The following is a 141,806-nucleotide window of genomic DNA, read 5'->3' as shown; positions in this document are numbered from 1 at the left end:
TGACTGAGGTGAGTTGAGATCTCTTTTAAAACTCTAATGGACACATTTGTAAGATTTCTGGCTCTTTATTCTCAGGAGAAGACTCATGATACTTCAACAAAAATTTCCATTTGCTCTCATCGATGTCTTGAAGAAATAATTGTGATAAAAGAGATCTCATCTGTGATAATTCTTGGGGATACCTTTAAGATAACCCCTTAATATAATTATCTAAAAATAATTGTGTCCATTTGTCATTTTTATTATACAGTAGCTTTAAATGTCTGTACCTGTTTGTCTGTGTCAGCAAGTGTAAAGGCAGTTTTTTTGACTATTTAATCATTTTGCATTAGGCAGACACTTATTTTCTATAGACCCGACCGTGCATAAGTATGATACGTTTAAAAATATACATGTCCAGAGAGAACGAGATAAAGTGAAATTCAAGAAAGGACTCTGTTCCTCTCGCTCAGTCCTCCGAGGCCTCTGTAAATCAACTTCAGACTTCAGATCTGTCGGAAGGGTTTGGGTTATGTCATAATACACGAATTTGCCCGACTGCAAGCGCAGCCAAACCAACTCATTAGGGAGGCCTGTATGTGTGTGTGTGTTTATGTGTGTGGTGTGTGAGGAGGTAGGATCTGAGATCTAATGTTTTTCTGGAACTTTTGTCATCTCGGAGGCAGAGCGCTTTGTATTATTACAGTATCTCATGGAATCCAAATACCTGTAACATTTTCCATCCTGCTAATATTTTCCATGATATTTTCCCACATTGTTCACTTTCTCGTACACGTAATATCTTTTTAATTATCCGGCGGTGGGTCCTTGCGCAATATTTAGTTCAGATAGGATAAATCACTGCTTTCGAGGGCTGATTCTTGATGTGCACATTGGGTTTTTTACAAAGCTTTATTAAAACGCTGATGGATGAAACATGGCGTCAAGAAAATTTGAGAAAGTTCACAACAGGTCAGCCGATTTCAGTTTAGCATACTGCTGTCATTAAAAGCATTTTCATTAAGCGTTCATTGATGAGACAGTCATGTGGCGATAGTCTGTATGTAAGGAAACCGGTGTACTTTATGTTAATCCAAGAGATTTTATTCGATGTACTCACTTGTCATCACACTTAAATTTGTCATGTGCTTTTATTAGGGTGACCGATGCACTGATGCGAGATCTTGTTTACCGCTGGGGTCATTCAAGGTTGGACTGAATAAAGTTTGTAGACTTTCTCACTCCTGCACACTCGCTGACTGTGATGCTGGCAGTCTTTATGATGATTGGCTGGGATGGAGGTATGACCTCTTTCACCCTCTCTTTGGCAACGGTTAATATTGGATACTTGCTTTTTACTTACTGAACACAGCTCAGTGCTGTCAAATAGTCTGTGACATGACATCACGACATTGTTGCATTTTTGTCACATGTTGCCTGTTTAAAAGGATAGTCACCCCAAAATAAAAATCATTTGTTCATGTGGTTTAAAACCTGTATATGACTCTTTCTTCTGTGGAACACAATATAAGATATTTTGAGAAACGTCTCAGTGGTTTGGTAGCCATACAAGAGAAGTGCTGCTTGGTCACCAGGGTTCTTGCAAAAATATGTGTGTTATGTTCATACATGTTTGGAAAGACATGAGGGTGAGTAAATGATGAAAGATTTTTCATTTTGGGCAAATTTTTATTTTATTTTAATTTAGTATTAGTTTAGTATCTTGTATCTAATATAAAGAATGATTAAATAATAGTTCAATAGAAATATTAAGTATTTAATTCCATACACAGCTTAAACACTATTGTACCGTATATTGCGTATTATAGGAATGTTAAAGTTGAACATTTTGTCATTATTGACTCACCCTCAAATTGTTCCAAACCTGTATACTTCTATATTTATTCCTTCTAAACACAAAGGAAGATATTTGTAAAAATGTCAGTAACCAAACAGATCTCATCCCCCATTTACTGCCATAAATAAGTAATATGGGAATCAGTGGGGAATTCGATCTGTTGGAAGTACAAGGACAATTTGGAACAATCTGAGGTCGAGTGATGACAGGATTTTCATTTTTGGGTTTACTGTCCGTTTTAGAGTAGAATGAAAGTGTTCACTTTCTCTTCATTTTTTTAAAGTGTCAGTCATTTGTTCTCGATCATCATTTCTCTCTTTGACCCCATTAACCTCACCCGTGTCCTGGGTTTTGAAGACTAAAGTGGGCATCTTGTGTCCAAGAGCCCCCTATAGCTCTACCTTTATAAAGATTTATTTAGATTTACTGAGTTAAGCAGAGCTCAAGCAGTGAGGTTCTGGCTTTGAGGGTGTTCCAATGCTTGTTTTATTAATCCTTTGCAATAAAACAACTCTCCTGTCCTCCTTAGTAAATTAAAATTGACTGCCATGTTTCTGAACTCCAAATCAAACAGTAAATCTTATCCGCTAGACCTGTGCTTTGGGTAAAGGGCCGTTATAGTTCTAATTAGAAACAGCTTGTTTGGTCATGTTTCTTTTTACCGAACGGAGACTTGAATTGGTTGCCGAAAATTAAGAGAACGAGTACCGTAATTGGTTCCTTACCTTTCGCTTTGGCAAAAATATTGATTCTAATCTTCCAAATATAAAACGAGGAATTCAGTTCTGGTGCACGGGAGCTTCTTATAGGGATGATGTTAGAGATAACGTCATTTTTCACAATTAAAAATTCTTGTAGTGCTGCCTGTGACTTTACGTCTATTGACTTTAACTCGCTTGGCAGCAAAATATTTTAATGGCCTATTGATGCCTGGTATTTATCATATCCACATACTTTGGAAAATTAATATTCCCAGTATTCTCACTTTCCTTTTTTTTTTTCGTTGTTTTTGCGCATTTCTTGGCTTGGAAAAAGCTGAGCAGCGAATACTTGACATGTGCTGTTACCAGAAAAATAAAAAATGAACAAACGAAAAGAATAATGAAAATATTTCTTGTTAGTGTAATGGGAAATGTTGCCCTGGCGTTTTGACCTGCTGTGGTTTTGCTAGGGCAGCTCATTTCAAGAGCTCACAATTCAACGGCGTTTCACTCCCGTCGGGTCCATTGGGATTTTATGACCAATTTTGACCGTTGCCTTGAATGTCAGATGTGTCCTAAATCTATGATGTAAGTCCTTTTGACTCTTTAACCTGTTGGCCAAAACTGGAGGCGTCTGGGCACACTTTTTATATCTAGTGAGGGAGCACAGACCCGTGTGGTCGGATCCTGTCAGACTGGAACGCGAACCCGTCTGTGACCCTCGTGCATGTACATCCAGTAAAAGCATTCAACCATCGCTGCCAGTTCTCTCAGGTAGCGGGAGGCTGATATCACTATTTTGGCATAACAGAAACACTCGATCACATACTAGCGGTGCCTTGACTTACATACTGTAGTTAGCAGTGTTGGGCATTAACGCGTTACTGTAGTTTGATTACTTTTTTGGTAATTTAAAGTGTTATAAATTCTAAAATGGTAATCAGATTATAGTTCCAATTAGGCCTAGTCCATGTTACTATACGTTACAGCTGCGTTACATCGTTGCCGTTTTATAGTTTTATCAATTATATTGTTAAAGCGAAATAACTTTTTCAAAGTCTGGACGCCTGCCTGTCGCAGCCGTGACGTCATCGAACTGAAACCTGTAAGCGTATGCGTGGAAAGTACTACCAAAGCCACACCATGGAAAGAAAAAACAACCCTAATGGGCAATACAGCACGGTTAACGTGTAACGTTACCGGTCATAGAGAGCATTGAGTCAACTTGTAGTGTCGAGTGCCAGGCTGGTATTAGCAACTTGTTATGCTTTGTCAGACTAGTTTTTGCTGCTATAACGTTTTTATATTTATTATTTGACGAAGAAATCATCATAGAAATATGCAGAACCAGTAGTCAAGATATACTAGTTTTAAGAATCTAAGGTAGAGATTTACATTATGGAGCATACAGGAATAGAAATACTACAGTTAACTTATGAAAACATTTTAAGTTAAAATGTCACAGAGTTTCATTCTTTTTATTATTTACGACTTTATTATGGAATAAGCAGAAATAATTTATTAAAATAATTAAAGACAGATGAAGTGTGCACTTCCCAGTGAAGTTAGTCTTGAGAAGCCTGAAGAGGTTATTTTGTTTTTTGAGGGATGGAGGGTAGTAATGTAACTAGTAACGTAACTAATTACTTTTGAAATAAAGTAATCAGACCAGCAACTTGATTACTTTTAAAAGGAGTAATCATTAATTTAACCCTTAACTAAAGGAAAGTGGTTGACATGATAGCTAATTACACTGTGGTAAAGACCATTTGAACAAAATACAATTTGACCAACGATGATTTTTATGCTTTGCAAATACTTGAATTAAATTTAATTTGGATACTTTTGCGGGGTTTGAAGTCAAAATTTGTCTAGATGTTGTAACAGTCTTGAGAAAAAAGGCTCATAAAAACAATGTAAACGTATACTTGGTACACAAAAAAGTGAAAATAACTTTTTCTGACAAAACTTTTTAAATATTACGTTAGGGCTGTCAAACAGTCAAGTGCGATTAATCACATCCAGAATAAAAGTTTGTGTTTAGATAATATGTCTGTGTCTTGTGCATATTCATTTGTACTTATGGATTTTCAGGTATATGTTGATTTAGGAAATATTTACATTATTATTACAAATCCAATTTTTTTTATATATTTTGCTTAAATACATGCATGTATGTGTATGTTTTAATAAATAAAAAATTAATATACACAAACTTTTATTCTGTATGCGATTAATTGTCTGATAGCCCAATGTGTAGAGCACCCTTTTTGGGTCAAAGTCAATACGTTTTTAAAATGATAACACCAATCAACGTTAAGATTTTTTTAAAAGAAAATGTTGGTTATTTGATTAACCCAGAGAATCCTGTATTCTTGATTGTAACGTATAAATTGTAAAAGAAAATATATCTTAAAACTTATCCATAAATCAAATATGCGATAATAAAAAAGAGAAATTTTAGGACCTTTTTTGATTACACAAATTTATATATGATAAAAAATGTCTATAAATACAAAAAAGTGTAAAAGTTCCCTTAAAAGTTCTTCTTTTTAGCTTCTGATATCCTTGCATTTTATTGACCAACAGTCCTTCCTGCTCTTCTGAGCTCATTCATGGGTTGCCTGTAGCCTCAGCGTCCTGAATCCTCTAGTCTAGTAGGAAGCACAAAGCCTATGGACGAGGGCCAGCGTCCTGTGAGGGGTAACAGTCAGAGCGCTCGCGAGCTGTTTTTACTCTCCTCTTTAATTTCCTTGACGAGAACAGAGTCAGGGGAAGTGCAGGCTTAGGCCACTGTCAGGCCTGGCAGTGTCGGGCCGCGCTCCAGCTAGAACAACTTGTGGTTTTTCTGCTTGCATGAAGTGGAGTGATTCCACATTCTGGTGGGTAAAAGTAATGAGACGCTGACGGGGAAAAAGCGAGGACGGATGATGCTGGAAGAGGGAGGGAAGTAGGTTAGAATCAAGAGATGGATGCAAAGAGAAACGTTTAAGAGCGCGCAGACAATGAGGTCAAAGACGGGGCACACCGCATAAACAAAGGAAGAGTAAGAGATGAAAAAAATAAAAGAGATGCTGTAGAAGAGAGGAAGTGAGTATTTATTTACTAAACTTCATTTCAACCCACTAATGTTTCTGTCTGTCCCTTTTATATGATGGTGATTTATAAAAAATTGAAATACGATGAAACCATATACAGTATAATTTGTATTTATATAAATACTTTTTAATGCAAGACTTTTTAATGTCTTCACATAAACAATAGTTTAAAATCACATGATAATATGATGCACAAGAATCAGTGACGTTTGACGTCTGATGTCAACCTAGTGTGTTGTGTCTAAACTTTTTTTTACTTTTTAAGTCAGTCAAGTTTTGTACGATGACTGCCAACACTTATTCTGTTGCTCAAATACAGCTACCGCCGAGACTTCAAGAGGACTACAGTGCACGTGGACATAACTTTTAAAGAAGAAAGAAATACAGTTGGAATGACATTAAGTTTAGTGTTTTTATGTATGGGGTAAGTTTTTTTTTTTTAATTGTTAATTGTTGTGTAACTGATAAAATGAATAATTAGAATAAAAAATCTACCCAAACATCATTCCAAATCTTAAGGTGACACTTTTAGGCATGACTTGAAACACGTTCTTTAGGAACGGTGCCGAATGTGCCGAATCCTTCTGGACACACATTTACAGTGTCTCCATGCTTCGACGTCATACCATCCTGCTGGAAAAGTGAGAGAGACACTGATGTGTTTTTAGATCCAACCTCTGCAGTAGTACCATAGAAAAAGAGGGAAAAAATAAGAACCAACCCCCTTCACCACCACGGGAGGCTGCACATAGTTTCCATTCACTTCTTCACTTGCATTATAAAAATAATTAAAGGGGATGTTGTGAGGGGGTGAGAGTGGCCCAAATGTCCCTCAGCTCTGTTATCCCAGCGGGGCCCATCTAGGGTCCACACGGGTCAGCTTACTTCAAACACCAGAGTGCAGATTGGGTTGCATCTACTGTCCGAAAGGATTTGTCGACAGTTTTTTTCCCCGTTTTAGTAAACACATGTGTAGCACATTGACGCATCGGTCAAAAACGTTAAATATGCTCACTGTAAAAACTGTTATGAAACGGCTTGCGCGAGTTACGTATTGACTTCATTAGTTAGCCCATTTGTCTAAGCTATGGTTTATAATATTCTCCAGTGAGAAACAGCTGCAGGGACCACAAGCTTTTATATTCACAAGAGGCTTCATTAAGATCACATAGTATTATTCTTCTCTTCAAAGTTAATTTAGCTTTACTTTTGTTATTTGTATACTGTATACTTGCACATCTCCATTCATACCCCTCATGCAGATGACATCTCCTGGGTCACGTGGTGCATGTAAGGGGGCCGTCACTTTGATAAGCCGATTCACTCCAAAATACCTGCGCTCATTTGAAAGGCATTAGAGAGCAATGTGTTCATTCTTTCCGACGCGAGGTGATGCACTTGTCTGGTATGAAGTCCCGAGTTTGTGGGCGGCCCTTAGAGACAGAGGCCACGGAGCGGGCAAAGAACCGATGAAAAATGAAATGCAGCAGCCCCTCCTGAAAACACGCATATGCAATATATCCGCTTGCGTGTCTGGCTCTCGGGCCCTGCGTTTAGTTTTTCCTCTCCCATGAGCAGCCGGTTGTGTGTGCGAGAGAGAGACGTGTTGTTGCCATGTGTTCTGCTCGCTGCGTGTTAATCAGTAAAGATGTGGTGTGGAAGGCATAGTGATGTTTAACTAATTCTCACACGCTGCTGTGGCCCTCGTTCTGACCTCATGTTTCCTTATCATGCGTGTGGATCTTTGGAGAAGAAACCTAAATGAAGTGAGCTGCCTATTTTAAAAATATTTGAAAGCATTGTAGGTGCACTAGACTAGAAGGTTATTCTTAAAGGTGGCATAATGTCCTTGCAACTAGAAGGTAAGGCAGCAGGAATATTTTACATTCAAAGTTCTGTCATTATTTACACGCACACTTTTCAACTTTATTCTGCAGAACACAAAAGAAGATATTTTGGAAAATGTTGGTAACAGAAAACCGTTGGTCCCCGTTGACTTGCATTGGTTTTGTGTCCGTACAATAGAATTCATTGTTGGGGACCAACGTTTTTTGGTTACTAACATTAAAATAATATCGTCTTTTGCAGAAGTAAGACTATCACACAGGTTTAAAATGACAACAGGGTGGATTTTCAATTTGAAGGTTAACTATCCCATAAAAAATCATTAAAACGACATTAAAGGGATAAAAAACTTCTGTTATCATTTATTCTCCCTCAGATTGTTCCACACCTCTATAAATTAATTCGTTCTGCAGAAACAACAGGGAGATATTTGGAAGAAGTTCAGTAACCAAAAAGATCTGGTTCCCCCATTTACTCCCATAGTATCTATTTTAGGCAATAAATGGGGGATGAAATCTGTTTGGTTACTGACATTCTTCCAAATATCTCTCTTTGTGTTCAGCAGAACCAAGAAATTTGAACAGGTTGGGAACAACCTAAGGGTGAATAAATGATGGCAGAATTTTAGGGTTATGTGAACTACACCATTAAGTAATCCCAGAATTCATTGCAATAAGTGCAAAAATTTTGACAGGTGCCAAGACAATGTGAATTGAAAAAAGTCAGCTCAACCAAGAATGATATCTATACAGATAACTGCTGTCACATTTTAAAATGCGAGCCATTGGATGTTGCTTGGCGGTCGTCTTCTTTTTTTTCTGTTTTTTATGAAATACTTAAAGTAATAGTCCACCCAAAAATAAAAATTGACAATTTATTTACACTCATGTGATTCAAAATCTGTATATGACTCTTTTTGTTGTGGATCACAAAAGAAGATATTTTGAGAACTGTCTCAGTCCATACAAGGAAAGTCAATGGGAGCTGTTGTTTTGTTTTCAAATATCTTAAGTGCTTTGCAGAAAAAAAGTCATTCAGGTTTGGAATGACATGGAGGTGAGTACATGATGAACGAATTTACATTTTAGAGTGAACTACCCCAACAGATTACACCAAAATACATAAAAAAATATTGATAATTATTTGACTCTGTGCTATGTACTGTATGGGTATATTCAACATCTGTAATTCTTTCTGCGCTTTGCTGAAGGAGAGTGATGCATACAGCAGTGGAAAATGTTTAAATAATCCCAAATGGACCTACCCGGTAGGCAGCATGTTAAGATTGATGTCACATTTCTAGAAATAACATTACAATATGTATGTTCTTTATGTTTCACTTGTTTCGCACACACCCTGCAAGTCTTTATACAGTAGATGTATCATTTATACATATCGTTTTATCGATCCTTACAAATTGAATGTGCTAACCGTGAGAAGTCATCTCGTGTGAATAAATATCTGGCACGTGGAGTTAAGTGGCAGGGCGAATGCCAGAATCCCATGCTTGATCTGTTTTGGCAGCTGGGCGTTCATTTAGATTGGCCTGATCCCCGTTTTCCCCTTATGTTGTCAGCAGGCTTATTTTAGAGCCCGAGATCAAGAGGTGACTTTCCATGGCAGAAAATTAGCTGCTAATAGTAGCTTGTTTAATTAGTTTGAGATAAATTAGTCTCCGCCGCTTGCAGACACCGACTAAACCGCTTTGTGGTTGGGGCACAGCGTTCTCAATGATCCTCAGCTCGCCTGTTTGTTTTCGGACGGGACTCCTTCACCCGTTTAGTCTACCTAAATAGCATCTGAATCCGCTGTGTAAATACAGCCTTGATTACCGCTATGGTGCCTTACAATTATTAAAAATAATAAACAAATATTTTATGCATTAACAAAGACAGGATCAGTGTTGTCTATAAATCCTTTATTTTGGCTTTAGCAAGATTTCTAACTCAGAACCTTAACACCAAAAAAATCTTCCAATCTATTTATAGATTCACTTGTGTTATTTTGGGAAGTTTGGGAATCAGCTGTTGATTTTTGTTACCTCATTGCCAAAACACAATGTTTGACATGGCGCAGGACGTTAAGACCGGGCTGCATCTCTTCGTCGCGTCATCATTGGAAGTCACGGGTCGTGTGCCGTCCATGGCACTGGTTCGCCTTTCTGATTTTTTTTGCTTCTTTCACAGTTGTCTTGCAAGCACTTTGCCTCACATCTGATCTTAGGCAAAACCCTGGCAATTTTTGGTCATTAAAGGTCACCTGTTTTAAATTTAGAGACATCTAGTGGTGAGGTTGCGAATTGCAACCAACGACTCACTCCAGTGGTCACCCCTCCCTTTCGAAGCACTACTGCGGCTGACACAGGACTAAGATGTCGTCGCTTTTTCGCTTATTTGCAGAAGGACATAACGAATTTATACCGTACGTGTAGGGGGACCCGCGGTGTATTTAGATATAAATAACTTGTTCTAAGATAATCAAAATATAAAGATTAATTATGTAAAGTCTTTATGCAATTACATTGCATTTCTGTCAATGGATCCTCCAAAAAATTACATACAGCACCTTTTAAAAGACTTTCTCTCATCTCATTGGTGTTCTTCTGTAGGTTTAAGACAGATTCATAGCCAGACAAAGAGAGGCAGACAGATAGCATGTATTACATTTTGGCAAATGTTGTACTGCCTAGTCATCTGTTGTAATGCACCAAAATGAATACACCAGTGTCTTCTATGTACAGGTGTTAGAAACACACAGCAGTCGATATCTTCAATAAATCGGCCAGCAGAAATTCCTAAAGGTCATAACAGCCTTAGCCTTCCTTTGACCACTCTCCCTTGTTTGTGTTTGTTTTCGTTGCTTTCATCTCCGAACAGCAGACAAATGAGTCAATGCTCAGCACTGCCGTTCGACAGCCAAAAAAGTTTTTCGAGTTTGTAGCGTTTGTAGATTCATCCATGGAACTCGAGCCTCACCCAAACGAACATGGCTTTAATTAGGCCCCTCTGTGTCGGTCTGCGATTTGGTCAGGAGGGAACCCTCACAGTGTCCTGCTTCCTATTTGATCCACATCCGATTCTCTCTCCGAGTACACAGGATAAATAAGGCGCGCTGGAAATTTGCACGAAGGGCTTGTCATGGTGTGGTTATGTTGTGTGCATTCCTGCAGATCGACTGGAAGTGTTTGGCGCTAGCCTTCACTTCCATGGACTGATAAAATACTCCCTTTGCTTAAAATATTAAAAGGCTCTAAGGCCAGTTTTACCAATTTAAAGGAACAGTTCATCCAAAAATAAAAAATAAATTGTCTTCGTTTACTCACCCTCAAGTTGATCAAAATCTGTATACATTTCTTTGTTCTGACAAGCACAGCGAAAGATATTTGGAAGAATGCTCGTAACCACACAGTTCTTGGCCACTATTGACTAATAGGAAAAATTGCATTAGAAATGTCTTTGATCTGTTGAACACGAAAGAAGGTATTTTGAAGAATGTAGGAAAGTAAACAGTTCTGGGCCACTTTTGGCTACCATTGTTATTTACCTACAATGGTAGTCAATGGTGGCAAAGAACTGTTTGGTTAAAACATTCTTCCAAATATCTTTCTCTGTGTTCATTGGACTCGAGGGTGAGTAAATGATGATTTTTGGGTGAACTGGCTCTTTAACGGTACAGTAAACCATGTGGAAACATGAAAGTGCTATTTGAAGAGAAATTACCTTGCCAGGAGGAAAATGTGAATTTGCCAAAGTGATAGCATTGGCCTATTCAGACACAAAAGCGGTAATAGTTAGAAAAAAGGTCATCCAAGAATTACACACCGTTTGTATGTTCCAAATCCAAACATCAACACCACATGACAGAGTGATTGCTCAGTAATGGCAGCATCTCCTCTCCGGCAAATGCGGGCACATGGTACTGGTCTGCATGCTCTGCGTGATAACAGAGTACTCCTGCCAGAAGTAAAAAAAATCTGTAAAAAAATAAATGTTTGTGACTTTGCATTCCATACAGGGAATTAAAATAAACACTGGTGTCAATTCGACCTTAAAGCGACACAATTGCATGTTTTCCACCGCTTTGTCCCGTTGGTGCAATAAAGGATTCATTTAAATAGGAAAATTCTTTCATCATTTACTCATCCTTACGTCATTACATACTAACAGTGTAGATGACTTTCTTTTTTCCGCAGAACACAAAAGAAGATATTATGAACAACGTTTCTTTTTAAGAATTAAAAAGGTGAACATGTTAGAGACCAAACTTTTCCTACCTTCATAATAAGTGATTTGTTCGAGATATTGCTGCCATGGCGTCTGTCTCCTGCTCTGTACACCGAGGCCTGATCACCGTCTCTCTAGGCTCCCTTAATCATTGAGTGTGCAAACACTGGGGAGGGTTCTGTGGATTTATCGCTGCATTTTCTGATTGTAACATCACAGAGAGAGGAAACATTTATGATCAAAAAAATTCTGAACAGGTAAAAAAAAGCCACTTAAATTAGACCGAGCTGGAATGTCAGTGACAGTCCAGTCAGACAGACAAATTGAGTGAGCGAGAGAGATAGAGACTGTGAACAAAGAGTTTCCCATATGAATAAATGCATAGATTGTGACCTGTTTGGTTGTGGATTTCAATGGTCATTGTTAAAAATGACAGAATAAATCTGTTTTTGACTAATGTATCAATTTATGTTTATTATTGCGATTATGTTAACATCTAAACGCTGCTGTCATATTAGCAATTAGTAACATTTTATAAGTTATTTAGATTTTGTTGCAGATCCTGTAAAGAGATTCTCTTGGTTGCTTTTTGACATTAAACTACTTATCCACCCAAAACTGAAAATTCTCTCATCATTTACCTATGTGACTGTCTTTATTGCCCAGTACACAAAAGGAGATATTTTGGAGAATGTTGGTCACACAGGTTTAAAAAGGTCAAGAAGGTGAGTAAATGATGACAGAATTTAAATTTTTGGGTCTTCAGAAATAGCGAAAGCTGGAAGCAGCTCTGTTAAAGTACTGTTTAATTCTTGGCCAGACTTACACAAAGGATGAAAATAAACATTCAGATTGAAGGATGTTGTAATCGTTTGTGGACATGAAGTTGTGATAATGACCAGGTAACAGAATTTGGTGGGAGAAGTTTTAATTAGAATTACAGCACTTTAATATGAACACAGATAAAGATATTTGGAAGAATGGTTGTAACCAATTGTTCTTGGCCAACATTGACTACCATAGCAGTCATACAATGGTAGTCAAAAGTTCCCCAGAACTGTTTTGTCTTCCATAAATTCTCCAAAATATCTTTTTTGATTTGTAGCAAAGCGCTGCCGACAGGCGTGGAATGGCAGCGCCAGTGTGTGTACACTCAAAGAAAACAATAGGTTAATTTTTACAAACAATAGCACTAGGCTGCGCGGTGTGCGACCCGCTTGAGCGTATAGGAGCACCACAGGGCTGTGTCCTGAGTCCCCTACTCTACTCACTCTGACTGCGTGTCTTCTCACAGCTCCACTACTATTATCAAATTTGCTGATAATATGGTGTTTCTGGGGCTTATTTCAAACACTAACGAGACCGCTTGCTTGGGTGAGGTAGAGAAATTAACATCTTGGTGACAGGACAAGTTTCTCTCTGAATGCAACAAAAATTAAAGAGCTGATTGTGGACTTCAGGAAGAGGCAGCAGCAGGCCTATACTCCTCATATGATCAAAAGGACCCCTGTGGAGAGGGTGAGCTGCTACAAGTACCTCAGTGTAAACATCTCTGAGGACCTGACATGGACTACACACATTCAAACACAGGTGAATAAACCCAGGCAACGACTTTACCATCTGGAACAGCTGAGGAAATTCAGGGTTTCACCAACAATCCCAAAAACTTTCTATTCAGGGATCATAGAAAGTGTTTTAACTCAGAGCATCTCAGTGTGGAATGGGAACAGCTCCAGCCAAGACTGCAAAGCCCTGCTGAGAGTTGTGCACTTAGCTGAGTGCATCTCAGGGTCTGCTCTGCCACCCTCGCAGGACATCTACCTCAAACGCTGCAATAGCAGAGCTGCAAAAATCATAAAAGACTTATACCAAAATGGTAACTGTATTTCTAACCTACTGCCATCCGCTAAGCCCTTCTGTAGCCTGATGGCCAAAACAGAGTGACTTAGGAGAAGCTTTTTCCCAAGGCCATCAGGCTCCTAAACTCTAAAGTATCTTAACAGCCTTTGACCTCACTCATTGCACTCTAAGAACATTCAACATCCAATAAAGTGATATTGCTAGTTGCACACAGCACTGACAGCTCTTTTTTTGTTGCTGCTAAGTAACCACCTTGTATTACTATCTGTTTGCACATTCTCTTGCACATTCCTGCTCATGTAAATATTTACAGTTTACTTCTATCATGGACTATACCCTTTATCCTTTTATTACATACATATATATATATATATATTGTATTTTATGATAATTGTCTTTGGAGCTGACCTACATTTAACTACGGGTTGTATATTCTCTATATGTGACAAATAAAATCTTGAATCTAAGTTACAGAGAGTCGCTCTCACCACTTAAATTGCTGTTGTTCATTTTTTGACCAAACCGAACACTTGGCACAGATTTGTGCTCACAATGTACCTTCTTATGAGAACAACTAATAGCTCCCCAGAACCGTGACCTGCCTCTGAACCATCTTTGATCATAACACAATGCAATGTCAAAGCCCCTCTGATTCCTGGACTTTTTATTGCCTCAGCATCCCACCATGACCTCCACACAGAGATGATCATCTCATGGTACTACAATGGAAAATATTGGTTCTCTTGATTTCTGCATTTCTTTTAGATGAATGATTTAGGAACGATCTGCTCCTTGTTCTTTGGACCTCAATGCACTTTCTGGCACAATGTCTCTCTGCTTATTTTAATCATGATGTACCTGTTTAATGAAGTTTCTTTTATTAATTTCCATGGTTATGGCTTTTGTTATTCCACAACAAAGCCGGTTTATGAGGTATTTGACAATGTAAAGGCCAGCTCTGTAAACCAAAGATCTTCCATGATGTCACCGCACCCTGCCAGGTGCACGTTGAGCCGGTCAGCGGGAGGCGCTGTTACTGTCCAAGGTTTAAAGCATCTCTCTCACTTCATCAAAACACATTCTGACATTGAATATCAATAGGTAGTTGTGCAGGAACTATGCAGGACAAAATTAGTGCTGCATTAACACTGTAGTCATTACTGATAACTAACTAAGAATCAGAATCCGAAGAGCTTTATTGCTAAGCACACACAAGGAATTTTCTTTGGTGTTGGAAGCTTCTAGTACAGACATACAACACAATGACAAAAAATATATGCATATATAAAATAAAATGTACAAGGTAATATATAGTTTTAATTAACTGAATTTATGTACACTTGTGCAAATTGATAATGTTGTAAATATACTTATTATATACATGTAGAAATAAAATGAACATAATAAGGCACTATAGTGCAAACTATAGGAGTAGTGAAAGTTGAATATTGCTCTTAAGAAGCTTACAACTTACCTAGCTTACAATTCACCTAACAAACAAGAACAGTTAACTAATCAGAATGTAACAGCATAATGTTGTTTAGCAATTAGTTAATTGTTATTTATTTAATAGTCATTAATAAATACTAAATGCTGTATGTCTCCGGCAGAATTTTACAATATCTAGGGTCATTTAAAATAATTAACGACTAACTACTCATTAACAGCTGCTAAACTATGTCAATAAACGTGTCATATATAATCTTGATTAATATTAAAAATACAATTTTAACTAAATTTGTTTACTTTCACCAGACTATTGTATAATATTGTCCTTGTCTAGATTTAATTTTTCCTATCAATCATATCACTGAAATGAATCTAATGAATCTTCATCCTATTTTCTATTTTATTTATTAAAAAGGAATGACACTTTAGAAAAACACCTCCTATTCACAGCATCACAATCCAACTTACATAACAAACATATCTGACATATCTCTCCAAGTTGCCTATTATGAGTCTGGTGGACAAAGGTTGAAGAGTTGTGTTTGTTTTATTAAGAAATTCTTACTAACCCCTTAGTAATTATTAAAAAATAGTATTACTCTCTTACTGAATTATTCTGTAAAGATCATTGTAACTTTTAGTTATTACTCGGGTCTAACCACATTAGTATTAAGTGATTACTTATGATCCGGAACAGTATTATAAAGTGAAAACCATGGTAACTTTTATTAAATTTATTTTAAACTTCAATTCTGTGGCCAAGTTAGGTCAGCCTTAGTGAACAATCTCTAGACAGACAGTGTCATTGCATCAGCGTTGAGTGTGAAATGATATTGGCTCTCGTTACTCATTAAGTCATTCTAATGTTCCAGGTTTGTTTAAAGATGTGTTGACGTCCGTTTCGGAGTTCCTTGGTATAAAGTTATCGTATAGAAACTTCTCCAGAGAAAAGTTAGGGACAATACACTGATTAAGGGGGGGATTTGTTTACTAGTTTTGGTTGAAAAGCACAATAGACTGATTTGTTTTGAATCAATATAAATAAAACTTCACAGTATGGAGAATTCGGCAAAATTCCAGAAATAATTTGTTAAAATGAATTAAAGCTATTCTTATAATTTATCCTAATACTAAACACATATCTTTAATAGGCTGTTTAAAGGCCAAAAGAAATAAGCAACTGTTAATGAGGGGAAATGGATAGTTAATTTTAATGAGACTAAGTTATTGTAATGTTCTGCAAGAGGCATACAGCATTTACCTGTTATTAGCTACTATCAAAAAAGTAATACTTTAAACATCAGTATACAGTTACCTACTGATATTTCTTCCTTATTAGTTATCATTAATGAATATAGTATTAAAGCAGCACTAATCATTTGTTCTGCATTAGTTCCTGCATAACTACCTATTAAGGTACCATTCTGCGCAATCCCATTTTTCAACCTTTTGTTGCTGTTAGAGCATGAAAAAAACCTGCAAAATGACAAAGCTCAAAGTTCAATGCCACGCAAGAGAATGTCTTTAACAGAATTCTCTTTTCAAGGACTACAGAGAACGGGTGGAGCTTATGACAGCCCTCTACTTCCCGGGTACATGATGTCACTATTCCGAGTGATTTTAGTAATCTCCGCCTATAGGAATACGCCAAAAAAGGGGCGCGTTCTTCCTTACAGAAGAGGAAGAGCCTCTGGAGTAGTGTTATCAGAGATCGTAAAAATTTGATTGAGCTCAGCGCCTAATTTCTTTCACTTTCATCACAGTCCTACAGCTGGTATTAGGAATTCAGGTACACACATTCTATAACCAACGGTCGAATAACAGCTTCCATGACTTTAATATTGGCTCTGAAAGCTGTTCTGTGTAATACACTGATATTGTGTGTGTGCGCATACCTCTAAAACACTTCTATGAAACTTCCTTTGAAGTCCTGCTTGCAAAAGTCTCCTAGTCAATCTGCTTGTTTTATTATCCAACTCGGGTCCAATATAGAAAGGCAAAACTAACGCTTCTTTTGTTAGTGTTAATTAATAAAACCGGTCTGAGGCCATTCGGTCTGGTGTCATTTCCCTCGCAAGTATAGGAAAAAATCGCGATCTCTAACAAAGATTGACGTTTGCACTTGCACTAGCAGACCTTCGTTTACACTTCGATCGATCCACTTGTGTTTAACTGATAAAAGAAGTTGACGCTATTGTTACTGTTTATTGCTTAAAGTCAAAGTTTATGAATACACGTGCACTGAGAGGGGAACCGACCAATCACAACAGCGTAAGCTTGCTGATATGGTACGGGTGGGACATCTTTACACACACACTCTAAGAGGGGAACCAATCACGACAGACCTGCTCAGCTTTAACAATCAGAGCCTTTCGAAAGGAGGGATTTTATATAGAATCCATGCGTTCTGTGAGAGGAGGGACAGCGGAGAACAACATACTTGATATATGTGAAATATAAAAAGTTATTCGAAATTAGAAACATGGACAACCATTGTTAAACACCCCAAAAACATAATCAAAGCCTCAAAAAGAGCAAAAGAATGTCTCCTTTATGTATGAAACAGTATTATAAAGTATTACCAAAAGAAGAAAGTAACATAAAAGCGATATGACAGATCCTCTTTATATTGCCGATCACTTCGTTAAGCCGAAAAAACTCAATAGTGTTATATGACCGGAAATAAGTCTGCGGACTCTGGCGTCGTAAAAGCTCAATTCCTAATTGGAATTCATTTGTGATAACAATCAAACACAGGGTTAATCAGAGAGCTGAATGTGTGCCCAGTTTATTCCCAGTAATGTGATTGGTGCGACACAACTTGGCTCAGTTGGGATCAACACGCAGTCTATTGTCCTTATCGATGACTGGGTTCCTGAACAGCGTGACCTCATTCAAGCTCGTAGGAGGGGTAGGGTGAGATCTCTGGAGAAGCTGGTGATACAATGGCACATAATCATCTGACCTTTGACTTGGCCGGCCTTGTGATTAAACAGGAAAATCGTGTGGGAAGGAATAATAACTGTGCCATCAACACCTGTGCCTTGATATATGGTTTAACAGGATTTTATAATTCCCCAATATGCAATAAAAATTGGTATAATTGATGTTAAAATAAAAAGCAAACAATGATATAATATATAATAATACGAATATTAACTTTTATACAAAATGTATATATTTTTAAATAAAACGATTGGAATACATGCTGTAAGTGTCTGTATACAGTATATAGTTAAAATGTGTACATGTGTCTTATGGTGTGACAGCACCCTTTTTTTTTCCAGGGACCACAGCCTGGAGAGGCGAACCACCGTGGCAAAGTCAGAGCTACTAACTTTGACCCCACTGAACCCTTTTCTCAACTCCGTGAACTGCAAGTACACAACCAGGAAATCAGTTTTCTAACCCCCCTAAACAAAGCTAATGTTGTTGATCAAATGTGTGAATTGTGTCTGTTCCAGTGCTTAAAATACAGAATATTCCATTCTAGCCGAAGGCTCTGGATCATCTATTGCCAGTGCTTTTCTGGTGATGTGTTTGGTATATAGTTGCTAGTACAGTATCAAACAAACGTTTTTAAATGTTGAACTGAGGTTAAAAGTTGTGCAGATCTATTTATAAAAATGAATAATTGACGGACAACTCTCTGGTTTTACTTTATACTTCAGTCTGGATTTTAATCGATTAAATCTGTTTCTTGGGGACAAAAAGGCTGTAACAGTTTATGCTCCATCTGCAAATTTGAGTGACTGTAAGTACTGACGAATATCTGAAGTATTGAAGTATTGTTGTTTACATCCTTGAACTTTTTGCGGCGGCGCTTACTAACGGTGCGAACACGCAATGAGATGGACAGCCAAAATAACAAATGAATCACAATCTACTATCTTCACAGAAAGAGTCCGAGAATTTTTGGCAATAACAAAACCGCCTGTGTAAAAACAACAACAAACCCCGAAATGATATAAGAAAACTTTCCTTTTCACACGCTCAAGAAGCTGTTTCTAATATAATTATAGGGAACAGATTTTGCTGCATTGAATCGGCCTTATGAATCAAAAGTGTGATTCACTTTGTTTAGAAGCACAATGAACAACCCATCACACGCACACACACACAGTTGCAACAACAGCAGCCCAATTGGAAAAAGTTTTCCACTAAGACAAATGTAAATGAATTAATGACCTTTGTTGGAATCGGAAAAAGCCAACAAGGTCAGAAAATGTTTCGAAACAAAGAAAGGATTGTGCTCATGCAATGGTATTTGATGTAAACGAGTAATACCAGGCATTTATGGTAGAAATAAGATAAGCCTTCATCAGGAAGATGGATGTGAGCCATCCAGACTTGTATTATCTGTGTATCCCACATATTTTCCACTCCTACCCCTTAACACCACCTTCAAAAGTCGGATGTCCATGTCTGATAAAGTTCTCAGCCAATAAATTTAATTTGGTCCAATTTACAGCTTTAAGATGTTCACGATAAAATACATCACTATAAGCATCTTTTTATGGGTCTAGCGTGGTAAGCGTGCCACCAGACATCAGACTTGACATCTGTGAGCTCAGAAGCTGTCAGGTTAATGCGTTTGACAGTACGCTCTTGAAAGCGTTCTTCTCTGGAACAGATTACAGTAAAGCTGGAGGATGCAGTGAGAGAGCGCGAGTTTGTGATTGTGGACAGAGAGAGTGAGAGGGGAAAGACTAATGGTTGTGGTGAAGAGGAACAGACGATTGGAGGGAATTAGCTGATGTGGAAAATGTTCAAATGGCGTGACTAAAAGAGCGAATTCTGGTCCACGCCCGCGACCGCATCCATTTACCTTTACTGAAGACGCAGATATGGCATCAAATCTCTACAGTGGTTCAGTCCCATCCGGTAGAAAAATACGCGTCGTAAATAAAACATTACGACCAGTCGGGCAAACGTGACCAGCATACCGTAAAGAAAATGAGTGAGCAGCTGAGGTCATGTGATGTAATTGTGTTTTGGACTTGATGTCAACATAGACACACAAGTTCAGTTCAATGTTATGAACTGAAAGAGCTTTTTTCAATGCGCATTGTTACAAAACAGCTTTACAGGAAACATTGTAGTGCTCGAAAATGATGCTCAGGAACAAAGTAGTTATTTTAAAGTCTACGCAAAACTAAATAAAACGTTTAGTCATGAGTCAACCCCATTATGAACTCGAAGTAAATCAAAATAGAAGCATTTTTATTGAACCTCCCGCTGCGTAACACAATCGCTTGGCACGTCGCAGGCTTATAACTCAACGAGCATTGTCTTAGAGATGAAACAAACTATAAAACATAATCGATAAAATTGCTTGTGACACACGCAACGAATTACATGCTGAATATATCAAATCCAAAAGGTTTGACAGATCCGGTGGCTTAAACTGGACAGATGATCAGCGTTCTGCCGACCAGTAAACAGTTTTGCCTGGAATCCATGCGGATGAGGGTGAGTCAACGCTATGGCCGGCCAGTAGCCTTTGACTGATGCCATTTGGGTTCCCTCAATTGTCGTCTGGAGAGTGTTAGCGGGATCTGTCTCCTTTGAATATTTCTCTTATTTTCAGCCTTGGATTTGTTCACCCCGAGTGCGGGAAGATGTTAGAGTCGGCCGGAATTAACCTGACGTCTTCTGAACTCACAGATGTTGGTCCTGATGTTTGGTGGCACGCTTCTCCCTGCACTCCGCCTAATGTGAGTCACGACATAGAGTTAAATAAACTAACAGACTGAAAGATGGCGGAAATATCCCGGTCTGATCTGGAAATGTATGAAATTCCTTTTCACGATCACATAAATAAGACTTTGACAGATTTATCGATGATCGAATTCACACTACTGTAATTCGCAGGCGCTCACGCAGACTACGGATAAATTAGTTAAATATGGCAAAAGGCATCGCTCTCTCTCTCTCTTTCTTTTTGTATGATGTAGAAGCCTGATGATGTTTTGAACTATGAGGAGGGCTGGAAAAGGCCACCAGTCTTCAGACAAACAATGCGGTAGATTAAACTGGTTTACAAGGAAGGGAGGGGAACGGACTAAGCTTTGGGCTTGGAAAGCGGTGACCTCTGACAAGCGTGAGGGATCAGAGAAGAGGGTCTCCAGATCTGTCACTCTCCTCAGGGGATGTTGTCGCGCCTGAGGCAAGGCAACTGAGTCAACACAATGTGAGGTTTGTGGTGGTCTCTTTAACCCGGACCCTTCTGACCAGGCGGAGAAGCTAGCTGTGCACATTCAGTAAACAGAGAAAAACAGCGGACGTTGAATAACCGCAGGCTGCGGGGGGCAGACTCTGAACGGCGGTGGTCCGCGGTACTCGAATGCAGAACATGAGTTGTCATATGGGCATTCTGAAATTCTTACATGCCTGAAATCAGTCATGCATTATACAATGTTTTTGTAGTTATCTGCTACAGTATTTTCGATGCTAAGATGTTCTTTCAGAATGAAATATCTTGACCATCTAGCATGCTTGACTTGAAGCCATGACTGGTTTGAGTGAGGAGCAGAACTGTACCCTTTGGACATGGATTTGATTGTGTTGGCTGGATAGACCACCTTAATAGTTTATTAAAATAAATTGAGAGCTGTCTATTTAGGAATGGTAAAGATATCAAGTATCTCACTTAAAAATGGGTTTTAGATGCTGGTTTGAGCTGACATCTTAAGTTTTGAGTTAGTGATTTTAAATTTGTATATATATACAATTTTTATATATATAAATATATCTATTTTTAAATATACAGCAGCAAAAAAAATTAAGAGACCATTTTTTTTGTTTTTTCTCAATTTACAATTTATAGGTATGGTTAGGTTAAATTATCATTTTTGTTTCATTCCGTGAACTACCGACAATGCAGCATTTCTCCCAAATTTCAAATAAATATATTGTTTCGTATTTGCATTTATTTGCAGAAAATGAAAATTCGAAAAACAGGTCCAAATAACAGAAAAGTCGCTCTGGATTTTTCAGACCTCAAATACTTCAAAGAAAGTTCATGTTCACTTTTAAGCAATAAAAGATTAATGTTTGTACACATATTTTGTCACTCAGGGGCTTTAGTTATTTACATTGTATAAGCTAGGCTATATAAGTTCAATGATATGCTTATACGTTACACAATAAGAAAACGTATTCCCTAGAGATGATTATTGTTTGTGTGATTGTATTATCTTTTCTTTGCACATACATGCACATTTACTTTTGTGCAATTGTTTACATATGTTTAGTTCATGTGCGTGTTCAGGACCTGAGATTCCCAATTCACATACTATTTAATTTAAAAGTCCTGGAAAGTGGGAACTTTTTTCATGTTGCAGAATATCACATACCAAAAACTCTCCCGATGACTCACAGGGGGACGTACGCCCTTCAGCTGTCGCAGGAACACAAACAGATGTATAATCGTACTTATGAACGTAATTCACGCTTTAAATATCTTCCACATAAATATTTTTCAAGACACACGTGTGTGAAAGTATACATATACTGTCCACCACAGTTTCTCCGATCATTTATTTTGAATCTCCTCTTGGTAAAATTCGGTCCGTTCAGCAGAACTGCATTCACATACATATTATAGTCATATTTTGCTTCGATCACATCGCCCAGCAGCCCAGGGACCACACACCAGCCGTCCCCATTCTGTGAGCCTATCTGTCTGTCAGAACCCCAGAAAATGTAGCCCGGCGCTAGGAGCAATCCTCTGACAGGCCCCTAATTCCCGTGCATAGCTCTGCTAATGGTCTACACAGCTGAATAGAGAAGGAAGTGGATTAAATAACACAGACAACGCAAACCAGCTCCGTAGCCTTTTTCAGCTTCACCGCAGTTATTCCCCTCTGCTGGTGACGTCATGCTCATTTTGTTTCTTTTGGCTTTTCAGCGAGCCCTGGGGGCATGACACCGAGGTTTCAGTCAGTGTTTCGATGAGTGAGCCGTGTGTTCTGGTGGTCCTCATGTCACACACTTCTCCCTCTTTGGCAGCAGCAGCCATACAGGTGGAAGGAAGGAAAGTAAAATATAATCACCAGGACCGCACGAGCGTGTGAAACAGACAGCCAGCTATGCAAAAAGGCTAATGATGTCTGTTTCTCTTACAGCAATGCACCCTCTTTGCTATAAGCACTTCATTGTGACGGATGAGAAATGAAAATATAGAAATATACAGTACTGTACATGCTCTCTGGATTTTTCATTTGTTGCCTGCAAAGCCTACTGTGCACAAAAAGCATTGATTTACTTCTATGAGGAAACGCATTTTATTTCTCAAAATGAAGGTCTGTGGCTATTCTGATTAAGTTTGTTGAGTCTGTGAGGTTCACGCTGTTTCTTCGCAGAACTTGCTGAACTCCACTGAGGTATTTTTTGGGCAGAGCATCTCTTCGCAACGCTTGACCTGAATCGGTCAAATCAAACAAATTATACCGAGCATAAAATATCGAGCTGTGCTTTTTCAACAAAACAAAAGATATTAATAATCATGACAATATCTGTTTCCTGCTCTGTGGCCAGAGGAACATTTTTCGTTTATGATATGATTGGCCCGTAAAATCGCCTATAATCTTAGTTTTAAAAGTTCAATGGAGGTATAAAATCGATTCACTTTGCATTTCTTTCTAGATTTTCAGCAGCTGATCATGAGATGATCTCTTGGGTGGGTGACGGAGTGATGGAAGGTTACTAAAGGTAGTAATAAGAGTCACTTTGACTCTAAAGTGATTTTTTAAATGGTAAACCAGGGACTGACCCCGTACCAGTAAAGCCCAGTAAGAACAATGCTGCTGTAACCAAACAACATTGGCCCCCATTGACTGAACACAAAAACACATTTCTCAAAATATCTACTTTTGTGCTGCACAGAAAAAGTCATTTACACGTTCTGAATGACATGAGGGTTAATAAACAATGACAGGTCATTTATTTTTGTGTGAACTGTCTCTTTAACCCTATTCTGTCCCTTTTGTTCTTGGCTCTGTGTATTGAAATGCACATCAGAAAAAAAACAGAGGTAGGAAAAAAGGCTGAGAAACAAGTCATTAAAAATGACTATGCGATCATTTTATACTATAAAAATATGGTCTGCATTTGCTTTCGATTATTCTCATTAGAAATTATATGAGGGGCTTTTAAAAAGTACAACACGAAATACTGCACTTTTTCCATTTTGTGTTCGGGATGTTATGAGAACTCGCAAAGAAGTGCTTGGGATGCCACAATGCTCAATATAATATTGAGTTCAGTTGAATATAGGGTTCAATACGTGTAAGTGAATAGCGGTTTTGCGTTTAAATTATTTCCGTGCGCTCAATTACGCGCTGAACTAGATCTGTCCGTGTTTGTCTGTATTTAATAGCGTGTGGTGGTCGGGCGGTGAAGGGAGGCTGCCTGCAACACGAGAAGCAATGTGCTGTTGAGAGACGCGGGCTGCAGGGGTGCCGCCAGAAATTCTGGGCCCTATGGAAACCAAAATTTCTGGGCCCCCTACAAATAGGAAAATAAAAAGGGGGTCTGCTCTTCTGGGCCCTAAATCAGCCTGGGCCTTTAGAATCGTCCTAACCTACCACCCCTTTACGGCGCCCATGGCGGCTGGCATTATTGTTTGAACGTTTGTTGCCTACTAAAGTGATAATCTTCGAATTTGGCATATCAAGAATGTATTTTTACACTGCAGACGAAAGCAGCACACGCAGAAAGAGCATCTAAAGTCTGTTTAATAAAAGTCATGCCACTCGGCGGCCTTTCGTCTATTTTACGTTGCTATTTACGCCATAGCAAAAGCGACGCCAGGCAACTATTTAGCATTGCATTTATTCCAATGGATTGCAATCGCAGTGGCGCCCCTTGTTAATATATCATCTTTGGGATTTCCCGTTGAGCGCTAGTGTGTGCCGCACATTTACTTCCAAGTTTAGCAATACGATATTTTAAAGAGCACGTTACCCGCGAACCCATTTTCTCTCTTGATCCTCTACTTCCCGGGTACATGACGTCACCATTCCGAGTGATTTTAATAACCTCCGCCCAAAGGAATACTCCAAAAAAGGAGAGAGGTCTTCCTCGGAGATGTGATATGGGTGGGACATCTTCACACACACGTTAAGTGGGGAACCAATCAGAGTGTTTCCGAAGGAGGGACTTTATGTATACCGGAAGTAATCCCGTCGTTTAGTGAGAAGAGGGACAGCGGTGAACAATAGACTTGAAACATGTAAAATATAAAGCGTTTTTTTATTAGAAAGATGAACATCCATTGTTAAACACCCCAAAAACATAATCAAAGCCTAAAAAACTGCAAAGACTGGCTCAGATGTGCAAAACCTCTTCAAGAAGCTTATTTTACTGGCATGTTGATGAGCAGTAAACCAAAAACTTCTGTGAGCCAGGAAATAGTTTTTTGCTTAATGATAATAAAATAAGTAAAGTTAGGCCTTTAGTAAATATAATTTCAGTAATAGTTTGTTCTCCTTCTTAACTTTTCACTGTTCCTGTCACATAAGCATAGAACAATGAAAAAACACTTTAAATGTGCCAAGCCATCAGAACCGAACCGGAAACCGTGGGTGAAAACCGATGTATTGAACCGTGGGTGAGCTGTATTGTCCTATTAGCTGGGTGCCACTTACATACAAAACGACGATTTAACAGATGGTTCTTGCGATTTCCTTTAATAACGTTAAGCGAGCAGTTTGATGAACAGTTTGATGTGGGATGTTGATGAAGAGAGAAGAGAGCAGGTGCTTGTCTGTATTGTTTGGTAAACAGTCCATCCAGATAGTTTTCGAGCACAGTCTGTTACTCCCTGAGATAAATAATCGGTTGACTGTAAGCTCACAGGGCTAGGGAAAGAGCGACGTCACATTTCGAGACGGTCTGTACCTTCCTTCACATCAGCTGGGCGCACTGTCATCAAAGAGAAATGCAAACAAAAATGCCGAGTGCTGCGCAGATGTGAGCAGTGCGCGAACGCCCTGTCGCATGCGAAGCGACACCGGCTGTGTGCGCTTGTTCCGCGGGATCATAATTTCTGCTGCGTGACGGGCTTTTTCCATAATTCCATGTCCTTCTTCACTCCGATGTGTACTTTAGGCGGAGATTAACTGATTGCGGCCCATTGTCCTGACTTGTATATGTTAAATTATAGGGAATACGGCTTTTGCAAAGGATTTCTCTTCATTTCAAAGAGCAATAATAGCAGGAACGTTTTTTTTGTTATGCTACTTCAAGAGAGTACGACAGGCATACATTCTGCACTAAATAGCCTACCTGTTGCAGGATTCCTTGATTGAGTTTATGACTCAAACACCATGCCAAATACCCATCAGACGGGGTGTGGAATTATTGTTTACCAACAACAAAAAGTAAACATGACACGCCCTTAACTGCAGCTGATGATTTGAGTGATTCTAGGAAACGGTGTGCGTTTCAGTAACACACTTTGCTCATTTGAAGAGACAGGAGGAAGTAAACATTGCCATTGATCTTATAAGGGAATCTATTTGTGTTGGGCTATGCTTCTTATACTTGAAACAATGACAGTTTAGCTTGTTGGCTCCAGGATCGCACATAATGGAAAATCTAAAATCTCCTATCTAAAATCCTAATATATATATTTTTAATGATAAAAAGGTGATTGTATTGAGCAGTTTTAGGGTTTAGTGTAGTCATCACATCAATGGACTTGTTAGTGATAATCGGCCATTGTTTTAGTCCATACAGCTTTTGTAGTTTATGTAAAGCTTCAGCGAAGAATGAACTAAATTTCAAACTGTGACACAAAAAGATATCAAATGACTTCATTAGATCTAAAATGAGGCACACAGGTCTGTGAACTGTTTTTTGTGATACTTTTTGGAGATATATCTCTTTTCATAGGCTGCTTAGACATTCTCTAAAATGAAATAAAAAAGAAATTGAAATAGGACCAAAACTACAGTCATGCAGTTGCAGTAAATAATAAAACAACTTTCGTTCATAGGCATTTTTAATGAATGCCGGATTATGATTTTAACCAAATCATTTGAAAACTAGCACTCGTAAGAAACAAACACAGGTATATTTCTCATTGTTTTCAATCAGTTTAAATGGCGAGAAAATTAAAACTTTGGCTAACTAAACTTCTCAAAGACTTCAAAAAAATTCACAAATGTCTCCAATATTTAACCTATCTGCATTCACATTACAACTCAATGGTAATTGCCTTACATGCTTCTAATTTTTTTCTAAACAGTTTTGGGTGAAACATCCTGAGACTCAAGTTACTTAAATGGAAAATTACCGAGAACTCCATTAAACCTCCTAAATTATAAAAGAGCAACATCTGAGCAATAACATTTTCACTGGGCACATAAAGCAAGAAATATATCTCTGGACTACCAGATGTCCCACTGTAGATAGATGAGAGACTCAACCCCTATAATGCCAACAGGAGTGAAAGCAGCCCACATGTGCTAAATTCAAGTACCTTCCTCTGTTTACCTTTCCAAAAGATCTCAAGTGTGTATCTCTCAGCATTTGCTGCTTAAAAACACTGTAATGGTGAACAGACGATACAGGGAGCAATAGTCTAAGCACAATTAGCTCTTCACATTCCAGCTGCTTCTATAAATACTCGTTGCGTGGTCTCTCCAACCCCTGTCATTCTCATTAAAAGAGTGGAAAATCAGTCTGCGTCTGCCGGGACTTCAAGCCCTGCTTCCTCTGGAGGATAATAAGGCATGCAAAAGGCTCTCTTCGTCTATTTTAGAGGTTCTAGAGAGGTCTTAGAATGCGGTTAATAGACCACATTCCAGGTTATTTAAGTCTGACTCAGGTAAAGTAACAGTCTGGATGGGTCATTGAGTTAAACCAAGCTCATAGGTGGATGCAAATAAAGCTGGAAAGCCTTCACTTTATCTAGTGGTGATACTAAGATAAAACCTGTGATTCTTTCAAATCACTTTTACTAGAAGTCCTGCTTTCCCTGAAACCTGGTGTGCGAGCTCTGTTTATTTGCACTGTTAAAATTAAATAATGATTTCATTATGATATGAATTATGGAACCTCTTCATCAAGTGTGACCAACATCATTAACCAGAACATCTATTACCTTTAGTAAGGTGGTGTTACAGCTGTTGTATTGATCTCAACGTATATGTTTAATCACAGTCTCACAAAGATTTAAGGACAGAATGAGTGTTACTACAAATGTTTCAAGACTGTTTGTTTCATCATAACTGTTTCACATTGTAACCAATTAATCATATTAGCTTTTATATGGTTTGCAAGCTTTTCTTTACTGTTGAGGATAAAAGAGAAGAAAGTCTAAAAAGTTTTGTGTTTTTTAAAGGTCCAGTGTATACAATTTAGAGCCAACTAGTGGTAAAGTTGCAAATTGCAACCAACGGCTCACTTCACCACTCACCCCTCCCTTTTAAAGCACTACGGCGGCTCTCACAGGAAAAAGAAGTCGTCAAGTTTTCGTTCTTTGCCAATGGTGATAACGTATTTACGAAATGCGCTCTGTAGAGCAGTTTGTCCATCTAGGGCAGGGGTGCCCAATGTCGGTCCTGGAGGGCCACAGTCCTGCAGAGTTTAGCTCCAACTTGGCTCAACACACCTGTTTGGAAGTTTATAGTCTGCTTTGTGAGACTTAGATTAGCTGTTCAGGTGTGTTTGATTAGGGTTTAAGCTAAACTTTGCAGGACACAGGCCCTCCAGGACTGACTTTGGACACCCCTGATCTAGGGCTACTGTGGAAACAACATGATGAATTCCATGTAAGGGGACCTGCGGTGTATGTTGATAGAAAAAGCTTATTCGTAGGTTATAAAAACTCAACGATTCATTTTGTAAGGTCTTTATTCACCTCTGGAAAACATAGTCATGTATATTATATTGCATTTCTGTCAATAGATCATCCAAACGGAGACATAGGATTATAATGTGAACTCTTGAAATGGACCATAGTCAGGTAAGGTAGTGGATAAAAGTAATGTTAAGCTTTGGACAAGTGATGTCTTTGTTATTTATTCAAATATAATATTAAAGATGTATTTTATGCGTTGTATTAGTGGTATGAACTGAAATTCAGCTTTGAGAAGAATTTAATGTTTTTTGCCAAGTTTCCTTTAACACAACAAATGTGCAAAATTTATATTGACATAGTCCAGGGGAATGACTACACAATATTAATACACAATTTAATCAAGAAATGTTATTAACAGATCAAATAAATTCAATGTACGCATTATTTTTTGTGAGATTTTTGAATGTTAAAATAAACCCCATAATCCCTGATATCCTGTGGTTTGCCTTTTCTTCAAAATAATTATACATTTTTTTTGTTTATTTTAACCTGAGGGGGCCTTTAAAGCAAATATTGTACAAATAAACCCCCAGACATCACTTTTGGCCTCTACTGTACAGAAGTCAAATATAGGCTATTATATATATTCTGAAAATGAATGAAATGAAACTATAAATTTCCTCTCAGAGGACCTGAGAATGATGTTGATTTACAAGCTGTTCACCTTCATGCAAAGAAAAATTTTCAATGCCCTCATTTCTCTGAAGATGCCGAAGGTCTTTAATGACACAGAGGGGCCCGATGTGCATGTGAGCTTTGCCAGGTCTTGACAACATGTGCCGTACGCAGGTGCGCTCTAAAATCACTCTCTCTTTAAATACCTGACATGCGTCGCTCCGCTATTCCCAACATGGGCCTTGGCAGCCGAACGCAGCTAAACAAGCGCGTCTAGCTGGCTGAGCGTGTCCAAAGTTCAAAGCACTGGAAATACGGCCCCAATCACCTTGATTGGGGAGAAAATGACCTCTCGTCTGAAGCATCTGCAGCTGTGGAGATGGGAGATGGGTATTCTCAAAAAAGCAAAGAAACTTTGAATTCCATGATTTTAAGAGAGAACTGAAGGTATGTTTTAAAACCCAGCATTGGATAAAAAAGGTACAAACCCGACCGTCGGGTTGTCTTTTAACCTGTTTTAACCCATTGTATGGTCAAATATAAAGATTTTTCAAGGTTTCTGGTGGTTTTTCACAAGTACAGACCTCTTAATGAACTCCAAACAATGTCAGACTTCCTATATTTAACACAAAGTGCTTCCTTAGTTGGGTGTCAATAGAAGACGTGAGCCGCACATGTCAGGAATTTGTATGTGAGGAAGTACAGTAGTTGGTCGTTTGTAAAACATTCAGGAAACAATAATATACTATAGAAAATCAGAACGAGATTTCATAAGATTAATCAAGATTTAATTTTATTTTACAAACAGGTACGCTTGGAGTCAAAAGTCAATCTCTGTTTTATTATATAATCCTATTTTCCAGAAATGAGGCAGTTTTGCTTCTCTGACATTCCTTGAAGTTATTCAGTGACTTCGACTTTCATTAGCATTAGGGATGTTGAAATCCTGTTGTTGATATGAGAGGAAAATATTACGAGATGCACTCGGTTTCGTGAGGCAGGACAGAGCTCCTGCGGTCGGATGTGTTTTGCAGTAGTTTCATCAGCTCGCGTACCATGACATTCTTTTTTTAATGGATACGGAAAGTGATTGTTTTCTTGAAATGTTTCGTCTCTCCCCTTCTCAATTCTTTGAAGTTCACCAGACACCTTAATTCACTTATGACACAAAACTGCTATTGCTCCTTTCCGGAACGGGGTTAAAAGACCTGGCCTATGGGTCCACGAGTTTCCACCGCATAACAACAATGTTTCAGTTCGTCTAATCGGGGGTATTTAGGCTAAGTAAACTATTACTCTTTGGGATTTCTTCAGAAGACATAGCCCAGTCATCCCGGCGTTTTATTCAAACCATTTGTGTGCGGTTGGGAGGCAGGGGCGGGCGGCAGGCGGCGGAGTGAATGGAAGGGTAGAGGAAAGATTGGATAGCCCTGGGAGAAAGTCTGAGACGCGCAGAGTGAGAGGTCTTGGCTGCCAGTGCCAAACCACACGCAGCTTGCGTGATTGTGGCTCCGCCGCCTCTGCGTGCTCCCCCTTCCTCTCCCCACGCTCGTTCCCAAAATCCCAAAAGCACCTGCACGCACTGCCACCTGACCTCCGTGACCTTTGAACTCCGGAGAGCTGAGGTCAGGTATCCGAAAGACGGAAAATAAAAGACAGAGTAAAATCTTTAAGCGGCCTAAGTTTAGTTCTTACCTCATCCTCTTGTCTGCACATTTCCAGATTGAAATAATAAAGCACAAACTGAGTCTCATTTGAGTCCTTTAACCGTGACTGTTAAAGGATATATTTCTGCTGTTTGGTCATGTGGATGCTTACTGCTTCACTGCTAGAATTTATACACTTTTTCCATTACAAACGGAAAAGAGACCAATTGTGTGTACATTCAGACACATTCATAACAAGAGCTCTGAAAGCTGGTCCCAATGAGCACAGTCCATTATGGGACCTCAGTAGTCACACGCACACACACAAAAAATATGTATTAAAATAAAAAAGTTTGAGAAGGAGCCAAAAAACAGATTTCGCCAGCAGCTTTTTAATGGTACAGGTTTATAATGAAACACTCCTTTAGACCCCTTCCCAAAGCAGTGACGCTATCCACTAGACACACACACATTAAAAACGCACGCTATTCATAACATGTGTGGCTATCACGAATGGAAAGTAGGGGGAGAAGACATTTCAGGGGATGAGAAACTCAAGCCTAGCGGAACCCAGGTCTGCGAAAGAAAAAAGATCAATTTACTATGGTTGCCATACTTTTTCCTCAAATGTTCCTCGCGTCTTACATATTGTATCCGAATTATGCTTGTTTCGACTTATTAAAGCAGTTTGAGGTCATTTGTTTCTGACAGGTGTAGACGGTCTTCTAACTTTAAATGAGGATGCTGTAATTTGATGGAACGGCAGGGATCAACATTATAGCAAAGAGGCAGCGTAAGAGATTGTTTGTATATATATATATATATACTCTACATACAGTGTGAATTTGTGTTTTTATAAAGATATATTTATTAGAAATTAATGGAACATATAAGTATACAGTTATTAAAATTAACCATCTATCATGACTTGGGTCAGCAAAAAAAGCATTAAAGGAAAAAATCATCCAAAAATTACAATTCTGTCATCATTTATTCACCCACGTGTTGATCAAATCCTGTTTGTGATTCTTTCTTCCGTGGAACTCAAAATAGATATTTTGAGAAATGTCTCAGTGGTTTTGTGTCAATACAACTGAAGTCAATAGTGTCCAATGTTGTTTGGTTACCCATGTTCTGAAAAATATCTTCTTTTGTTTTCTGCAGAAGAAAGAAGTCATGCAGGTTTGAAATAACCTAAGGGAGAATAAATAATTCAAAAAAATTAAGATGAACTATCCCTTTAACATTAATCCATGACTTCAGCAGACCTCCATTCAAACAATGAACTAAAACTTAAACTATTACTTAAAGTAAGAAGTGTCTATTCTGTGCCATTCCTAAGACGCGATGCACGCGAAACCATGAATGATCAAAATATTATGCGAGTGAAATATGAAAAATATTATGCATGTAAGATGTGAAAGTGTCTCATATTTACTCAGCGGCTCATGTGGTTAAATGGCTTCTCGTGGTTGCACGACTTGTCACAAAATGCTGTAAAACAGCTCTGGGTAATAAGATCATAACATATTTGTGCTTCTAAAAAATTCCTTTGGTTGGTTGTTACAACATCTCGACACGAACGTGTGCCTGAAATAATTACAATGATTTTGCATGCAAATGTTATGATGTCCAGTCTATATTTAGCTTATTCATTTCCCTCTAAAAAAAACATCATTAAAAAAACAAATACGTCTTTTATTTTCCATTAAATGCGTTGCGCTTACAGTATATTTTCCACAACGTCTCGTCTCTCTGCCACCCGTCGACGCACACTCAAATGGTTTCTACTGATTGAGCCTCAAAATATTCCCATGTGTGACCAGCATGAAGCTGTCAGCTCTTGTTACCCCATATCACCCAGCGGCTCTGACCGAGCCAAGCCCACCAGAGCAACAAGTTCACAGTCTGTTGTATCATGGCAAGTATGCACAGAAAGGGGTCATTCGGGCCAAGCTCACCTGATACGATAACCTCACTGCAGTAACAGTTGGCCAAGCAGACCGTCCAATATGTTACAGATGGAAAATTCAGCAGCCACCATTATCCATGGATCAGTGGAGCATTCGGAGCCTTATATTCTGTGTGATGTTTAGGATATGAAAGAAAGTAATAAATGGGGAAAGGAAAGGGAAAGTTTCCTGTGTTCGTCTTCTCTTTCTATGAATGAATGGAGTGCTGTTTGGTTGAAAGGCAGTAGTCATTATTTTGACAGAACCTCAGCAGACGGTTAAGTCATTATAAAGACATCAAGACATCGTCTTTTGCAATATTAAGAAAATTCAGGCTTTTTTTATTATCTTTTAAGAAGCAACCAACCAGTGGGTCACTTAAGAGGTATTGCATAAATAAGTGCATGTTTTCTTTACATTTGGTTTATTTTACAGAACCTCGTGGTTTGTCCTCTGAAGTTCTGAAGTTTACATTCCTCAATTGGACAGCTCTTTATATTCCAATATTGCATTCGAGCTTTACCTTTTTTACATTATTAGGTGTGTTTTCTGGGATTTTAACCCATGACCTTTGTGCTGCAAATGCAATGATCTACCAATGGAGATACATGTACAGTTGTGAAGAACAGAAACTCAAATCATGGGTTGTTGCATGAAAAACCGATCTGTATCTCATTATTATAAATCAGATTTCTTAAACACAAACACAAACACACAACAGAATTTAGAGGACTACATTTTTGGCCTTTTATGTGGGTATGACAGTGGAGGGTGAGACAGAAAATTATGGGATGAGAGAGAGGTAATCGGAAGCCGTGAAAGGACCACGAGCCGAGATTCGAACGTGTGTCGGCTCACATTGCACTGGATCACCTGGTGACGACTAGAGGACTAAACATGTGCCACTGCTTTTTAATGTTTTATGGCTCCACAGACACGTTAGCATCTTCTGGTTGAGTGCTGCGCTCTAGTGGTGCATTTATGCATTTACACACTGATGCATTGAATGATGTCATGGTGTGGTCAGATCACACTTGGTCAATAATGGTCAAATCTGAAGTTAAAAGGCAAATGTTCATATGAGAACCACTTACCATATTCCATTCAATACTTCCTCATATCTTTCCATGATTCCCACATCTTAATTAAAACTCTCTTGTAATGCAACAGAATTTCAATGGAAACTAAAGGACAAATGGCCCAGCTCATTGTATTTCCCCTGGATACTCAGTGGTATAAAAAGCAGTGGTTAAACGTAGTGCGTGCGTGTGTGGGTGGTGGTGGTTGCTTGTGGAAAAAGTGACTCTCGCTGTGAGGTTGGTGGGGTTCAGCCTGAGGTCTCACAGTAAGGATGGTTAGGTGCAGACTGAGGTCTGGCTGAATAGGGGTCCTTCTCAGGGAACTGGGTCGAATGTCTGGGACCAGTTGAAGCAGGGAAACCAGTATGTTCTGTCTCTAGAATTCAGCACAATACTTTTTGAAAACCCTATGTACATCATAGAAGTGAATGTAATGTACCGTTATGTAATGACTTTTCTGCGTGCAATGAGATGTTTGGTTTTTATATGAACACGATATACTGCCTGATGTGATTTATGTTTGTTAATGTTTTATATTGATTATTATGATCCTGGTTATGACACAAACAAACATTTATTTTCTCTAGGGAGATCTGAGATCCTAAAGGGATAGTCCACTCAAAATTCTTTCATCACTTGCATCCAATGACTTCCGTTGTAGACACGAAACTATAAACATTTGTCAAAATATTCTCTTCTGTGTATCACAGAAAAAAGGGTTATATTTAATATCATTTATTGAAGTCTTTATTTTCATCCAAAATTTTAAAATAATGAATGGAATTTATTAAAATAAATAATAACATTAGTTTTGGTTTATTACTTTAATATTGGTTCTTTAATATGTAGTAATATAAATGTTCTTTAGGAGCAAACTATTTTAGCATTATGTATACCTATGATAGGCCAATGAATACTTTCTGCATTTAAAATAAATTATTCGTCAATTGATTAGATCATTTTCTAGGTGTATTTTATCTTAATTTCTATAATTGTAAGTGTAAGACTTCGTGTATAAGGGTATCTGAGTGTGGAGAATTCCCTTCAGTATGCAGGGGAGGAGGCTGCTGATGGGAGTGAAGCGTAAGAATTACCGTAAGGTGTTCACCACATCCCCCCTCATCTTCACGTGCACGAAAAGCCACATAGACAAGCAATGCGTTTCTTTTCCTTGTGTTCACTGAGTAATGTAGTTATTACGGTAAAAGAACGACGTAAAAGTTCTTCAATGTGTGTCCTTATGGATTTTACGCAGTGCTGAATAAGCTTGTTGAACATTTCAGGGGTCTGAAAGTAGCCACGATGAACACATCTCAACAGATTAATTTCTCCGCCAATTGGAAAGTTGAGTCGATAATAATATCTGTGATTTTCTCCATCATCTTTTTGGTGGGCACCGTTGGAAACTGTCTCGTGCTCGCCGTTCTCATTCGCAACGGGCAGATGAACACAAAGACCACCAATCTTTTCATCCTGAACCTTGTCTTGGCGGACCTCTGCTTCATCGTTTTCTGCGTGCCTCTCCAAGCAACTATCTACACCATGGACGAGTGGGTCTTTGGACCCTTCGTGTGCAAAGCTGTGCACTTTATCATCTATCTGACAATGTACGCGAGTATATTCACGCTGGCAGCTGTGTCTCTGGACAGGTGCGTCTCCATCCTGTTGCGCGCAATGTGCGCGCTTTTCTTTACAGTTAAATAATTCGAGCACACGAGTCGTGTGTCAACGTTGGAAAATGTTAAATTACCGGGAATGGCATTCAGTATTAGTACAGAAAGACAGACGAAGAATGTCAGTTAATAAGAGAACTGTAAAGAAAAACTTGAGCTGCTTTTTTAAGGTCTGTGGTGCAAATAGTCTGTTTTTTTGGGGGGGGATTATGTGATTTTTAAAGGATTTGATCGTTCATTTTTAAAAACATATATTATGATGGACAATTAATTGAATAAGAGTAGGCTATATAACAATAACAGTAATATTTGTACCTGAATGTAGGAAAAGTTCAAGAATTATTGTATGTCTTGTCATGCTGACATGGCTGTTGGAGGACTTTATGTCACTCCTGAAGTTTGATTTTGTTGAGAATTAACAGACACTGGAATGGAATGGCCACAATACATCTAGAAGTGCTGATTAAATGGGAATAGTCTGTTATTCTTTCCGTGATTTAAAGATTTGATTGCATTATAAATAATTCATTATGCACATTCTCTTGGTTGGATTAATACATTCTAATTCTTATGCCCTCTTCTCTAAGATATCTCGCCATCCGCTACCCACTCCGTTCAAGAGAGATGAGAACACCCCGTAACGCTCTGGCCTCCATCAGTCTGGTGTGGGCGTTATCTCTGTTCTTCTCCAGCCCTTATCTCAGCTACTACCGACAGATGGATCTTGATGGAGCCACCCTTTGCATTCCAGCCTGGAATATCCAGCACCGTAAAGCTATGGACGTCTGCACCTTCATATTTGGCTACCTGATCCCAGTCCTCATCCTCGGCATCACCTACGCCCGCACCATTCGTTACCTGTGGACGTCTGTGGACCCCATGCAGGGCATGTCGGAATCCCGCAAGGCCAAGCGCAAGGTGACCAAGATGATAATCATCGTAGCTGTGCTCTTCTGCATATGCTGGCTGCCACACCATCTGGTCATCTTGTGCATGTGGTTTGGCTACTTCCCGCTCAACCACACCACCTACGTCCTCCGCATTCTCTCTCACTTGGTGGCTTACACCAACTCTTGCCTCAACCCCATTGTGTACGCTCTGGTGTCCAAACACTTCCGGAAAGGCTTCAGGAAAGTGTTCGACTGTGCGTTCCATAACCGGGTCGTAAACCGGGTTCATGCTGTCCAGCCGGCGCAGACGGTGAGCTTGGTGGAAGCGGCTTCGAGCGAAGGCTCCAATCAGAGCGAGGGGTCATCCCGGGGTCGCCTGTGGAGCAAAAGCGGCAGGAAAATGATGACAAGCACGTTTATGACATTTAATGTGACATAACCTTTTGCACTCTGCGTTTAATAACTATTTTGTTCCAGAGGCTTTTAAAAGCATTTGTGACATGGTTTTGTATAAGAAAGTTGTTAAACAGAAAGGAAGCAGAGCTTTTGTGTTCTCTTGAGGACAGTGACTGATGTTTAAAATGCTCTCTCGCGTCTGTGTTTTCTCAATGCTGACAGCTTTCGTCCCTGTGCGGTGGTGGCTGTGTTGTGCGACTGTGCAGACCCTTGTGACACATGGTTTGGTTTTCCGGAGGTGCAGTCTGGTATATTATCAGCGCACATTGCTGGCACCAAATGGTTTTGACGTTGAACATCCGTAACTATTTGATCCAGCAAATCTCTGAATTAAAAAAATTACTTCTTTATTAAATCTCAATGTATTTTTAAATCTTGTCTGAGCTCATTTTGGGATCGGTTGTGTAGGAAACAGTTGAGCATTCATGTACAAATGTTTTGTTTGCACCATTAAATACTCACATTTGTGTCAGCTGAATGTCAACATAACATTTTTTTTTCAATGTTTTCACTGGGATCTGTAATCACGACCAAATCTATTTCTGCTCAAGTTCAGAAAAAATGTTTAATATCGACCAATGAATTAAAGGGATAGTTCACCTAAAATGAAAAATCTGTTATTATTTACTCACCCTCTTGTCATTCCAAACCTGGATGACCTTTTTTTCGCTGTACAACAGGAAAGAAGATATTTTGAAGAATGTTGTAAACCTGCACCAGTTCATTTGTATTGGTTGGTGTCCATACAGCTTTATTCAAAATATCTTCTTTTATGTTCTGCGAATGACAGCTTTGAAATGACAAGTAGGTGAGTAAATGATAACAGATTTTTCATTTTTGGGTGAACTATGCCTTTAATGAATGAACAATTATTTACAAAATAAAGCAATGAAGTCAAAGCCTTGTTCTTTGTGTCACATTATCTTCCTCCAATCAATCATCACTCAATATGTTATAAAGATGTACATCCACTTCTCTTGTTTATCCTTATATCTACACTGGGGATTTGCCAGCTGGCTTCTTTTACCGTGTTGCTTCAGTCTCCGCTGATTTTTAGATGGAGTGTTGGTAATATGTGCTCTCTGATTTGCTACATCAGTGGAAAAAGGCCTGTTTCTGCTTCATTTAACACCTGACACTGCTATTCGCTGTACGTCGCTATTTAACAAATGTCGTATTTCTTACTTCCCATGACGCTTCCAGATTTGTTAACAAGGACCTCTTGTTTGTAAAGCACCAGCTGCTGTCATTATTGCTAAATAAGGATGCTAAATTTGACCTTCGAAAATGTTAATTTTAGTGGTCTTATGTGCATCATTTACTTCATGTGTGTCCAAAATCTCTTCATGCAACATGTAATTGTGCAGGAGACTTTGGCACCCAACTCTCACTTTCTCATCATCCACATTTTTAAGAGGCACTCTGGAGTTAAACTGATTGGCATATGCACAGAGGACATCTGCCGAGCGCCAAAGGCGGTACTTGTGGCCCGCTGCTGATGCTAATCCCTGATTATTCTTCCCGTGTGTCCTATTGACAGTGGTCACCGGTTTAGCTTTTCATCACGACCCAATTATATCTGAGCTTTTGATCCCTGGGTAATAAACGTTAGAATGTTATGAAAAAAGAAATTCACTTCTATTAGAAATGGTAGCAAATTAGAATATGATGCTGGTCATAATTGCAGGGGTGTTGGGGGACGGGATGTGTGTTGACCTAAAGCCTAATTGAAGCGAGATAAAAAGTATGAAGAGAATGAATTGAAGTTTATTGGATGTAACCCTAAAAATAATCAAATCTGCAGCGACAATTCTTTACACGTTTTAAATGTTTCTTTTATTGAAGCGTATGGCTTTTTTACATGCTCTGTACTGTAGATGTCATCATAATAAAAGATAAAGTAACGCAAGACAGCATGTGCGTTCATCACACCATCACCCCACACATTTTAATGGCTTTCTGCTGAAAATACGACTGTATGTGATAGCCGTATGTGCAGTCAAGGGAAAGTTCACCAATTAAGCCACAAGGTTGTGTCTTATCTCTCCAGGGCATAAGGTGACTTCTGATGTTGATATAACTTGTACTGGCTGCTCTTTGCCTCTAACAATGTCATATCTGCCCACCTCACATCTCACGGTACCGATGAAGTCTTCGTGTACTTTTCTTTGTTGCCCTCATCTTGCCATCTCTTTGGGGCACACGAGAAAAAAACATCTGTTATACAGATCCAGCTATACGCCTCATGAGCTTCATCATCTTAAACATCACACTGGTGTGAAACAGGTAGGGACGACCCTTTACTCATGTTTCCAATCAGTTCTAATGGAGGAACCTCAAAGTTAAAGCATGCTCGGAGGATCGAACAGATACGTCATGTCCCAGCAGACTTGTGCCTTCAGCCAAGTTGGTCAAATTAGGATCTTCGACTTTTTCAAAAACAAGACAAAGTAAATTTGAACCGGTGTTAAACAAAAGGTAAACATGCCACTAAAGTCATTGCAAATGTTTTACTGGACAGAATTAATGACCGGAAAGGAAGATACTTCCGGTCTGTGTTTGGTTATAGGCTAATAACAATTTATTTTATAATTACAATTTATTTATATAATATTGGATGGTATATTAATTGTATTCAATTAAAATAGAACTATTCAACAGTTATTGATTCTTTGCAGAGGTCTTTGCATTTGTTTATGTTGCCGCTGAAATCGTCTATTAGTGCAGTGATTGTATTCAATTAAACGGCGTTGGCAACCCCAATGGGTTCGATCCCAGGGGATTGCACATAGTCAGAAACAAATGTATAGCACAATGCAATGTATGTCGCTTCAGCGTCTCCGAAATGCATGAATGTAAAAATGGAATATTAACCTACAAGATTGGATTTTAAAATCGGTAAAGGTAACCAGTGCACTGTTACTAGCAATATGATGCGTCTGTACTTGCAATATATGTGTTACCAAGGCAACCAGCAAATGGTATTTCTAATTTAAATGGTAATTTAAAGGACTCCATACAGCCACCCTGATAGCACACATACAGTACATCTGTCATACGTCTATTTGACGTCTCCATTTACATCTGCAAGATATCTAAAATGCATAGTTGCTCATATGCAATACGTCTCTGAGATGTCTGCTGTCATATAGACATCTAGAAGATGTCTGTAAGATGTTTATGATTTAGAATGCATGTAAAGCTGCTCTTAAGATGTTTAGCAGATGTTTTAACGCAGCAGATCTCCAGATCTTTAGCAGACGTATTACAAACGTTCAGACGTCTCCGAGACATACTGCAGATGAGCAAACCATGTATTGCAGATGTCTTGCAGATGTCTTGCAGAATAGACATAAGCCAGATGGATTGTGCTATCTGGGCAGTGAGCTGATTAATTTTAATTTCCTCCTTCTGCAAATCCCTCCTAAATGTGTTGCATACAGCTCAGAACCCCAATATTGAGTATCTATTTTATAGTATGTTACTGTATGGTCTTTACTGTACTGTGTGCACACTGTGCTGTGTCTCTATTTTACTTTATACTTTATTTATTTTTGTATGCATTTATGTATTTAGCATTGTTCGAAGTGTTTAATCGTGTTTAATAGTGTTTGAAGTGTTCACCTTTAATAGTAGGCCTATTAAATCATGGGGTCATTAATATTATAACGATCATATACAGGGGCGGTATAAATACTGCGCTCTAATCAACACTGTATTTTACATTATAGCTTACGTGTTTCACTTATGATCCAACCTTGAGAAAACAAACCTCCAATGACGGGTTATTATTTCGCTAAAGGCGCATTTGCTTTCAGTCCTGCCGAACTGAACGATGCGTAATGCGCGTAGAGGGGATCGAAACGCACTGCAAGTACCATAATGCCAGCTAAAGATCCTCTCATTGAGACCCTTAAAGGTAGGTTTAAAGTCCCCTGTGTGATCATAGGAGTACAAAAAAAAACGGTTTTAGCCTGTCTGTTTGCGATTTCGATACCGATCAGCTGTTGCTCTGGTTTGGTTGAGCAAACGGAAGGTTGAGAGCTTGTGGAAGCGGTGTGTGATGCGTCATGTTACAGATGCGCGCTCACACAAAACGCATTGAATTTGAGAGGTGGGGTCTCGGTCTCGTTGTAGTGGAGATTTGGGGCATGCTGACACAGTATGCGTAGTTGTTTTTTCGTCTGCACTTCATTTTTGGTATGTGAACGCGCCCTTGGCCATTGCACCGATCGTTGTTTTTTACATCAGCGTCGCGTTAAGCTTGTAGGGTGACTTCTAAAGCGCATTCTTACATGATACATTTTAGCTTCCTAAAGCGCAACTTTCAGTGCGAAACGAAAGCAAAACGAAATCCAACGGATGTATATCTGAATGATGTGTGTTTGTGATAACATTAAGATCAAACGAAATGCAAAATCGCATTATATTGCTTTCCAAAAAGAAAATACTGTAGAAACCTCCACGGAAATTTAAAATGAATTTAATGGTTGCAATAGAAATTGTATTGGTTATATTGGAAATGACTTATTGGAGTTTTGTTGGGTTCTATTGGTGGGATGTTATCTGGTGGATGGGAACCAAGTTAAATCTATACCTATAAGGCCCTAAAATCATATTTCTATTGTTTTAATGGTAAACTGTTTATGGTTTACAATGATGTTTTTAATGGAAAAGCAACACAGCTCCACCAAGATTTCTAATAATACTGTTTTGAAGATTCAAGGACTGTCTTAGTTTCAGAAATACCTGTTTGTTTGCAGTGTGCATTCTGAATTTGAAGTCTGAGGGTACAGTGACAGACTCCAGCCCACACCTGGTGTCCTGCTGTGAACTCCTGGAGCTTATATTGCGAAAGGGACTTCAGCGTGAGCTTCACACACATGTGCACTTTCCTGTACAAACACCTTCACACTTTAGACAACACAGGACACACCTATATAAACAAACAAATTCTTTTTTTTCATGAAGTTAAACCCTTTAAATGTGAATTATGCTTAAATGTGATGATGTTATGAATATTTAAAATGTATGCTCGATTTTTATTCTCATGTTTAAAATAAAAAACTATTATAAACTTGCGCTTATATATACATTTCTTTACAAATATACAAAAAAATTAAGATAGAAAAATGTGTGCCAGATTTGTCATTCTTCTGTGTAGGAGAAACAGGCAAATAAAATTGGTAATATTGTTCAATGTCGTCTAATGTTTTAGAACCAGTTCTGAGTTTGGCACATAGAGATTACTGGCAGTGTTTTAAACAGCTAATACAGCACGACACATGTGGCCGGTGAGATTTTTTATTTTAAATCTTACAGTATTTATGTTTACAAATGTCCCCTTCTTGGTTGTATATAATGTTATTTATAAGCTTTAAATTGATATTTATCAGAGTTTATCCAACAATAGATGTTCTGTCTGTTCAAAGGCTGAGTTCAGTCTCTTTGGCAGTGCAACAGACAGCAGGCTGCTGCAAGATTATTACCTCTCAGGGCCGAGGACGCTTCTTTATACGGCTGATGCTGATGAAAAGAACTCTGGGAAATGTAGTGAAACATCTACTCCACACGAACAGAGTGATGGAGGTTGGTGAACACCAGAGATGGAAACTTGAGCATGTCTTGTAACTCTTGTAAACAATGCAATTCATTTCTTTAAATTCATTTTTTGTACTTTCAACACGGTTTATAAAACTAACTGAACACATTTTGAGACCAAATACTTGAGGATAGACTTGGACTCCATGCAAACAACATGACGTACAGATAATAAATGCATGTTCTTGTCTTTGCAGTGGTATTGCCCCAACGTTGCTATATTAAGAAATGAAGAGTTTGTAGGTGAGTTTCTACTATCTAAACTATATAAACCATCTAAATTAACTAGTTGACATAAGCAGTTCCTTTGCATTATTCATTCACTCAATTCTCTCTGGACAGAACCATTTATCTCACTGTCTATGGTATTGTCAGAAATGGAGTTTAAGCTCAATATTGAGGTATGAATCACACTGCTAAACTTTGGCATAAGCTATGTATATGTATTTTGTGTTTTGAGTTTGGTTGAGTTGACTTGAAAGGTCCAGTGTATGAAATTTTGTGGTGAGGTTGCGAATTGCAATCAACGTCTCACTCCACCCCTCCCCTCTGACACAGAACTAAGTTGTCCTGTTTTCTCTTCTTTGCCGAAGGTGATTATATATTTACGAAATGCGCTCTGTAGAGCAGTTTGTCTGTTTAGGCATAAAACAACATTACAAATTTGATGCAAGGGGTGTATGTAGATAGAAATAGCTCTATCCTTTATTATTTATTTATTAAGATCTTTATACACTTCTGAAGACAAATTTATAAATAGCACTGCATTTCTGTCAATAGATCCTCCAAAAAATTACACACTGGACCTTTAACTTTACTATGAGTGCCATTGGCATGCGTCTGTATGAGTTTTCTTTTTAATGGGCATTTCCTATCTGTAACTCTAATCTCAGAACTGCAGCTTCCTGGATGAAAGCTGGCTGCTTCCGGTACGATTGAAATGTTTTAGCACACCTAGATTTGGCTATATGTGCATGAAGAGTTAATGCTGAGCTGCATGCTGCAAATCTTGCTTGTGTTTTAGGTGTGTCAAATCTATGAAGCTGTTCCATGCCAGGAGTTGGGCATGGTGCTCAGGTTAGCATGTTGGCACGTTGTTATTTATTTTAATATAATAAAACAAAATCTTTTTTTTTGTGCAAATTATTTGTACAAGTGTACCTGTTTAAGGTTTACCAGAATGTAATAAGATAGTGTTATAGATCAACAGTCTTTCTATCCTAAAGGTACATCAATGGACGTGTTTTTGTGCTTGACCTGCTGAAGGACAGTCAAGCACAGGCAGACATGTTTGTAGAGCCTGGTGACATCATTGATGGAATCAATGGAATATCTCTGAGGAATGCCAGCAATGGACAGGTCAACACTAATATTACCCTGACCGTGTACCCTGCATGACCCTCCATACTGATTTTAATCAATATTACATTGCTTCTTTAATAGGCCAATATGTGGATGTCTGTTATCAAATTTGCTTGAATTTATTACATGTCATATGCTCCTACATTCATCTTGCGTCAGTTACTCTTATACCCATTCATTTTCTTAAGGTGTGGGTTTTGTCATATTACAATAAGCACAAAACGACCAATATCTTTTATATGCAAGTACTTTTTATCTAAAAGGCAGGTGTGGTTTTCTCTAAGCTGAAGGGTCAGCCTCTTTCCATTCGGTTGATACGATGGAGAGCAGAAAATGGGTCCATCTATCAACCTTTGCTTAAACACTTACGGCAGCTTAAAGAGGAAAACACATCACTTCAGTTCGGCCCGAAATCGATGTCTCATAAAACCGTGGGTCAGAAAAGAGGGCAAACTCCCTGTGTAAAAGAAGGCAGGTAAACATACTGCCCCATTGAAATCTACTCAAAAAAAAGATGTCATGTGTTTGCAATTGTTTTAATCTTGAATACAATAAAGAACCCCAGGCTGTGTGGCTAATCTTGTTTCATTAACAGGATCCTGTATGCTGTGCAGCTCTTAGGAAAAGCAAACATAGGAATGGTACAGTAGTTGTGCAAACAACTTCTTTATGGCCCTCTTACTTGGCTTTAATCCATGCATGTGTGTTTTTTGTATTAAAGTGATGTTTACATGTACACCAAGAGTCGGAGTGTTGCCAGTAATCAGAGTATAAAGTAAAAGGATTAAGATGTTTACTTAATATGATAAACATATATATAACCCTGTTTGTATTACATTTTGCTATACTAAGCTTATTATGGCAGTATTCTGTTTACATAAGAGTGATCTTAATCACAATACTACCTTAACAACATTACATGGTAAACATAGCTAATGATCCTAAAATAATGCAATTGTATAAAGTTAAATTTGTTCGTATCATGTAATTTTTCTTACATTTTATTATTTGAAGTATGGAGGAAAAGAGGTTTTGCAGCACGCCATTCCTGTTGTCCTGCAGTGCAAGCAGGATAGAAAGGTATATCTGCAATGGAGAAAGCGAGTTTATAGGGCTACCTGTGTCATTTTTCATGCATGTTTTTTTGTGCGATGGTTTATAGGAAGTACTTCTGGATGTAAAGGAGACTCACCTTACCTGCACTGATAAAACCAGTCAGCAGGTTTGTATTATACGTTGTTACACTTACATTTTTATTGTTTTATTCAAGCAATTGACAATGTCAACTTGTGCTTTTTGGGAACCAAATCCATGGCCTTATTAGCGTTTCAATCTACCACGTGAACTACAGTGGACTGACTATTTGCTAAAAGCCTATTTCTCTCCTTCAAACCAGAATCTGTGTCAGCATCATTTCCCAGAAATATCATGTGTTGGGAGGTTTGGAAACCAACCTGATTTAACCATTTTTGCCTTCTGTGTATTGTAAGTATCTTTAGAATTTGTTGAATAATATACACGCCATACGCTTATCCATCAGTAATGTATATGAGCTGCGTAGCATGCTTTAAATAATTTGAGGCAGGTACTAAAGATAAATTCACGGACTGTTGCAGAGATACACCAGAAACAGAAAGACCAATGGGTTTCTGTTGTGTGGTCCTTCAGGCGGCTACAAGTAGCGAGTGTGAAGAAATTGTTAATCGTATCGGTGAGTCTGATGCCAACATAAAGTTTTACCATAAAAAAGTTTATGCAAGTCATTTTTATGTGAGTGTATTTTTTATTACATTTTTTTACAGCTGCTGGGTTCAAACATACAGAATGGTTTGTGTGAGGAACATCATCACTTTAGTGGATTGGAGTTTTAATTTGTTAAAGAAAGTTTCTTGTTTGTATTATCATATTTTACATATGGATATTGTAAAAAACTGTAATATTCTGTATCTGCGCAATGCTTTTTTGGAAGAAATACATAAAACAGAATCTGTGTCGTCCCTTTTTGTTTTGATTTGACATAAGAAAACTACTCTTGCACAGACCCTGTTGTTCTCACTAATAGTATTATAATTATTCAAAAATCTTTTAAAACACTTTAAAACAAGCAAGAAAACAAAAACAGCTGCTAAATTAAAAAAGTGTCTAAACTCTAAAATACATTAAAATGTGAAAATAATACGTTTTACCTTATGGTGCATTCTCGTTCTCCGCAAAAAAAGTGCGTTTATTTACAAATAATTTTAATTTAATTTTACATCATAATTATTGATCAACTTTATATGAAGCCATCTCTTCATGTGAAGCACACCCCGCTCTTATTTTGGGAAATCACACGGCAGTTTCGTCTCTGACTTCACCCCTCCATGACGTCATCACAATGGCCCGGAATTTCCTCCTCGCCGAATCTGGCGCATGCGCACATGGAAAAAGAATGCGGACTTCGCAGCTCTCACAATATTAAATGGTTTGATGGCCATACTTTGATAAATCATGTCGAAGGCGCCATCTCAGCCCGGCTCTTCGGGTGCCGCGGCCAACCTAGGACCATCTTCGTCCTCCTCGTGCTCGTCTCCCACGGCAGGTGGCACGACGTCCCCCGCTAACGTGCTGCACGCGCAGCCCGAGAAACCCCAGCACTACACGTACGTCACGAAACACCTTTACACCCACCTGATCGCTCATGCAAATCGCACATCCTTCATGCATAACTCATTTTACGTGCCTTCCATGAGATTGATGAGTTCAGATGATTTGGGTCCAGAGCTGCTTTTGAAGGCCCGTTAGTAGTAACGTTAATAGATATAATGCGTGTTTTTGAAAGATTCGTTGGCAATAAGTCTTTTTCTTATTAAGCTAAATAAAAAGCGTGTGTTGTTTATGTCATGCATACTAGTTTACCTTTAGTATGTGTAGTAAAATCGTAGTTACCACAGATTTAACATAAAAGTGTTTACCCATGGTTTGTAGTAAAACACAATAGTACTTACTACACTTCTGCTATTATTCAAAATAACACTATAATAAAACATGGTCACTTTTACTGTAATACCATGACGCAATACCATGTACAACGATGACGACTTCCCCTTTAATATAGTAACATGATTGCTATGCTTTTACTGTGTTGTGACCATAGTTACTACGCTTTTATTATAATATAAATATGGCTAATGCTCTTATACTGTAATATCATACTAACTTCACTTTTAACTATAGTCAAACCATGTTTACTAAGTATTTAATTTGGTTTAAACCTTTTTTTTGGTTTCTTTAAGTTCATTTAAGTACACACATTTTAAAGGAGTCATATGACACGGCCAAAACAAGAATTTGTTTTTGATGTAATGCAATTAAAGGTTCATAAACGCTGTATTTTCGTATCATCTCATATCATATATTTGACCCCTTCATCATTAGGAGTTGTTTGTCTGATCTATTTTGCCGTTGGTCAGGTATCTCAAGGAGTTTCGAACAGAACAGTGTCCCCTGTTTGTGCAGCACAAGTGCACTCAGCACCGCCCCTTCACCTGCTTCTACTGGCACTTCCTGAACCAGAGACGACGGAGACCGATTCGCCGGCGAGACGGGACCTTTAATTACAGCCCTGATGTGTATTGTGTTAAATACGATGAAGGAATCGGGACGTGCCCGGACGGAGATGAGTAAGAACCTACAGAAAATCCAATTCTGGCTCAAGACACGCCGTCTGAGATGATGTTGATGTTTGTCTTTATTTTGTTTGATGTCAGGTGTCCGTTTCTGCATCGGACAGCGGGAGACACAGAACGTCGCTATCACCTGCGATATTATAAGACTGGTTCTTGTATCCATGAGACTGATGGGAAAGGGCACTGCAGTAAAAACGGCCCGCATTGTGCCTTTGCTCATGGCTCCCATGACCTCCGAAGCCCTGTCTATGACATCAGGTTGGTTTTAACCCGGAGTTATGTTTATAGGTTTTTAAAGAGTAGTTTACGAGTGTCAAACTAGTTGCACACAAGAACCAGTGACTATTTAACATCATTGACATCAAGGCCAGTGTGATGCATATAAAAGCCCATCTAAAGTTAAAAGTGATGTGAGAGTAAATGATTTTTAAAAACAAGCCTTTTGATTCATAGCCTGCCATTGCAGTTATAAAGTCACTAAGCATATTGCATTCATATTTTCTGTGTACTCTTATGATAAATTGTATTCATCTTCTTAATTCCTGTTGCTCAGAGAGGTTCAGGTCTTAGAATCCCAAGCTGCTACAGGATTGGTCGAGGGGCCACCAGGAGAGGGGCAGTCAGGGGTCGTGGCGAGCACGGCGCTCATAGAAAAGATTCTGAGCGAAGATCCACGCTGGCATGGTAAAGCATGCAGAGCTGGCTTTAAAAATTTAACTTGACTACATTTGTGTGTCATGCTTTTGTGTTCTCGCGCAGATAACAGTTTCGTTCTGACCCACTACAAGACTGAACTTTGCAAAAAACCTCCACGGCTGTGCCGTCAGGGATATGCGTGTCCTTACTATCACAACAGCAAAGACCGAAGACGCAGTCCTCACAAACACAAATACAGGTTTGCACAACACATAATAGAGTTTTAACATAGCTTTATACTGAATGACTTTGAATTCTTTATTAGTGCTAAAATGGGAGACGTTTATACTGAAATGGAGGAAGTATGGAAGGTTACATGCTCTGAATGTGTGTCTCTCGGAATAAACAAGATTTCTGCATGTGATTTATTGAATAATTAACAATATAAATTAAGGTCCAGTGTGTAATTTTTGAAGGTTCTTAGACAGAAATGCAATATAATATTCATAACTATGTCTTCAGAGGTGTATAAAGACCTTTACATAATTATGTTTTAATTACCTTAGAATGAGCTATTTCTATCTACATACACCGCGGGTTCCCTTGCATGGAATTCACAATGTTGTTTCTACAGTAGCCGTAACGGACAAACTGCTCTACAGAGCATTTCGTGAATACGTTATCTCCTTCCGCGAAGAAGCGAAAATGTGATGACATGTTTGTCCTTTGTCAGTTGCATATTGCTTCTAAAGGGAGGGGTGAAGTGAGCCATTGGTTGCAATTCACGACCTCAACACTAGATGTCACTAAAATTCCGATATTGCTCCTGTAAAGGAAAAAGTTGTTTAAATTTTCCTTTTTGTTGTATGTTGAATATTTACAGAAAGGTCCATAATGAAAATGCAGTTCACTAGACAGCACAACCAGAAATTCAGATTTGTTTGAAATTGGACATTCTTATACACTTGTATATTTGAATAAGTTTATGTAAATATACTTGATTCATATAAAATTCTCGAAACTGATTTACCTAACCTCCTCAGGTAAAAGCCAAATAGGGCTATAGAAACATTACATGATTATAAAGTATGAGAGGTACATACTGCTATCTGTAGCAACTTAATTCAATTGATTCTCAATTTCCTGCTCTGTAGGATGTGATAAACATCTCTTCCAACATAATTTTGTTTAAAGTGTTACGCCTGTGCTTGTGTTTATACTTGAAGAGCCCTGCCGTGTCCCGCGGTAAAACACAGTGATGAGTGGGGGGACCCCAGTAAATGTGAAACCGGTGAAGGATGCCAGTACTGCCACACACGGACAGAACAGCAGTTCCACCCTGAGGTATATCAGGAAGTTTACTTCGGAATAGAGACCCTATTATGGGACCGTATCTAGGGACCAGAATATTCTAGATACTGGAAAGTGGCCCTTTTTTTCTTTTTGGCCTTTAAGCAACCACCTAGAACCACTTATAGCAATGCCTTGACAACCACCAAAGAAATCTAGTTTTTAAATGATCGTTTCTTCCGCAGATCTACAAATCCACCAAATGCAATGACATACAGCAAAGTGGAAACTGTCCCAGAGGGCCCTTCTGTGCTTTTGCTCATTTAGAAAGTAAGGTTACATTCAGACATTATTGTGCAATGCCATTTTATATCAATGCAGTCGGTACAAATATTTGTCCATCTTTCCATACCACGCATAACATTTTGTTGTGTTGTAACCAGCATGTGTCAATTCTTTCTTCACAGAAATGAGTGTTAGTGAGGAGCAGTTGGCTCTACAAAGCAGTTCTCCTCCTCTCGTAACGTCCTTTTCTGCCCACTCAGAAGACTTCAGCCAGATGGGACCCTGTTCCGCCACAGAGGAGGGACTGCTGGGTCGGGTTCTACTGGAGGAGTCCTGCATCATTGATGTGAGCCCTGGAGGAGAGGGAGGTTATGGGAAAGCCCCTGGGTTTGAACGGGAGGACCAGGTATTGTAATACTAATTTCTCTATTTGCATTTAAAGCAACAATGAGCCGTTTTGGTGTACGGTTCCCCATGTGGTTGATAAGAGCAATTGTCTGTTATAAATATTGTGGGTTATTCTACTGGGCTATACTAGTAGTTCAAACTAAATTCTGAGGTAGAAGTTGGTTGTTAGCCTTTAGCGCATAGCGTGCTAGCTACATAGCGGCCATCTTGCTAACGTTAACTAAATAACACATTTGCAGTCACCCAAAACACAACGCATGGACATGAATGTGCTTAGTAACCAATGCAAATAATTTTCTGTAGTTATATATTCGGAAACACAATCGCGACTAGGCGTTAAATAAGTTACAAGCAACTTGCTATGTGAATAGTGCCTATAGATACCGATAACATAAGTCTATGTGCATGAACTAAAGAATCAGCAACTTTTAACCATAAACATTTATTGTGGTTTGGTAGTCATCATTTTCAAGCATAACACCAAATTTGTGATGAGGCACGATCAAGCTACATAAGCTATTGAGACCTGGCAACATTACATAATCTCTAGTCTACACTACGGTTATAAATTGTGAACCAGTAATGTTAGTGCGCCAATAAACAACCAGAGCACAGTCAAAGTACTAATACGCCCAAAAGTACAAGAGAGTACGATTTTTTTTACAAATACGACTTTCGAATCCAGTAGCACGAAGGCTAACGTTATGTCTCCATCCGTTTTGCAACCCATTGCCTCTTGCAGCTCACGTCGCCCAGTGTAAGTCAGATATTTTTTCGAGTCCGATCACTCTCTCTCTTTCCTCTTTTTTTTATGTGCTGGCTCTGCCATGGTGATGGTTTGGAGACTTGCGTTGAACTAGATTGTTTCGTCTTATTGTTAGCTGACTTTTGTTGGCTAACTTCTCCCAGGCTATGAGTAAAACGCCATAAAGCCAGGGATAAGCAGGGCTTGTTACAAGTGCAATTTCAGCCGAAAGGAGGCTGCTTGGGTAGCAATGGCAGTAAAATTCGTCTAGTTAAAAATTGCCCTGTCACTAAAATAATTTTAGAGACATTAATTTAAGGTCAAAAAGTTGCCCGTTATCGCTTTAAAATAATTTTGTAATAAAAATATGGCCCCCATAATCATGAAATTAATATATATATAGGAATATAAAGATGTAATATTTCCATATGAATATGTACTAAAATGTAGCTTGCGAGAGATCTATTGTATACTTTGAATTTGTTTAATGCTTTTAACATGACTATTTTGCACATAGGGCAAACATAAAAGTTTTGGGCAGGAGCATTGGAGTAGAGAAATCTCCATGCACAGCAAACAGGTACTGTTTAAGAATGTCTTTCATTATAAGCATTTTTGTTTCATCATGGGGCTGTTTAGATTAAGTGATACATTTAGATCTAAAGTGAATAAAAAACAAAAATTGTCCGATTACTCTACTACCACATACAGTTTCTTGCGAAAATTCTGAATTCATTCAGTGCCATGTGTTTTCAGGATATGTTAGTGTTTCTGCCCATCGGCAGTCCTCACAGTATGTCGTCCAGTATACCCTCCAGCCTGGCTACCACCCCACCCAGCCCCGCACCCCCTGGCCCCTCGCCGGGCATGAATGCCAACGCCCTTCCTTTCTACCCGACAAGTGACACAGTGGAGTCTGTAGTGGGTAAGTGGAGGCTTTTAGACAAATATCTGGACACAAATACTGTGATATAGTAATAAAATAACACAGAGGTTTGATTTTTAAACAACTATAAATCTTACCGTGTAAAGGCATCAGTTTCTCCTCTTCATCAGAATCGGCACTAGATGATCTGGATTTGAATGATTTTGGAGTCTCAGCTCTGGAGAAAAGTCTAGAGAGCTCAGGGTTGCCCAGCATGGGTCTTATGTTGGGTAGGTGACATGCACAGTTACATTACATAGGATTGTATTTACATATGATTATACCCCTTATTACATTCCTTTATACCTAGGTTTAAAATGATAGGAAATTGCTGTATGGGCGCTTAAAACACTGTTTATTATGTTATAATCAACAGTCTATGGAAGACACAAGACAGTGTGTAACCTTGCTTATTTTCTTCCACAGGTGGCAGTCAGTTACAGTGTTCCGCACCTGTCAATATCCCTGGGTCCCTGAGTAGCCCCTCCCCTTTCAGATCGCCCTCACCTTCTCCGCCAATCAGAGCTCACCACTCTCCATTCCTTTCAGCACAACTCCAACAGCCCAGCCAATCAGAGAGTAGCTTTTTGGGGACCTCTCATGGTTCTTTAGGTTTGCGTAATTTCTAAATTGTATTTATTTGTCTGCTTTTTTGCGATGGTGGTTTGCAAGTCCTGGGATCTGGCTAAACCTATCGTATTTGTTTTGTAGGTTTAAACGGTATGAACAGCAGTATTTGGGAACATTTTCCTACAGGCCAGACTTCCCCAGGCACCCCACCTGCCCTGCTATCAACAGGGGGCATGTATGCAGAGGCGTCCCGTCTAAAACAGGAAGTGGAAGAGGCGCACCGAGTGCTAAAACGGTGGGACCACAGCTGGAGACAGATGACCCAGGTCAGACCTAAGCTGTGTGTGTGTATTGAAGGAAGGGCAGACTATATTTTTAAAATGCTTATATACTTATGCTTATATATTTATATACCAAAAAAAATTCTCACCTGTAGAAATGAACACGTTGTACCTTTAAGACTTGTGACTTATGTTATGATTGGCTAAGCATTTTGCCTGTCTTTCAGGATGAGCCAAAGTGAAAAATATTGACTAAATACATTAAACTTGATTCAAAAGTAAAAGACATAATAGTCCTTGCATAATAGACACTGGTAAGGTTTTTTGAGAATGTATTCTCAGTATGTTCTTTTTCCTGCAGTCCTGGGCAGTCTTAAAAGCTGATGCGGAGGAGGCCCGTCTCCAGGCGGGACAGCTGGGTATTGAGGCGGAGCGGGCACGGCAGGCCGAAGAGGTGGCCCAGCAACATGCTGCTGTCCTGGAGGAGGCGCTAGAGAGTCTACGGCATGCAGAAAACCCACACCTGCAGGTACACCAGCTGCAGTTACTGCACAGACTGCCGCTCGGCTCCATCTGCAGCCTTCAGGCCCAGATCTGCACCTGCTTACGGACTGTAGAACAGGTGATTACACACATCACACACCTTAAAGCGATATTTCAGAGGCAAAACAAAATGTCCCCATGTTTTACTCGCCCTCAAGGCATCCGGATTGAATATGACTTTCTTCTTAAAGTATAATGTAGTTGGAGTTATAATACCACGTATCCTTTTTCTTCCAAGCGGTAGAATGGGGGGCAATTTTTTGAAGCTCCAAAAAGTGCATCCATCAATCAAAGAACTGCTCAAAAAGGTTCAGTGGTTTTAACAAAGGTCTTTTGTATCGAATCGATGAGTTTGTTTAAAAGAAATATCCATATTGAGAGTGCTATGAACGTTAATGTCTAGCTTCCGTTATCTCTCGACTGCACGTGAACCTGTTTTTCTGAGCGTTTGTAGATCTGGCCTCAAAATCCGGGTAGAAAATCGCCTATTAGTTATTGATTTTGGATGTTTTCTAATGTAAAAATCACACTAACGTCATAAGTAGACCTCATAGAACAGTATAAAACAATAAACAAGCCCAGTTCATCACACCTTTAATCAAATACCCCTCATTCACTCCCATTCTGAAGCTGTTATACTTGTATTGTATGATATAATTTACACAGACACTCTTATTGTTTATATTGTAAAATGCAATGTTGTTTATTTGTTTTATAATAAATTGTCTAGTGAGGATGGTTTTTATTACTTAAACGGACAGTTCACCAAAAATAAAACTTCTGTCGTCATTTATCCACCCCCTCATCTTGTTCAAAACCTGTATGACTCATTCTTCTGAGTAACACAAAAGTTATTTTGAGAACCACTTTTAGTGGTTTTGTGTTCATACAACGGAAGTCCGTTGGGTCCAGTGGTGGTTGGTGACCAACTTAAAAAAAAAGTCTTCATTTTTGTTCTGCAGAATGAGTGTTGGAATGACAAATGAAATATCGTTTTTGAGTATAACTATCAGTTTAGTTACAGCAATGACAATGATATTTTTTCACAATAATGAAAGTTATATTTCCACATTACAATGATGTGTGTATTATTTTACACAATGAGTAAAAACATATATAAACTGTATATTACTATCAATTTTTTAAGTATAGAAACTACACAATTTGATAACAACATACTAAGTGATTGATTTTCTTTTTTTCTACTAAGGAGATGTAGAAAATGTCCTTCATTATCATGAAGATGTCATTTAAAAAAATACAGCGGCTTCAGAAATAGACTTCATTTCCTTGTGTGAAATATGTTTTTCAATTTTCGTCTTTGATTACGCAGTAATACAGGCCCCGGATATTTCTCAATGATTATCGTGTAATATTCTGATGCACAAGTAGATATGAGTAATGAGCTTGTTGGTTGGTAATGCGTCTTTTTCTGCCTCTTTCCTACTTTCAGGCTGTGTTCAGGAAGCAGAGATTATATTGTGTATCTTGCGATGAGATGGGTTCAGTCACGTTGCCATGCCAACACGGCCTGCACTGTGAACGATGTGCAGCCTCCACAGAATGCCCGCTGTGCACGGACCACCAGCAGAGCCTGAACATCCCACAGACTTAATCTATTACAATCCATAAATCCTGACCTGTCACAGCTTCCTTTTTATTTAGATATTAACCTGATTTAATCTCGAGTGCTACATTTATCCCACTTGGCTGTTCTGTTCATTTATACAATGTAAGCCATTTAAGGAGACATCACACATTTAATCTTGGTCTTAATTTGAACCTCCTTAGACCATTTGTTTCATAAGTGATAGTCTTGTTTACTGCACATTGAAGTCCATTTCCCTAAAATCCTTTATACCAGCATGCAGGGTTAACACCCAGACCTCAAAGAAGAGATCATTTTCCAACGTTACTGGAGAAATTTTGTAGAGAAATTACCAATATTCATGTTTTATGAGGTGGTAAAACACCTTGCAGATTTATGAATATTTTTATCATAATTGTCAATTGTCCCGTGTCAAAATTCAGATGGGGTCGATTTTGTAAAGGACTAACAATAGCGTTAGTGTTTCAATTGTGGCACATTTAAATATACAACTTAAATCGAAATAATATTTAACAATTTGATGACGATACCAAATACTGAATAATATTCCCTGTATGCTTTATGTAGAAGCAAAAGACATAAGACACATATAAAGACAATCTTTTCTACATTTTATAAACACATTGTGGAATGTCCTTACGAAACATTCCGATATGTTTACAGAAAAATGCAGTGTTTGTATCTTCAGTGCAGCTGGAATGACTAACCATATGGGGGGGTATTTCGTAATCAATACAGATTAGCATAATAGGTAGCTATATAGGAAATTGACTTTTGTAGGATTTTATTTTGAGAGCGGCCTCGATGGAAAGAGACCAACACTGCAAAAATGGAAAGGAAATCTCATTATTCTCAGGTTTTTGTTTTCAGACTAAAGATGCAAGTTTTTTTAGGTAATTCTTATAATGTGCGTATTGTCTATTGTCAAGTATGTTTGCCTGTTAACTAAACCAACAGCACATTCCCAACCTTAGCTTTGTTCATTTCTGTGAATGGGTGTCTGTGGAATCGGTGGAGATATGAATTCACAGGCACTGATCATCAAACACACAATCTCAATGATAAGCTAAAGCTGTCGGAAGACGGCACGACTCCAATGCGTTTAGTTTCTTTCGGATGATTTTGGATGAATTCAGTTTGAAGGTAAAGTTACATGGGGGGTCAGCCGATGACTTCCTGTATGACCTCACTGTGAATTCAGAAATGACCTGCTCAGCTTTGTTCATATACAGTGTTTCTGATTTTGTAAAGGACAATAAACAAATGTATATTTTTGGATGAAATGGTTGTATTTTGATGTTTTAATAACGAATGCAATGCTGTCACTGTACCACAATCTACACCCTATGAAGTAAAAAATATTTAAAACATAATTTAAAAGGATAGTTAACAAAAATACATACATTTTTATAATTCATTCACCCTCATGTTGGTCCTTATCTGTATGCTATTTTAAACCCAAAGTTAATATAAGGGTGAGCTATAAAAAATAATAGGCAGAAAAAATAGCATGTTCATCCCTGCAGATGTGAATTTTGTTGTTTTTAAGTCATCGTTTCGTTCTTAAGTTTCTTGAGACTTCTTTTCTCTCTGTCTGCGTAGCTTAACGAAAGCTTGAGCGCCTCTCTCGCCTTTTCTGCCCTCAAGCAACTTCAGGATATTTTCGCCTTAAAAAAAGAGATAACATGAAATTATATTTTATCTCCAAGAACACTGAAAGTCACGTGTAGCTTTTACAGATATTTAAAGGGATAGTCCACACAAAAATACATTTGAATGAATTACCCCCCCCCCCCCCCCCCCACCAAACCTTGGAACAAGAAAGATATTTGGAAGAAAGTGAGCAATTTTTATTTCTGGGACATCATAGCTACCATGGTAGGAAAAATAAAAATGGTAGTCAAAGGTGCCCCAGAAATGTTTACGTTCCTAAATTCTCTAAATAACAAATTTTGTGTTTAATTGAACAAAAAAGTATATGATAATTTTTCCTACTATGGAAGGCAACTATGGTGGGTGAACTTTCCCTTTAAAAGTGTTTTTAATAGTGACATACTGTCGGGTTTAGGATGCATCAGAGGCAGGCGGATCCGAGCGGGTGTCGGATTATTGTTTCCGCCCCCAACTCCCGGCACGGACTTGAGAGAGAGGAACGCCTCTCCTTCAAAATCATCGCTCCTCAAGGTGTCATGGTCCAGCACGGTCACCAGCAGACAAGCCCCTAAAGACTGACACTGTTCTAATGTAATGAGACTGTGCCCAACAGAGGCCAGGAAACAGAAAAATGGGTAAGTATGCCATTGTCTAAAAGGTTTCTTTGTATGACATTTGGTCTGTAAGTGAATCTGCAAAGTGGCATATTGCCATGGGAGCGATTGGTGTATGTGTAAACGTACAATTCAAAGCTCTCTTCAAACAATGGGTTGAGATCACAGTTCTTGATCTTTGTTGAGCGTGACTCTACCTCGGGGAACATGTGCTTTGGTTCGAGAGAAAGCTGAACAAACGGGTCACTGGAACCTGTAATAGACATCATACAAATTAAATGAATATGTTATGTAGAGGCACAACTTTTGTGAGACAGATAGACAGGATAGATTTAATTTAATGATCCAGATTTAATATAGTTTAGATTTAATTTAACAATTACATTTTCCCTCAGTTTGACTAATCTACATAAATAATACTGACCATTAGAGTCGAGTGGAATGAGATTAACAGCATTGAGAACCTCCACATGAAGTTTCTTATCTGAGCGTCTATATGAGGTGATAAGAGTGACGGCTCCATATTTCTCTCCGGTAAACACTTTCTGTTAAAAACAAAAACACACAAAACATCTCAGTAAGAAATGCAAGCAAGTGCTCACTTGTCATTTCCTGCCCTGTCCTCTCACCTGCTCCCACACTTTCCTCTCGAAGAATTTCTCTATCAGCTGGTTACAGCTTAAAGAGTTTTGAGTTAGCAGTGTTCGCAGTATCTGAGAAAACCAAAAGGAGAAATATAAGAGTCTCGGACAAAGAGCGTCACACAAATGGAAGCAGTACGAACAACTGACCTTATATTCATCAGTATGTAGTGTTTCTAGGGGAAGTCCGTTCCCTTCAGCATGAAAACACTGTTCTAAACACTGCAAGAACAAACACAAAGTCTAAAATAGAAGAAACAACAGGAATTATACCAAAGTTTGCTTAAAGTTATGGCGAACAGAATAATGACCTCCAGCGAGTACAATAACCTCTGGAAGTAAACCACATTACTGTCTTCTTGCTGTGATATCTGATGCAGAATCTTAACAGAGTTCACCCACAACGGAGTAAGAAGACTGAGGAAAAAGAGAGAGAGAATAGGAGAAATAAAACACTTTTATTATGTACATAAATCTATTCACTTATTAGTGTAGCAATATCTGTCAAATGTAGTAATACTGATATGTGACCCTGGATCACAAAATTGACATTCATCATCTGAATAAATAAGCTTTCCATTGATGTATGGTTATTTGGCCAACATACATCTATTTGAAAATCTGGAAACTGATTTCTCTGGAATTGAGAAAATCAAATTATTTTTTTTCCATCCGAGACGCATAGTAGGCCATTTGCAAAGGAGAAACAGGTTTGTGTTAATGCTCCCTACTGGTTTACCACTGTAATGCCGTTGTGGAAAGTAGAAGAACCTGAAAGCAGAAATTCTAACCTTTACTTAGATACCAAACTTTACTGGGAAATTCTCAGAGCGGCCAGTAGCGAGCGATGTTTGTGGGCATGTTTCCAGACATTTTTCCTCGCATTTTTGCTGCATCCACTCAAAAAAATTAAGTTTGATATACTTACAGAAGAAAATGTACAAAATATCTTCATAAAACATAATTTTTCCATCATATCCTAATAATTTTTGGCATAAAAGAAAAATCTATAATTTTCACCCATACAATGCATACAAATATATGCAAGCGCCTTATGACTGGTTTTGTGGTCCAGGGTCATATGCCATGCTCAATAATTATATGTAAAAAGCAATAGGATACCTGTTGAAATTCTCTTGAACCAAATTCTCATTCATATACTTGAGTTCTGTCTCCAGATATTTCATTAAAGGAACCACAGCCTGGATAAGAAATGTGGTTATATGAACTCAATATTTTTGAAATTCACAAATGATATAAAATTTATAAAATTATGCCTTGAAGGAAAAGTTCACCCTCAAATGAAAATTCACTCATTTTAGATGCTCACAGCGATCATTGTAGGCCGATAGTCACATTTTACGACTTGATCGTTACTCGCGACCCGATCACAATTTGATGACATCACCACTTGAGGAATTACATGATCAATTACTATTACGTTTTGAGAAACGATGATAAATTCGCTATTTGCCCTTTACAAAGAAATATCCCGAGGAGGAGCAGCATCCAAAGCAGTTAATATGACAGACCTAATTCGACCCTTAAGTCTTTACATTTAATTACTGTAAAAATATAACAAAAATAAAACAAAGACATCATGGCATTGCTTTATCTGAAAAAACAGGTTAACCGTGATCATCATCAGAATCAGGAATTCGTATCGACAGATCACAAAGACAAGAAATTTTTACTAGTATCCCGAATTTGAGACATTTTAAACCGTTGGAGTTTATGGATTACTTGTATGAAGGAAGAATGCGCGTTGTGGAGCTTCGACAAGTTGGAGACCATTCATTGGCATATAAAGCCAAGAAAAGCAAATATTATTTAAAACAACGATTGTTTTGTGATAAAGAAAGTCTGAGATACATCAGGGATGCCCTGAGGGTGTTAAATAATAAAGAATTTTAATTTTCAGGTGAACTGTTCCTTTAAGATGTGTCTTACTTCCTCTGTAGTTCTGGAGGGCAGCCTGTGACGTGAAGCCATATTGCGAACATGTGACTCTATGTCTCTCTTTAACTAAGGAGAGAAGACAATACATCATGTCCGGCTTTAACCTCACATATTAACATAATGACGTAGTCACTTGTACCATACCTTCTTCCCAAGTGTGTCGACGGCCGAGCGAATCTCCCGGTTGAGGGCAGACTGTGTGTGTTGTAGCTGGGATGGAAGCGTGTTCTGAAACTGGGTTTCTCCAATCACGTTTTGCGTACGTTCCCGAAGCCCCTCCCAATTTAGCTTCTTTGGCAGATGGTTCAAAACCGTGTGCACGTGCTCCAGATCGTTCACCACTACACACAGCTGCACGGAGAAACGAACAATTAAAACTACAGTTGATCAAAGACATGTCAAAAATTCTCATCATCACCTTACCATGTTGATAGCACTGCCGTGATCCGAGTCCACCGAGAGCTCCTTCACACGGGCTTTCAGCATTTGGCAGTATGTGGAAGCGATCTTACACACATCCTAAAACAGACAAGACATAAAGGTCTATTCACGTTGACCACAGTGCAAAAAAAGAGAAGCATGACGAGTGCATGGACGCACTAGTAAACCATGCTATCTACACTCTAAAAGTTTATTTTTTATATAAAAAAGGTTGCCGACCTCTGTGAGTTTGACCATAAGCATGAAAGCCTCTTCTGGGTCGGGCCAGCTTAACTGTTCCCACAGCTGAGCGATGGGATGCAAACACGCTGCGATGTCCACCGCAGAAGAGCTGTGTTTGATGGGTGCTGCTCCGGTCTGCATCGGAAGCAACTGCAAATAGATTGTGTATCACAAACAGCTGCTTTGCACAAATAAAGCTTTGAAATGAGAGAAGTATTCACATTTTTTCTTTAATTCTTCAGTTTGCTTTTGAGGACGATTGAAAGAGCGATGGTCTTACCTGATCCACCTGCACAGCCTTTTCCACCCTCTCCATTGTAGTGCTAAAGGCTTTACTTAACCAGTATGGAAGAGCATCTCTAAAGTCCTCATGAAAACTCGAGAGCTGCAGCACTTTCGCCCTAAACAAACACATTTAAGCTTCACCTTGATATTGACATTTTGCCTTTCTAAATTCACATTTCAATATTTTCATTGGCCAAACCACAAATATTCATTTAATATGTGGTCATAAAACTACATTCAAAAATATATTTGCAGGTAAAGTAGGAGGTCATGCATTTAATATGAACATCTGACCTTTTTTGTAAATAGGCTTTCTCTTTGTATATCGCCTGTAAAATCATATAGACAGTAAACAAACTGTTTGCCAGCGGCTGATCCATATGATTCTCCAACTGAGAGAGAGTCGCTCGTAACTCATCGGCCAACTGTACACACATGCAGGTACAAACACAAACTCAACAAATGCGTTTCTCAAAGAGAAAGATAAGATAAGGACAATTATGCATCATTATGTATATGCTTGATTCTCACCAAGAAGTCCAGCTTCTGGTAAACCACAGTAAAAACATCTAACTGCACAGCACTGTAAACACAAAGAAGAACAGAACACAGATGGTAAAGAGAGTCAGAAGGTTGATATTTAACAATGATGTGATGGAGAAGCAAGACAGCGTTTCTCATCTAAAACTTGAATGAACTTATTAAATTGTTCATTTTAAAAAATTACAATACATGGGCAGACTCGATCTCTATATAAATATAATAACGTATGATGAGAAAAACATTGGTCAAATATTAAAATGTAACGTTTTTTTATGTTACCTGACAAACACCTTGTTCCAGACATCTTTACTGAGCCGAATGTCTTCCTGCACTTCTCCAATCAACCGAGAGAGGGCGCTGACTGTCTCTAACAGATCCTGTCAAAAAGCACTGACATTTAACCTAAACTCAAAGATAAATCTGAAGATCGCATTTTAGAGTAATAAGAACGACAATATTAAATAAATAACATAGGTACACGTTAACTGCGTATAGCTAGCATAGAATAAATCAAATGAAGGCACATGCTCTCTCACCTTGGTCATGGGTTGATGTAAACCTTTTTTGATGTTGAACCATTCTACCGTACCAGTCTGATAGAAAAAAAAGGAATTCAGTTAAATTCCTTCACAATTAATAGTCAGCATTTAAGAAAACAGGTACGCTTACGTGATTTTGTGTTGTGATAAGATCAACATAGCCTATAAAATAATTTATGATTTATGTTACTCACAGCAACAGCGTCTGCGACCTCAACATGCAAGTCGAACTGTGCAGGATTGAGATTTTGAAAAGCTCGAGTCTTACAAATCTGTACAAGAACTCTGCAAAAGCATTGAATTGATTATATTATGAATTATGCATTGATAAAATAACTTTAGCTGGATATTATCATGCATGTGTGTGTGTTACCTAAGCAATGTATGTAGCCGTGGTGTCGTTTTTGGGGTTGGAGGAAAGATGTCTCTGTATTTGGACACCAAGCAGAGCCCATACTGGAGAAAGCCGTGCAGAGAATCACCTAACTCCTGCTTCTGTTAAAACACACATAAACACACATTTACCATGCTGTCTAACATCTGTTGCCTTAACATACATCATAACAGAATTTGTTTGCATTAGTATTTTACTTTTCTTATATTACCTTGTGATATTAACTACTGTGTATTAATACTGTAAATCATACTGTGTATGGTTGTATGCAAAAAAAACTTAGAACTTTAATACTATACTGTTACATTATTATTTAACAAATTTTCCAGGTAAACTGTATTTAGAAATACGTAAAAATTACAGGGAAAGATCGCAATTTACAAGAGTAACGGGGGGAAACGTGAAATTTTACAGAGTAGAAACCGATTTACAGTTTATTTCAGGCTCCCAGCTGCCAGGAAATTTTATTTTTTACATATTATTTTATAAACACGGTAAAAAACTGTAAAAGGACAGCAAATTTACAAGTAAAACGGGCAAAGCTATCTATTATATATTCTTATATCCTGTAGTTTTACAGGGAAGACAATATTTTACAGTATATTTCTGTCGCTCCAGCTGACTTAAAATGTCAGGGTTTTTTATGGAATTTATTTTACTGTAACAATCACACAAACCTGTTGATATTCTCGTTTAAAATGAGTTATTTTTAAATATGTAGGCCTAATTTTGATTTATAGGATTTATAGGACAGAATTTTTATTTTGAAAGTGAACTCCTTTAAAGCAGAAATGCTTTGTGTATCTTTATTAGTGCGTCATGCGAGAGCAAGGCTTTACCGCAGTATCACATTGGGCTAGATATTATGATATCATCTCACACTGCCGATTACCATGGTAGCACATCATGTGATACTCTTGCGACACCGACACTGTCGAAAGGTTTTTTAATTCTGTGCATCCACACCCACTCTACACACACTCACAAACTGTATGTTTGAAATCTCACATTAATAACTAACCTGCAGGTAGGGAAGTTTTTGCTGGTCCCAGTGGTATTCTATACTGGTTAGCTGTTGGAAAAGTACGGTGGAGTCCACCTCCAGGCTCTGGTAGAGTTTACTGTATGCTACCCACTTCCTGTATAATCCCACAAACATTTTAATCGAATTCAGAGTTTATTCAACTTGTTACTTGGCACTGTGAAAGAACATATTGAGTTCAACTGACTTTGGGTTTTGAAAAGCATTAAACTGTATTCTGACTACTCGGTTTGTTTAATTTACATTTACAATGTTGTTCTATCATTTCATGATAAATGGCATTTTGGCGACATGCTTACGCCAGATCTTGAAGAAAGGGTGAGATTTCATTCTGCGTGGCGTAGTACTCGAGCAACGCAGTTCCCTGCCCACACAGATCTCCTTTCCACGGGGTACTGTCCTGAGGGGTAAGATTGAAGAGAGATACAACAAATTAGAAAAATATGAAGAGTTTATTTTGCAAAAACAGATTAAAATAAAAAAATCATATTTACTTTATGCAGCTAACCAACACAACAAAACACAATAAAAACATGATTACATGATTAAAAATTGAACTTCTTTAAAAAACTTTTTTGCAAATAAACTCGTGTGGTGGGTCGATATGTAGTGGTATTAAAGAGCATGTCCGATCCATTATGTCAAGAGTAAAGTATGTTTTCAAACATTACATTAAGCAGTTTGCATGACTGAATTTCACAAATGTGTTAAACATGTGAATGTAACTTTGTAAAATTCACATATTGTTGGCTTCTTGACAAAATCTTCATTTCTAAGTCGCTTTAGATAAAGATGTCTGCTAAATTAATAAATGTAAATGCAAAGTTGATGTTTAGAAGCGAAGCGATCTGTGCACTATTTAAGGCAGGAAAACAAACATTAGTTTGGTGTGGCTGTGCTTTTTGACTTAATATTAGTTACACAACCAGTGCCCGTTTCAAATTCCCATTAAGCAACCTTATCTTTCATCATTTCAACAGAAACTTTCAGCAGCTGCTCATCAATCGATGATATTCTCTGTTAAGACATTTACTGTACACAATCATTGCAACCTATTGCATTTGCACACTATTTAGAGCAGATTACAAATATACCGTACGACCATGTGACGCAGCAAAAATGTATAAAACAATATGTTATTTTGATTTTATTCTTTTTACATGTATTATAGAAAATAGCATAGAGATTTATCTCTAATAGAAGAGAGATTTATCATCATCACAGTGCTCTCACACTATAGGATACATTTATTTGTCAGCTATCCATATGCATTGAGGATTATTTACCTGTTGTTTAGAGATATGAGCCTGAACAAACTGCTGCAGGATGCCACAGTAGTTCACATAAGGACTCCGTCCAGCACTCAGGCTATCATCTTTCTGGTGGTCACAAACAACCATGATATTCAAGGCTATATGTTGTTCAGCCTTGCAATAGTGATTAAATGCAGAATCTTGTTGAATCAACAATATTACAATAGACATCTAAATAAATAATGTGTGCATATATTTATGCTCAGTTCTGAAAAATTACAAGATGAACTGAAAGCAACGCAGTATTACATGCAGTGAACATTCACATAGTTTCACTTCTTTTTTTGCAAGGTAGGGAGCTGAACTGTGTGTTAACATTTTGCTTGTATAATTTCTACTGGTTTGTGATTTTACAAAATGTCAATATGTTGATAAACATACAGGATCAAGTCTAACCTCTTTATGAATGAATTTAAGTTGAAGGTGGCACTGTCCTCTGTCTGGGTATGTCTCTGTTCGGGGCTCTAGGATATACCACGAGTCTTCTGTGCAGTGGAGGTTCTGTAACACATACACCATAACATATGATAGGCTTCAGAAACATAAACAAATCATCCGTTAAAAAGCAGTGTATTTATTGATTTATAGTCGTACAGATGTGGGAGACGAAATGCTTCAACAAACCTTTAATTTGAGAAAAATATTCCCCAAAAAATCATCCTGGCCTTTTTCTTTTTTTGCATCTTTTAACATCCTGTGCGGAGGTGAACATTAATAAACTAATAAGCAATGAAACTAAATGGATACTTTAGAAAATATGTTATTTATTGCGTGTGAATAAATCCTGTAATTTACCTTTTAAGTCCATGAATGTTTGTGCGAAACTCATCAAATTTTTGGGAAAGGGAAACATGTTCATCTTTGTCCCTGCAAAAAAACATTAGAATTACTGTTTTTAATCTACTATTCAGTGTAAAAACAACATCTGTATTCCGTGTATTTATTTTTGCGCTCACCACATCTCAATGTAAAAGCTGGCACTTGATAAGTCTTTAAACCCCCTGTACAAGAGCAAATATAAGAGACAATAACTAAATCAAATTCAAGATCCGCAACATTCTTATTGCAAATGAGAGGCAGGAAATGTAATCTTTTCTTTTAAAAATGTATTGCTGTGCATTTAAAACCGGCTTAATGTGCTATATCCAGAAAAATAAAAGCTTGATAACACTCAGATTCTGAAAATATTGAAATAATGATGTTTAAATACTAGTGACACAATTGCAAATGTATAAACAACTCATCAGCTGATGAAATGGTCTTGGAGGAACGTGCTATAGGAATGTGGCACTTACAGTTTGAAGGTTTCGTCCCAGATGGGGTTAAGCGTCTGTATTTTAATGGTCGTCTGGAACTCCTGTCCCTGAACTGAGTCCCGTACTACTGCCTTCTGAGGTTTTTGAGCAGATCCACCACCTTGGGGTTCTTTACCTTCATTTAAGATCATCAGCTGGCAGTACGGATCACTAAATCCTGTTAATGGAGAGAAGGTTAGATACATGCAGTACTAGTCAAATTTAATTGAATAATTTATATTTTTTTACTTGAAAATGTCAGTAGTAAATACAATTATGCAATGATGCTCTATGGGAAATTCACAGATTAACGTTTACCACTAATATCTTTCCCCAGAATTCCTTTGGCTTGCTTCACAGTAACCATCAGACAGTAGACTGGGGCCTATGGAGAGATTCACATGCTGTATAACATTTAAGAAGTACCAACATAATACCAACACAATAGTCATAACATCAGTCGCATTGTCTTACCAGTGAGCTTTGGACTTTCTCACTCAAGGTTTTATGCTCTTCGTCATTCATGGAAAACGCCTGTAAGAGACTCCATATTTCAGAATAATATTAACTTGGACTGCTAAAAAATCTTTGGGAGCAGGGATAGTGCATGTTGGCTTACCTCTTTGACGTAATCCTGTAACTGCTTGTCAATGTATTGTTCTTTTGTGTGCGATCTTCCCAAGCGATGAGTGATCGTGTACAGAAGCTCCTTGTACAGCGGCTTCAGCTGCAGGGACAGTAATGTTCATGATTTTAAACAGATCACATAAAAATACAACCAATAGTTTCTCTGTTGAATTGCTACCTCATTTTCTTTATGTTTTCTCTGCGTCTCCTCTGGGTTCTCAGACTCTTTGAAAACCTTTGACATGATATAATTACAATTTATTGAAGTAATAAAATTATAATTTATAACAAATGAGATATGTTAAATAGAATGAAGAATTTGTACCCTCGGTTTTCTGGTCATGCCTAATTTTCGTGCAGGGGATGACTGCGAGAAGAGGAACATTCAGTTTAATTTAGTTTTAAAAGAAAGAAAGAAAGAAAGAAAGAAAGAAAGAAAGTAAGAAAGTAAGAAAGAGTCTCATACCTGTCTCTGTCGGATTCTATTGGACCCAGCACTCTCTGTGTGGGGCTACAAAGAGAAATAAAATGTTTTGATTTCTAAAATGTTTAACGTATAATGTATAACTTTACAGAAAGCAACCAAAACTATATCAGTTGGAAGTTACAAAATAAACATGTGTTAAAACTCAACACTGTATTCAAACACTTTGTGAAAAGAGGAAATATTTGACACATCTTTATCCAAGACAGCTGTAGTATCTGGTGAAATAAATAAAATGGCAAATAATTTTGCATGAAACCTTTTGTGATCGGTTATCAAATGTGCTCCACGCGGAACACAGCCATGCAAATACAGTTTTTGACAGTTCATCTCACGTCTCTGCTCCGTTCCCTTTACAGAGCTGTAAGGAAACTTCACCATAGTGACTCACCATCAAAAGCTTTTTTGTAACCAACAAGTTTTGTGAGACACAAGAATGTTGAATGAAATGCATTTCACAAGAGCAATAATCACAGATGTCAATCTTTTATTTCGATATGAAGATTTTAGGTCAGTGAGTAACGTTTCACCCTTTACATTTTATTTGCAATTCATAATTGTTTAAAATAGTCCCGCGGTGAGACAATCAAAGGCTTTCCATTAACATTAACAAAAAAATGGCTTTGTATATCAACGACCCTCGATAATTTTGATGTGAACAGACCACCCTTCATACACATCTTTATCCAAGACAGCTATAGCATTTGGTGAAATAATTGAACAACTTTTCTGATAAAAAGTTTTAAAAACTGTACAGTTGATGACTGTGATATAATTCTCTAACCTCTTTAGGGGGAAGCAGCAGGTTTTCCCCTTGTGTAGATGCCCCATCTTGGACTGGTACCATGTTTTGTCGCTCTCTTTACAGTTGTTTCTGACATACACCCTTCACATGAGAGATACTCCACAATCGATTCATCAAAACTCCAAAACTCTAGAAATAAAATCAGTATTTTACAACGCTTCTCTTTTTTTCTGCAGTTGATAAATCATATGCGTCTTCGCACGGTCTTAAGAGCACAGTTGTTCATGTAGGGTGCGGAAGTTGCCATTTCCTGTTAAAGGTCGGACCTGCAACCTAACTGTTTTCTTCATACAGCAAAAGCTGTCACCACAGTTTTACCCCCCTGTCTCCTGCTGATCTTCTCCATCTCCCTTCCTTAACTTGCCACATTCTCGACTCCCCTCCTGCTTGAATCCTTTTATCTTTTATTTTTGTTCAATCACCACATTACAGTTTTGGCTTGTTCTTTTGACATAGGTATATTGAACTAACTTTGCATTGTGCAACACAGCTGGTCTTTGTAATGCTTTATGAGGTCTGATGCATATGAACAGATAACAGGCAACAATAAATGGAACGCCGATGATTTGCATTAGGACAGGAAAAACCTAACCGGAGGGAAACAATCGTGTGGTATTGTATCAGGGTAAAGGCCTCAAACATTGTGCATTTGAGGGAAAATCAAGATAAAGAATGATGTGCCTGACAAATTCAGATAAACCGGTAGATATCTTAAATCTAATGCAAGTTAGACTGGATTGACTCCAGATTTACCACATTGACTACTGTACAGTAGGCTAGAAAGACTGAATATTTCATATTTAAAAGTTCATTTTTACTGTTTGAAACAACATGTAATCACAGAAGTGAATTAAAACAAATCTGCACTGTATTCAAAGTCATTACTGCATAAAATTGTTTTGTTAAACATAATTTTGCATGGAAACTCTAAGTCACTGTATTTGTTATGTTTATTGAATCTATCTAAATTAAAGAGATTAAATTCAGTTTAAATTAAATCAATATATGCATCATATAAATGTATAGCACAAACTAAAATCTACAAATTCATTTGTAGTAAAACGTTCAGTATAATAAGCCTATCCGATTGTGTCGTATTTCCAATTGACCTTAATGAGAAGTAAAGTAACAGTGACCTCTTGTGACCATTATGAAGAACTGCACACGTTTAGAAATTGATGCCTACAACAGACAACACAAAAATAAACAAACGGATACAGGTAAGAAATAAAAGCTTTGAGCAACATGAACATTATAAATATGTACAATATGTATGGCTTATTTCTAGCCTATATTTCATCCTGCACACAAGACAAAATATTGTCTTGTTACTTCAGTTGTGTTGTTTTATATTTCATTTTGTGCATATTTCTATTGCGTGTTTGTTATATTTTGTTTTGCATTCCTTATGGCTTTCTATATCGTGTATAAAACAAGTCAATGTCGGGTAGAAATTTAAACGTGATATATGTGGACATTGAAACACTGGTTCGAAATGACACAAATTACACAAATCAACGCGCCGCTGGTGTAGTGGTATCATGCAAGATTCCCATTCTTGCGACCCGGGTTCGATTCCCGGGCGGCGCATTTCTTATAATTAAATAAATTACACTTCGAAAGGTTCACTGTTGATTATTTACCTAACGTTAAGCACCACACACATATACACACAATGAAAAGAAATGGCTAACTTTATAGTTAGATCACGAATACTCGGTTAAAACTCCGATTTAGCGTCAATTCTCCATCACGTCACTCACTAACATTAAATTCATGAGTTGCATACAATATTTTCTTGAAGATGCACATAATCTACCCTTCCGATATAAAACAAATATATAGATACCAGACACAAGTGCGTAGAAATCTCATCCCAAAATGAAGATCTTTCAACGACGTCTTTACGACCCAAAGCTTGCCCTGGATGTTTCTTAAACATAAAACCTTGTGTTTGCGCACTCTGTGACACAATTTTAGCGAACGATTGAGCTTTGAATTGCTGCACTTGTACGTCTAATGTTGCTTTCTCGTTAGGTCTAATCGTATGTCTTTTATTTCTCTTAAATGGCTTAAACTCTGCAACGTAAATCGCGTTTAGCAGCCTCCGTAGATGGGGTTAATCTTAACAGAAGTACACAACACAAGTTTTGGGTCGTTGCCCGGCAACATCAGCGTTAAGTTTGTGTGGTTTCTAGGAAGGATCTCAAGTCGATCCTTTGAGGTTTAAACCACCCAGGATTACAAGAATGGCCGATATAACACGTGTAAGCAGAGAATCGTGTGATTTAATGACGGAATGGTCATGTAAAGGAGAGGGGGAGTTTAACATTTGTGGACGCTGTCAGCCTTGTGTCCTAAATGACAGACTTAACCAGTTTACCCGGTGGATGCAAAATATCGGCAGAGCATCCCAGAAGAGATTCCTCACCGGCATCCTTATGCGCTGCCAAAATCTCCCGATACTGGAGAATCTGCGGAGCGTTTTAAAAGTGACATCGGGTAAGGATTTCAATCCCGGGTTCAGACACCAGCCAAATAAAACGAAAGACATGAGCAGCTGGAGTGTGAAACTGCATGGCATGGACATGCTGGAGACCTGGGAATGGTTTAGGAAGAGCCAGGAATGGACCAAATCCAAATATCTGCTGGGGGTCTTGTCCTCGTGCGATACCCACCTTTTGCACATGTTAGGAAATCTGGTGCACAGCCTGATTGATTGGGAAAAACACAGATTTTTTCAGTTCAATAATGCAGGTGAGAATTAAAAATATTTCTACCGGTCTGTTTACACGGCTTCTTAATCCTTCATACCATACAAACATAACATTAACATACGATTATGAATATCTTCGTTCACTGCTGTGGTTCTAGATGTGATTTTCGACGTTTGCCTCCCAGTCTCTCATTTATTAGATGTGTGCCATTCAGCAAAGAACTGGGATGAAAGAAACGGAAATGGAGATTCAGGGTCTGACAGTTCTGAAGACCCAGCCCTTACAGTCATTCCTGGGTCATCTAAATCGTTGTCAGGGATCAGCCACTATAGAGACCTCATTCAAAGACTGCCATTGAATGTGGCACAGAGGATTTTGGGTAAGGAGGAACGCCAGGAGTTAATACATGGGACAAATAAGTAGGCTATTACAGATATGCTTTGAAGCTTTCACTTTCTCACAGTTGAAATGAAATGACTGATGAAACTGTTTTTAAGAGACCGTCAATAGTTAGGATTTTATGGGCACACTATTGTTATTAGATTTTGTGGTTATTCAATGTTGGCTGTCTTATATTGTATAGCCTTCTCAGTATTTTATCTTAAAGTGACAGTTCATCCAAAATTAAATATTCTCTCAACATTTACTCGAGTTGTTCCAAATCTGTATAGTACGTTTCTTTGTTCTGATGTACACGGTGAAAGATTTGAGGAAGAATGTTTATAACCAAACAGTTCTTGGCCACCATTGACTACCGTAGTAGGAAAATTGCTTGATAGGTGTTGTTGTTGCACACAACAAAAGTTATTTTGAAGAATGTAGAAAAGCAAACAGCATGGGGCACTTTTGACAACCATTGTCATTTTTCATACTATGGTAGTCAATGGTGGCCAAGAACTGTTTGGTTACAAGCATTCTTCCAAAAATATTTCTTTGTGTTCAACCAAACAAAGAAATATATACATGTTTACAACTAGAGAGTGAGTAATTCATGACAGTATTTTCATTTTTGGGTGAACGGACCCTTGATCGAAGATCAATTTTGCATATCATCATTGTTTGGTTAAAGCAACTTAACGTTTCTACTAAAATGTCAGAATTGTTTTATTGACTAAAGGGGTGATATGACACGGCTGAAACGAATATTATTGTTTGTTTTAGATGTAATGTAATGTAAACACGATTTAAGGTTAAAAAACGCTGTATATTCCACATACCCTGCATGTTTGTATCTCCTCTTCGCCCCGTCTCTCTGAAAAGTGTGGATCTTTTGCAAAGCACTTCGCTATGAAAAGCGAGGTGTGCTATCATTGGCCACTTAATCAGTGAGTAGTGATTGGTCGATTACTGCAAACGTGTGACAGAAATGTTACGGCCACCATACTTGCTTATACATTTGGGCGGTCTTAGTCAAATCACACCACAAACGGACGTAGATTTGTGGGGGTGTGGTTACACGAGGCGTTTCAGGCAGATCTGGGTGAGCATTCGCTTTTAGATGGACTGTATCTTTTGTTCCAACACTTACATTTTTGCAATTTTACATGTCTTATACATGCATGGGCAACTTATAACGCATCAAATCCTGTCGCGTCATATTACCACTTTAAAGCATTTTTAAGAAAGCTCATTTCAATACCCTTGTGAGGAAATGTATGTGATAAATAAACTTTGAACTTCTCTTATTTGTAATTTTATAATTACACTTCTAGGGCTTTTGGACAAAGCTTCTCTAAATAGCTGCAGGCGTGTGTGCAAACACTGGCGATACCTATCAGAGGAGGTCTTAACAGAAAAGGAATGGACGAAAAGGGTTTTGAAACAGGCCATGATTTTGCGGGTAATAAAACAGAACTAACAATACTCACTATTAAATATATCACACTGTAAATAAAAATATTGTGAATTTTTAATGTAGGCCTATTAAATCTTGTTATTTTGATATTTTTTTTTTATGCGTTGATATTTCCCTGTGGGTGAAATCTGAAGGTTTGCATACATTCTTAGGCTGACTCAAAATCCAGGGTCAACCCTGTTTATGCCAAGATCTGTGATGTCGAAGTGCCCATCAATGAAGAGGAACAACAATTTCAGCATGATGAATCTTTTCCTAATTATAAAGTGGTACAAAAATTTCAGTGTTCTGCATTGAGAATTGAATACAGTATTGCAATGACTAATGCGTTTAATCTTCAAAATAAACGAAAAAAAACAGGAACAGGACTTTGATTCTGTCTACAAAGGCATTAAAACTAAAACGATCCAACTTGAAGAAAGGAATGTGTACTGTGGAGCGTATAACATCCTTGTCTTGCTGAAAAGGTAGAGTAGATGATTATATTATGTTTTATTCTATAATTTATGCAACACAAAGTATTTTGAAACTTTGGCTAGAATTTAAAAACGATATGAAACATTAAACACACAGAGAGGATCCCAGTAGAGTGATGCATTACGCTGGGGGTCAGCTGGTAGCGGTTGGCTCCAGAGATCGTTCCGTCAGGATCCTGGATGTTGCTTCACTCAAAGAGGTTCCTCCTGTGATTCGGGGTCACGCTGGCAGCATCAGAGCGGTTCTTGTTTGTGAAGAGAAGGATTTGGTTGTCAGCGCAAGCTATGACCTCAGTATCAGGTCAGATGTGTTTGTGGCTAACAGAATATCATAGATATTAAGAAGGTTAACATTTATTTTTGGTCGTCTATCAAAGGTGCTGGAATCTGAAGACAGGTGTCTGCACAAGGATCTTTCATGGACATTTTGGCACTATTAACTGTCTAGATTTGTGTGGAGAAAGACTGGTGTCTGGTGCCAAAGACTGCAGAGTAAAAGGTAGATGGTACAAATGACTTTGAATTTGCACCAGTTGATGGACCTAGTGAAGAAAATTAAATGGTAAACCTTGTGGAAATCTTTCAATACATGTTGATAATGCAATTTGTGGAAAGAAAGATATGTATGTATTGGATAGGAATGCAAAAAAATCATTGGTGGTCTCAGAAGTTTAGACTTCACTGTGTGTGTTTATGTTGATCATAGTGTGGAACCTGCTGACAGGGAAGTGCATTGACAGACTGAAGTTTAAACATCCTAAACCGATCACGTGTGTGAAGATTGATGAAACCGTGGTGATCAGCAGCTGTGCCGGAGGTCTGGTCAGAATCTGGAACATGGAGAGCGGATCCCTCATAAAGGTGAGATGCTCCTTCATCTTCTCCAGAGTCCATTCATCCGGTTTTACTTTCAGAAAAAATTGAAAATTAGTTAATAAAAGATTTGCATTCCAGTCCTCTAGAGACTTTTCATGTATTTAATTGATCGAATATTAAAATTATTTTGTTAGATTGCTTAATGCCATGTCTTCTCGCTTTAGCAAATCCATGGCCACCAGGGGGTGGTGTTGTGTTTGTGCCTCGACCGGTGGCACATCCTTTCTGGGGGTTCAGATGGGTCTGTCAAAGCGTGGAGTACCAACAGTGGCTTCAATAAGTGTCTGAGGACCTTCCAGCATCCAAAGTGTGCACAGCCCACACACCATCAGTTTATTGACACATGTATTCATATAACTACTAATTGCACGATCGAGTGATTTGATCATTTCTACGTTCTTGATCTCCATAGAGAGGTGGTGACAATGTCTTTCCTGTTCCTGCGGGTAATTACCGGCTGCATGGATGAAAATATCCGGATCTTCAACTTTCAAAATGGCAACTGTCTGAGAATCATCAAGATGAATGTGCAGAGGAGCCCCATCCTTTCTCTGCACACACATCATAACACGTGAGTTTATCTTAATTATAATACCGATCACTATCTATACACCACATCCAGCAAAATGTCACACAAATGCAATTTTCTATACTCCTGGGCTGTAATGAGGTTTGATGTGTGTGTCTTTGTCTCCCGTAATGCTCTCAGTGTATTGGTGAACACCAGAGGAACCGTTCTCATGCTACAGTTTGCAGAGGTACAGTGGGACTATTCTGCCGTGAATGATTTTTTCAGCCAGACTTACACCTCTAAAGGTGGGCTTTGGAGCAAAGAGAAGAGTTCATGTAAGCCAAAAATCCTCTCAACCCCTATTATGAAGCATGCACAATCTCGTTTTTTTAGAATACATAATTTATTTATTTATGAATTTCTTTTATTGTTTTAGTAACATTTTTCTATATTACATGAGTACCTATGCATATCATAATCTTCAACAAAGACAACCACTGATACAATTAATATTGAAAAAGCAGCATTGTCCATCAATTGGCAAATTCTGCATATCTCATGTTAATATCGAGTACTTGCAGAATAGTATCATACCCTTCAAATATCCATAGACTCTTTAAATTGATCAGATGTATAAAAGACAGATACATATGTACGGTTATTTTTCAAAAATATATGATGCGTGCGGGGGGGATGTGGGTTGGAACTAAAGATCGTGCACACCCATTAACAACAAAACACAGACATATGATTCAGTTTCACTTACCACGTGCGGTTTATGTCCGGCATCATTTAGCGCTGGGACCACAGCATCTATCAGTTTCAATCGATCTCCAAATCCAGCGTTATATTCAGCGTTTACATGACATCCATCACCAAAATGCAGTGAACAAACAAACACAATTGATCTTCGATCGCAGTGCTCTCTCTCTCTTGTTCCAGCGGGTTGACGTGTATGCATGGTCCTTCTCCTGCTCTCCCAGGTTGTCGCGATACTCTTTCATCCGGCTCTCGCGGGTTGACCCGTGGGCATGCTTTTCTGGGAGAATTGTCAAAAAAGGGACTAAGAAAAGTTGTTGTGAAACGGATTTTCGTGTTCGAAAAGAACTTTCCGATACTTATACAAACGCTGGGGGAGTGTATTTGAGGACAGAAATGCTAGGTCATACGTCCAACTCGTTTTTTGACAAGTTGACCATGTCAAGCATGAGAAAGAAGTCAGAATGCATGAAACACCATTTATTGCCCCCTTTAAAGGTCCTGTGTGGGAATTTTAGTGGCATCAAGCAGTGAGGCTGCAACCAATGGCTTAGTCCAGTTCTCCACCTCTCTTTCGAAGCACTATGGCAGCTTACACAGGACCAAGACGTCGTCATGTTTTCGCTTCTCTGCCGAATGAGATAACGTATCTATGAATTGTGCACTGTGGAGCAGTTTGTCCGTTTAGGGCTACTGTAGAAACAACATGGAGAATTCCATGCTAGGGGATCCTCGGTGTATGTAGATAGAAATCGCTCATTACAAGCTAATAAAAACATAACGCTTTATTATATAAGGTCTTTATACACCGCTGAAGACATAGTTAGGTATATTAAATTGCATTTCTGTCAAGATCCGCCTTAATATTACACACTGCACCTTTAAGAAAAATAATGAAGGTGAAGACTGACATCTGTCACGTTGTTTTTTGGGCCTTGTTTAGATGCTCAGCCAGAGCTCACAAGGGCAACGACATGGAGTAATCTTCAGGCTCATCGGCACAGGAGGGCCTTCATCGACCTGAGGCCTGAGCTTCTTACCAAACCCAGATCTGGTTCATCAACTGGTAGTCTTGTCAATGGATGCAGTAAAGACTTTGATAAAAAAGTCAACTACACACTAGCTTCTTGGAATGCCATCACCAGTTTGGGTAAGACAGCAGATTGGAGGAATTGGAGTTTGCATTAATATTAAATACAATTATTCCAAACAGTTCCTATATCTTTATATCTAAGTGTTGCACTAGTAAAAATGATTGTATTTTTGGTTTAACAATATTTGAGTCAGAGGGGCTAAATGTGTGAATCATGAATTTCAAGATGTATTCTTATTTGTAATCTTGCATGTTTCCCTTATGTTGTATATTCAAGCTGGCATCAGTATTGTGTAAAAGCTGATGACTTGTATTTTCCAATGTGCATGCAAAATTAAAATTAGATCTTACATTTTAAATATAGATTTAGACTCATGTTTGCACAGTGCACAGAATGTTTGCACATAAAATTTAAGGAAGTTTACATTTTATTCTTATTTATAGATAAAGAGACCAACAGCGTGCTTCTCAGTCAGAGTGAGAAAGCAGTCAGAGACCGGATTAGAAAGAGAGGTCCTCACCATCCTATGACCCTTGATATGATTCTACTACGAGCTACCAGCTCCAAGTACAGCCAATGCGATGACCTCGCAAGGTCTAATATGGAGCTAAATGCCAGAGTACGAGACGCCTGGGGCCCAGATTCCTCCCGAGAGACTCAAAGCTCCAACACCCACACGTCTGGTCCATCTTTTCCACCCACTGAAGCCACCTTAAAAAAATCTGCCCCTTCCACCACCCACAAGCATGAGCACCTCAACCCTCAGAGGTCCAGACAGACCTCCTCCTGCTCCCGCTTTCCTGCCCAGCTGGAGGCAAAGAGCACCAAAGGAACCCCACCCAAACACTCTCAAAGACCATTGAAAGTGGCTATTGGAGGGATGAACAAAATTACCCCTCTGAACACACTTTCCCAAGAAGATGGGAAGTCTCCAGAGCGGTTGTTTGTGAGGCAAACAGCTACGGCGCCAGCGCCACGTAGATGCCAGCACATATCACAACCCCCCAGATCCGTTTGGAGAGCACAGAGTCTTCCAGCTGAGAACATACACACAGTCGGAGGCATTTATTCAGGAGCAGACCAGACAACAGCAGATTCACAAACATGATTCAGAATGTTTTTAAAAACGTTTGCAGTAATATAAGCCAGCTTGAAAACATTCGGTGAGGTGTTGGGTACCTTCAATTTTCTGAGGTGGCTTTTACAGCATCAGTAGATCAGATAAATAATCATGCTTTGACATGGAAAACGAGATGAAAAGACATTTATATTTTAGGATGAAAAAAGAACAAATGCTGCTGTTTCTCTCAGCCATGTTTACATGAAACCAAATAATCCACTAAACATAGCCTCAGTGTTTCTCCTTATAAAAATGTCTATTTTACCATTACTTCACAATTTGTATGTCAATTAAAATGTTTTAGATGTTCTTACATTACTTTATTTGTGTTAAAGTATAAAGTTCACATTTTATGATTCTTTATCACATATGTATTGTTTCTTTTTAATTGGCAACTTGTTTGGTAACAAGACTCTTTTTTGATGCTAGAGGGCAGAAGAGTACAAGTTACACTCAAGACTTTTTTTTTAATCATCTCAGTGTGACCAGACATAATGTTTCTGCTTTTCTTATAAAAATCTCGCAGTACATATTTGAAATATTTGTACATCTTGAAGTTGTTTTAAAGGATCTGTTTAAGATTAGGATTGTCAGATTTTGTTTGTCACCAGTTCATGAAACGCAATGCTGTGGCTATACTAATAATGAGAGATGCCTACAAGACGTGTAAACATATTGTCCTAAAAAGTTTTAGTCTAAGTCAAACTTTTGCAGATATTAGTAGCGAGATGTTTTATACAACATGTAATAAAACTGTCCTTAAGTAAACTTCGGTTTAAATAAGCTGTTTTAAGTTTCCACAGAAACATCTCTTGAGTGTCCCATTTTTAAGTGCATAACTGAAATTAGCCCTGTTCTACGAAATTTAGACAATTTCTTTTAGGAGAATAGTCACAAAGAGAACAAATAGTCACACCTTCATGCTTCTGAACACAACTCATCTTAAATAAACATATAAATATGAATGAGCTCGTTTTTTCTTGCATTCACGGACAAAACAGGCAGATGATTTTTTTTAAATCTTTTTATTCATGAAGAGTTTAGATTGTTCTTAATCGCACACTGAAAAAACAACTAGTATGACTTTGCCTATTTTTTGAGCCAAGTTTTTGCACACAGTTTTTTGGGGTTAAGTGTCTATATGATTATGCAACAAATATGGAGCCCCATCTTACACTGGATTCACACCAAACGCAAAATAAGCATTTGGCCATTTAAATAAAAAGACGATGCCAAGACACACAAACTCAGAAGAATTTTGTCAAATCGTCAAATATTATGAAGTGCCATTTCCATGGCCGTGTGTTGGAAATTAAAGGCTGAACGTTTGCTGTCTTTTCCTGATATTATTTGGACTAGGCGTTACTCGTATGCCATTTTCTTGACGATCGTTGGTTGCTTTGGCATTCGTATTATAGTCCAACATAAAGTCAAGGTCAGTTTTCTGGACGGTGAATGTGTAGTGTAATTCAAATGTAAGCCTACCTCAGAAAACATGAGTTACAACAGCAACCGCAGAACCCCAACAACATTTTCTTAATGACATCTTCAAACACAAATCATACGTTTCGGAGATATTTGCTGGCATTGGCTTATTTAACAAAAGTCAAATCAGACAACAATGGGTTTTAGTCAGAAACTAGATACTAGAACAATATCCTTTCCTGACAGCTGTTGACCAGTGGCCCATCCTGGACTAGATTCTACCTGCCACCTGCTTTCCACCGTCGCCCTCGAGGCATTAGTGAAGAGTGTGTGAGGGTCTGTCCGAGGGCCCATTCAACAGCTGTGCAGCGGTGCGATGGAGGAAGCAACAACAAGTGAAAGCAGCGGAGGAGCAGGGGCGGGCGGTGATAAGAGCAATCACCCCCCACCCCTGATGTCCACTTTCTCAGGAGCAATCTTGTGCTAATTTGATTTAATCTGCAGAAAATTGGCCTTCACGCTATCCCTCTTTTCTCTCTGTCCACTGATTTGTGTCTTAAGTCGGGGGAGGAGAATGCCCACCAGGAACTCTTAAAGTCATCTCAGCGAACACCAAAATCCAGCATTGTTCCCCCAGGTAGCATCCTGCTTATATGGGGTCACTGGCTTCATGGTGTGATAACTAGTATGACATCAAAACAAAGGTGAAAAACGGACAGGCTTCATGCAGGAGTGCCCACAAGCCTCCTGTTCCTCACTAAAAACCTGGAGGTGGGAGGATGAGGCGGGGGATCTGGAGGCTGTTCATATGGTTGAGGGGGTGGGAGCCTTTCCTGCTTTCCATCAAACAGCTCAGATGTGAGTCACAAAGCCGAACAATACTGCGGAATCGATGCATATGAATGACCAGAAGGCCCTGTGATCTCCATTTGACTGAAAGCAAGAGGGACATGACGGTCTGTTAAATCACATTTCGGTTTCTGTGATGCATAGATGGAGGTGGCAGTTGAAAGCACATGGCAGGATATTGCTCAGAGGTCCCAGTGGCTCATATTTTAACTTCGAAACCACAGTTTGTTTGCATGATATGCTGGCATTTGACAGAACCGTCCCCGGGCAGACCCGAACCGACTGCCAGTATGACAGAGGAACAAGATCAATTTTGATCTCATTTCCGAAAGAAAGCTTTGATTGGGTTTTAAATGAGCAGTTGAGACGCAATCTGAAAAGACATGCAAGACATGAATGGTTGTATTTTGGTTTCACACACACACTAGGACATTCGTCTTAGAACACTTACTCATTCGTACGACAATATTTTCTTCCACATTTTAGAAAAAACAGTAAGCTTAATCAAAACTGTCCAACAGCACAAAGGGATCTGAGATTTATGTTGCGATAAAATAAAGCAAATATTTAAAGAATAGTCCTTTGACTTGAATTTTGCCAAATATTCTCTTGTCATTTCATCAAGCAGAGAGTCTTTTAAAACAATATTAAAGAAGTTTCCATCTATTCTGCAGCTCTTATTGGCTGCTCATTTTCATTATTCAGTCAAAGTCATCCATCAGAAGACATTTTTATTAAACAAAATGTTAGTTTGTCAAAAATGGTTAGATTTACACGTTTATATTTTTGTCTGCAAAACTTTGTAAGCATTCACCTTCAAAATTCAACTTCAAAAACTTTAAGATAATGAGAAACTTATTACTGAATTGTTCTAAAACCTTTGTATAAATATATCTATAGCCTATGTGCTTATATTTCTTATATGTCGAGAAAGAATCTGCAAAATGTTTGCACAAATGATGTGGGAAAACTGCATGTGGAATTGATTTGAATACGTCAAAATGTGTTAAAAAGAGCTTCACTGCAAAAAAATCTTTGCTGCCTTAATAAAATAAATGAAAACTTAAACACATCAAAAAAGTTACGCAATTTCAAGCTTACTTTTTAAGTTATATAAAAGTTATATCAACTCACCACAGGCAAAGAATGTAACAGTTGAATATCTTGTAAAATCAAGTTGATTGTACATAAAAATAGGCAGCATAGATTTAAAGTCCTACATTCTAATATGCTGGGTTATTTCAATTTATGTTATCTAGAACCTAGAAAAAGGGACTGATTTTGTGTAAGCCTGCTTACACAGCATGTATGGCCACAAACACATTATACTCTTCTCTAAGTCACATAAGAAAGTGTCCACCGAAAAGATTGACGTGTGATATATTTGAAACGTTTAAAATTCAGACTGCTGTCCAGCGTTCGTTCTGCATCCAAAAGTGGATGTGTCATAACGTCAGGCAACGCTGTCATAACACAACAATCAGTATTATTGTGAGAGTGTGCGTAATTCTTGACCAGGACGTGATGTGGAAGGGACCGCAGTGGAAACAGATGGTTTGGTTTTTCTTTGTCATGTTTCTCTTCATTTTCAAAAAAATATTTTCTATGGAGAGAGGTTGAATCTAAATATCCAGTTGCTGAAGTAAATATGTCAGTCTCAGCTAAAAATCAAGTCGTGACTGTGATGTGTAACTCCATCTGATAATAACGTTTCTTAAGTATGAAAATAGTGAAATGTGAAAAGCTTTTCTATGCCAGATGAATGTTCTTAATAGGCACCAACTTTGCACAATGAAGGCGTTTATTTGAAGGTATATGTCCATACAATTATAGTCAATTTGTTGTACAATTGTATCTCTCTCTCTCTCTCTCTCTCTCTCTCTTTCTCTCATCAACCTAGATAAGTGAACTCAGGTGTTTCATGTTAATCCAAGGTCTTAAAAGCCATCAGTGTGTGGGTCTTGAGGTTCTATCCTTTAGGGTTGTAACCCACCTTAACCCTGAACAGGCCTATAGGTGGCGCCCTTGATCCACACATGACGCTTTAGCTCCTGATGAAAACATCTCATTGCCACTGCTACTACTTATGAATGATTTACCAGCCTCCTGCAAACAGCATGTTATTATTTCCACATAAATAGCACAGTGTTTTACTTTGTCAGGCCCCTGTCACTATAGAACCCCTAACAATCTGCCAGACATTTATTCTGCTGTCTGAATCCTGGCTTCCTCACAAACAGAAACATGGCAGACACGTTTGTCTTTCTTTCGTTTCTCATCTGTTGTTGTTTTTGGGATTGTGTATTATTTGGCTGTGCTTGAGTTAGACAAAAAAGTTGTAGGTAGCCAGTTAATAAACTGATGAACTGCATTTTGAGAATGTTGCATACAATCCAGTCACAATGTCTGTGTTATAAATTTAGGATCAACATCATACGCTATGAAGATTTTTCACATTTTTGAGTACATTTAACGAAGCAACTGTGGTATTTCTGTATTATGTATTTTATATTTTTAATAAGATTTAGGCTAAAAAGGGTCAAAACTACAATCCATGTGTATATTGTGTATATTTTACAAATTATATTTCAACTTTTCAATGTAGTCACTGTTTGCCAAACATTTGTCTTTTGGCATTTTTTCAACCAGTTTCTTAACAGTATTTAATGGATGCCCAATATATGCTGGGCTCTTATTGGCTCTTTGTTATTCGGTCAGACATACAAAAGTATTTTTATAAAATATAGAAGTAGCTAATGTGTTAAGACAATAATAGTTTTGTCTACAAAACTAATTTCATACATTTAGTCACACCTTAACATCAAAAGCTTTGTAAGGTCACTTCAGTGACCCTAAACTTTCGAACGTCTGTGTATGGACATAAATATAAATAATGTATAAATTGAGAATCAGAAAACATTTAAATGACCTTTGAGGGCAACTGCAAATAAAGACAAGATGTTTGTTGCAATAGTAACTCATGAGTTTAAACAAGGACTCTATTCAAGTAAGAATAAAGTATTATTGGTCTTATTCTCAAAGGAGGGGTTTGAGACTTTTAAAAGGCTCTCAGTCCTGGTCAACCAGTGACCCAGACATGCACAGCCGACAGTGATGATTGTCACAATTCCCCTGTTTTAAAAAAGCATAAATAGGGAGACATGAAAGTCAAAGGTGAACTGCATAAAACTTCCTGATTGGAGGGGGCACTGGAGGGAGACGACGCTAAACAAGTAGTCAATTCACACAGAAAAGATTCAGTCAGGAAACTTAACTGTTTTATTTTTTACAATTTAATCGGAACAAAAATGAATGCCAGCAGAATTATACCTTGTTTCATCTGTCCTTAAAGAAAATATAATGTGAAAATTTAGTTCACATAGTGGTTTATATATTTATTTAGAAACAGACTTTTGGAAGAACATTCTTGCCTCTCATTTTTATAAAAACATTTTTTTTGTTAAATTCAGAATTTATTACAGCATTCAGGGAATGTATTTATATAATAGGGAAAATATCTTTCCTCAGAAACTACAAAAATAAAACAAAAATGTACAAATGTTCTTCAAATAACATTTTTCTCAGATCATTTTTTCCTGCCCTGAAGCTTTGCATTTTTTTTAATTCAATATAGCACTCATTGAAGTGGTTGATATTAATCTTTAAATATGTATTATGCATCAAATGCAAATCCAATTCTCTATGTTCTTACCACAAAACGAAACAAAAAAAAAATCAGCTTTAGAGCTGTTATTGTAAGCAGTGGTAAATGGTGGGATTAGTCCACTAACAGAGACAAAGCAGTAACTGAGGGGTAAATGAAGAGAGCTTTCATGAACTGTCCTGAAGGCCTGACATCACAACTTTATGCTGCTTTAACAATCAATTAGGCATTACATCATGCTTGTCAGACATGTTACTCCTGTTTGCTCCTTACGAACAGTTGACAGACAGTCGATCCTGATGAGATAAGACAGACTGTTTTAACGGTATATATGGCTCCCTTTATTTTTATTGTTAAAACTGTTGGTGATCGGATCACAATTAGATATCACTTGACCATAATGCATTGCAATCAATGAATTGAAGTGATTTGCCTTTGTTAAAAGATAAACTTTGTTTAAAACATAAAATTAGAGATTGTTTCGAAGTCAAATGACATCAAACTGAAATTTCTTGCGAAATGGTACCCGTTTTAAATCAGGGTAAGGTACGGAGACTTCCCCCCCACCATTTAAATAAATACATTTTCAGCGTCTTATAAGAGATACGATTAGGAATAAATGTGTGCTTTTGTGAATTAATTAAGTAAATTCACCCCATGAAGTCATTCACAGTTTATAGATAGTGGTAAGCCTATAAAAAGTAAAAACTTATTTGCAAATGCGATATTTAACAATAAATTCTAATGGACAAACCCTTTTTCTTTCTATATTAGTGTCTTTATTCCATAGCTTCCTTTAGTTTTTCCTATTTATCAAGTGTCTACCTTTATAAGATAAGTCCATGTCTCCTCTGTGCTCGAAATTTAAAGGGACAGTTCACCCAAAATTAATGAAATTATGTAATTTAATGTTTTGACAACCACAATATTTCTAGTGCAAGGTGTTTGTGGTTTTTACAACTTTCCGCTATACATCATTCCTACAGTTACTCAGTGCACCAAGTGCCAAAAAAATCTCACTCCAAGCTGAACTGAATAGTCGGCAGCCCTGCTTTTAACAGAAAAACTGAAAGAGCTTAAAACCATTAAAAACGCTCCCCATTAACACACAATAAAAATTCAAACATAAACGAATACATTCATATTTCATTGTTGTTTCATATAACAACTAGGTGAAATTTTACTACACCACAGTTTCATTACTCAAATGTTTCATGGTTCAGAAGATCAATTATGTTGAGGTTATTAATGTTTCATCGATCTTGGAAGTCATTGATGAATTCATTTAAATGTCAGTTCACAAACCGTTACCCTATACGACGTCGCCTCTGATGTGACAAAGTGACACTGTTTAACGTTAAGTCAAGACTTCAATGGCCACATTACAGAGTTCCATTGTTCCCTGACTGACTTCACTGTTCGCAGCGCTGCTCACATAAACTCAAGTGTTGCGGCAAAAGCGGACTGTGAGAATGACTTGATCTGTGTTTCAAATTAGTTTATAAAAAGAGCTCTATTGTCAATTGTTGCAGAAGAAGAAAGAAGCTATACGAGGACCAGATGTCCCCGTATCAGTTTTGTGATCACCTCCACCAGTCAGAATGAAGACTTGAAGGTGTGAGTTCAAACAGGCTTATGGTGCTGTAATAGGAGGCTGGTGTTGTCAACGTTCCCAGACTTTCTACTGTATAAAGAACTGATGTATGTTCATGTAGCTCAGTTGGTAGAGCATTTTAGAAGCAGTAGAAATGCACAAAGTCACTGCCAAATACAATCAAGTAAAAATGTAAAAAAATAAGAAGCTTGGATTTGAAGGCAAAACATTTACAGTATTAAATGCTGTACAACAAAAACATTTTGTGGCTTACATATGAATTGACCTATTGATGTATGAATGGAGTCTTACACTCTAAAATGTGTTACTGTGTTAAATTTTAAAACACAGTACAATTTCAATTTACTACAAAAAATCTTGTCTAGAGATGAATTGATGTAAATGCTACAATTAATAATTGATGTAAAGTATTTGGGGAGTTACATTAATGTCCAAGGGAAAGTTACCAAAATATAAAAGTTCTGTCATCATTTACTCACCATTTAAAACCTGTTTTACTTTTTTTATCAGCAGAACACAAAAAAAGATATTCTGAAGACTGTTGGTAACCGATCAATGTTGGTACCCATTCACTTCTACAGTAAGTCAATGGGTACCGCTGTTGTTTTTGGGTGAACTATCCCTTTAAAACAAGTTGCCCTAATTGTCTTTTTTCCCGTGCATAGGACAATTTTATTATTCCATGTATTTTGTGCTTTTATTTAATGATCTGTTTGCTATTGCAAAGACTTAACGTTGTGATTATATTTATATGATTTTTTATATTCTGGAATGGTTTCCTACTTAACTTAACCACTCACCCTAACGTGCATAATTTTGTGGCTTCAATAAATACAAAATCACTTCACAAATAATCTCACAGTAATTTTGAAAAACAATTGTAAATGTTTCTAATGCCACTTGTATTTTAAAATAGGTTTGCATTGACATTATGGCTACTAGAATCATGTCATTATTAACATTCTTGGTCAAACACTACACAGCTGTGAGGGATCTCTTAAAGAAAGTTTTAATTCCCAAGACTAAATGCTGGACATTGCTAAAGGCACTGGTGTGAGAATGCAAACCCCAGTACTTCTCACTAAGCAATGACCCTGAGCTGACAGCTCGAGAGCTGTGCGGTGACGCACGGCATGATGGGTATTGTGCTTGTCATGTTTCCAGTCACAAACACAACACACACACATCAACTCAACATACAGATGCACTCGCCAGTCAGCTGTTAAAACATTAACAATTATGCCCGTAATTGTTTCCTTGTGGAGCTGGTGGTCTTAGGTGCCAAGCGGGTGAGTCAGGTCTGTTAGAGACCTGCGGTAAATGGCATGGATTTCTCTGACTACTGAAATTTTTCTCTGGTATTCCCAACGTTCACTCTGTAATAATCCTCTCCATTCATCAGGTGGTTTCAATTCATTCCCAGTGATGTGAAATGGACACCTCCGCTGGGGAAGGTAAAAACGGGCTCTTCTCTGAGCTCCTCTAGGCGCTTGAGCCGTGAGGTGCGTTTACTGAAATGGTGGAAAATTCTTAAATGCTGACTACATGAAACACGTTGAAACATTTTGTGGCAGCTGCCTGAAATATGTAAACAGGCCGTATTGTAAAAGCCTAACGATGTAGGGATGTGTGGATGACAGAGTAGGTTTTGGATAAGTGCTCCGTTCTGTTGGGGAATGTCGGTTTGACGTGCAGTATAGAGTAAAAGTTTATATCTAGTGAAAAATGAAAATCGAAAACTGACTCTCGAATCTTATAAAGACAGTTGATCCAGACCTGTACGTTGTTATTATTTTTTCCATGTTTCCAAGTTATCATACAGTTCAATAAATGTACAGCTCAGGTAAAATGCATTTGAATGAGGAACACATTGCTTAATCTGAAAATGAGCCACATAAACCCATTTTCAACATAATCAGCGATTTAAAATTAGCTTTAAACATTGACTACGTAAGATCTTAGCTTTAAAAATAAGCTTCGGGGATGGGTTTGGGTTTGATGTATCATTTAGTGAGCTTACTGGATGTTTTTGAACATTCCATTCTTGTGAGCCAGAAAACTTGTCTCCTTCGCTGTTGAGTGAAATCCCTCAAGTAAGAACATAAAACTAGAAACACAATGATATGTGACTTATAAAATGTGCTTGTCCACTCATCTCTGACCATGTGAGGATCCGCATGCCTCAGATGTGGCCTGCGCTCCATTCTGCAGTTCGTACGTGTATGTCTATGGCAGTACTTCTCGTCATTTGGGTGTTTTTAATAAAGTCTGTGGGATGGTAATAGAAACTGAATGCTTTGATTTTTTTGTATGCTAAATTAAATAGTTAAGAAAGAAAAATTGAGTTTGGTGGCTAAAGATCACTTTCTTTCATAATGTTGTAAACAGGAAAAATTTAATATGGTGCAGTTCACGCAAAACATCTTTCTTTTCCGGTAAGCACGTGCAAGACTGACACGTTTGACCGTTGTGCCTGCGCCTACCGCATGAGCGGCACGTTTTTAAGACGCAGCGTCAACAAATTTCAACTTTTACGCGCAGCTCATCAATGTCTGTTCCACACACCACATCAGTGAGTGTGATTTTGCGTTTAACTAACGTTAGTGAACTAACTAAAGTTCAGACAGCTAATGTTAATGGTTACGTAATGCATGTAATATAAGGCAGGCTAATAAGTAGGCTAATCTACAACGTTATCTCATGTCAACACTCATGTGACGCCATTTAAAACACGTATTTGTTTCGCTTATTGACTAATTATTCAGAGTTTAAATGTATAATGTGAATGGTCGTATCGTAAAGTGAGTGAAATATGAAGCGGAAGAAAACATATCAAGCAGGAATTAGCGCAACGTTACCACATAATTCAGTAGACGTTCAATCGGCGATGAGCTGTCCTCTGTGAACGGCCTCAATGCCTCAATTATTGTCTCAATTATTTCATTCTAATGTTTTAAGAATGAAGGTTGGTTCAGAAATAGACCAATGTGATGCAAACCGTTACGAAAATAAATGGTTTTGCTACGGTAAAAAAAATGAAAACTATACTGTAGGCCTACACTAGTAAACCATGGCTACCACAAAGACCATAAACCCTGGTTACTGTAGTAAAACCCATAGTAGTCAAAGCACCAAAAAAAACATGGCTGCTTCACTTTTGCCAAAATAAGGTTAATTTCCCTAAGAAAAATGACTGATTTACTATAAGAGCAGATTCTGAATATCACAGGGAGTTTGTGGCAGCATCTGGGCATCCAGAATGTCTCACAATGCTTAATCCTCTTACTTTCTTATGTTGCATCTCCTGCAAACCTATAGTTTCATCTTTGTTATGTACATGTGTTCTGCATTTATATGCAACCGACCCTACATAAGACCACAAGTAAAGACATTAACTAAATGTATTGAGACAAGCTTGGATGAAGGGAGAGATCAGACATCAGAGGTCTCTGCAGCTGTGAAGATTATACATTCAGAGTGAACATCTGGCACTCACACCTCTCTTCGTGTGTTTTATAAAACGGATGGTTCCAGCTATAAAATCTGATTGGATGAAGTGCGTTTGAAGCTGTTGTAAAACGGTGATAAATGCACACCTGCGACTGCACATTCTATATCAATGGAGCATATTGCTTGGCAACTGTACTATAATTAAACAACTTTATTGCGGTAATGAATATATTTAATCAACAACCTAAAATATTTACTATTTAATCATAGATCCATTCAAATTTAATCAAGCTCGATAAAAAATCTCTTCTACGATGCTTGTTTACGGATTCGTATCTGTTTAAAAGTTGTTTAAAGAGCAAAGTGTGCCAAACACAAATCACTGACTTGATTTTCTTTCCCTCCCAGCGAATGTTTTCACGGCTGCATCCGTTTGGCTGTCAGTTTGTTCTGAGGCGCTGGTTTCATTGGTCTCTCCCTGGCTGCCTGTAATACTTCTAATGAAACATATTTTAGTGTTTCAGCATCTGTTAACAGCTGCACAGAAATCAATTAAGAGAGAGTTTAACACTAGATACAATAAAACTATACCGCTCACCTTCTCCTCATACAAACAAAGTCACTTATTATTTTTATTATGTTGTTTAAAGTTCTATTTGTGAAATTTAGTGACATCTAGCTTTGAGGTAATGAATTGCAACCGAAGCATTAAGGTGGCTGATGCAGGACAAAGATTTTGTCATATTTTCGCTTATTTGCCGAAAGAACATATTTGTGAAACGGGCTCTGTAGAACAGTTTGTCCATTTAGGGCTACTGTAGAAACAACATGGAGATTTCCATGCAAGCGGACCCGTGCTGTATGTAGGTAGAAATAGCTTGTTATAAATTAATAAAACCTTAATTTTGTAAGGTAATAAACCTCAGAAGACATATATTATATTGCATTTCGGTCAATAGAATCCTCCTTAATATCACATATTGCACCTTAAATATTATTCACTTTAATGCAACAATATCATCATAACATGCAGAGCAAGTCCATTAAATGGAGGTGATGTCCTAGTATTTTAAAATGTTATATAGGTAGTATCGTAACAAAAAATCACTGTAAGTGGCCTTGGAAACTCATGCACACAGACGTGGTGCAGATGCAAAGCAAAGTGACAGGCTGAAAATATCAGTTGCAGTCTACTGAGAAGCTTGGTAATGGGGCTCCGGTCCCCGATCTTGACAATTCCACTAAGAGCTGTATGCGGTTGAAGCCCCAGAAAATGTGCCTGGAAGCAGTAACCAGATCTGATTAGATAAGTCCGATCTGTCAGACTTCCACAAGTGTTGGGGTAGGGGTGCTGATTGCCACAGTGTTGGGCTTTGATGTGGGGAAGTCAGAAATGATCTTTGCAAATCCACATCATACTGCAAATCCATTTTCTGCCCTGACAATATATACCCCATATCAGCCGAGGTCATCCAACCAAGTGGAAAAGCGCGCACGGAGAGATTGGGATTTGTGCATATTTGGGGACGTTTTTTGAAAGCGGGGCTTGATGGTCTGATTGGTGTGGTTAAAATCCAAGTGTTTTTGAAGGAGCGATAGACATAAAATGACAACTTAAACCAGCTTTCAGGATGGAAATATGAAGCTTTTTAAAAACCAGTTCTGACATGAGATGTATGGAGCTTTCATCTCTATCTTGCAAGATACAGCAATTGTATATATTCGTTCTCAGTTGAAGAATGATGTCATAGAAGTCATGAATGGTATCAAAGAAGGCCAGATTGGATTAAATTCCATATTAATCTTAAAATAGTTTAAACATATAACTGGGCTACTTGCGACAGGGGAACAACATTCCAGGCAAGCAGACTTGCGGTGTAGATAGAAATAGCTCATTTTAAAAGCATAACACTTCATTTTGTAAGATTTTTATAGGCCTCTGAAAACATAGTTATGTATATTATTTTCCATTTCTGTCACACACTCCAAAAAACGACACACCTTTAATAAATGAAAAATCAAATTGTAAGCCAAGACACAAGATTTACACAAAGAAGACAATTTTAAGTAATGTCAAATATCTTAATTTTAGTAACTTTGCAAACAAGCAATATTTCTAGTTTGCACATCAAGAAATAGTGTCCAACCATAATGACATCATTTCTTGTTTTATGATGATGTTTGTTGGGAACATTTACCACCCCACCAAGCTGTAAATGTCCCAGTATGAGGGAGAGAAGTACAAGAGGGACAGTGTTGAATCATTTCAGTAATTGGTTATGGAGTCTCACAAATATCCCATTAAACTGAAAAAAGTGTAAATGGTCCAACCACTGGTGGCCGTATGACGCACAACGCTGGCCATAACCCACAGCTCAAGTGGGTTAAGTTTGTATCATACATTTGTGTGCAAAAAACACATCCTGTTGATGTGCCTTAGATCCTGTGCCAATGTTCTGTAACTCAATACCTCCGACTGTTAGATTGCTGCTTCATACTTTAGTGTTTTATTTCAACAACTGATCATTTCAACAGCTAGGAGAATTTTTCAAACAGATGTAACACTGCAAAATAAATAAATAAAAATTATACATACCAGTCAAAAGTTTGGAAACACTAAATTCTTTATTTATATTGTTCACATTTTAGAGTAAATTCATTATGACTATAGAAACTGTAGCTGTGGAAATTATGTTGCAAACAAATGCATCTAAATTTAATCAAAACTTTGATATATTTTAGCATTTTTGCAAAATCATAATTTTTTGCAAAAATATTTTAGCAAGATTTGCAAAATCATCTCTTGGGATTTATTACTTAGTTTATTGACGTCTCCATTTGGGAAGAGTATTGAGATTATTTCCATATATTTAGGGATCTCAATTGATTTTTCCACTGAAAATAGCGAATATGTTGGCAAAATCATAAATTTGTCTGCAAAATTAAAAAAATTTAAGCAAACATCTTTATATTGATTTTATTATTATTATATTATATTATATTATTAATTGTTGGAAATATTTCAGTAAAGGGTTTCCAAGCTTTTTACTGGTAGAAAATATTGTATAAAAATAATGTTCAGAGGTCTTCTGAAAAATGGTAGGTTCATAATGACTTCACAAGGGGCCAAAAATAACCTCTCAAGCTGCGCTTATCGCTTAGATCAAGCTCACAAATGAGATCTATACATCACGATCGAGCTGGAAAATATTAAAAGTACACAGTCATTGAGATAAAAGAGTACTTTCCTTGAAGACAGCGGAGATGTTTACTATATAATTTATCTCTTTCCTTGGAAGCCCAGTGTCAGCTTGTTAAATAGGAGGCCGACCTTTCCGCTTAGAACCGACACGGTAGCCAAAAGCCGGTGCAATTAAAACATTACAGTAAAGCCTGACCACAAATGTTTTAGTAAAACTAATTGAATGTTTGACTACTTTAAAACCTCTTCTACAGTCACAAATCCTGGATACCTCTGTGTGTAATCTTACTGAAACCTCAGCTGCTGTTTTGGGACTCTTGGGGAATGTAATGTTTTATAAACAAGGTGGAAACTGAAAACCAAATGGGAATTAACTCCATGACTAATCAGCTCAAACCTGTCTTCCAGATTCAGGTCTGTGCGGTTTCGAACGCCTTGACCATTCGGCGTCTGCCTTTAACCTTGTTCTGTACTTTTGTGATATTTGTGACCCAAGCGACTGTGATGGCCAAGGCTGCAAATAGCTCCAAAGGAGAAAAACAAAATAAGGAGATATGTCTGATATGAGATCCGCTGTCTGCCTGTATTAAATCTGTCAACATCAAGGGCAGGCGGTGAACGTTAAAAGGAAACCCTCGCCCAGTCCTTCTCAGATGATACAGTGTGTCAGCGAGCTCTAAATAATGGGATTTTCCAGTAAGAGAACTGCACGTTCTCAAATCAAAAATGCTGTTTGAGTAAATCCGAAGAAAAGTTCTGCAAACATGATTGGCCCATCTGGATAGAAGAAGATACCGCAAGAGATGTTACATCAATACAGTTGAACTGAAGGAAATGATCGCAAGAGATACTCCACCTTTCGCTTGTCTTTTCTTTTAAAGCCCCGTATTCATATTCCAGTGGTTCCGCTTGTGTAAATGTACCCAGGATACAGAATATCTACCAAATCTTGGCAAACGTTACTAAATGTCATGCACAAAGAATATTATGTATCACAGAGAAGTACTTACGCACTTGTTTTTGTATAACAATCCCCATAACCGCTTGTTTTTCTTGGTCGGGAGAGCAAAGATTCTCTGCATACCTTTTGGAACACACTTATCTCCCATAGCAAAAAAACATACCATGGATTTGTGGTCAGTATGCACAATCCCCCCTCTTTCTCTCTTTATTCCTCACAAGTGTTAAACCGTCTTGCCAGGTTTACTTCCTCTCCAATTTGCTGACTTTAGCTTGCAATCTTCATTTATTTGTACAGCTTTTGGGAAATAATTGTAGAGGCTGCCAATATTCTATCTGTTCTCGAATCAACACAACAGACGTTTCATAGACAGACATTCACCTGCAGTCAATGCAATGGAGATTGTATCTAAATGTTTCATAAACAGAACAAAGACGATGACAAAGATGACCCTGATGAAGAAAAGTCCTCATTCCCCGAATATGATTTTCTCTTGCCTTATCATTCTATGTCCAAATAAAATTTGTAAACCGATTAACCGGGATAGTCAGTGTTAACAAACTTATTGTGGGACCGACAATGTTTGTAAATGTATAATTCATCATTTCTTAGATATAACTTATGTTTAGTTCATCACAATTTAGTAATTTTTATATTTTTATTTGCATTAAATTCATACTCTTATTTTACCTTCAATTTCGCAAAGATTCTCGTGCCATTATTTAAATAACATCCCATTTGTCTAATATAATAATCTGTTTTGTGAAAATTGACGGTTTTTAAACAGAATAGACAAAATTAATTAATTCAAACAGCATTTACGCTTGAACGTACTGCAAGAGCGTAAATGTTTAGAATATACATATACCAAACAGATGTGTCACACAAGATTTCAGCTTTCGTTTCTGACACACACAAACTATGTTGAATGGCTTTGTTATATTGTCATGTAAACATGTCTAAAATGATGGAAAAGGTGTTAGCCCTGGTTACATCATGCCAGAAAAGGGTTTGTCCTGATAATAATGTCCTGAATAATGTCCTACTGCATGATGTCCTGAACTCACAGTGTATGCGACAGGTGAGGCGTTCTGTGCAGTTGACGTAGGTTCAGCAAGTTCATTATTATTTTTACAGAGCATACAGATCTGAACAAACAGGAATAATGTATATGGTTTATTCATATTCTACTGGATGCCATTTTGCATTATCTTTTATACTAGTAATAATAAAAATGTTAAATTTTGGGCAAAAACAAGGCACATATGTTTAGGCATGAGTCTCCTTCAATTTCTAAAACTTGCACACATTAAACGTTGTTTAGTTTCCTTACAAAGACCTCAAATGACATTAATGATGATTATTTTGTTCAATGTCTGTTTCTTTGTCATATGCTTACACACACACGAGGTTGAAAATCACAGCTCTAAAAAACAATTTAACGATTGTGCAAAAAAATCTGAGAGCCAGTGGGGCTGTGATTGTGTCGCTGGATCTAATTCCAAAACAATTCCTCTGCTCTTGATTAACAGTGACAGCAAGAGAAATATAATACGCCTGTAGCCACAGAAAACAAGCTCGAAATGACAATAAACATTCAGCAAACCTGCAAACAAAGATAAGTGGCCTGGCAAAAGATCTAGACGTAATAAACTGCAGAAGAAGTCGGCGGATGAGAAAGAAATGTCAATGAAGTGTTTCTCTTTGAGTTTGTACAGTGATAATGTTCTAATGGTTCAGATGATTTATCGATCTATTTATCCATAATTAATTTCATAACATTATGCTCATAGCTCTATTAAAAACACCCCAGCGCCACTGCACAAAAATAACTGTTACATTTGTATCAAGTCTTTCAAAAAGGAACTTTTAAACTCTTTAAACTTTAAAGAAATCAGAATTGGGTAAAAAATACTTATTTTTAGAGAATTTAAGTGTCTTGTTTTATGAATTGAAACCCTTGAACATACAGCATGTTACAACATAAACTACTGTTACTTGAATGATGTGAGGTTACGTTGCCTTATAGTTGAGCTAAATGACAGCATTATAAGTCATTCATTCACAGAGAGAGACATTTTCCGGTGGATGAGTGTCTTCCAGACAGAAATATGAGCTCATTTTTTCCAGCTGTGCATCAGCAGCATCTGGGAATCTTGGCGATGGGAATAATGCCTATCCTAAATAATGAGGAGAGAATTTTGGCAGATTTCACGATATTCTAAATAACAGGTATAACCAATAAACCTTATAAGCTTAACAAAAACCTACATTAGATGTCTGGATCATTTATTTATCTGCGGAGATCCAAAAGGATTTTATTTGCTGCTTCACGTCCTCTCGAAAATGTAATAATTCCCAATTCTGAAGTCCCAATTCCGAACTTCTTGTGTTCAGGTGCTTTGTTGTTGGAAAGAATGGAGAACGCCTTATGTGGCAATTGTTTTCAACCATACACCCTACTATATAGTTAAATTGCACTTCCTTGCTTGCTAACTGTTATGGAATAATGGTGAAATACTGTGTAGAAAATATGCTTATTTATATGTAAATATGTATACTAATTTAACAACAAGACAAGGTAATGGAGCTGTTGCTTAACATGAAACTTTACTTGTTGCATTATTTTCTGAGATCATAAGATCACTTGTACATGCTTTGTGTAGTGGAATTTGTCATTAAATATGTCTTGATAATGTAGCATTGAGATACTGTATGTTAAGCTGTTTTATCTTAAGCAGGTTTGAATTCTGCTAAGGGAGGGAACAGTTTCAGAATCTTTAAAATGCACAACCTTATTTGTTGGTTGACGTTCGTGTGACATGTTTACATTTCATTTAATCTTTAATAGTGAAAAAACGTTTAAAGGATGTTTAAAGGTGACATGGATACTAGCGTTCACTGACTTGTAGCACACACATAACAAAATTTTATATTTGGCTAAAATATTAAGTGTCTTATTTGTCTTTCAATCTCTTCCTCTCTCTATGATTTTCACACACACACACGCACGCACTCACGCACAGGCACTCACGCACATGTTGGGTTTCTATGGGGAAATTCCATAGACACAATTTTTATACTGTACAAACTGTATATCTAATTCCCTCCCCATGAACCTTACAATCACACAAAACTTTCTGCTCTTTTAGATTTTCAAAATAGTTAATTCTGTATGATTTATAAGCTTATTTCCTCATGGGGACCAAAAAATGTCCCCACAAGGACAGGATTTTGGATATTGCCGTCTTTGTAGGGACATTTTTTCCCCATACCGTGGGCTTTACCCTACCTCCACACAGACGCGCACACACACACACACACACACAGACAGACTTTGAAATAGAAAGAAAACAGACATAACCACATGAGGCGCTTTTCCTGGCCACGGTAAAATACCTATTCAGGTGCCAAGCGCAATATTTTCCCTTGCAGCTTACTCGTACTTGGTCAGTCGAGTGATGAGAGCGTTTAGACCCCAGACTGCTGCTGGTTTAAAAGAGATAACAAGGTGAACAGACTTCAGTACTCACCCCCTTTTTTATTCAGCATCAGCGAGCTGGAAACCATTTAGAGCCGGAAGGTTTGGATATCATCCAGAGAAGAGGTTCTGTGAGGGTGAAGAAGAACAGAGTCAGGATGGATGACAGACTCATGTTGCCTGGAATGAGGGACAGAAAGAAACAGTGGCAGGAATGGTAGAAATGAACAGGAGGTGTAAATTACTATGTGAGCTTCCAACCATGAGTCTGACAAAAATTGTAGGCCTGTTGTATGTCTTGGCCCTTTGGTGGCGAACTCGAATGGTGAATGTATTAAGTGGGTCTCTTCGGGGTATTTAAATGTACATCAGTCAAAAATCAATTTGCAAACTAAACATTATCAAACCGCAAGTGACTTATGAATGGTCATTTTCATCTCTCGACTGTAACTCAAATGAACAGGGTTTTATTTCAGGTCTAAAAGCAACACGTCTATAAAAACCTTAACAGCAAAATCATAATCCAGTTTCAAGTCAACTATTTTATAAAGTTCATTTTATGAAAGTTGAGGGATTATATAATTATTAATAGTGCAGGACTGATTGTTTGGGAAGATAAAGTATGTTCTCGTTCTGTTTCCCCTCTCTCTTTTTTTAAAGGTTATCATTAAAAAAACATTTTTATGAAATATTTATGAGCACAATGGGGCTCAGATGCTTACCAGCAAGGTTTCGTTTTTCTTTCTTGCTAGACGGAACAATTCGATTTTAGTCATTCTTCAATACTGTCCCTTATACTGTATATTTATATGTATTTATTTAGTTATTTGCTGTGAGCTGTGTAAATCTCACACAACAAAGTTATGATAATTTTTTGAGACTGAAGCTGTTTACTACAGTAAAACCGCAACATTAGACTGTATATCTCGGAGTACTATTCTTTTTGATAGAAATCAGGTTCTTTGCCTCTCTTTGATCTTTTCTAGAGTTTCGAATGTCTGCAATTAAAAGGCAAATGTAAGTATAAACATATTATTTCTCATCAAATTGGTCTTATACACAATCATAATCATGTTTTCTACATTTTTATGTTTTGAGCTCTAACTTGTATGCCAATGTAGCGGGTCCCAGCTAGGTCTCCGCTGACAGATATATAGATAACCCTCTGATAGGAGTCTGGAAATATTGAAAATATTGAAAAGAAATCAGCGACGCAGGACAACAGCAGCTCATGCTCCAATCACTCGGATTATCTTTTATTTCTAACATCATTTTAACATTATATCTGCAATCATGAATTATTTCTGTTATTTTTTTCTGCTTTACATTGAGCACAGGTTATATCCACATTTGAATAACATGAAGCCATATTTTCTTCCAAAGTCTGTTTTCACATAAACGTCTCCTCCCATATTTTCCCAACATAGAAAATTTGTATGAACCACAAGACAACCATTTTCTTTTTAACTCACATTTTCTGTCTATCATCAATAGAATATTTTTGTATCACCATACATTTTATAAGTGTTCACTTTTTTATAACAGAATAATCATCATTTGCAGTTAAGCTGTATTACACAACTCTATATAGATACCAACGTCCATAGTAAACATTTCTGCCTCATAACTAGGCACCCAATCCTATGAACGAAAACTGTCTCGTTGTCTAATATTAACATGTGCGCATTTAAACACGGCTGCGGCCGTAACTGGTCTTACTCTGCACATTAGTATTAATTTAATACTCTTTAAACATTGAACCACACATACACAGCTACTTTTCACACAAATGCCCAGGAGCCGCAAGAAACAAGTCAAATAAAACAATAGATGAGGCCGTTGGCCGCCATTTCCTCAACTACGTAACATCAAATTGAACCGTTTACGCACTTTACATACTTTTGCCTTATTGACAACACATCACCAGGGATTCATACTAGTTTCTAAACATCTCTAGTCATATAAAAGTTGTATAACTAACCTGGAAATATTGAAAATATTGAAAAGAAATCAGCGACGCAGGACAACAGCAGCTCATGCTCCAATCACTCGGATTATGAGCTCCTCTTGCTCTGCGCATTACTAAGAGTCCCAGTGTAACGCTGCCGCTAGGTGCTGCCACCTTGTGTCCATTTTAAAACAGCATGTAATTGCGCTTCTTTGTGAACTATTCAATTCGTTCAGTCAAAATAAAATGAAATTACATTAGAAAGAAAGAAAACAAAAATTTATCTCAGCAAAACACTTATATTTTGAGAGTGTCACATCCACCCCAACAAACAAAAATGGCTCCCGACATTTGTTGCAGCAAACAAAACAAAACTTTCTTTGTTTTTTTTAATAAACTTGTGCGGTGACTGGCATGTAATATGTGCAAGGCATGTACATTTGTGGTAAGTAAGGAGTAGGTAGGATGAACTGTCTGGTAATGTGTGACATGAAAGGTAAGGGGGCTGAGGTAATCTGTGAGGAAATGGAATCTACATGGGTTTGTATTGAAGGTTGACCCAGTGAGTCATAAGTGAACATCGGCCTCGGTCTCCTCTCTCTAACCGACCTCCTAACCTCTCTGTGTGCATCCTCTGCGGGCCAAGTCATAATAGGGGGATAACTCTGTCTTCCCTCCTGTACTTCTTCGGCATGTTCATTTTTCTCTTCCTCTCCAGGCTGAGGTAAGTAAGTGACATCAGGTTGTTCAATTGTCTGCGATTCATCTCCGACTAATTCCACATCTCTGTCTTTTGAACTTTGTTTATCCTCTTGTTCAGGAATGTTTTGTTCGTGCTCTCTTTCAGGTAGGTTTGTCTCATCCGTGTGTGTATCGTCTCTTTCAGCTGTCTCTTGTACTCTTGGTAAGTAAGTGTCCATAGGTTCGGTTTCTCTCGTCGGTAATGTATTTGGATAATCTTTGTGGATCTTGGTCAGCTTCTTTGGAGTTTGACCAGGCGCTGTTGCAGGAGATGACACCGGACTTTGCTCTCTCTCAGGGACCGCTGATCTGCCATCTTCCATCCTGACTACAGGTGTTCTAAGCCAATACCCTCCTGTCCACTGATCCTCATCATCATCATCATCATCGGTGTGCAGTATTCCATCATTGTCAGCAGAGCTTGCCCTCTGTTGAGTTTGCTTTTGTCCCTGACGGGGAGTTGGAACAGTGTCAGTTGACTGTGCTGGACTCTCAACAGGCAAATCATTTACTAGCAGCAGCAAGTTTCTGTGTATGGTTCTGTTCCTTGCATTCGGGTCTCCCTCAGGATGAATGACATACACAGGATTGTCTGAGATTTGCTCCTTCACCACGTAGATCCTCTTCTCCCAATATGAGCGTAGCTTACCGGGTCCACCTCGCTCACCCATGTTTCGAACCAGTACTCGATCTCCTGTTTTGAGGACCACGCCCCTCGCCTTTTGATCATAGTAGGACTTGTTCTTTGCACTTGATGACAGGCTGGATTTGTTTGCAATCTTGTACGCTTCCGTCATCCTTTTTGACCATTTCTCCACATATCCTTTGTGTGTCACTGATTCAGCGTTTCCCAATAATCCAAACAAGAGATCCACAGGGAGACGAGGCTGTTGTCCATACAGCAGATAATGAGGTGAGTATCCGGTGGACTCGTGACGAGTACAGTTATATGCGTGTATCATTTGTGGCAAATGGTCTTTCCATCTCTCCTTTTCTCTGTCTGTCAGTGTCCGTAACATTTGCAGCAGTGTGCGGTTGAACCGCTCAGCGGGGTTACATTGTGGGTGGTATGGGGATGTTCGCGAGTGTCCGACTCCTGACAGCCGTCCAAGGGTGCGGAAAAGATTGTTCTCAAACTCGCGTCCTTGATCATGGTGGAGGCGATTTGGATAACCCAGACGAGGTATGTAGTCATTGTATATCCGTTCAGCTGCAGTTTGTCCGGATTTATTTTTGGTTGGGTAAGCCTGAGCAAATCTGGTAAAATGGTCTATTACTACCAGAATGTACTCATAACCTCCTTTGCTTTTCTCCAGATGTAAGTAGTCTATGCAAACCAGATCGAGAGGGGAAGCAGAGGTCAGGCCACCCATAGGCGCACGTATGTGTGTGGTTGGTTTCTTTTGTTTTATGCAACTGCACTTTCTTGTGACATACTCCTCTATACATCTCTTCATGTGTGGCCAATAGAAACGTTCTCTGGCAAGATGGAGCACACGTTCTGTGCCAACGTGTCCCATGTTGTCATGGAGATGTTTTAGAGCAACTGACTGGTACTTGATGGGTAGGACTAACTGTTTTCTTTCTGGTGTCTTGCGATATAGGACTCCATTCTCCAAATGTAGTTGACTCCACTCGTGAAGCAGCTTGCGAGTGAGCCCACTCACTGACCTTCTTACCTCATCTGTAAGAATATTACTTTTCTCTTTTAGTCTCATTATATCCCCTCTTCCCGGGTCATCTCGTTGGGTTTTTGCCAGCTCTGCGTGGCTTATTTCGGGCCAGAGTGAATGAGGCTGTGGCATTACATCAGCAGAGGCGGTGTAAAGTGCAGCTATCCAGGCTACATCTTTCTTCTGGGCTGCTCTACCCCCTTCCCAAGTTGCATGCAGCACATCCTGAGACAGCTCCTCCGTGCATGACGACACATAGTTGTCAATATCAAGTGGGATGCGTGAGAGCGTATCAGCGTCTATATTGTTTTTCCCAGGCCTGTATTTAATGTTGAAGTGGAACTCTGACAATTCTCCAACCCAGCGATGTCCAACTGCATTTAGTTTCGCAGTGCTCATGACATAGGTAAGCGGATTGTTATCGGTGTAGATGGTGAAATGTGGAGCGTAGAAAAGATAGTCTCTAAATTTCTCACACACTGCCCACTTCAGTGCAAGGAACTCAAGTTTTCCGCTGTGGAGTCGGTAGTTCCTTTCAGCAGGTGTCAGAGTTCGTGATCCGTATCCGATGACTCTCATTTTTCCACACTGTCGCTGATATAGGATTGCGCCGAGCCCTTTCTCTGATGCATCCGTGTGTAGGACGAATGGCTCCTCGAAGTTGGGGTATGCGAGGACTGGGGGGTTGGTCAGCATACTGACAAGCCTTTCCAAGGTGCTTTGGTGATCAGCCTTCCACTCGATGGGTGTTTTAGATGGGAGTTGTGGACCCTTTGACTTGCAGTGACGTGGAAGGGGTTGTGGCATGGATGACTTCACTTGGAGCAGCTCATACAATGGCTTTGCTATCTTAGCAAAGTCCTGTATGTAGGAACGGTAATAACTCAGGAAGCCGAGAACCCGTCGAAGGTCACCAACTGTTTGGGGCGTTTGGGTCTTTAAGGCCATCACTGCCTCGAAGTCTTTGGGGTCAATTCGAACTCCCTCGGCTGACACCAAGCGTCCAACATAGCGAACCTCCTTCTGGAACATCTCACACTTTTCTGGCCTCAGTTTCACCCCATGATGCTGCAGTGCTTGGAGGACCTTGCGAATCACCTCCACGTGGTCACTGAAAGATCTGGAGTAGCACAGTAGGTCATCCAGGTACGGGATGCAGTACTCGTCTCTCAAAGAGCCTAACATCTCCTCCATGCTCCTTTGAAAAGCGGCCGGTGCATTAGAAAGTCCAAATGGTATCCTTACCCATTCGTAGAGCCCCCAGGGGGTGATGAAAGCTGTGAAATGGCGTGACCGTTCTTCCATAAACCCCTGGTGGTAAGCTTTACCTTGGTCAAGTATGCTGAACATCGAGTACCCTCCTAGCGTGTCTATTAAATCCCGTATTCGCGGCAGTGGATGCCTGTCGGGTACGGTTTTTTGGTTTAGGAGACGATAGTCTATGCAAAGACGAAGAGTGCCGTCCTTCTTCCGCACACATACAACCGGGGCAGAGTAGGCAGACTTAGATTTCACTATCCAACCCTTAACAAGAAGATCTTGAATGTAATCCTTTACTTCTTTAAACAGTGGTTTGGGAATGGACGTGTATGCCCTCTGCACAGGAACATCGTCGTTGAGGTTGATCACCATTTGCAGATTTGGGATACAGCCAAGGTCATTTCCATCCCTTGCAAAAGCATTTGACTCCTCATGGAGCATTTTTCTAGCAGCCGCTTGCTGTTCTTCATCCAGATGGTCTAGGTTTACAGGTGGATCCCACAGAGGTGGATCTGAGTTACTGACCTGAGTGGTGGTGACCTGACTGACAGTCGCTGTAGGCTGTGATTTGTCCAAGGTATCTGCCTCCACAACATTCTCGACACGCTGCAGGACCCCTAGAGGTGTTTTACGTGGTATTGTGATGACATGATTGGTGTTGTTGCCAATAGGAATGGTGACATAAGGCTTTGTTGGGTTCTGGATTTCAACCAATCCTGGCCCTACATCCCACTGCCCAGATGATAGGCTGTCTTCATCTGTCTCGAACAACATCAATCGTGTAGAGGCATCCATGTTTGACGGAATCTGACACTTCACCCACAACACTTGACCCGCTGGGAGCACGATATCCTTGGTACCTGTTCTTAAGCGTCCCTGCTGCATGACTGGCCTTGCTGTCTGAATGAAGTTAACGAGAGCTTCTGCGGTTTCTTTGGGAACAGATATGGCATTGCTAAGAAGGCTGGCAAGTACTGGCACTAGTCTGTCTGGTTTGCCACAAATTAGAACTTCCAAAACATTGAAGCCAATCAATGGTCTCTCCATGAGGTAGCTGCTGATGAGGAATGGGACACTAATGGACAGGCTGGGGTCCAAATTCCCTGGCAAGTTAACTGTAATAGCTACCCACCCATCATATGGAATGAGACTGCCATTTGCTGCAACAACCTTCAGTTCCTCCTCCCCCAAGATCTCGGAAACTGGATGAATACGGAGGTCAGGCAGGTACTCTTCTTTCCAGGCACGGCTGACTATACTGACTTGTGACCCAGAGTCAAGCAAAGAAGTGACTGCTAAGCCATTTAGATAGCTCTGAACTAGGGCCATTTTCCCAATGAGGCTAGCAACAGCTCTAGCTTTAGCTACACGAGATGACTGGGGAGGGAGCTGAGCTACTTGGTTACAGTGACTCAATGTGCTTGTTGTTAATGTGGTTGAGGGTGAGGAGGTTTTGTCGTTGGTGACCTTACTTTCTGGTTGGGACTTATTTCCAATCTCGGTCACTAGATGTCCCTCTCCAGTGCCCGATTGGAGTTTCCCTGTCTCTTTGGTCCCTTTAGACAGCCTGCTGCACGGTGTCCTTCCTCCCCACATGTAAAACAGTGTTTACAGTCTTGTCGGTCTTGTTCCACACAGCTTGGACAACCATAGGGTTTTCCACGTTTATATTGTGTCCTATTTTGACTGTACTGGCGCCCATGGTGAGTTGGATCATGTTGAGTTTGTTTTTGCAAAGACTCAACCAGCCTGGTGAGCTCATCTACTTTGGTCGTGAGGTCTCTCAGTGGATCTGGTTTTGTTTGGTCTGACTTGGACCCCACACTCCCTGACTTTGTGCTAGGTACTCTTACCCCATCAAGCTCGAGCTGTGCGGTGTGCGCATTCGTTACAGTCTGTCGGCGGGAAGAGCCAAGTCTTTTCATTCTCTCATTTTCTTCACTAGTGATTTTCATCACGTGACGAAGAATCATCTCATCAGTGATCCCACTGTTTGCCAACAAAGGTTTGAGCTCTCTGCGGATGTCAGTGTGTTTGTGCCCAAAGCCTTGGTACACTGTATGCAGGAAAACATCTTGGACTGTAGCTGCAGAGTATTTAATGTCAGTGTCAGCCAGTTTCGATGTCAATAGGATGCGTTGTTTTAAACCTATCATTCGATAGAGAAATTGTTGTGGTGTCTCGTTCTCATCCTGTTTCGTACACATCAACTCTTGGAACAGCTCTGTACTGTTTTTTTCTCTTAGGTGGGTTTGGAGAAATCCCTTGAGTTCAGTCACTGCCATGTCGTCTTTGTTTATCAACATCTCTTTGAATATGCCAGGTCTTATGATTTTGAGCACACCACGAACCATCTCTGAGTCAGAGAATCCTTCTTTGATTCCATCATCAATTTGCCTACAAACATTATTGTAGCTAATATCTGAGGATTGATCACCAATCTGCCCGCCTTGCACTTTAAACTCTCTCCGAGGAAGGTAACTGAGTTCCCTTAAGGACACCATGCCCTCGCGAGCCGACTGAGAGGCAGGCTCAGCCGGTGGGTTTCTGCCTGGCTGCCTAAGCAGGACTGGAGATGGTGGCAGATGTGCCTGTGACGGTGAAGCATGTGCTGGTATATGCTGTATGAGTTTCTTGCTAAACTCATCGTAGCTAGCGAGCACTTTCAGTAAATCAGCATTTGCTGTGTCAGGTGCATTTAACCTTGTTGCCTTGGTTGAGCCTGAATCTAGTTCAGCATTATCACTAGGCGATGTAGTACGGACGGAAATAAGTGTGTGGCGACTCTGACTGTCTGTGGTAATGCCAGGATGTGTTTGGATAGTGAGAGAACCCTCACAAAAATCAACATGGTCACCAAGCTTATCACCACCCTGCAGAGTATGTAATTCAGGATTACCCCTCACATTTAAAAGTGACATATCATCATCACGACATTTCACTACATCATCAATAGCATCTTTTAACATCAGCAACTGACCCATTCCCTCGTCCTCAGTTTCAAGTAACTGCTTACTGTACATGTACGAGTTGATGTGATCGTAGCATTCCTCCTGATCTCCCTCCACAAACTCTGACTGGTCCACCTCCGACACTGGACTCACCGCTCTGGCGACCCGAAGAAGCTCTTCAGCTGACAAGGTGAGTAGGCTCTTTCTAATGTCCCATACTAGACTCTTCCTCACACCACTAGACATGATAGCTTCTCTTCTCCCTCACGGATGGCAACACAGTTCGGTGATGGTGCAGTCGACTCTGGATCACAGGTCTCCACTTGTCCGCGATCGCGATCACAGTCCCCCACAGCTGGACAGGGCTAGTTGCTGGTCAGCGTTGTCATCACTTGGCTCCCGACCCCATAGGTGGCGCCAACGTAATCCCGGACGAGCCCCCAAGAATCTGTAGCGGGTCCCAGCTAGGTCTCCGCTGACAGATATATAGATAACCCTCTGATAGGAGTCTGGAAATATTGAAAATATTGAAAAGAAATCAGCGACGCAGGACAACAGCAGCTCATGCTCCAATCACTCGGATTATCTTTTATTTCTAACATCATTTTAACATTATATCTGCAATCATGAATTATTTCTGTTATTTTTTTCTGCTTTACATTGAGCACAGGTTATATCCACATTTGAATAACATGAAGCCATATTTTCTTCCAAAGTCTGTTTTCACATAAACGTCTCCTCCCATATTTTCCCAACATAGAAAATTTGTATGAACCACAAGACAACCATTTTCTTTTTAACTCACATTTTCTGTCTATCATCAATAGAATATTTTTGTATCACCATACATTTTATAAGTGTTCACTTTTTTATAACAGAATAATCATCATTTGCAGTTAAGCTGTATTACACAACTCTATATAGATACCAACGTCCATAGTAAACATTTCTGCCTCATAACTAGGCACCCAATCCTATGAACGAAAACTGTCTCGTTGTCTAATATTAACATGTGCGCATTTAAACACGGCTGCGGCCGTAACTGGTCTTACTCTGCACATTAGTATTAATTTAATACTCTTTAAACATTGAACCACACATACACAGCTACTTTTCACACAAATGCCCAGGAGCCGCAAGAAACAAGTCAAATAAAACAATAGATGAGGCCGTTGGCCGCCATTTCCTCAACTACGTAACATCAAATTGAACCGTTTACGCACTTTACATACTTTTGCCTTATTGACAACACATCACCAGGGATTCATACTAGTTTCTAAACATCTCTAGTCATATAAAAGTTGTATAACTAACCTGGAAATATTGAAAATATTGAAAAGAAATCAGCGACGCAGGACAACAGCAGCTCATGCTCCAATCACTCGGATTATGAGCTCCTCTTGCTCTGCGCATTACTAAGAGTCCCAGTGTAACGCTGCCGCTAGGTGCTGCCACCTTGTGTCCATTTTAAAACAGCATGTAATTGCGCTTCTTTGTGAACTATTCAATTCGTTCAGTCAAAATAAAATGAAATTACATTAGAAAGAAAGAAAACAAAAATTTATCTCAGCAAAACACTTATATTTTGAGAGTGTCACACCAACATGTATGACAACTGTCTATTTTGTGTTTTGGTTGTCAATTGTTATATTATTGTTCTAAAAACCTGTGTGTATCTATACAGTTTATAACTTTTGTGATTTCTAACTGGCCCTTTAACCAAGAAACTAAAGTACAATTTATCTCCTTATCTTCTGTGTCAAGCTCAGCCAGCTGTTTTTTTGCCACTCCTGTGCTGTGAGACTGTCTCTCACCTGGACCAGCACTGGAAACGGCTTCCACACGCTCCGTCCTTTGTCTGGCTGAGATCAGATCTGTATTAATGAGCAGGTCTTCACCGTGGGACTTCCTATTTTGTGACTGACACCGAGATGAATGGCACTCGTGGCAAACAACAGGCGACTGTCAAAGACAAACGAGAGAACAGGCCACCAATGAACTCGTGCCAGACGGGCTGACTGGGCGCAGACCATGCTCGGGGCAATTTTTCTTCGCTTGAATATATCATAGAGATTGATAGGCGCGTGCATTGGGTAGAAGTGCAGACATGGACGCCCCGTGTGTGTATGTGTTAGAGAGAGAAAGAATGAATGAAACAAAGCGAAAGCGAGACATTTGAGGTTGAGTCTGGAGTTAAGATTTTTGAGGGTTTTATGAGTTGAGACAAAATCGATTTGTGGTTGTAAGTTTACTACCAAAAATTTTTAAGTAGCAAAGTACAGTAAATTACCAGCTAGACGTGGCTCACTATTAATAGAGTCAAACACTTTTTTTTTACAAAGTGTTTATTTAAGAAGGTGCTCTGAAGCTAAGATGTAGTAATAGAGGTCTCAAGTTAGGTTTCGCTGAAGTATCTTTTTTAATGTTAAATTTTTTTAATGTTTTACTTTGTAAAGTAAAAATTACTTTGAAACCGATGAGAAATGGTTGATTTCATGTCCTCATACCAAGCATTAAAAATGTCTCTTAAAGCAAAGTAAAGCTTTAGTTCACCTCTGCCAGAATGCAAAAGACTCGTCTCCATCGAAACCTCATGCCTCATACCACAAAACCCAGCCATACCAACCAGGTTCCTCAAGGAGAAATAAAGATCCATAATACCCTGCCTTGAAAGTACAAGTGCTCTTCATATTTCACTGAACATTATGAAACTGGAATGCATCTAGGCCCGTTTCACTGCCACGACACTACCCAACACGCGAAGTCCAGACTTGCACGACATGGTTTGAATTAGCCCGGTTACTAATCCACAAATGATGTGTATGAATAATTTCAGCATCGTTCATTCACGTCTGACATGACTTTGTTATAAATTCAGATGAATTATGACATTTCATTTTCCCCCATGGCAGTTTTGGCAGAACGGTGAACTTTCTAATTCAATGTTTATTCCTCTGGCCTGAGCAAAATGGATTTCAATAGCAGTCTTTATGGACATGCAAAATGCAGAGCACGTCGATTCAAGATTTTGAAAAATTGTTGATAGTAAGATGGCTTGTTGTCACATCCGACTCTGGTAAGATGCAGCATTCAACTTTTTTCCTATTTAAAGTCATTTTTACAGCCCTGCATCAATTTCCAAAATTGTCAATAAATAAACTAGGCGTGATGGAACGTTAAGTTAGAATAGTTAAGTTATTAACATGCAAAACATGCACGGGGAAATGCTCCTTACAAAATATTAAAAAAATGCTTAAAATATGGTGAAGAATACATTCCATCCATATGTTTTTATACATGTATTTGCATATGGAAAATGTAGGAAATGTACAGTATAAACGTCTCTAAATTGAATGTAACATATTCTGTTCTGCATGAAATCTTGGAAAGCTTTTCCATGGTGTCCTGTGTGAGGGATTTTATCATGCAACAATATATCATGACGTTTGGCATGTCAGAATGGAATAACAGACCTTCATTTTCCTTTCATGCGCTGTCACAGGAATACAAGGTTGACAAATGAGCTGTGATCCTGAGAAGAAAGCCATCACTTTAGCAGATATCTCAAAATCATCTCTGTCATATCTCCCCTCCTTATGTCCACCAGATGCCTCTGGAAAAGGATTTCTTTGTCTGCTGTAAGAAGAGAGAGCTCATCAACGGCACTAAAAAGGAAATAATAACATAAATAAGTAACAGTTGTGAAACCGAAGCACTTGTGAGCTGCTCCAACACCATCACAGACATCTCCTGCTATATCTCCAGCGATTTGTTTCCTGTTTGTTAGAAAAAGACAGAAAAGTATTAAGAGTAGGTCTGTGTTATACTTTATAAGTAGTATATAACACCCATCCCAAAGAAGTTCACTTTTCTCATAAGTACTTCTATAAGAAATTCCACATCATGATCGATGCCGCCATCCAGCTCAAATCGATCATAGCCTGTTTGGCTTCTTCTGCGTCAAACGTCTGTGGAGTAGCTCATCTCGACTTCTTCACACGAGTGGAAAGATCGCTTTCAGATCTTCACCCCTGACAGTGTCTGGACCGAAGCCGTCAAGTAATGTTGCCCTCAGGGTTAAGTGATACTAAAGGATGGTCCCATTGAATCTCCTCTCTCTCCATTGGAGTTCTTAATGAGACGAATGAGAATTGGTTTCCTGAACATTTATCCTCTTTTCCTTTATTGCACTGTTCAAAGAGATCAGAGCTATTATTCCACATCCTGACAAGTTCCCTTAGACGGTCCATTTCTGAAGCACGGCAGCTGTAAAATCTAGGAGTAAAGCAATAGAATGTGGAGCAGTAGAGTGTTTGCAAGGTTATGGATCTAAACAGAAACACTAAAGGCCTGTTCATACAAAAAACAATAACAATACAACTGTAGAATTAGAATTATACTATATTAGCATCCACATCAGTGGACGATAACTGTTGCATTTACATTTTTAATGCATGACCCCCTAGGTGTAAAAAGTGCACTATAAAACCATTTAATATACTTCAAGTGCTCTGTTTTCATGGCTTGACCTGATTTTGCCGAGTGGTTTATGTCCTCAGGAAAAAATATTTTGTTGACCTAAGGACAATTTTTTTATTAATAAAATTAATAAAATCAACATGATGTTGTCCTAAGGTATCAACCACTTGGCAAAAACAGGAGAGCCATTTTCATGCACTTATTTTGTACTAAATAAACAAATAACAAAATGTTTTTAGTTCTTAAGTAAAACTTAGCTATTTTGAGACACAACTGAAGTACAACTATATTTTTTATAGATTAAGTACAAAATTAATGTGTGTAAATAGAACTAAAGTACATGTTAAAAGTGTAATGTGTACTTAGTGTATTGTTTTTACCCGGACCCTTAAATTGTAATGGATTTTGATCGATTGTCATTATTTTATTGATTAATGGCTAAAGAAAACTGCATTTAAAGTGATGTGAATATCGCTCTTGTATTAAAAACGATTTTTAAAACTTTTCTTAGATACCATCTTTGGTACAAACGGGCTTTAATTTATGTACATGTATATGAATATGAAATATGAAATTTCCAAAAGAATGACAACCATTTAATCAAATATGCATACACAATTTATTTAAATTCATTAACTTTTAACTATTTTCTAGAAAAAACTGAACGTGCTGTACAGTACAATATATAGCTATTCATAAAATTATTAAATGAACTTTGGGTAGTCTGTGAGCGTGCCATCTGGAAGAACTGATTTTTTGTATTGGTATAAGAGACTTCCATACATCAAGACATGACTTCAAGACATCACAAATTCAGCACAAAGTTCTCATACATAATGATATTGACCAGAGCCCCATGATGTTGTGCCTCTTACTAAAACACTGAAGAAGAATAAAGAAACTTTAAGGAACACCCACACCAACCTAAACAAGCCTATGCAGTTCCCCAGATCCATTTTCCAAGTTTTATATTTTAATACACAACGTGTTCCAAGTGACAAGCCAAGCAAGTAGTCAAGGTTACACTTCAGTTATTGGCTTTAAAAATGAAATACACATCAGCAATTTCACAAGCTGACCACAGAGCATCAACCCAGTCACACATTTATTGGCTTTTTGCGATTGAGGGAATTGCTTTATGTAATCCACTGTGTTCTGCACAGATCTCTCATGGATTATAGATTCTACAGATCTCGGTGCCTGATTCGAAAGTGTCAGAATAAAACTTAGAAACCACTTAGAATCCTACATAAATGTTACCATTAAAATGCAAGATTGAATCCACATCTCACGAACTTTGCCATCTTCAACATCTGGTGTGGGACGCCCAGACCACACCAGAAACCTTCTCCATTTCCAAGAATTTGCAAAAGGAAAACTTTTTTAAAGACATTTTTGGTCATGCTACAGATGTGCAGTTTTTACAACTGGGACCAACGTTTGAGAAAAATAAATATGAAAACAGACAAATGAGAAAATAATTGGAGAGATAAAGGAGTCCAGTTCTGTCTGATGCGGATCAGGACAATATGAAATAGCTAGAGGGTTCAACCACACGTGTGAAGAGAGGTAAAGATGACACAACAAGAGCAGAATGGACTTTAGGGTGTAGGCATTAGCTTTATTTATGATCTACATCTGTCTCTGGACTCTTCTCTGCAAACGTGACCTGGAACAGATCAGAGTACTGCAATTTTTTCAGAGGTCATCCTATGTTTCTTTATGTATGGGCCATTTAAAATCAGTCATCTAACAAATGCAAGTCAAGCAAAGTGAAAAAAAAACATAATGTAAGACCACACACGCACACGTTTCTGCTCATTGTGGGTACATATTGAATAGACATATTGAATTTTGTACTGTACATACAGTACTGTATATTCTACCCCTTGACCTTTCCCCTAAACCTAAGCTTCAGAGATCCATTTAGCATTTTTACATTTTCATCAGTAAGTATGTTTATAAATGAAGGTTAATTTTCATAATGACAGTATATTCATATAATATTAATATCATTTAATGTTGACATTATTAGATTTAAAAAAACATTGTCTGTCTGTTTTATGAGCCTGTCATGTCTTAACCATGGCTTTAGATGTTTTACTAGTTGTGTAATAATGTTTTAAAGTTTTGTACAATCACTTTTTTGTATCTCTGAGTTTCTTTTAAGACATTAAATAGAGAGCAACTTTAAACTCCTGAATCTCAGATGTTTTCCTCAAAAAACACTATCAATGCACACAAATAGACATTTAGAGAAGACTCCAGACTTAGCTCAGATTTGCCAAGCTACAAAAATCTGCTAATAAAATTTCAATATGATCTCATAACTCATAAGATTTTATGAAAAGAAATACTAATAAGAAATTTTTTCAAAGGGCAATAATCTTTCTTCCAAAGGCCAAACAAATCATGCATTTCTTGGAGAAATGTTGAAAACATTATAAACACTAGACTGATGATTGTTTGTTTTTAATTTACACATCTGGCTTAAACTCTTTCTAGTAGCTCCCACTTTGATACAGATACAGATACAGTTTGTTATTAAACAGATAAACAGAATCAGATCCAATAAAGATGGCCAAGTTATTTTTGTTTTATTTAATCATTGGTTATTGAATACTGACGTTTGCCACAAATGTTATTGCTGTGCACAAATGTTGCATATTGTTAAAATGCGAACTGCCTTTATGCTGCAACAAAAAACGTATTCTGCCCATCTTGCTATAATAAAAGCCATATGACATTATTAATGGATGAACGGATGAACCCTGATGGTTAATAGCAGACGTGCTGGTATGAGGTTGATCAACAGATGTCATTCAATAGCTTCCTCTTTTAACCATTAAATGTAGTAAAACCCCTGCTTGGTTGCCCTGGTAAACATAAACAAAACCTTCAGACGCTGTGTCTGGTTCTTTAAGAGTCTTCCTGTAGTAGAGGTTGCTCATGAATTTCCTTTGTCTCGGCTTTGTTCTTTAACAATACCACCTGTGGACTCTATGGCTACCTGAAGAGCAACCAGCTACTTCATTTATCTGCCTCTGCGGATTCAGCAGTCCTGTAATGGGCCTCTCACCTGAGCTCAGTGCTGTCGGGGAAACAGGAAATGCTCGTCGTAACACAGCCGCTTTGTTCCCCAAAGGAGTGGTGGGTGTGATTTAAAAAATGTAGGATATGCCGTTGGCAACGTTCTGCGGTCTTGAGAAACAGAGGTGGTCTAATGGACACGTGCAAAGGACATTCTGCAGAAAAATAAAATCTAATATAAAATATGTTGGATAAAGTGAAGCACATAGCAAAAATTGTTACAGTATATCATATACAGTGTAAAAATGCATTGCAGAATCACTTTAACTCATGATTTCAACCTCAACATTTTGTTAAAAAATTACAATGAGATCCTGTTTAATCGAAAGAGAACATACTATAGCCAATCATATGTTCACTTCAAGACCAATTGCCATTAAGTATTCCTCAAATTAAACAGACCTCTCAGAGTCTGAAATGTCTATTCATTCAGAGAAAATACCACAAAGCAGAACTGTACTATTTCGGAACTGAGTTCAATTTCCTCCATACTGTTTTATACTTATACATGGAACCATAGAGCAAAATCATCTCTGACTTTCAGAGTTTTGCATATGTACAAAAACAGAGAAATCAGTTCAGCTCCTTTGGTAAAAAGCTAATGACAGTTTTATTCTGTCTTATTGAGAAAACACAGTTACCACCCCTTGACAAACGAACAGCAGAACCGTGTATTGAAATACGGTAAAAGGTACGAGATTGGGTTTTAATTAGCACCCTTGAGCCTTCACAGTAGTCATAAAACTCCTGTAAATGATGGAAAGCGATACCGCTCTGTTTTTACGAAGATAAGTGCTTTTCCATTTGTCAGCTGGGTAAAAATATTTAGTGTGTTGAAGGTTCATATGTTTAGCTGGACCAAATCCACCGTGTTGGGTGTTTAGACTGGGCAGCTGTGCTGGTTTTGTTATCCTGTTTAACTGTCACATGTTTTGATTATTAAGCTTTATGAACTCTAAAGATGTCACTTTTCAACATGCTTTCTATTGAACCAGTCAGTTTGAGCAGATATATTAAAAGACTTTACATTGCGTCACCAGCAACCATAATAGAGTACCGCAGTATTTGTGTTGGCCAACCCGGAAGTTAGCGGCGCACTGGTTCCCTTGACTGGAAGCCTATGCATTTTTCCCATAGACTTTTGGAAAATGGCAGAAATTAAGATTACCATCGTTACCATCACCAAACTTTCGACAATTTTGTTGAAACTTTATTAAAAACCTAAGGGAATCCCTGATTCGTTCCATGTTTTTAGGGATTTGTGTCCATTTTGGATTTACTTTATATGTGCGATGACTTCTAACGTCCCCACCAAAATGATACAGTTAGTTTAAGCGACTTGTTAGCAACTGCAGTTTTTAAGACAAAAGTGGGTTATAACTGGTGTGTTTTATATCATAGATTATAAATATTTTAAAATATATATAAATTTTGTTAACCACAGGTAATTTACCAAAAACCCATTAAAAAAAACCATACACTTTCGGGCGATGGAGCCGGAAGTGCTAAAATGCAAACTTGCTTCCCGGGTTTGCATAAAAAAATACTACATCTGGGTGGTACTCTTTTGCAGTTGCAATAAGGGGAGGAACATTTTTATTATAGAGAGCATTTGCTTGGACAAAAGTATGTATTATGCAGAATACATTATCAATATTTGTGGCCAGAGACTATACATTTAAAGACTGTACATCTGCTAAAGGTTAACCTTGTTAACTTTTGTAAAAAAAAGTTGCAGTACACTAAAATATAGATGCAAAGCTAACAAAGATGGCCCACATATTTTTTCTATTTTAATGGGGACTTTTTCATAAAGATTGCGTTTCAGATTTAAAATACAGATTTACGCAGGCTTCCAGTGTGTCGAATCATTAGGTCATTTACAATAAGAGATCTGGAGGTATGGCAGAAGATAGGGACAACGTATCACATTTTGATGTACTGGCTACTCTGTAACATTATATTAGGTGGTCTTGGTGATGCATAAAATCTCCTCATTGCCATTTGTATGCTACAGTGAGATCTAATACGTGACAAATGTCTTCACATGTGCTTCCATAGATTGTGGCAACAGGAGAGAGCCAGCAAAATGTCCTGTGGTGTCATCTCATCTTTCTTCCCCTAAATCTTCCCTCCTTGGTATTCCAAAGACCTTTAGGAACACAATATATTTAAAAAAATTGAAAGAAAAACAGCACAGGAACGAGGTGCAAAGACAAGATTAATGACCACTGTGTAAGTCTGTTAAGTCTGGAGCAAAGCAAAGAAGAACAACCAGCCATGAGGCTTTCATTCCCTACATTTCTCAATGTGCTTTTCAAGTCCGCTGCCTACCGATTTATCCATGAAAATCCCCAATGATCACATCTGCCTGCTGATAGGGCGGGAATACCTCTCCCTCTTCCTAACCACATCTGAGAAGAGGATTCCTAAGGAGACCCATTCTTAGCATGGACCTGTCGTCGAACGTGAGATGAACAACACCCAAAGGCACTCGGGGCTGCCAGAAATAAATAATCCAAGCTTATTTAGAAAGAGGGGGGAGTGTGTATGATGGTAGTTGTAAAAGTCATTTGTCTAGTCACCTACTGTTAGCGTTGATGTCCTGATGGTGCGCTGCCGTCTGTTCGGTTCATACATCTATGCGTGACACCACAAGCTCTAATACGTACATCAACCTGTTCTGTTCCCTGATTGGATTGTCAAGTAATCAGTCACGGCAGACCTGCAGTGGCCTAATGAGGTCCTGACCTTGAGGTCGTGGCCTCATCTGACCTCCGACATAGCCCTTGGGCTTGGCAATGATCATGGTGTCGAGGCTTTTTTGTACATGAAAAATGTATTGAACAGGTAAATACATACAGTTGGTCAATGAGGTCCTGGTCCACACTATATATCAATATTGCTTTTACAAGCTACATCTGCAACCAAACGGATGTAGTTCCCTCTCAATAAATGCGTCCGTTTGGGGTCTTAAGAGCCCAAAGCCAGCTTAATTTTTCAGGGCTTCCATAGTACCCATTTGTTGGATATTAATTCCAACAACCAACCCTAAATATGTAGTTTTGGATTCCAGTGCATGCTAAAGATTTACAGGGATGCCACTAAAGTCTATTAGAGTTACCGCTTTATAACTCCACAAGGAGACGTTGGTTTTGGCCGCATTATTCTGACAAACTATTTGAGCTCATGTCACTGTCTCTAAATTGTGCCATTAAATTCCAGCTTTCTTAAATGCATCATGCATCTCCTGGCAGACTATCCGGCTCTCCAAAACCAGACAAGACTACAGCTCTAATTATTCCAGACACCATTTGAGTAAGTTATACTGCTGGACAAAAAAAACCCTTCTTAATTACATAATAATGAGAAGCCCTGCTGTCACAGACTGTGAGGGACCAGACTTCATCCCCAGATCTGCTAACGGAAAACCCTACGCATCAAAGACATATTAGTGGTTCAGGCTCCATCCACATTCAGGAATGTACTATCGAAATGTTGTTTCTCTGTAAGATGGATTAGACCAGTGCATGGACAATTTGTCTCTTTCTATTTGTTTAGATACTGTAACTAACCGTAACAATACAGGTGATGGAATGGAGTCAAGAACAACACATTTTTATTTGTGTTCATTAAATGATCATTAAAAATATTATTTTCCGTCCAAGACTACAATTTTGTTCATATACAATTCTTCTGAACACCACAATGTGTTTTGTACAGTATAGGCAACTATGCTTACAGATGTATTTTGAAATTGTGTATCTTATAAAACACTACAGGAAAATGCATTTAACAAAAAACAGCAAAATGAGGCTTCTATTTAATCAGAATAAATGTCTATTTCAATAGAGGAATACGCTTTTGGTTCCAGACAATACATGGACAACATTCATGGACCATTGGCTAGATATCCGATGCAAAGCTACACAAATTTAGAAACACTTTTAAAGTAGTAATTTGAATGAATTGTCATCTTGATCAGGATTTTTTGATCATAACATTTTAATAAAAAAATGATTTGTGAGTGACTGCTTTCTTTCTTGGAGACAAAACTTTGCTGTTAGTCTGAATGTCTGGCTACACTCTATATGAAATACTAGTTTTTTTCAACCTGGCGTTGGGTCAAAAAAGGAACAAACCCAACCGATTGAGTCAAGTTTAACTAAGAAAAAGTTTATATATGACCGAACAATAGGTTAAAACAACCCAGCATTTTAGGATGAAAAAAATCAAGTGTAGGATTACTTACAACAAACGCTTGGGTTCGTCCCTTTTTGACGCAATGCTGGGTTGAAATAACAAAGCATTTTTTAGAATGTATGCAAGACTATGATACAACTACCACCAGGACCTATCGGATACCTACCAATCAGCGAAACGTTCTCTTGACCAGAGATACAAAAATGTAAATACATAATCTAGAAACAGATTAATATGATGTCTAACGCAAAGGAATACAGTTATTTACCTCCAATGTACACGCCTACAGTTTAACTAACCTGCTAAAAGAATGAAGAAAACACACTAAAGAATTTGAAACACTTCTGTGTAAAAAAATGCGGCACAACGGACCGGCTCTTAGATGCAATATGTCTAATTAGTTTCCATTTTACAAAGCTGCTGTTGAATGTCTAATGGACCCATGAGACGTTCTCCCTTCATGCCTTCCACAGATTGTCTGAAGTGTTACAAAGTCCATCCCCCCCTTGGGTAAACTTTAGGCCTGAACTGTGGACTTCTCAAGTTCATTCTGGAGCATGTTCTCCATCATCTACCTCTCATCTTAAACCAATTAGACCCCTTGACTAAGAGTCCTGTAGGTAGCCATTGGCTTCCGAACTTGTCCAATGAGAGTTCAGGCTCCCACCTGTTTGACCCAGCTGTTGGAGAACAAGAACGTTATCTGGTCATGCGAGAAGCAAACGAAATCAAACAGACAAGTCTTCCCTGAATCCCCCGGGTGGGATTTGAGATTTGCGTGCTGGAATGCCGATCCACGCTTAAAGAAACAGATATGCGCCATTCCTACTGTTTGTTTTATTTTGTCACATATAATTACGGTCCTGAGAGGAGATGAGTTTACAGTGAGACGCTTGAATGATTTTCTGGTGTCACTTTTCACACAAAACGGCTTCACTCAGCTGTCTTTATCGGTGCTTTTTGGGAAAAGGCACCAGTTAGACACGTTTAACAATACCACCTGTTGATTTTAAATCAGTGCTGTAGTAGAGAATGAAGAAATGGGGACACTGTGAATTTATGAACAGCGTTTAAGATCCCACACAAACATGTTGAAAGAAACAATGCATCCATTTAACTTATAGTTTTCATTCCTTCTTGCACTCCTACGTATTACACAGATGTCCTGCGCAAAGCTAAGAAGATAACATTTCAATTAGAAATGATCAAGGTTTTGATTGGTTAATACATTGGTGCCTATAGGTCAGCGTTCTGCGTTTTCAGACTCCAGACTGTCATGATATCAGATTTTCACTACACGGTTATCACAGCCAAAATAATTTTAACAACATTACCACAATATCTACTTAAAAAATGCATTATTCAAAATGATCTTTCATTTTATTCTATTGTGTCTTTGGTTTTTACGGTCAATGAATCCCACTTAAAATACAAGTGTAGGAAGGCAGAGAGATTGCAACCATAGAGGCTCTAATTTACGATATTATGATGTAGAATTAGCACAATAATGATAATTGTGCTTTTCAATATCACGGTAATTGTCTATACCGGTATATGTGGCACCCTATTCCAGACTATGTAGCTGCATTGACTTTGGTCTCTGTTAGTTACAGAAACCAACGTGGCACTTGTAAGAATGGGCATTTTGCCCAAAGTTTATGGACGCCCGCTGATCACCATTTATTTTTTCCTTTGCAATTTTGGTCCGGCAGTGTGAGTTTTACAGGTTGATTAGTAATGCAAGACAGAAGGGAAAATGCCCTGTAAGAGGTTCCTGTTCTATAAATCTTGGGAAAATGTAATGTTATGAGACAGGCTGTAAATGACTTAATATATGTATATGACTTGAAATATGTCTGGCACGTTTTTCTTTAATGCAGAGAAGGCCACGGCCTGGTTAAAGTCAGTTTCTACTCATCTTCTACAGAAAGATCGATAAATAGCTTTCCTGTAGCTCAGTGGTTAGCGCATGGCGTTAGCAAGGTCAAGGTCATCACGATCCTAGGGATTGCACATACTTAGAAACAAATGTTTAGTTTTATGCGATGTAAGCCGCTTTGGATAAAAGCGTCTACCAAATGTGTAGATGTAAATACAGATCTAAAAATGGAGAAATAACCTTCATGATTAGCTAATTTCTTGTAAAACTATAATTCATGTTTTTAGAAACTTGCTTCATCTCTTGTGCACCCAGACAAATAAAGGCATTAACAATAACATGATCTATTGGTCAAAATAAATAAATAGCTGAACAGTGATATATTTATAATGTGTGAATGTCCTCCCGCCTGGGCAAAGAAATACATTTTTTATCAATCTGTGGTGAACACCACAGATCCAAAATCAACAGGATTACAGCTAGTTGGGAAACCAACAGAGTTTGCTGGCATGAATGCAACCACTAATATTTAAATGTTACCTTCTAACAAGGAAATTCTGGATAAAGATATATTTTGCTTATGCATTAGTTATGTCTTTTTCTGATGTGATTTTTGCTTTAATATATTCCACATAATCTGCAGTTTCACACTATTTCGAAAACTATGTAGAACATTTTCAAAAACATTAATCTTCAAATATCAAAACAACAAAAACCAAACTTCCGCCTCAACATGCAGGGTCCAAATGTTTGATGCTTTCATACATAATTCATAACATCATTCTCCATAACATCCTTGTTCAACAGCTTCCCACTGAATGCAAGAGGAAGTGGATTGACGGGTGTCTGGGCAGGGGCTGTGTTTAATTTGGGTCAGGATGTGGTTCCTAATGACCCAGCTGGATATAAGCAGTAGTCTGCTGCAGTCTCAATGAGATGCATCGGTGTCTGTGGTGGGTAGAGTATGGGAGAGAGGTGTTAAAAGGCCTACACATGGCACAACGCTTGCAAAAAATATATACATGCAACATACAAGTCACATACAGTTTTTGCACAGCCCTTTTGATTCAAAATTAGACTTGGAAAGCTCTGAAAGCAACACTGGCTAAGAAGCAGCATTTCAATTTGATTTGTTGGAAAGCTTAGTCGTTCCGAGTCAGAAAACGGACATGAATACGAAATGTATGCGGACTTTTTGGGTCGCAATCTCTGCATTGAAGCAGGTGATAATGCGAGGGCTCGAATAAACGTAACGAACAACAGAGCTGCACTTTCATTGAGTTCCAACAAATTACCAAAAATGTAAACCATACAATTGTTGAAATTGTTTGGAAATTATTCTTCGCAGGGCGCAAAAACTGTCTCAAATTAAAACCATGTGCTGTTCGAGATCTGCCATTATGGTGTAATGTTTCCAGAACATATCTAATTGGGGTAAAGCTTGGACTTCCTTCAAAAAGTAAAGGCTGGCTTGGAAAATGGGCAGCACTGCTGTGGTTGATCAGAACTGGTGGGATTTCTAAAGCCTGGTGCAGAGTACCCAAAGAGAACAAAACAAACTCCCGAAGCACTTACAAAATCCAAAAGAAAAGCTCTTTTGTAAAGAAACACACTTCAAAAAAAATTTGACACACCTGACTGAATCTATGTTTCTTGTCATAATGATCTGATCAGCAGCATGGTCATTTTCGTATTATTGTTTAAATGTACCCTAGAATGCACTTCAGAAAGTTGGCGAAGAGAATGTCCAGAGTGCAGAGTTGTCATCTAGAAACATCCAAAAGATGTATAATAAGATAATAAGTTTCACGTTTAACTTTTTTAAACGGAGATAATTCACATATTTCAATTTTTTTTAAGCTTCAAAATATGTGACCCAGTCGGTGAAAACCAGGCTAAAGTCTAAAAATCGAATTACATAACAACATCAAAGTTGGGTTTCAACCATTAATTTCACTATTATTTCAATCTTTCACATGACTTTACTCAGTCAATGGTAAATATCAGTTGTATTCCACAGACAGTACTTTACGTTAGAAAGATTTCATGTAGAAAACAAAACACTTCACATTGTGTCACATTTATGGTTGAATTTACTATTATAAAATAAATACATTGGGTCTGACCTCACATTTTTGTAAAGCTTGTAATTTTAAAGGCGGAAATAGCATCCAAAAAAAATCTTAAGGAACAGTTTACCCAAAAACATAGGTAATCATTCACTCACCCTCATGAGCGATATTAATGCAGTTTCAAATGACAATTCATTACGTCCATTGGGCTCTAACTAAAAAAATACAATCAATTCTCTATTTTATGGAACAAATAGCAAATCGGTATATAATGACATACTGTAGGACTGAGTAAATTATAGCACTTTTTTCTTATTGGATGAGCTGTTTCTTTAATCTAACTGTGCTCTCTCTATGCTACATTGTCCGTATATGCTTAAAGAAACTTGACACTGTGTCCATTATAAACAGGGTAAAAGAAATTGATGACTCATTCTATCAGAGGAGCTGTAATATAAGTATGTCTCTCTAGGCCCCTATGGACAGTGGCATTTGTGTGACAGATCCCTATAGTGACTGAAAATGACAGAGACCCCCTCAGAGATGACAAGCTTAAAGAATAAGCCAAAAACATGAATGAGTGATGGGGGGCCCGACCAATCAGGGTGTCCTTGCTTTTAACGTAAATACCTGTTGTAATCTCAAGAGATGATTTTATATAACGTTTGGACATTCACTTAGAAAGTAGAGAAAGGAGAACATTTTAACTGTGTTTTTTTTTTCAATGAATAAAGAGATGTTTCTCTAGCTATGCTATTGACAGGATAGATGTGTTTTTTGGGGAGAAGATCGTAACATATCTCAGCGGGGGAAATGGTGGCCCTCGTCTCAAATTCAACACAAGTTCCGTCACTGTCATCAGCTTGTTTTGATTTCATTTTATCTCTCAGCGGTGCCATTGTGGACCATTTGGCATCTCCAGTTACAGGAGCCCTTCTTGCATTGTTTCCATGGGAAACTGGGTGCCGCAGATCCACAATGTGAATTCATGTATGCAGGCGCATAAAACCATGCTCGGAAAATGTAGGAATGTTTTTCTCTATCTCCAAATTGCATCGAAGACTTTGAAAGAAAATCGGAGTAACTGCTTCATTAGCAAATTTACAAAGCGGCTTTTCAAACCGCAAAATATGCTGTAATTCATGACTAAAATAAAAAGATGGACATTAAAGTAGCTTTAAGTAAATCCCTTATTTACTAGAATACTTACAAAGCTCTTGTATTTATTAATGTCAGCACTTTCATGTAGACCTGGTGTCACGTTCCCTTACTCATGTGCCCTCTGCATGAGCAGATTAAGCAAAATGGACCAGAACATTGTTTGTCTGATCACTTTATTTGGAGAACTTTAAGGTGTTAACCTGCATTAGCATGTCTAGTCAGAGGGATTAGAGTAGGGATCAAGCACATTTATAGCTAATGGTGCCGCCTTGTCAGGTTAGCGAAGTATAGGACTGCCAGAGAGGGATAATTCCACATTAAACAAAAATGCTATTCAAGGCACATAACACTGACACCAGTTTATCCCCCTGAGCTACGAGTCTGAATTTCAAAGCTTGGAAATTTTTGTAAGCATTTAGCACATATTGCAAACCATATTTGTATGGATAAAATGTTTGTACATTTACATATTAATATTTAATGCACATCCTGTACCAACAAATTCAACAGAATCAACTGGAATTTCCAAATCCACAAATGAGAAAAGATTGTTCATGATGAGCAAACGCACTAAAATGAATCATACTTTCCAAAGCTACGTTATTTTGAATGAATACGTTATTCTGCTTCTGTGAAGTTACAGTATGTCTCCTATTCAACATTAAATCACAACCTTGCATGCAACAAACATACATATTCAAACTAGTAAAGTATGACTTCAAAAGTTTGCTATAAACTGAATTTGAATATAGGTGAGACATTAAAAACATTTCTAACCAGAACCAATTTCAATGGCGTCTGTTGCCAGACAGCTGCCAGCTCCCCGTGGCAACAAGAGGCACAGAAGCGTGTGAAGGTCAGAGCCGCTGGAGAGAGGCCTCTTCACTGCCTATGTATCCCAGCATGCATTGCCCCATGGTGCCCGAAACCCGGTGACCTCTCAAGATGGCAGCTGAGCAGGATGAAAGCGTTTACATGACGAGTCATTTAAGACGAACAGGGCTCCTGTGAAGTATTTGCTTAAACACAACTTTTCTCAAAGACACAGCTGAGCGTGTGAATAGGTAATGACGTGAAAATAACCAGCTACACGCTTCCTAAAAGGTTGTGGTGAAAACAAAATGTGATGCATGTTCAGGCAGTGCTCCAAAACCTTCTGCTATCCAGAAACATGTTGTATCTTTCTTGAACACTTATGTTTCCTTCTGGATTTTTCACATTCTAAATGTGTAATTCTCAGACATCTGAATAATAAAAAGGAAGCGCTAAAGCAAACCACTGAAAAGCGTCAATAATGCATGTTTACAAATCCCTAACTATTTGAGCAGCCCGCCACTACACAAAGCCTCGTTTTCAGCATCAGCAAGCATTTAATGACAATTCAAGCTCATTTTGAAGATACAGGGTACATCGCGAGGTGACGGCCAGTTCTAGTTGTCATGTGGATGAATAGAGAACAGTACAACTCCAAAAAGAAGCAGCTGGCACAAGCATATGACTAAAAAAGCAGAGGTAACATGCTATTTTATGCATTCGGAGTTCTGTGCTGGCTTCTCAAGCTTGACATGGTCAACTTGTCAAAAAACTAGTTGAAGATATAACGTAATATTTCTGTGCACGATTCACTCCGCCAGAGGTTTCGGGACGTTTTTTTCCAACACGGATTCCCGTTTCGTAACGAGGGTTCTTAGTCCCTTATTGTACAATTCTCCTGGAAAAGCCCAATCCAATTATAGTGAATCAATGCACGTTGTATTGTGCAACTAGAAGCCGGATTTAAGCCTAAAATATGCCAAAAATATGCTTATTATCTTGGATTGATATTCTAATAATATGGATCATTTTGGCAGGTTAAAGAGGTGAGCTGGAAGACCAACAAAAATGTATGTAAAAAAATGCAGGCAAGCAGGTATTCAGAGCAAACCATCACTGAAAATGGTTCAGTATTTTTTCCTTTCTGGGTTTGAATTTAACCACTCTATACAGTTTACACATCTGTGCCTAAAATCACATCCAAATGCAACAAAAGCTGTAGACCAAACATGATGGCAGTCAATCACCCTGATTCAAGAAGCTCCCCAAGAAAACTTCACAAATTCCTTTCCCTCTATGTAATGATCCTTCCAGCCATTGAATTGAAGAAGAAACAAACTTACACTGTACTACAACATATGTTATAATACTGTGGGGAGAAAAAGCAAAGAACAAGGGATTATTCTGCTGGAGAGCAGGTGTTCGGGGAGTTCAAAGAATCCAAAGATGAGGCAGTGTTTCTTTAGCACGGCACTCTGCTTGGCTAACTGGTTCTCTTTTTTTTTCAATTTTTTACTGTTCTGTGGGACCTTGTTCTTCAGTCAGGAGTGGCGTTATTATCGGTAAAGTGCTTTAAAATCCACTGCTGCTCAGCACCAGGATGTCTTCAGCAGGATAATCCCACAGGATAGACATCCGTTACTACTCTGTGGATCCCTCTCATGCCTGCCATGCTTTCAACAGCTGGAAAAGCAGTTTAGAATTTAAGATCCATAGAGTTAAACACACTCTTCTTTGTCCAGACGTTTATTGTAAATTGTAACGGCCTACTTGTCGGATAAATGAACGTTTCATAGCCGAGTTTCTAAGGACCTTTAAAATTTGCAAAAATATATATACTGATGCTTATGTATTGATTAAAACAGAATTCATTTACCTGAGGTGCAAAACTGTAGGATTAGGTATAAAATGCTTTTAGAGAATCATAAATCAAGTTTATAATTTTTTCTCCACACTTTAAATCTTTCGCGACACTCCATTGGAAAAACCAAAGACAAAAACAAAAACGGGAATTGGGTAACCAAGAAAGAAAGTTATTTAGTTTGCTTGAAAACAAGACGCTGATTAACAATTTTTCCACTGAACAATTTTTCAAGAAATGTATTTTAACTCTAAAATTAATCTTCCTTGATGATGACTTGCCAACCATCTAATTTAACAAACAGACATGCAATTAGTCATTTCTTACCAAGCATGACTTCAGGGAGCTGAGGTATTCAAACAAGGATAAAACAAAGCGATTTAAGCTATTTTTTCTTATAAAGGTATCATGCAATCACTCAGAAAAAAAATGCTTATTAATAATGTTGAAACAGCTACTTCCTCACAGTATTTAATGTGAGACCAGCTTTTATGGAGAATTAATGACACGGCCGAGGGCATATATTAAATCCATCCGTCTGTAGTGCTCAAGACACAACCGTGATTAATTCCTAATGTTCTGGATTGAACATTTTGGGCTTGGTCAACGCATCTTAATCTTTGTTATATATATTTACATGCATACATCTGTATTTTTCTGTGAATGTTAAGCACTTAGTAAACAATGTTTGATGCTTAATAAATAATGCTTTAGCCTCCCTAACATTCCTCAGCAGTCTTCCAAGTCTTTTGGGACAATCTCGTTTGCAGTGAAAATTTGCATACATAATCCAAAATTTGCGTACTTGCGATACTACGCGTTATTTACATTAAGTAGCCTAAATGTTTTTGTAAAGTTTTTCTATGGTGGGAGGCCACGAAATCGTGATGAATTGGGGGATTGGTTGTGGCTAAAAAATGCTAATCTGTTATCAGGTGCGATCGATTTGCGCAGACCGATGCATAAATATTTCGCGAGAGCGATTCAGTAGACGACGTTCTCGAATCACTCTCGCGGTACTTTAATGTCGTACGTCAAGTGGTCTGCGCAGGACAGAAAATATGTCCAAGTAAAAAATATCGACGCGCCATTTTTAAATCTATCATACGTATTAAATACGTTTTTTAAAAACATTTTCACACTTTTCAGAATTCCCTTATGGATATCGGTGTTTGGGAAAAACTTGATTATGGTTCTTGACAAACTCTTAAGTCCCTCAGTTTGAAGGGCTACCATCAACGACGTGAGGGTGAGTAAACAATGGCGGAATTTTAATGTTTTTTTTGGTCAGCGATTCTTCTTAAGCTGCAGACTTGCTCACTCAGGTGAAAATGAGAAGATAGATGATACGAAGAGTTGTTTTTAAAACCTCTAGCTCAACTCATCCCTGCTGGCATTTGGCCCGGACGCTAATTCTGGGATATAACGAATGATCTGTTACTGTTGATTCAGCGCATGAATTGAGTAATGAAGTGCAGAAAAACACCAGCCAGATAAAAAGCGTCAAACAGAGAAGTTATTCTGCCAATCGAGTGCTTTTGCTGTGACTGTCACCGTGCTTGTGCCTTTTAAATAAAACGCTAGTTTCTTATATTAAAAGTGAAGGAGGCTTGTATGGGCATATTGATTACAACTATTTAAATTTACATTTAGGCATTTGGCAGACGCTTTTATCCAAAGCGACTTACATTGCTTTATCCTATACATTTTACATAGGTATTTGCAATCCCCTGGGTTCGAACCCACAACCTTCTTACCACTGAGCTACAGGAAAGCTAAATATCAATAACTCTAACTAAAAATAAAGCTTTTAATCTAGTGATTGTGTTTGTTAACATCACCTGTTCATCATTAATGACTCAATCATCACTTCATTATCTCATTAACTTGTTCAGGTGTTCAATAGAGAGACATCCAAAGTATTCTGTCAGGGGGGGCCTGAGGACTGGAGTTGAGAACCACTTCTAGACTTTCAGTATGTTGAATAGCACAGGCTGATAATGTTATTGCACTTTTGGAACATAGGGGGCAGTATCCACAAACATAAGTGGGAATAGGGTGTACTGGTGAGAGTCAAATCCTTTAAATTCTTTAAGATCTTGGTTGCATGACTTTATTGATTGGTTTCTTATTGCAGCGTCATATATATATAGAGGAACCATCATTCGTTTGTCAGTGCAAATAATGCATAAAAGATTGAGCTGTAATATAAATGTTAATCTGTAGACTCAAAACGGCATGTTTTTAAGCTTTCTTTCTTTCCTTCTTGTTATCAAAATGTAAGGAAAGTGTTTTGCTTGTACAGTATGGATGAGGAAAGCGTAATCTAAATGCTTAGTTTCTTTGTATGTAAAAAGTGTTTTATCCATCAGGATTTAATTCGATTATAAAAAAATGCTATCTTTCCTTGCCTTGTTTACCCCTACAATACATACGTCAGAGAGGACACAACCCTTCATTGAGCCGTGTATAATATATAGTGTCGTCGTGTTTTGTCTTTCTCATGGTTCTTGGGGCAGGGTGTTTGTTAGAAGAGCCTGAGGCTGGGCTCTTGTACATGACTCATTGATATCAAAGCTGTAATTTCATTTAGCTTTTATGGCCACTTTTGGCTCCACCGAGCAAAACCTAATCTCACAGCGAGATCATATTGGATCTTTTTCCCCACTTTCGCACTTAAAGGTCAGGATATGAATTTGAGGAGGTTTGTGGCCTCAGGGAACCAGACTTTTTCTTGTTTTTAGTATCCTTCTGATTTAACTCTGCGTCCGGATATTTTCTGTTTACATTGACATGGAAACAGTGTTTTAAGATTAATGGCATTTAAATGCATGTCTCTCTGTCTCTCTCTCCGAGAGATGCACAGAAATAGCGCTTAATAACGAAAGATTTATATCCAGTAAGCTTATAATTATGTGCCACAGTAGACAATTAGGTGCCTCTCCAAAAAGCTTTCTGACTCTTTACCTCAAAAAATCCTACGTGTCTCATTCATTTCGGTCTGTCTGTCTGAAGTATAGATCTTACTAGGGATGGTAAGAAGGAGCTGGACAGGCTGGTACTGGTCGTGCTCAGTACAACACCTAAGGACTGACAGGCATTTGTTTGTGCTTGACCAATAGAGAACAAGTGTCTAGTTACACTCACCTCTCCTCCCAGCCCTGCTGCTCAGCCTGTACCTGTCCATGTCAGCAGGCCGCCTCACTGACAGCTCAATAGACTCCTTATTCCCCCGCTATCAGCTTACAGCTGGTAATTACACACAATCATGTAGGATCAGAAATGTGTGCATGAGTAGTCCAGTGTAGCATCTGCTGTCCCGGTGTGCTGCCCAGCTAGTGTACTCAGAAGTGAGACAGCTGTGGACATGGAGTAAGAGAGCAGATGATCTTAAAGGGAATTTAAAGACTTGGTTGTCAGTTAGTTGGGGATAAACCAAAAACAAAAGGGATCTTGCAATTTTATTAAATGTTTTCAACATTTCAATGTTATTTTTTAATCTATTTTTTATTTTGAATTCTACTTTTCTCTCTGTTTACATATTTATCTGTTATTGCAAGGGAAGAAACGTTGGCGCAAGTTGGTGGCATACTACAATATTTCATACAACAATATTATTTCATACAATACATTATTAAAGGAAAAGTCCATCTTAAAATCTAAGTTGTGTTATTTTTAACTCACCCAGATAATGTTGAACATGTTTTAAGAGATCCCAGCATCTTCGGAACCCAAATAAAGATATTTGTGACCCTGGACAACTAAACCAGTCTTAAGTAGCATGGGAACATTTTAAGTAATTGCCAAAAATACAGGGTATGGGTAAAAATTTTACGATTTTTATTTTATACAAAAAAATCACAGGACATTAAGTGAAGATCATGTTCCATGAAGATATTTTATACATTTCCTACTGTAAATATATAAAATACTTTATTTTTGTGAGTGGATGGCCTGCTAAAGTGTCCCTGAATAACAACTTCAAAAGCGATTTTCTCAATATTTTGCTTTTTTTGCATCATCAGATTGCAGCTTTTTGAACATTTGTTGTTTCGCCAGATAGTGTCCTATCCTAATAAACCATATATCAATAGAAAGCTTATTTCTTCAGCTTTCAGATGATGTAACCTCAATTTCGATAAATTGACCCTTAAGACCGGTTTTCTTGTCCAGGGTCACATTTAGGTTACATCCGAGAGATTTCCAGGCCTCCTCGTAGACATCATGGTTATACTTGTTGTCAAGGTCCAGAAAAGTACTAAAGACATTGTTAAATCGGCTCATAGTGGCTCCGTTGAATTGTTTTGAAGCTACGAGAATACTTTGTGTGCGAAAAACATACCAAAATAACTACTTTAATCCATATATTGGGTGTGAAAAAAAAACACCATCTTTATTTTGAGTTGAACTTATCCATTAATTGTTCAAATAGGTTTTAATACAAATTAATTTCCAGTGCTAGCAATATAACGTTAAAATCTGAATTATTTCTAAATCAGCTTTAAAAAAATCTTTCTGAATGTACATTGAAAGCGAAGTCTTTCTTTCATACATTTGTATGTTTTTGTTAAGAGGTGTCAGATAGCTTGCCAAAGTCTCTGGTCTTATTTTCATAACGTATTTGCTTTGCAAATAGGAAGCTGCGATTGACCCACAAGCGATCAAAACCTTACATCTCTAACAGACTTCAGGGAAAAACCTAAAATCGCTGCTCTCTGACGGATTAAAAATGACAGCATGCTTGTCAAAGACGTAGCAACACCTCACGACTCGAGCAGATGAAACCAGTATTCTCAGAGCAAGCTTTTGCCCTCTCTCAGTTCTGGCTCCATGTTGGAGATTTGATTTGGAAATGATGTGGAAGAGGCGAAAGGGCGGGGTGATGAGGGAATGTAATTACAGGGAGAAACATGCGTACAAGTACGCAGTCACTTCAGCTGCCGCAAAACAGAGGCGAGGTCCCGTCACCCAAAGTCTGCTACCAGAAATCCCTGTAGGTCGATACAGAATCATCCAGCCAGCGACCGCAAATGATGTACAAATAAAGTAGGAAAAGTGGGAGGGTGAGGTTTACAGCAGTCATGTGATCTTGTTGTGCTCTGTTTCTATCTTTTCATCTTTTGTACGTTCTTTATGCCTGTAATAAATCATATGTGGAAGGTCTGAAGCACACTGCCAGTCCTAAAACTTTTCAATGATCATCTCTTCACAGATCTATGAGAACAGCACACAGACTGACAATCACACCAGCATGGGACTCTTGGCGTTGTCCGCTTTCAGAACGGGAGATCTCAGCAAGTAATGGCGGCAACTCCATTTCACGCTCTCTTTGAATCCGAGAGTATGACGACAAGAGACAGTTCCTGACTGTGACAGCCAGATGCGCTTTTGTTCATATGTTTGGCTCTGCAAAATCCTAAACTTTTGATGTGGAAATGACAGCATGGCATGAACTCTTGAGATGTTATAATACTGTATATTTTTGTGTTGATTTCTGCATTTATTTCTTGGGATAAAGATTTAATTTTTGCCCTAAAATTGCAGTATGTTGGAAATCACTTTAAAATAAGGTTGTTTTGTAATCAATAATTAATGCATTCAAGATTCAGTTTTAAAATGAAAATTCTGTCATCATTTACTAACCCTGTTGTCATTTAAACTTGTGTGGTTATCTTTCTTCTGCAAGACACAAAGAAGCTATTTAGAAAAATGTTGGTAACCAAAAACCGATGGTCCCCATTGACTTCTATTGTATGAGCGCATAACCAATGCAAGTCAATGGAGGACAAAAGACGAAAGAAAGTCATACAGGTTTGAAGTGACAAGAGCGCGTGTAAATAATGACGGGATTTTAAATCTGGAGGTTTTATGACCTATTAAACTATTGACATAACAATGAAAATCACTTTTGAAGCAAATGTGATCTCTTTCTTAGTTTATTTTTTTTTAATCAATATTAATATGAAGGCACAGTGATCTAACTTAAGCAATTGTATTGGCATAAACTAACATATATATATATATATATATATTTAAACTTGCTCATTGTAAGTTCAGGCTAGCTAAAGCATCCACTGCTGTTAACAAATCAGTGACCGAAATAATTATTTAATCCCCTGCTGATTTTGTAAGTTTGCCTGCTTACAAAAAAAACGAAGGGTCTATAATTTTTAGGGTAGGTTTATTTTAACTGAATATCAACCAAAGAAATCAGGGGAAAAATGTATATAAAGGTTATATATTGATTTGCATTTTCAGTTAGTGAAATAAGTATTTGTTCACCTACCAACCAGCAAGAATTCTGGCTCCACAAATTAGTCCTGTCTTTTTAAGACAGTACTCCTGAATCAGCTTGCTATGTTTATAAAAGATGCCTGCCAACATAATCTGTATCTTCCATTTCAACCTGTCCACCACCATGGTTAAGACCAAATAGGTTTCAAAGGATGTCAGGGACAAGGATGTAGATCTGGAAAAAACCTTGAATAGGATACAGACAGAAGCTTGGTGAGATGGAGACAACTGTTGGCGCGATTATTTTGAAATAGAAGAAGTACAAAATAACTATCAATTGCCTGCAATATTTCCCCAATGGGGTGAAGAAGAACATGAGAAAGGTTAAAGATCAGCCCAGAACTACACGGAAGAAGTTTGTAAATGATTTCAAGACAGTTGCGACCACAGTTAGCAATCAAACCATTGGAAACACGCTATGCCACAATAGATTGAAAGACTGAAGCACATGAAGGTCCTCCTGCCCAAGAAGGCCCACCCGCCTTGTCTGAAGTTTGACAAGTAACATCAAAATTATTCAATGAAGGCTTTGGAGAAAGTGCTGTGAGATAAAAATGTACTCTTTGGAGGGAGAGAAATGCTGACTATGACCCCCAGAAAACCATCTCTACAGAGAAGCACAGTGTTGGAAACATTATGCTTTAGGGCTTTTTGTCTGCTACTGGTACAGCTTGACTTCACCGTATTGAGGGGCTGAGGGACTGGCCCATGTACCGTAAACTCTTGGACTAGAACCTCCTCTTAACTAGATCAATGAAGATGGTTCGTGGATGTGCCTTTAACATGACAAATACCAAAAACATATTGCCAAGACAACCAAAGATTGGCTTAAGCCGAAACACATTAAATGTCCAAGCCAGTCTCTAGAACCTAGTCAAATAGAAAATCTGTGAAGGAGGCAAAATTTTGCTGAGCAACAGCCAAGAAACCTTAAAGATTTACAGAGCAGTGGACTTAAATGTATCCTGACACTTGTGCAAACTTGGTGACCAACTATCAGAAATGTCTTACCTATGTTTTGCCCGTGGATCAAATACTTATTTCACTGACTGAAATGCAAATCAATTTATAACCTTTACATAAAAAAATTCTGTTGACTTTTTTGGGGATATTCTGCCCTTATCAGTTAAAATAAACCTACCATAAGGATTATAGACCCTTCATTTCTTTTTAAGCAGTCAAACTTACAAAATCAGCAGGGGATCAAATGATTATTTCCCTCATTGTACAACCTCACTGTAAAGTATTACTGCAAGTTTGCCTTAAAAAAATAAATTCCGCCTACATTTTACAGCACTTTTTTAGCCTTATTTGACCTTTTTAGCTCCTTTAGTCTATCTTGCTGTATTTAACCTTCTCTTTCAGCACTCTGAATTTGCAGCTAGTCAGTATGGGAAGTCTTTGTGTTTTGGCCCTGCATTTGTCCAGTGGTACCTGGAGGCCCTCCAGATACATCAGCTTGGCTCACGCTCTAGTCCCATATATTCATTGTTTTACAACATCGTAAACGAAGACATCTTTAAAGTATTAGAGGGAATCTGCGAGTTCATGTATTTTTCCTAGTGCAGAAACAGAGTAGATCACATTAAAGGATTTTGCAGGCGTGCTTGCGTTGCTGGTAGCTTGTCACATCATCAGCCTCAACTTTGTTTAGATTCCACGAGCACCATAACAACCTCCATGGTCAATATCCTATTTTGTCTTGGAGGGGGTCATTATGACTCTGTGGGGTGTAATGTAATGAAAATGTTTTTAGCAACTGTATGGACCAGCACAAAAGCAGAGTTCAGAGACGCCCGTTTTCATTAGGGGCCGGGTGGAGGCTCCGCGTTGGAGAAAATGATGGTTATCACGACACCTCCGAGACGATGATATTATGATGGTGGAGACGCTAGACTTGATCTGTCATCAGGTCCAAGTGTGCTGACTATGTTAGTAATGGGTCTCTCCTCTCTGGTGTGGTCGAGATTGGAACATTTTGGAGGATAATGACCCTGTGAAACCGTATCTGTAGCGGTTCAATTGAAAATATTCCTCAAAACATCTGTGAAAGTTTGAAAAAATATCTTTTCAATTGGACTTAGCGGATTTTACGCCGCTTCGGCCCGGTCGTGTCACTTGATCCCTTTAGATGTCTTAAGGACAAAATGTTCTGTTTAAAGAATAATGCTTTCAATATGGTCATTAAACTTGCTGTACCAACAAGCAGTAACAGAGGATGCTAACAAAAAAACTCCACAGGGAGCTGGAAATACATGAATTCAGATCGACAGAATTACAACTGACATTTCTTTATTCCACTGACAGAGCCATAAAGTTAAAGAATGTGCAGTTCAGATACGGATGCAGATGCACTTCGTCTTCGGCGATGAGAGCTTCTGTTCTCTCATCCAAAGCGAAATTGAAATGCGTTCAGCAGGTGGCACGTTGCATGTCAGACTCCTTCCTTTATGATGCGTTCATCATAAATTCCAGGTCCTGTTGTTTTTCCACGCTCTGGACCCAGGCAACTGGTTGTGTCGCTCTAATGAAGAGTAATTTGCTTTCAGCTTCTTTGTCTTTGTGGTAAGGCATTCTGCACGAGGCTGTCTGATCCATCCCCAGTCCTAAAGCACTTCCACATGCTCTGGCTCTGTGGAGCAGACTGTAGGCACTGTGCCAATGTGAGGTCCACCCTGAACTTGGCCTTTGGCCACCTGTAACCCAGAGGCTTTAGAACCGCACCACCCTGTATTTTTCAGCATGACCACAGGTATGCAGGCTCCATGACAGTGGCACCCACCTCCCCCAATCCGGTCTGTGCAAATGACCATGCAAGGAATGAGGAAAGAATATGCTGAACAGCACTAAAGCTAAATGTGTCCATTCATCACCTGCAAGTCTGTATTTCTAGTAATTCCTTGCTTGGGAGAGAGATGATTATCAGCATCTGATAGTGAACTTGATGCTCATGGTCTGTTGTATGTAAGGGATGTTTTGGTGTGCCCTTTCATTAAGTCTTTTGCATTGAGAAATCATTTTGTGAGGTTCTGACAGATATTACAATTTTAATTCTGAAGCATAACTTGATCATTTCAGAGGTCATTGGAGTGCATCTTTACAAGCATTGAGAAGCAAATAGTGATGAATGACATAAAGACAATTGTTTACAGTGGCATAATAACTAGATTGCCTGTGGAGATTCAACTTGTTTACTGTCATGGACCTTTTGAACCAATTATTACTTTCTAGTTTAAGATTTATTTAACAATTAAAGCAATATTTCTTTGGCAAAACTAAATTTCCACATGTTATACTGGCCCTCAAGGTATCCTGATTGAAAGTGACTTTCTTCTTGAAGGATAATGCAGTCGGAGTTAGAATACCAGGTATACTTTTCTTCAAAGTGGTAGAATGTGAGTGAATCCATGGCCATAATATATCCATATTGAGAGTGCTATTAACGCCAATGCGTGTCAACCAGAGGTTTGTTTTTCCGTAAAGTAACCTGCAATTTATGTTTCAAACAGAGATGGCGATATACAGACAAAAGCTATGGATTGCAGCTTTTAGCACAACGATTTGTAGAAACCTTTAGTTAGATTAAACGCTGAAATGTTACAGCTTATTTAGTAAACAGATTGTTGTAATGCTGTGAAGAGTAACTGTTTTAAGTCTTGCTATCTGTAGCATAAACAGTTAGTCTCAATTAAACCTACTGTGGTCTGTAAACCAGAAGAAAAATGGCTCGCCTACACATGAGCACAAACAAATATTTACACAAATTTGCAAAGTGAAACAGATGTGCCTAAAGGAACTTTTCCTGGCTAGTGTTGACTAAATAATAAATTCCAATCACCTCTTTTTGAGGAAAAATACAGTTTAAATCTCTTTTAGGATGTTTTATGTCTGTATGCCAGTAAAAATAGCTTCTTTCTTTGCTTTTAAGATAGATTTTCTTCCATTCTGACTTGTGTTTTCCTTATTTAACAATGCATTAAACTTAAAACAATGCGAAGACTTCTTGATTATCTTTGCTTAGCCATTGTCAATCAACACTCTATATTTGTGAATAACCTAAGGACTTTAGGGTCCTTCTGTTTTGTGAATGTTAAAGGCTACTTAATATCAAAATAATTGACTGAATATTTTACGCCACAGAATTTAGTATATTACTGCTATGCAAGATATCCACACTTTATTTACTTGTCCCAGTGATTATTTTTTACTGATTTTGTACTGCATATGACAATGCTGGAAAAGATTTCCACTTTCCACTTTACTTTTAAAAGTAGGCTAATTGGTTAAATGGCTGATCGACTTGTTGGTTGTTTAACATGCCTCCTTCCCATCGAGAATTGATGCCACTTGTCAAAAGTCCGGCTGCACAAGCCTGCTATACAGACTTATTACTGTTCCTGTCATAACCGCAAAACATGAAGCACTGCTGTGCATGGAAATCATACATCGAAGTCTCGTCTGTAAGCTCTTCCAACTCTCATCTTTCTCAGTTCCTCCCCACTGTCTTATAAACAAACCTCAGAGAACCTAGACACCCAACTGCAATGTCTCTTTAGCAGACTTTCTCTTTAGCAGTCATGAATTAACAACAGGAGAACAAATAAACAGAATTTATTCCAATTATTTAGTGACTCTACCAAAATGGGGTATAGACTATAAGAGGGAGGACATTGTGATTTATTGGAATTTAATTTCCCATGTTTAACAATGCACTGCTGAATGTCATTATCTGTCTGCAGCATTGTAGTGCCTGGTGGACATCTGCTCCTGGACCTCCGGTGTCTAACAGTCAAGATTTTTCTGCCCCATTAAACCCCATTATTGAAGGACAGCCCTGGAGCACACATGGTCATGAGGACCAGAGACAAGATAACAGATACAGGGATAGATGAATAGTTTGAAATAAAATTACATTTTGTTTCTCATAATTTATCATGCGGTCCCGGATGTAAATGACTTCCTGCTTTCAGCTGAACTTACAAATAATTTTTATATTAAAAGGATATCAAGTTGTCTCCTTATACGGGGCATACGCTTGACTCTAATTGGTTTTTGTGTGACTAATTGTCATGCGTTTCATCGCAAGACATGCAACAACCACTAAATCTCACTAAATCCTTGATGTTTTGAGTCAGACGACATCACACGGGTGTGTTTTATTTGGTGCGTTCAAGGAGCATAGGTAGTCTTCATGGTTAGGGTAAGGGTAAGACTCGAAGCACCAAGGATTTAGTTAAAACCAACAAGCCCGTGAATCTGACTCGAAACAACAAGGATTTAGTGAGGGATGATCTGTATGTTATCATTATTCCTTTAAGGCTAATGTTAAGACTTGAAGAAAAGAGTTAAAATTAGTTTTAATATATCAACCCCTGCGACATTAAAGTGCCTGTATGTAGTTTAGGAAAGACCCTTGTGTTATTTTCAGGACAAATTGCGGTTGATAGTTTTAATGGAATTGCGGATTGTTCCAGTGTGAAAACAGTTCTGTCCACGTTCAAAACAAAGTCAGATGGTAAATAGATTTCATTTCAACTCTCAACAGGAGCACTTTTCACAGGTAATTGGAATCACTTACTGCCCTGTAAAGACACTTTCAGCTCTTCAGATTTGCTGGACATTTATTTGGAATAGCTCCTACAACTTTAAGCCCCATATCAGAAAACCATGCTCCCTGCTTTACAAATCAATAGAGGTTTCAGTTGTATTGACACAAGAACGCTGGCTCTTGGTACAGCTAATGAACCTGAAAGTCTCCAACTGTCTGTTAACAACATCTCTCTGACTCCATCGCTCAGGGGTGAAATGGTTCAAAAATTTGGTAACTATCATTAGAAACCAGCAAGACGACCCTAAAAGCAAGAGGAGGTCAAAAGCAGGCCAACCTCCTTCAGTTTTTAGGAAAGCGTAGTGTTTACGAGGAAGATGTTTGGAAGTGATTTATTGTTTTATTTGTTTGGAGTGCCTCCTTTGAATCTGCCAGAATTTCACATGAACATTCCATTTCGCTTCCTGTCTCGCTCTGTCCATCTTTCCTCCCAGATGTGACCTTAATAATTTGAAAAAAAAACATTAAAGATATTTTTATAAACCCTCCTGCCTTTAGTTAGCTCAAAAGGCCAACTTGATTGCCGATATGAAATATCTGTCCACCTCTTTTTTAGAGGCAGAAGCAAGGTTCGTCCCTTTTTGACCATTTTGTCCCTTTCTTGATTTTTTTCAAGTGTATGCTTCAGGCTTTCATGACAAATGTTACACTACCCCAGAAATAAAACATGAGCAAATTAAACTATTTTAAACAAGCATGATCCTACACCGTACAAGACCGATGTGATGAGACACACCAAAAAAACATTAGAAACGCATTAGAACCCTTTATAAATTTTGCCTGGATGTGGCTCGGTCGGCCGGGTGTTACAATATTTTTATTTTAGGTCAGAGGAACTTCTTGAGAGCATGCATAGGGAAAATCAGAGGTTAAATTGAATGAATATTATTATTATTCTTTTGGAAAACACCTCACTAACAGTCATTCTTAGGGACTTTGTCTTTTTTATTTTAGGTCAGAGTAATTTAGGGGAAATAAGAGGTTTAATTGAATGAATATTATTATTTTACACATTCATCTTGGGATCTCAGGGATTGCAGCAAAACATGAGGTTAGTCATTTGATTGAGCAGAGATTAAAATAAACGTTTGTTTAAACACTCAAGAAGAACTTGGACTATTCAGGTGTTTGTCACTTTGTCACACAATCACCTGTCAAAGCCCAGAAAAAGGTCAGAGAATATTGTTTTGCTCCCTTTTATAGAAATTTTGGGTATAGAACATATCAGTGTGTTTAAGATAAAGAATGAATTCATTCTATTTATTTTCAAAGCTCGTGAGAAATTATACTGCTGTGACTGTTTGCATTGGGAACACTATACTAGACCTTTCAATCACTACGAGTGACAGTCCCCCCACTACAAAGGAAACTGTTTAATGTGAGTGTGGAGGTTGGCCAGCACTTTACAAACACCTCGGACCTCTGGAACCCTTCGAGGGTGTGAAGGACTTTTTAGTGTTTTCATTTTCCTTTTTTTTCCCTATTTCCCTATCGGAAAACACCTCACCAGCCGTCATTCTTAGGGACTGTACTGTAATGCTAAGCTATAACCTTATACAAAAACTAATGTTTTTAAACTGTTTGAGGAGAAACTCTTGGCAATGTTTTTGTGAGCAGTGTAACCTCATGCCCTGTTCCTTGCTTGGTCCTGTTGTTCCATGGGCTCTAAAATTGATCATATCTGTCTGTCTGACAACTTATGAAAGTTTGGAATGAATTAAAGAGAGTACACCAGTTTAATGAAAGGATTTATCTTTCTCCATCAGCCAATGTCTTGGAGAAATCTTGAAATTGTGAGTGACATAGAGAGATATTGAGAGAAGAAATAAGAATCTGATTATTTTTGTGCTTTGCTTTGATGTAACTTGACAGTACTCTATATGTAGGAGTGTGTGTTTGCATGTGTGGATTCAAGAACTCCTGTAGGTACTAAACCGCTGACATGGGTTGGTCCCAGATTTAAATTCTCTCATGGTCAAAGTAAATGTATTGGAAGATAAAGTGTTTTCCAAACTTTCAAAAGACAGTTGAATAAACCTATAAGTGGAAGTAGAAGTTAAACAAGGAGGCTCAGATTATGATTTTAGCAGCTTCTACAAGTACCGATTTCTTGTTATCATGATCGGCTGATAAGGAACTTGATTCGGATTCTTCGAGCATTATATAACTGATATGTAAACTCTCTGATCACCATTAACCTTTTGTTTCCCAATCCCATTGTATTACTGTTTTTACAGTCAATAGTACATTTTTCATTGTTACCAGAAATGTCATAGTAGTTCCACACCGGCGATGACATGACTGCAGCGACAAATAATTTACATCAATGCGCATCATGTACATACGTCCACAGGCGTTGATTTCGTCAAATTGCAATCGGTTTAAAAGATCGGCCAAATTTCGTGAGATAAAATGTGATCATCGCCTGATACTGATCTACAGAAGATCGATCGGTGCATCCCTAGTTTTATATACTGTATGTTTCTTTCAATTATATTTGCAATCCTTCATTTGTGAAGCAAGTGCGTTTTTGTACTTCGTCAGATTTTCATTTAGTAATTTTGCCTAAAGTTGTTTTTCAAACCAGTCTATTGCAGGTGCAGCTATGTTAGATTCAAATTCTAGATAGCACTTAATGTTGAACAAATATGTTTTTAGTGCAGGATGAGTCCGTATTTGTAAGTTGTTATCGTTCTTGAAAACACAAGATGACTTTCTAAAGACTTTTTGTGTTTTATCTTTCTTTCAGTCCTCAGTTTTAATTCTCACACCCTGAGATGTTCATATTAAAGATACATTTTTTAAATAGAATGTACTACTATTGTTATTCACCTGTTTAATAAGTTTATCAAGTTACAGTATTGGTCCAGTCAGAGTATTTTCAAACCTTCATGAACCATGCGTGATTTGTGAGACCATTGTGTGCTTTCTGCGGAATAACTGAACTTCGCTCCTCTGTAAACTTCAATCTAGGTTAAACCAACAGGTGTTGCACAGAGATATTGCGCTGGGAACAGCTGTGGTGGATACTGCAAAGGCCCGTTCCCACTGGAGCAGAGGAGCAGTGATTTTATTAGCTACAGCGCTTGGTATATTTAGATAACTCACTATAAACAGGAACCAGTATGATTCAGCAAACAGTCTTATGCGACACAGATGCAGTCAGTGGTCCAATCACATTAATCAGTGATTAAAACCAACGAAGATCTTTTTTTCTGTTTTAATTAATGAGGTGACATGGTACACTCTAAAAAATGTGTTGTTTTCAATTTTAAAAATTCAAAATTGGACAAATCCAATCATTGGGTTAAATTAACCCCAAACACGTTTATATTCAACCCAACAATGGGTTAAACAATCCAACATTTTGGGTTGAAACAACCCAGCGTAAGTTAATTTTTAACCCAACAGTTGGGTCATCTATTTTGATCCAAGTGTCATTCACACTTTAGTAATTTGGTTGAATGGTGCATCGTTGGGTTGTTTTAATCCAAAATTGTGGTTTGTTTCAACCCATGGTTGGGTAAAATATGGAGATTTTTTTAAAAGAATAATTAAAACCCAAGACATGAGTTTGTCTGGGCAAGTAAGTTAGAGATGCTGTGTCCAGTTTGGTATGTAAATACCAAAATATGCTGCTATTCCGCTTGTCATGCCTTGAAATTTCTAACATTTCTAGTCCCCTTTTATACCAGACCCCGAAATCTCTTCCAGATCTCCTGTTTGTTCTTCGTGCCCTCGCCATCTCTCCCTACACTTCAAATGATCAGCGTGTTCTCCCATTTCCTCCACATGTGCTCCACACACAGATGCCCAAATTGTTTTCACAGCCTCCCTCCTCTGCACTTCAGGAATCACAAGTGCCCAAACCCAAACCCTTGCTCCTCATCCTCCCTGGCTCTCCTCCTCCCCCGGAGTGCTGTTGCAGCTGTAACACAGGCACGGTTTGATTAAAGCTCATTCATGTTTTTTGGCATGGGCCGCCGAGGTTGTTAATGCTCCGCTGTTAACAAACGGCTTGTATTCGGCTGCCAGCGTACATCCCCACAACCTGCTCAAAAGATCCCACATCCAGACCTCTCTGCACTCATCCAAACAACCAGATTCATTCATCCATCACTTATACTGCTTGAATTTTTATCTTATAATCCACCATTTCATTCTATTGCTTTTGTTTTCCCATGATTCTTTGCCTGCCTCTCTCTCTCCCTCACTCTCGCTCTTCGTCTTTGTCTGTTGTTCCACAATCTCTGTTTGCTCTTATCATATTTGCACACAGACCCCATGACGTTTGGACCATTCTGGAGGAATGAAAAACAAGAGCCGCTGAGAATGACAGAGAGCATCAGCATTACAACATCTGTTCTAGCGTAGCTTCTGAGGGCTCCGACCCTGCCAAAAAGCCATTGTTGCTTCATCCAGAAGCATAGAGAGAGAGCAAGAACATGTGCATTTGTGGGGAGATGTATGCACTTTTCATATTCTGTTGCAGTTTGTTGAGTTGTGTTAACAGAGTAAGGCCTGAAGTTACGCATCTAATACTCTAACAGATAGAAGTTGTGTACATTTGGGCTCCGCCCCCAAGCAGATATTTGTATTAAAGCATTTGGGATGCAGGTGGATGACATGGAATTTATGATATGATGTAATTAATCTAAAGCTATTTTAAACAAAAATGATTATACATATGACCTCATTTTTTGTATATTACGTCTGAGTTCCTGCAGACGCACCATTAACATCTGCATTCTTTTAACAGTATGCGTCAGTATGCCTGACAGTGTGTCTCAGCTGAGTAGACATTGAAAATACAGACACGACTGAGATCCGTATAGCAGATTGATGAGATTATCGATCATAAATCCATTACGAGGAGGCCCGGGGAAGTGTTTTGGATGAGAGATCTGAAGGCAGACTAAACTCCTGGTGTGGATTGAATACGTACTCCATACTGCGAGTCTTATACATCGTATTATAAATATTTCTTTTTAACTCAAAATATTTCTTTTGACGTTCCACCGCGCCTGCTGAAGGTTCGTCGCGAAGCTGCTAATAAGTCTTTAAATCATCGGACAGAAAAACAGGCTGAGAAAATGTTTCTACAGCTGTGTCAGAGCTGTGCTGTCTAGTGCACGCTGGACCTTTTTTTTAAGCCGCAAGATTGACTCTTACCAGCCAAGGTCATTCATTCATAAAACACATTGTATACTCAATGAGCACCAAACCATCATCTTGAAACTTGTCACCACAGAAAGCCGGTAAAACGTCAACAGTTAGCGATTTATGAACTGACGATACATGCAATGAAAATGAAAATTCTTCCCTAATTTTTTTACCTTCATGTCATTCCAAATGTATATGGCTTACTTGCTGAAGAACACTAAAGAAGATATCTTGAAGAACGTTGGTAACCAAACAACATTGGCCTCCATTGACTTTCATTATGAACACAAAATCGCTGAGACATTTCTCAAAATATCTTCTTTTGTGTATACAGGTTTTCAATGACATGAGCGTGAAGAAATTATGACTCGATTTTTATTTTTGGGTGAACTTTCCCCTTTAATAATATAGATAAAAATACAATGGAAATTTACAATTGTGACTTCCTGGTCAGCTGATTATATCCTCAATATCAAGATTTCATAATAACTGAGGACAATTACTTTTGTTTCGGAAACCATTTTTTAACAATCTTCTTTCAGATGATTGGTGTGGTGTGGCATATGACTGTCGGCAAA

General features: G+C 38.3%; 5 protein-coding genes and 1 non-coding gene across 6 annotated transcripts; 5 read left to right on the top strand and 1 right to left on the bottom strand.

Annotated features, from left to right (window-relative positions):
- Positions 1-35,480: 35,480 nt before the first annotated feature.
- LOC130439387 (galanin receptor 2a) lies at positions 35,481-37,180 on the top strand. Its single transcript, XM_056771996.1, has 2 exons — positions 35,481-35,827; positions 36,439-37,180. Exons 1-2 carry the CDS (start codon positions 35,481-35,483, stop codon positions 37,178-37,180), a joined length of 1,089 nt encoding a protein of 362 aa, XP_056627974.1.
- A 3,826-nt stretch (positions 37,181-41,006) lies between these two features.
- Positions 41,007-46,246, top strand: si:ch211-250n8.1 (uncharacterized). Its single transcript, XM_056770937.1, has 16 exons — positions 41,007-41,116; positions 41,961-42,065; positions 42,416-42,491; positions 42,630-42,786; positions 42,996-43,041; positions 43,141-43,199; positions 43,692-43,727; positions 43,823-43,875; positions 44,025-44,157; positions 44,424-44,635; positions 44,756-44,801; positions 45,175-45,240; positions 45,323-45,382; positions 45,557-45,645; positions 45,777-45,871; positions 45,963-46,246. Exons 1-16 carry the CDS (start codon positions 41,080-41,082, stop codon positions 45,995-45,997), a joined length of 1,305 nt encoding a protein of 434 aa, XP_056626915.1. The 5' UTR covers positions 41,007-41,079; the 3' UTR covers positions 45,998-46,246.
- A 114-nt stretch (positions 46,247-46,360) lies between these two features.
- Positions 46,361-55,352, top strand: unk (unk zinc finger). The gene is made up of 15 exons (XM_056770936.1): positions 46,361-46,802; positions 47,613-47,822; positions 47,910-48,086; positions 48,382-48,512; positions 48,588-48,723; positions 49,691-49,808; positions 50,000-50,084; positions 50,222-50,445; positions 51,710-51,772; positions 51,949-52,117; positions 52,249-52,347; positions 52,544-52,729; positions 52,829-53,013; positions 53,330-53,590; positions 54,965-55,352. Exons 1-15 carry the CDS (start codon positions 46,651-46,653, stop codon positions 55,124-55,126), a joined length of 2,358 nt encoding a protein of 785 aa, XP_056626914.1. The 5' UTR covers positions 46,361-46,650; the 3' UTR covers positions 55,127-55,352.
- A 134-nt stretch (positions 55,353-55,486) lies between these two features.
- Positions 55,487-70,074, bottom strand: unc13d (unc-13 homolog D (C. elegans)). Its single transcript, XM_056770935.1, has 35 exons — positions 69,827-70,074; positions 67,957-68,106; positions 67,155-67,199; positions 67,014-67,055; positions 66,867-66,923; positions 66,681-66,788; positions 66,536-66,595; positions 66,380-66,446; positions 66,062-66,239; positions 65,723-65,767; positions 65,562-65,633; positions 65,391-65,460; positions 65,163-65,267; positions 64,740-64,832; positions 63,753-63,853; positions 63,433-63,550; positions 62,391-62,512; positions 62,212-62,302; positions 62,015-62,071; positions 61,758-61,855; positions 61,467-61,518; positions 61,230-61,360; positions 60,931-61,051; positions 60,648-60,800; positions 60,411-60,506; positions 60,132-60,338; positions 59,979-60,053; positions 59,151-59,230; positions 58,340-58,445; positions 58,179-58,250; positions 58,017-58,100; positions 57,812-57,932; positions 57,517-57,640; positions 57,177-57,373; positions 55,487-56,787 (listed from the first exon to the last, which is right to left on the bottom strand). The coding sequence occupies exons 2-35, from the start codon at positions 68,017-68,019 to the stop codon at positions 56,684-56,686; spliced, it is 3,315 nt and encodes a 1,104-aa protein (XP_056626913.1). The 5' UTR covers positions 68,020-68,106; positions 69,827-70,074; the 3' UTR covers positions 55,487-56,683.
- Positions 69,497-69,567, top strand: trnag-ccc (transfer RNA glycine (anticodon CCC)). The gene has a single exon. It is a non-coding gene; the product is annotated as a tRNA-Gly (tRNA).
- Positions 70,075-70,177: 103 nt separating the features above from the next.
- fbxw10 (F-box and WD repeat domain containing 10) lies at positions 70,178-77,642 on the top strand. Its single transcript, XM_056771537.1, has 13 exons — positions 70,178-70,734; positions 70,879-71,073; positions 72,407-72,534; positions 72,702-72,818; positions 72,910-73,016; positions 73,123-73,326; positions 73,403-73,524; positions 73,732-73,886; positions 74,066-74,208; positions 74,314-74,472; positions 74,611-74,747; positions 76,115-76,321; positions 76,709-77,642. Exons 1-13 carry the CDS (start codon positions 70,227-70,229, stop codon positions 77,371-77,373), a joined length of 2,847 nt encoding a protein of 948 aa, XP_056627515.1. The 5' UTR covers positions 70,178-70,226; the 3' UTR covers positions 77,374-77,642.
- Positions 77,643-141,806: the final 64,164 nt, after the last annotated feature.

The sequence above is a fragment of the Triplophysa dalaica genome, chromosome 17, assembly GCF_015846415.1.
Source record: "Triplophysa dalaica isolate WHDGS20190420 chromosome 17, ASM1584641v1, whole genome shotgun sequence".
Lineage (NCBI taxonomy): Eukaryota > Metazoa > Chordata > Actinopteri > Cypriniformes > Nemacheilidae > Triplophysa > Triplophysa dalaica.
The sequence above is the reverse complement of the archived record's forward strand: the minus strand, read 5'-3'. Positions and strand labels throughout refer to the sequence as shown.

What these genes read in the sequence shown, in the direction of transcription:
- LOC130439387 (XM_056771996.1), top strand. Translation starts at nt 35,481, where the DNA reads ATGAACACATCTCAACAGATTAATTTCTCCGCCAATTGGAAAGTTGAG. An exon ending in GCAGCTGTGTCTCTGGACAG is followed by an intron (nt 35,828 to 36,438) that starts GTGCGTCTCCAT and finishes CTCTTCTCTAAG; the next exon opens with ATATCTCGCCATCCGCTACC.
- si:ch211-250n8.1 (XM_056770937.1), top strand. Translation starts at nt 41,080, where the DNA reads ATGCCAGCTAAAGATCCTCTCATTGAGACCCTTAAAG. An exon ending in AAGAAATGAAGAGTTTGTAG is followed by an intron (nt 43,042 to 43,140) that starts GTGAGTTTCTAC and finishes CTCTCTGGACAG; the next exon opens with AACCATTTATCTCACTGTCT. An exon ending in AGTGCAAGCAGGATAGAAAG is followed by an intron (nt 45,241 to 45,322) that starts GTATATCTGCAA and finishes GATGGTTTATAG; the next exon opens with GAAGTACTTCTGGATGTAAA.
- unk (XM_056770936.1), top strand. Translation starts at nt 46,651, where the DNA reads ATGTCGAAGGCGCCATCTCAGCCCGGCTCTTCGGGTGCCGCGGCCAAC. An exon ending in AGCCCTGTCTATGACATCAG is followed by an intron (nt 48,087 to 48,381) that starts GTTGGTTTTAAC and finishes CCTGTTGCTCAG; the next exon opens with AGAGGTTCAGGTCTTAGAAT. An exon ending in GACCTCTCATGGTTCTTTAG is followed by an intron (nt 52,730 to 52,828) that starts GTTTGCGTAATT and finishes TTTGTTTTGTAG; the next exon opens with GTTTAAACGGTATGAACAGC.
- unc13d (XM_056770935.1), bottom strand. Translation starts at nt 68,019, where the DNA reads ATGGTACCAGTCCAAGATGGGGCATCTACACAAGGGGAAAACCTGCTG. An exon ending in AGCTTTTACATTGAGATGTG is followed by an intron (nt 65,634 to 65,722) that starts GTGAGCGCAAAA and finishes GTTTTTTTGCAG; the next exon opens with GGACAAAGATGAACATGTTT. An exon ending in TGGAACAAGGTGTTTGTCAG is followed by an intron (nt 61,519 to 61,757) that starts GTAACATAAAAA and finishes TTGTGTTTACAG; the next exon opens with TGCTGTGCAGTTAGATGTTT.
- fbxw10 (XM_056771537.1), top strand. Translation starts at nt 70,227, where the DNA reads ATGGCCGATATAACACGTGTAAGCAGAGAATCGTGTGATTTAATGACG. An exon ending in AGCTATGACCTCAGTATCAG is followed by an intron (nt 73,327 to 73,402) that starts GTCAGATGTGTT and finishes CGTCTATCAAAG; the next exon opens with GTGCTGGAATCTGAAGACAG. An exon ending in GAATGCCATCACCAGTTTGG is followed by an intron (nt 76,322 to 76,708) that starts GTAAGACAGCAG and finishes TCTTATTTATAG; the next exon opens with ATAAAGAGACCAACAGCGTG.